We start from the raw sequence: 137,880 nt of genomic DNA on the forward strand, positions 1-137,880 counted from the left end.
CTGGGTGAGCGGAGCCCCCAGCCCCCAGCCCCCTGGCCGGCCACCCCGCCCCCACCTCCGGCCCGCTGCCCTCCCGGGGCCTTCTGGATTCCATCAGGTGTCACAGCAATCTGGCTGTGACATAATGAGGCAGGCCGGGGTCAGTGGGGTGACCTCTTGTGGCCCCGATGTTTGGAAATCCCCAAATCAAAATGACCCAAAAGACGGGCTTGAGAGTAGACTTTCCAAGCGGGCCCTTCAATCACCCGAAAACACAAGTGGACAGGCCCTTTCGATTACCGCTTCCCGCAGACGATAACGCAGCCGGGACCCCAGGACCACCGCGGCTCCGTCGGCTCACCTCTCCCGGGGGCAGGGGCCAGGACAGCTGGCCGCCCGTGCCCCCGCAGATGTGAACAGGGCTGCCTGGAGCAGGCCCCCGGGACAAAGAACAATGTATGATGGGCCGCTAAAACCAGCGTGACCTCGTGCCACCCTTGGCGCCCGCCATGAGTCCAGGGGCCGGGCGGCTGGCAGGACTTGGGCGGCTGGAGGGGGTCTGGCTGGGAGGGGGCTCGCGGGGCTGGGATCCGTAACTCTCGTGCGGGGAGCGGGAGGTGTTGGCCGCGGCGCGGAAGGGGGCTTGACGGATGGCGAGTCCCTCCCACCCCCAGGTTCAAAGTCTTGCGTGAGCAGCCCTAACATCCTTCGTGTCCTCCCTTCCAGGTGCTATTCGGAAAAAAATGCTTCTCAGACTACATGCTGAAAACTTCAGCGTGAGAATTTAATGTCAGAAACCCCATAATCTCTTTCCCAGAGATAAGACGCAGTCCTGTGAGGAGGGGTGAACCCGATCCCTTAACCCAGAGAACAGACGCTGGGCCGGAAGGCAGGGGCTGGGGGCCTGCTTGGGCTGGGGAGGGGGCTGAGAGTGGGCCGTCACAGGCCGGGTGTCCACACGGTGGGCTCACTTGAGTTTTCCTGGAAATGTTTGCTGCCGGCCGCCCTTCTGGGTGGACGGGCCTCTCCGGCGTTGGAACGGGACATTTCTGCTGCAACAGTGGCTTGGACGTCCCGGTGATGCCACGGCCTATCCCGCAGACCCTAATTTAGGCCTCGAGCCTCCTGGCCAGCGTGGAGGGTTCAGGTTGCCGACAGCTGAGCCAGGAAGGACAGCTGGGCCGGCCGTCACCGCACACGACCTTTCCGAGCAGGGTCCCGCTGCCTCCTGGCTGACAGCGCCACCCTTGGGGGACACAATGCATGCACATTTGAGCTTCCAGGTCAGGTCCGTGGGGGACACTGTCTCCCACCCAAGGCCCTGGCGCTGGGTCCACCCCAGCTGTCAGCTCCCAGGGGCTGAGCCTGGGTGTGCGTGCTGGGAGTTCTGGACTGCCCTGGTCGGCCCAGGTGTCAGCCTGGTCGGGGAGGGATGGCAGATGCCCGAAGGACCCCAAACCATTAGCGCTTGCCTCGGTTTGCAGACGAAACTTCCCTGGGTGGTCCCCAACGGACCCCACCCGGAACAAACGTCCCCCTCAGCCTTTGGCGAATGCCCAGACCCCTGTGCCGAGGCCTCCGCTGCTGGGTCACTGCTCGGGCCGGGCAGGCACCCCAGAAGAGTGGGTGGGTGCCCGACCCCAGTTCTGGGGTTGCATTCCTGGGGAAGGGGTTGTGGGAAGGTGCCTCTCTTGGGGGCAGGGCCCCCCGGGGCTGCAGGATGCCACTGACCGCCCTCTCACCATGTGACACTACTGCCCCCGTCAGGCGGCCACCCTGGGGCTCTGTCCTGGTGACCTCCCCCCCACCCCCCACCCCGCCCCGCCCCACCCCACCCCACCCTGCCCTGCTCTGGATGGTCCGGGGCCCTGACAGCCTGAGGGGCAGGGGTAGCTGCGGTGGGGGCACTGTCCCCGTTTTAACGGAGGGAGAGGCAGATGAGCTGGGAGGGGCTTGTCTGTGAGCCAGCGCCCCGAGAGCCCCCGGAACGTGTATTTCAAGCAGTCCGAGTCCTTCTCTCGAGAAACCCCAATGTTCTGGGGTACCTGAACCCAGGGGCCTGGCCACCTCGCCCCAGCTCCCCACCCCCGGTGCACAGGCCCCTGCGTGGTGTCCTGGCTCCGGGCCGGGTGGGACAGGGATGGGACAGGGGTGCACACGTCCCAGGGAAGGGCTGGAGCGAGGCCAGCCTGCAAGCTTCTTCTCCCAAACTTGGCAGTGTCTCTCCGAGTGTCCCACCCCCTCGAGGGGACGACCAGGAGTCAGGGGGCCACTCTGTTTGGGGCTGTTTGTGGGCCCCTCCCAGCATTGCCATGGCAATGACACGGGGCGAGGCCGGGAGCCATACCTCAGAGGTGACTAAGTGTGCCGCGTGCCGCCCGTTATAGCGCCCGGCGCCCCCCACCCTTGGGACGCACACACATCGGGCCCTGGCTCCGGCCCCCCGCAAGAATGTTCCATGAGCCCCTTGGGCAAGCATGTGGCCCAGCATGCCAGGCCAAGCACGCCCGGCCGGCGCCTGCTCCCCCTCCCACCCCGGGGTCACCGCCCGGCCCGGAGCCTTCCGGCCGCGTCCACCCTGCCCGTCTGGGGCCTCTTCCTCGTGGCTCTCAGGTCCCAGCTTCCTGCTGCAGGGAGCTTCCTGGTTCCCTGCCTTTCTGTCCCTGCAAACAGACCCTTGGCGACTCTTCCCATCCTGCGTCCCGCACTGCACCCTCACACTCCGAGGTTGCTCTGCGGGTCCCCCATCGCCTCGGTCCCCCAGCCGCTCCCTCGGTCCGTCTCCCTGCTCTGCCCAGGACACGCACCCAGCACCCCAGGCGGCACAGGGTTCCTGGGTGGGGAGGAGAGTCCAGGAGGAGCTAGGCCGACGTTAGGGACCCAGGCCAAGGCCACAGCAAGGGTCGTGGAATGGCCAGTGTGGCCCCTTTCCGTTCCTCTCCTAGGGGCCTCTCGGGGGGCCCTGGCAGTGCCCTGGCCCTGGGGTCCGGGGACCACAGGTCAGCAGCCCCTGGAAGAGCCTGAGTTCGTGGGAGCTCGGATCCGCCACTCTGGCCGGGGTCATCTTGACTGATGCGGACAGCTGCGTCCACCTCCCGAAGCTATTTCAGTTTTAGCAGGAGTCGGGCGGGCTGGCACGCGGGGCCCCCGGCATCCAGGCGGGCAACACGATATTTTCAGATAAAGGGCGTCGCTCGTCACTCTCCTCGGGCAGCTGCCGGCTCCCCTTACCCACTAAGCCCCAAAGGAGGCTCAGAACACACAGTTTTCCTGTTTTGTACCAGCCAAGGGGCCAAGGCGGATTTAGCCAGGGTGAGGCCAGGGGACAGGGAAGCAGGGGGTGCTCTGGGAGGTGAGGACAGGCCAGGGACGGGGCAGCAGCTGGTCCTAATCCCACTGGCCTCCTTCAGGACTGGCCCCACAGGGCCTCGCGCCCGATTTTTATTTTTAGGAGGCATCTTCTGCAACTTGGGCTGCCTTTTCTCGAGGACACAGGACAAGCCCAGTGTGGGCACACACCAGGTGGCCCCAGGATCCAGGAGGGGTTTCCCCGGTCGTGGTCTCTGGGCTCTGGGGACAAGCGACCAGAATCTCGGGGCTGGAGCTCTGGGTGCGTCACCCCCAACACACTCGGCCACTCCTGCCCCTCGGGAGGTGAGGTTTGGGGGCCTTTCCTGAAGCCCCTCAAGGCCCCGTGGGCCACCCGGCAGAGCAGTGGGAGGCGGGAGTTCGCGAGCCCAGGTCTGAGGAACGCACTGGGGGCCGAGAGACACAGCAGGAAGGAACCTGGGGATGGAGGACCTTCTTATCTTAAGTGGAAAGAGAACCAGCAGTGGCACAAAGCCCCCGCAACTGGTCGAGCCCCTGAGACCAGGCAGGGGACCCGGCGGTACCCCCAAAGCACAGAGGAAGCAGGCAAGGGCGCCACAGACGCCAGGGGCCAGCGAGAGGCAGCGCGTGGGGCTGGGGGCACCCCTGGGGACACTCTTTAAGAGGGTGAGAATGCCCAGGGTCTGGAGGAGTAGAGAGACCCTGGACTTGCTCTGGAGGGGCAGGCGGCTGGGGGGCCGTGTGGGTTGGGGGCCAGCGTGAAGGGAGGTTTCTGTCCTAGACCAGCAGGCCTGGTGGCACTTCCAAGGACATAGCCTGATTTGGGGCCGCTGCACTGGGCAGTGATGAGGTGCCCACTTCTAGCACCACCCCCTGCCCCTAGCCTGGACGCCACACGAACCCTTCCACAGCACGGCCGCTTGCCTGGGGCTTCTGCCGTGCCTGCCCTGCCACACCGTGGCCTTGTGCGGGAGCTCACCCCCAACAGGGCCGCCGCACCTGGCAGGGACACGGGACGTGGCAGGACGCACGGGTGGCCAGGTGTGGTGATGGACAGCCACGGAGACAGAGACCTGGGCTGGGCAGGGGGCTCCAGGCTTTGCACGAAGCCAGAACACACACTTGGGTGGAGAAGGGGACCGGGCATCAGGGGGACAGGGTCCTGGGAGCAGCCTTTGGGCACCTTCCTCCAGCCTGGCCCTGTCTCCCCGCTGGCCGACATGATCATGTCCACGTTTTAGACAAGAAGGTCGAGGCTGCAGCCGAGGGCCTCCTGGCGGCAAGGCCAGCAGCTGGGAGCGAAGGGCAGGACCCCTGGCCCTCACAGCCCCACCCAGGCCCCTGCCCAGGTGGCAGCCCTCGTCTGCTGGCCACTAGGAGCCAGGAGGGGGAAGCCTGTGTCCCCAGAAGTCCTCAGACGGGCCGCTCACGTCTGAGGTCCCCACAGCCTCCTGTTCCTTGGTGCTCTGGCCTCAGACACTGCAGAAGGGCCTTGGAGGGCCAGAGTGGCTGGGCTGAGTGTGTGCGGGTGGCCAGATGCATCTCTCTCCAGGCAGCTGGCCTTTTGCTCCGCAGTCATTCCGGCTGGTCAGCAGCGCCTGGTGCCCCAGCCTCCAGGTCCCTCCCCAAGGTGGTCCAGCAGGGAGCGGCTGCCACCTCTGCCAACCCCTCTGCCCTGTCCGGTCGAGGATGTCACTGTGGCGGCTCAGTGGAGCCCCGGAGCTGCAGGAGCCCAGCCCCCCCAGGGCCCCCCTCACTCGCTCACACATGTGTGCACACGCACCAGCGGGACCCAGGGCCTCTGCACCGCCGGGCTCACACCGCACCCCCTCTGGCAGCAGGCATGGGGTTTTGTTAGGGCTACAAATCAGATATCACACAGTTTGGGGCTGACATGGGTTTTATAAGAATTATTTAGGGCCCTGGCCCCCCGTGAAGTCCCAGGGAGAGCCTGGCAGGAGCGTCGGCTGTTCAGGGCCGGCGGAATTCCAGCGAGGCCTGAAGGGAAGCCCTGATGAGGTCAGCGCCCCGTGCTGTCCGCAGGGACGTGGCACCCCTACCTGGGGCCTGCGCAAAGGCTTCTGGAGGCACCTCCTCGACCCGAGGGACACGAGGCCCCGCCCCCTCAGTGGTCTTCTGAGGTCCCTCCGGAGTATTTCAATCTTCCCCTCTGGGCAGTCAGCGGGCACGCTCCCGCAGGCAGGTGCCATTCTGCTGCCCTGTGCCCACTGCCCAGATGCTCGTCACCTGGTGTCTGTGGCTGGTGGATCCAGCGGCCATACGGAACGTGACGGGGCTGGAGGAGGGACGGCAAGGTGGACGGCCCAGGGCCCCTGATTCCACGTCCCGGAAAGCTGCTCACCGTGCACGCTGGGAGGGGACGGCGGGAGGCGCAAAGCCCAGACGCTGCAGGTGCTGGTGCCGAGGACACTCGGGCACCGTCCCAGTCATCCAAACAGCAGCTTCCCCGTGCGTCAGAGCGTGTGCGGTCCTGTCTCCATCGCCCGGAGGGCCCGGTCTGGACCTGGCATCGGACGGAGGGCCAGGGGAAGGGGAGCAGCCTCCTGGGACTCGGGCTCGGAGGATTAAAGGGGCAGGTCGCCCAGGGGAGCGGGTCAGAAGAAAGAGGGTCTGACCTCTGCCTGCAGAGCGGGCTGCTGGGCGCCCCAAACCAGGACTCTCCTCGGAGACACTCTCAGGGGTGCCCAGAGGGCTCCTGCATGGAGATGGGTGCGCCCACATGGGAAGGAGAGGACCGCCGGCGAGGTGAATTGCACGCTGTGTGTCTGCCGGGTCCCCTACGGAGGCCACGGGAGCTGCAGGGAGAGGAGAATCCAGCCACGGGGGAGCCCCGGGACCCCAACTCTGCAAAGGCAGAACCAAGGATGCGCCCAGCGGAGCCAGGCCCAGGCCGGAGTGCAGCTGTGCAGGGACAGGACCGGGGTCCCCCAGGCCCGGCCTCGCGCAGGGAGGAAAGCAGGCTGGGCTGCCTTCCCTCTGTCACAGCATCAGGGGTCCAGGTCCACCCGAGGAGGTGGGGGCCAATCAAAGCCAGATGTGGGAGCAGCACAAAACACGGTGATTATTTTGACTAGGAAAAGCCCTATTTACAAAGAAATAATGAAGTGATCTGGGGGGATTGGTGCTGGGGACGATCTCAGTCAGGAAGGAGCGACACAGATGCTGAACATGTCGGCCTGGTGGGCCGCGTGGGGAGCCATCCTGGCCGCTGCTTCCCAGGCCGGTGGCCCGGGTGTCCCCGCGTCCGTCTTGGGGTGTCTGGGCCAAGCCCTGTGGGGTGCAGCTCCCTCCGGGCTGGGCGAGTGGGAACCTGGGAAGGAGACCCAGGTCTCCGGGGAACCTTTCCCTTTCTCCCAAGAAGCCAAGCGCCCCAGGGCCAGGCCGGGGAGGCAGGTGTGGGGCGCTGGCAGAAATGGAGGGGTTTTCCTGGGGTGGGGTGCCCCTGCGCACGGCGGGACATGCAGAGAGAGCCAGCTCAGCTCTGAGAGGAGATGGAAACTTTTGTCCTGACGGGACTCAGTGTCGGTTACAGAGATGGGACAGGCACCCACACGCAGGGCGACTTGGGGACCAGTGCACACGTGTGCCAGCCCTCATGCCCGGGGAAAGGAGGGTTTCCGAGGGCCGGAACTGAGCGTCTTTTGGACCCGAGGCGCGGCATTTAGGGAAGGAGAGAGGCACAGGGATGGGGGTCCTGGGGCTGTCTGGAAACCCCCTCCCCGTGCCAGCCCCTGACCCCGCCCCTGACCCCAGTGGAGCTCCCAGGGCCCCGAGGGGGCAGGCTGTTTGACACCCCTGACCAGGCCCTATCCAGCAGCCAGGCAGTTTGCAGACGTGGCCCATCTCTCCACAGCCTTTGGGGACTTTCAGGGACTGATAAACACCCTTGCTGGTGGTGAGGCAGCCCCGGCCTCCCGTGAAACATTCCAGGCTAAGCACCCGACATCCCCGAGCAATGATAACACACATGCCAAGCGCCATCCACGGACAAACAGATACACAGACTGGGGCCCACGCACGCAATGGAAGGAAACCCTGACGCGGGCTACAGCATGGGCCCGAGGGCGTGACGCTGAGTGACAGAAGCCAGCACAGACTCCATTTCCATGAAGTGTCCAGAGCAGGCAAATCCGCAGAGACGGAAGCAGGCTTGTGTCGGCGGGGCTGGGGTGGGGAGTGGCGGGGGTGGCGAGCGTCGGCAGGAGGGTGCGGGGCTGCTCTGTGGGTGACATGAGAATGTGTTCAAACCGATCACCGTGATAGGTGCACACCGGCCTGAACACTGAGACATCAAACGACACACTTACGACGGGGTACCGTAGGATGCGAACCATATCCCAATAAAGCTGTTTGAAAACAGAAAAGAACAGCCCTTGACCAGCTGGCTCTTCTGCCCTTTGTGATGTGAGGGGGTGGCGAGCGCGTCTTCACAGCCAGGAAGCAGGCGGCAGCCGCAACCGCCAGCTTCAGTGAAAACAGCGGCTGGGGGCCCACCTGGACCCCGCCCCAGGCCCTGCCCGATTCTCAAACCCGCAGACAGGGCAGGGCTCTCCCGTGTGGCCAAGCTGATGTGCTGAACTGGGGTGTTCACCAGTGATTCACGCACGCTCACGCATTCGTTCATTCATGAGTGGAGTTCAGAATTACATGAAAGTCGGGAGGTGGGAGGGGACCCCCTCCGGAGTCACCCTCAAGGGGACCGACTTCTTTAGTTTCCTCTGTGTTTTAAGGCCTGGGGGGTGGGAGGGGCAGCCCAGACGACCGGCTGTGTCCCTGGGCCCGGGTCCCCTGCTGAGGCCGCCCAGAGGCCAGAGGATGGAGCCCCCGACTCAACTGGGGGTCCCAGCTGCAGAAGTGAGCGGGCCCTCCCCACCCCGGCCGAGGGGCCCAGCCAGGCGGTGGGTCACCTGCAGTCGGTTACTTAAACGATGCACGTGGAGCTGGGATGACAGCATGATGCGGCCCCGGGGAGACTCTGGCCCTTGAAGAGGAAAACCAGACGCTGGCGGAGGGGCTGCGGCCAGATGGGCTTCCGCTCCATCCTGGCAGCCCTGGCGGCCGGGCCTCACCTGGAGCTGCTGGGGGGTCTGGGATGCGTCCCGTGGGCCACAGGCCGGGCCTGCTGCAACTATAACTCATCAGCACAGGCCTGCTGGCTCCAAGCAGGGCCCGTGGCAGCCACAGGGGACTGAGAAGGGGACTGAGAAGGCGGCTGGCCCAGCCCCCAGCGCCGCCCCTCGCGGGCTCTGCCTGCCGTATCCTGGGTCTCACAGCCCCCACAAGGCGACGAATGGCCCTAAAGAAGGGAGGCACAGGGGGCGGTGTTGTGGGCTCAAGCCCTCTTCCTTTGTCCATATACTTTCCCCCAGGCGCTGGCCCGGGGCGCTCCTGGCAGGACTGTCCCCACGGGAAAAGGAGCCCCCAAGTCCACGGGGTCGGGCCCTCGCTGTTCCCAGTCCCACGTGAGGCTGTCCAGCAAAGGCCTGAGTGGGCAGGATGACACCCAGCCTAGGGGGCCCCCGGGAGACCCTCCTCTGGTCCCCACGTGTGGAGGAGCAGAGGGGAAGAGGATGCTGGGACCAGAAGTCTTGACCACCATCTCCCAGCCGCGCAAGGAAGGGGGAGACGGAGGCTCGGAGAAGACGATCACGGGGCCCACCGACCTGGGGCAGGGAGACCTCCCGAGGAGGCACCGGCTGTCTCCCTGCCAAGCCTCTAGCCTCCAGCCTCCAGCCAGGGAGGGGCAGGGGTGTCAAACAGCGCCTTCTCAAGGCTCCGTGCCTGGGGTGGGGGCAAGCAGCCCCCCAGCTGAAGGCCCGTTTCCTGTTGCTCAGCGCCCTGCAAGGCAACCCCACCCCTGCCCCGCACACTCGGCTCTGTGCCGGACACCCCGTGTCCCACCCCCACCCGGCGCTGCTGTGGCCACTCCATCCACCAGCCCTGGGGGTGCTGAGGACAGAGGACGCCTCGGCCCGCCTCCGTGGCCGTGACCGGCAGATGCCAGGCCCTGGGGGATGTGGAGGGCACAGCGAGGACAGCAGAGGGCCGCCGTGTGGGAAGGGTCTGGGGGCTGCGTCCGGGGGCGTGCGGGCGGCCAGCTCTGGAAGTGCAGCAGATGAAGGATGGGATTCCTCCCCTGGCCTTGAGTCGGGGTCCTCGGGGCCCCATGAATTATTTCTCTCAGGAAAATACCATTGACTCCGTTCTCCAGCCTCCTTCCCGACCTTCCCCATCACTTTAAATCAACGCTGAAGGGTGGAGTTTGCCCGGACCTTCACCCTCCAGCCGGAGGGGAGCTTCAAAGGCCCACGTGACGCCCCCCGTGTCCCTCGGGGTGGAGGGGGCCGGCCAAGCCGGCTCCCCACTGTCTCCCCCGCGGAGGGAAGAGCCAAGCTCCAGAACGGGGAGCCGGGAGGCCGCGGAGGAGGGTGGTCCCTGAGCCCTCGTGGCATCTGGCATCCGTGTCCCACCCCAGGGGCAACGTGGCCTGATTCCCCGAGCGCACCCACAATGCCTTCTTGCTTGTTCCCCATATCTCCAGGCCCGCGGACACTCAGAGACGGGCCCAGCCAACCGGGTGTGGCCTCACGGCTCCCCCTGCCCGGGGGCGGCTGCGGGGCGCTGGCTCCCGGGGGCGCTCAGGGTTAGGCTTTTAGCTGCAGAGTGTGATTCAGAGAGAAATCAAGCTGCGGGTGCATCTCAGGAACCGGAGATGCAGGGAACCAGGCTCCCGGACCCCCCGGGACCAGCGCCACCTCTACCCCCATCCCGCGGGTGCCCGGGTGCTGGTCGTCCCTGACCGCGCTCCGCTTCCCACCTGCAAGCCTTCGGCCCGGCAATCTTTCCAGACGCGGCCTTGCTCTGGACTAGTCCCCTAAACCCCACTCTCTCTGGATCCCCCGCCCTCCCTGCTCAAGACCACACTGGACTGCGCCACCCTGGACCCCCAGCCCGGACGGGCTCTCTCCCAGTGGCCACCCCGACCCCTGCCCTCAGCACTCACTCTGATCTCCCCCATAAACCGCCCGAAGCAAGCTCTTCAACAGAGCAGCTCAGGATGACTTCCTGGGTGCTCTGGAAGTGGGTCTCCCCCCCAGCTGGACAGGGTTCTGGGCCTGCCTGGCTCGCCTTGCGCCCATGGGACCCTGACGAGACACGCGGGCCACCCGCGGCCGGGCCCCTGCTCTCAGGGTGGGGGCAGGGCCCAGAGCACAGAGCATGGGGTGGGGGGGGGCCTGGGCCGGTCTCCACAAGCAGCACTTTTATTTGAGTTGAGCTGTCAGCCGCCCGTCACAGGCCGAACCAGCCGGGGACGCCCCCGCGCCGGGGGTCGCAGCTCTGCCTCCGCCGCTGGTCTTCCAGGACCTGGTCCCGCAGGTCCTCATCTGCAGAACTGCCTTCAGGCCTCTTTTTCTCAGGAAACAGATCTGGGAACGTGAAGGTCTGTCCGTGCGCCTGGGGAGGAAAGACACGGGCTCAGCCTGCAGCGCGGGCGGGACAGGCCGGGAGCCCCGTGGGAAGGTCTGTGGCCAGATGGAACCTGCCGGCCCATCGCCTGCAGGACAGACGCAGGCCGGGCCCCAGCCCTCTGCGGTGGAAACCACTGCTGTGACAAGGCCCCTCATTGAGGCCAGCTCTTCAGGCAGCGTGCCCCCATCCGGGGGAGCCCAGCAGAGCACCCACTCCAGGCAGGAGTCGCCCGGCCATACTGGGGGCAGGGGCGAGGAAACAAGGCACAGATCGTGTCTGCTGCCTCCCTGGAACGTCTTCCACCCAAAATACCTACAGGCCTTTACCCACATTAAAGACTAACCCTCCTCCCGGCTCAGAGCTTGGCAAATAAAACGCACGTAACGTACAAAGAAACGTACATGCGAGCAGTCTATAAATCAAGACCGGCTTTGCAAATTAACTGGTTTTACATCTTCCACTAAAAGTTCAGAACACGTGAGTGCCGGCCAAGTCCCAGCCCGGACCCCCAGCACGTGGTCGGGGTACCAGCCCGGCCCGTCAGTGGGCCGGAGGGAGGAGGGGACCCCAAACAACGTGAGGTGCGGGGCCACCTCCACGTGCTACACATCGCAAAGCAGTTCCAAGGATGGGGGCGGGGGGGGCGGAGAACGACCCGGGCCAACACTCGCAGGGCTGCGCCGTCCACCTCCAGACGGGCAGAGAAGGACCGGATCTGGAAAATTTTAATAAGTAAAATCAGTGAAGTGCGCTTGGTTCTTGGAGACCCTTGTTTTGTGAAGACATTTGGATTCGGGCAGGCGGCCAAGCGTGATCTGAAACAGCCCACGTACTCGGCCCTGAGAACGGGAGGTTTATAAATCCCGCTCACACGGCGCGGAGTGCAGGCCCCGAGTGATGAAAGGCAGCAACCGTGTGCTCGGTAGCCAGCCTGCAGGAGGAGTCGCTTACACACTTCAAAACTTTCTTTCTTCTTCTTTAAAATACCAAAGGGCAATAGTTTACATGCAGGGCTGATTGCCCAGAATGGGGGATTTATGTTTAATATACCGAGGTGATTCTGCTAGTTTTCTGAGGTGGGGGAAACCTAAAATGACATTTTAAAATATAAATACAAAGATGGCAATCCGCAATAGCTTGGGAAAAAACGGAGGGCGCCGCTGGGAGAAATTCCTCGTTTTCTCACCGAGACAAGCGCCGGGTGTGGGTGCCGACTGCGGCTCCTGGGGGTTCCCTTCCTAGAGAAATTCACCTTGTACTTTCAGAAATAAAACCCTCCATCCTTCCAAAGCTGACCAGCGGAAAAGAACATGAGGGGAGGAAAGTGTCGCAGTGAAAAGCTAAGACGCCGGCCCGGGACGGTGAGGGGCGGGCAGGGTGGCGGGGTGGGGGGGGGAGGGGCAGGCTCTCTGTCACCAGCAGGCTTCAGCTTCAGCCTGGGGGCCGAGGCTCCTTGCTGTGGGGTGACCCAGGCTCGCTAGCTCCCCGACTCTGGGCCAAAGAGACGGTTATCAGCTCGTGGGAGGAAACCCGGGACCCCCACTACGGGGGACCAGCTTTCCCAAAGCAGCCAACTCCGAACAAAGCCGGGAATTTCACTTGTCTTCCTGATGGACCTCTGTGTGCTCTGCGATCAGCTCGGTGATGAGAAGCCCAGAAACGAGGCCCCAAGGGACACACGGGGAGGACGTCTCCGCAGACGGAGGACAGAGAGGGAACCCCTTCGGGGGGCGAGGGTCCAACCCCCCGGCCGGTTTCCAGGCAGAGATCTGCCGGAGTCGGGCGGGGTGGAGGCGGGGGGGGGGATCCGTTACAAATTGAATTTTGCAGCGGAGGGAAGCGTGCCTGGCGGGGACGCCCTGTGCCCCCACTTGTGCGGCCCTGATTTCACAGGGGAAGAAAGGCGGCCGGGTGGCAGCTGCAGATACCAGATCCCAGGCCGCGCAGCTCAGCTTCCAGAGCAAGGTGGGGCCCGGGAAACACAAGGGCTCGGATGACTCAAAAGCCACTTGTAACTATAGCTCTCGCTGAAGGGCCTCGTGGCGAATGCCGACATATGGGGTGTCAACCGGCGTGCCGTGACAAAGACAGATGGCCCGATTTAACACAGAGGACACAGGCGTCTTTATAAGGCCAACGGCCACTCTCCCTGCCTGGACTGGCTGATTTTATGCACAGCAAATATTAGGCCAAATAATTACGGGGGCCCCTGTTTAGAACAACTGTGACTGTTTTTCAGAAAAGCTGCCATGCTAACTTGGTCTTTCAACAAACTGCCTCCTAAGGCCCAAAATAGGCCCTGGGGCCGGTGGGTGTTTTCATAATAGCGCTACTGCCATCTAGCGGCCCCGGGGCCCGCGGGCTCCCCGCTCTGACCCAGGCTGTTGAGGAGGAAAGTAAAGAGACTGGAAGACCCCCACCCCCTCCCCCGCCGCCCAGGGTTTCAAACGCAGGGCAGCCAACAGACTCTGTGGGCAGGTCCAAGGTCACGTGCCCCGGCAGAGGAATCCTGCCCGGAGCCCACGGGGCCTTGGTGCTGGGGGGCCAAGGCTGTCCATTCTGAGTCAAGAGCATATCTGGGAAAGCATGTCTGGGGGCAGCTCAGGCTGGAAAGGAAGAGCCCGGAAAGGGGCTTGGAAAACGCGTGCCTTCCTCTAGCCAGGTCTGGGTTTCGGTCAGCAAAGGCTCAGATGGGGTGCTGGACGCTCTTTCCGGAGCCCCTCGCTAGGCAGGGGACACAGTGAAGAGAACCTGGGGGAGTGTGCCGCACCCCGCAGTCAGGCCCAGAGGAGAGGGGGGGGTCAGCCAGGACCCCAGCACGCCCCAAGTGGTCTGGCTTGACACCGAGGCCCCAGCGGGAACCTCCACCCGCATGGCATTAACTGCTTCCTTGCTTTGACGCTCGCCAGCCCTGGTTTCTGCCTGAACCCACCCCAAGCCCAGCGGGCCCACATCCGCCCACCGCACATCCAGGGCTGGCCCCCGAGAAGTCCCCCAGCACCCGTCCCCTCCCACCTCTGAGCTGTGCTTTGAACCCCAGCTCCCCCCGGGGCTCCACGAGGGTGAGAACTAGGTGCCAGCCGGGGGCCCCAGGATCCTGCCCGCCCCCCGCCCCACGTCACGGCCGGGGTGAGCGCTCACCAGCTGCACGTAGGCCACCTTGGAGTCTGGTTTCTTTATCCTGACGTTCCTGTAATCCCTCCTCCTGCTGGAACCTGTCGGAAGGGGGGGGAGACAAAAACCTTCACTCCCAGCATGACGTTTCCAGCCCCACTAATCCAGGAACCCACTTTCTAGAAACAGGCAAACACGCAGGCACCGTCGGGCTACAGACTGCAGGCGGCACGCCCTGGGCCACTAGGCCAGGCTCGCGCGGGCAGGCGCCACCACCGCCAACCTCCACGCGGTGGAAACCCAAACGTGTCTAAAATAACTCAAGAAACGGCTTTCTGCCCTGTCAGCACAGAGGCTCTTGCTGTCTGACCTCCCCTCGACGGAGGGTCGTCATATTTACAACTGGGCAACCGGGGGCTGGGGGGCAGGGGTCAACAGGAAGGAACGAGAAAGGCCCAGGGGAATAAAAACAGCGCTTTGCTGACCGGCCCGGGGGCAGGCGGGGGAGCGGGTGGGTGGGTTGAGCGTGGGGCCCTGCTCTGAGCAGCCGGCAGGGCCAGGCCACCCAAGTTCCAGCCCTGGGAGGCCACCTCCACCCTGCGCGTGCCTCAGTTTCCTCATGCGCAAAGGACCACGTGCCAGAGTGGCTGCGAGGGGGACCAGGCCAGCGACGCGGGCAGCCTGGGCCACGGGAGCTCTGCGGAGGAGCCCACACCAGAGAGGGCAGCCCCCGCCCTGGGCACCCACCGTGCTGCACCCTCGTCCGCACGGCAGCCACGGGCACGTTGTAAATGCGCTCGAGGTAACTCCTGAGGTCCACTCTGGTCATCCTGGGGCAAAGGAGAAAGAAAGGAAGTCTGAACAGGGCCGGGGTACAAGGCGGCCCGCCCGACGGGGTGAGCTGCCGACCGCAGGCCCCGGGGTGGGAGTGGGCTCGGGGGAGGCCAGGGCTGAGGCCGGGCCCCGCTGACTCCGGAGATGCAGCCCCTGGTCCCCACCCAGCACACTTGCATCTGGACGCAGCAGTGAGGGGGTGACGGGGGACCAGCCCCCAGGACTCAGCTCTGTTCTCCCTTCCACTGGTCACACTCCCTGGGGGCCCAGCTTTCAAGGGGAGGGGCGGGACGGTCTGCGAGTGCCCCCTGGCTGCCAGGAGCTGCCCGCAGCGCCCGGCCACCCGCTCTGCAGCTGCTGCCCTGCCCGCAGCACCCTCCCGGCAGGCGCTTCCCAGAAATGACGGTCAAGGGGATGGTGGGCTACACCCTACATGGGCCTCACACGGAAGCTCAAGCCAACCCCGGAACCCCTAAGACTTCAGCATTGGACACAGGGAGGCTGTGTCCCTTCGGTAACTGGGGCCTCCGTGAAGGCCCCACTTGAGGACGAAGGCTTTGGAAGCCACGGTGAGCGGGTGCAGGAGTCACAGCCCAGCCTCCTGGAAAGAGCAGCCAGGACCGAGGCAAGAAGAGAAGTCAGGTCTCAGGCCAGGCTTCCCGGGGGCGGCGGGGAGCAGAACACCCCGAGGCCCTGCACACACCAGACCTCGGACAGTGCGGAGCTGCCTGCATAATTTTCACGGCAGGAAGAACCTTGCTTGTGAGTGGGGTTTGGCGGCACCTCTGGGGCTGTGGGCCCCTCGGGGCACTCCCCAGCCTGAATTCCTCTGGGGGCGGGGAGGGGGGGCTTACTCCATGGGGATCCGGAACTGCACAGTGTCCTCGGGCTGGGCCATGCCGGGCCGCACCAGCTGGATGAAGAAGTTGGTACGGAAGACCCGGAGCTGGGGGTTGCCCAGCTGGTACAGAGGGTACCTACAAGGGGGAGAGGGGTCGTGTCAAACGTTCAGAACACGAGGCTCCCAGGACACCCCAGCAGGGTCCACAGGTCATCACGCCCATGGGGCCGGGGAGCCAAGGGGGCAGTCACCCACAGGCCACCCCCTCTGCTCACCCGGCGTGGGCAGCCAGTCCCCAGTCCCCGGGGCAGTGTGGCCTGTTGACCCCCAAGGTCAGCCTTTGGAAAGGACCGGTGAATGATTCATGAAGAGAGGCCAGAGGACATGCCCACCCCACCCCGTAAACAGGCTCAGAGTCATGTGTTTGTTCAAAGTGCCGGTCCCAAAGGCACGCGGCCCCCGCATGGCTGTCGCCCTCCAGGAATGGGCCCCACACAGGGCGCGCCCTCTAGCTCCCTTCAGCTCAGGTGAGGGGGGGATCGGTCAGAACCAGCTTATTCTGCACTGGCCCACCCCCGCGGTGGGGAAAGGGATGGGGCCACCTCCACACCCCCTGCGCTGGGAACGCCAGTTCATCCTTGACAAGCGTGAAGATCAACAGATAAGAGGCTCGGGAGAGGTAGTGTGTGCAGATCACCAGCTACAAGCTGACCGCCCGCCTGCCCCACCCCCAAAACCCCCAAAGTGAGCAGAGGCATCTAGAAGGTGCAGGCGGCCACCACCTGTGGCTCCCACCCAACTGCCCCTGCCAGCTGGACCCATGCTCCCGGTGGGGTTTGGTGGGCCAGGAGGGCTACGCTGCCAACTGGGCCTCGGGGCTGGGGTGAGGAGGGGGCCCAAGGTCCACAGGGGCTGCAAGGGGGCCAGGGGTCTACTGGGAGCCCAGGGGACGGGTCTTGGTGGAGGGTGGGCACAGGGGCTGAGGATGCCATCTAGGGTCCCTGGTGACCAATTTGCAGCACAGCACGTGGCCCCTGATCTTGGGGAGCACCCAGCACCAGGGAAGGGGGCTCAGTGAAGCCAAATCTCACGCTGCCTCTGGGCCTCACAAGTCTGGGAAGCGTGAGGGGGTCAGGAGCCGAGGTCCAGGGTGTGGCACCCTGGCACAGGCCGGGGCACCCGCAGAAGAACGAGTGCTGAGCTGAGTGCTAGGTAACGTCTCCCGGGGTCTCCTGGCGACCCAGTCCCACGTGGCAGCTGCCCCATTAGAAGCTGGTGGCACAGCCTTCTCCGCTGTGCCGGACAGGCGGGAGGGGCAGGTTCTGGGAGCGCAGGGCTGCTCGCCCAGGACCGAGCCTCGCTCTGCCCTCGTGGGGGTCCAGGCCGGCGGGCGGCCACCCAGGCTCACACCTTCCCCCTGGTGACCAGCGGCGAGCACTGCAAGGGGCGCAGTCTGGGGCCCCTGGGGAGCTGCGGGGGTCGGGGGCGCGGTCGGCCGGAGGGGGCCGAAGCCCGAGGTCGGCGGGGCCCAGACCCGCGAACCTTCTGTCCCACCCGCCCTCGCCAAGCGTCAGGCGCGACCCCCAAGGGGCAGCCCGGGCCCCTCCGGCTCCGGAACGACCACCCCCGCCCCGAGCCCGCCCCGCCCCGCCCCCACGGGCGCCTCGACGCCGCACGTTCCGCGCGGGGCTCTGAGTCGCGTCCCCGCGGCCCGGCACGGCCCCCGCAGCAAAGTCCCGGGCGCGGCCACGCCCCCGACCCCGCGCCCCGGGACCCCCACTCACAGCACATTCCGCGCCATCGCCGGCTTCCGGGGCCGCGGGCGGAAGGAGGGGCGGGCCCGGCCCGGACCCGCACCGCCGCAGCGCCCCCTGGCTCCCGGGAGGACGCGCGCAGCCCGTGCACCTGGGCCGCACCTGGCGGCCCGCCCCGCCCCAGCCCCACCGCCCTGCGCACCTGAGCCCCGCCTGACCCCACCTGACCTCCATCGCCCTGCGCACCTGGGCCCCACCTGACTCCCGAAGCTCCGCTCACCCAGTACCCACTCCCCACCCCTCACGCCCCGCTCATGCCCGGCAGCACACCCCGGTCCCACATGTCCCCCCTCCACCCTGGGCCCAGCACACCAGTGGACCACCACGCATGCCCCCCACACACCCGCCCGTGCCCAGGGTAACTGCAGGTCATCCCGCCCAGAGCCTGCCACCCTTCCAGCTGCTGGCCAAGGTGGGAGGCTGGGGGAGTTGGGGAGGGGAGGGTGTGTCGGAGGCCCCTCTCTCCACCTGGCGGAGGTGGTTTCCTCCCTCCCTCCCTGGCCCCCACCCCAGTCCTTCTGGCCTGCCCAGCTGGGGCCCCTGCCCTGGGCCACTCTCCCCATCCCCTGAGACCCCCCCCAACCAAGTGCCCCAGCCACGCCTCCCCTGTGAGGCTGCTGGCTTCTCCAGGCCTCTGCTGGGCACCCCACTTCCAGCCTCTGCACAGCACAACACTCACAGGGGACCCCCTCCATAGGGCCAAACCCTGGGCCCACTGCCCCCCCACCCCACCCCACCCCCCCCGCAGACACACACGCAGCAGGCAGACCTGTGGGGAGGAGAGGGCCGCAGCCTCCCCACTCCCGGTCCCGGTACCCAGGCCCTGGTCCCCTCTGCTCCCTGCTTCCAGCCTCCCCCAACCAGACTGTCTGGTTCCCCTGTGCATCCCACAGCACCCCACCCTAAGTGCTCTTCAGGGCAGGGAGGGCATTCCACAGTCTGCAGGGAGAGAAGGGACCCCAGGAAGCAGGGGAAGGTCCCTGCCGGGAGGCCGCCAGGAGCAGGCCTCCAGCGTGGGGATGGAAGGGAGCAGGCCTCCAGCGTGGGGATGGAACGTCAAGGAGGCAAGAACAGAAGGAGCCTGAGGAGGGGCAGGCATCGCGCTTCTGGGAGGGGCTGGGTGCTGGGGAGGGGGCTGGAGTGCCCTGCTTACTGGAGTGTTTGGTGGTGGAGACCTCACGTGGATTCGTCTAGGATGAAGAAACTGACATTGGGGAGCGGGTGCTGGGGAGGGGTCAGCTGTGACTTGGGGGGCGGGGGGAGGGACAATGGCCTGCTGGGGAGGACCAGGGGAGGGCAGAGAAATGTCCGGCCCTTGTGGGATGGAGGGGGTCCAGGCTCGTTTGCAGGGGGACACGCCATGCTGGAGGGAGCCTGAGCTGCAGGGGCTGCTGTGCCAGGGCCCCGTGAGGCTGGCAGGTGACCTTGGCAGGGCCCAAGGAGGTGGGGAGACGGCTGGAGCTGGAAAATGGGGGCCCCCGGACTTGGAGGCCAGGAGGCTTTCTTCTTCTTTCTGTAAAGCTTTAACTCAGCAGCCATATTCCAACCCAAAGGTCCTGATGGTGCTCAGAGATGTGGCAGGAACTGGAGCTCAGAGCCGTGGGTGCCTGATGGGAGGGGCCATAGTTAGGCACCGTGCTGGATTTCAGTGGGCGTTGCTGTGATCAGTGGGGCTGAGGGAGCTGAGGTCCTCGAGGAGGGTGGGGCCGGGATGGTGTCTCAATGGTGCAGACCCCCAACACTCAGACCCTGCTTCTCTGATTATCTGCCAACTGGATTCCTCCCCTCAAGGCCTGGGACCTATGAGTGTAAGGTGGGTCTCGACCCCCGCAGCCTGGGGAGCCCACGTGTGGCCCTCCTCTCCTCCTCCTTCCCCTGTGTCATCACATCTATCCCCTCACTGCTTTTCATGGCTTCACGCGGCTAAGTTTGCCAAGTAAAGGAGAGGAGGCCCAGTTAAATCTGAAGCTCAGATAAACAACATTTTTTGTTATTTGTTTTTTAATAGACTCTTTTAAGAATGATTTTAGGTGTACAGAAAAATTGCTCAGAGAGTACAAAGAATTCCCTATACTCTGTCTCTCCTGCCCCCCATTCTCCCGAATTATTAACACTTGCACGGATGTGATACAGTTGTTACAATTGATGGACCAATGCCGATACATTAATATTAGCTGAAGTCCTTAGTTCACGTTAAGGTTCACTCTTGGTGTTGTACATTCTACAGGTTTTGACAGATGTATAACGACCTGTGTCCACCGTTACAGAGTAACTACAGAGTAGTTTCACTGCCTGAAAAACCATCTGTGCTCCTTATTTTCATCCCTCCTCCTAACCCCTGGCAACCATAGGTCGTTTTACTGGCCCCATGGTTTTGCCTTTTCCAGAATGTCCTGTGGTTAGGATCATACAGTATGTAGCCTTTTCAGATTGGCTTCTTTCTCTTGGTCATAGGCATTTATGTTTCCTCTGTGTCTTTTCGTGGCTTGATGGCTCCTTTCTCTTTAGCACTGAATAATATTCCGTTGTCTGAGGTACCACGGAAATGGATCCACTCAACCACCGAAGGGCATCTTGGTTGCCTCCACATTTTGGCAATTATGAATCGGCTGCTGTAAACCTCCAGGTGGAGGTTTCTGCATGGACGTAAGTTTTCAGCTCCTTTGGGTAAGTACCAAGAAGCATGACGCCCGGATCGTACGGTGAGAGTGTGTGTAGTTCTGTAAGAAACCACCAGCTTGTCTTCCAAAGTGGCTGAGCCATCTTGCATCCCCACCAGCAACAAGGCGGATTCTGTTGTTCCACATTCTCACCCGCATTTGTTGGTGTCAGTGTTTTGGATGTGGGCCTAACAGGCGTGTAGGGATATAATTCTTTTATGTTTTAACATACATTTTCATTTGCTAGATCTGACATCCCCACCTGGGGCCCCACCACGCCTTGGTGCCGGGGAGGCCCAGAAGTGGCCCAGGGGAGGAGGACCCCCCATGGGCAGGTGAGGGGGGGGGTGGGTGGTCAGCAGGAGTCTTCCTGGGAGGGCAGCTTCCCCGCTGCGCTTTGCAAGTCACACTGGGGAGCTGGGGCTTCCTTCAGAGAGCAGTGGGCTTCGCTGTAGTGCTCCAAGGGAGGGACGAGATGAGCTTGGAAGCACCTCGGGGCTGCAGCTGAGGATGCGGGCACCTGAATAAAATAAAAGAGTGAGATACACTGGGCTCCCTTGGAAATGTGGGGTGGGGGGAAGGGTAACGGAGGTTGGAGGGGGCTTTAATGAGGCTGTCAGAGAGGCCCCACAGAGGAGACAGCATTTCCAGGGCACGCGGACGGCATGTGCAAAGGCCCCCAGCCAGATGGGAGGGATGGGGAGGGTGAGGTGTGGGGAGGGGGCTGGGAGCACTCATGCTCTCTAAGCACCAGGCCCTGAGATCCCCCCGGGTTCACAGACCCAGGAGCGGTCCAAACCCCATCTTTCTGGGTTTGGGGAGGCTTCATTATAGAATACAATTGATTAAATCATTGGCCGCTGATCATGGATTCAACCTCCAGCCTGTCTCTAGTCCTCTGCTCAGGGTTGGCTCTCCTGACCTCAGCCCCCTCCCTTAGGTCTTTTCCCAAAGCCTCCTCATGAGCAGAAACCCAGTAGCGCTGCAAAGGGACTTGCTATGAATACGAATAACAAGACACCCATTTCACCTTCATGGCTCTCAGCGGTTCGAGGAACTGAGGACAAAACTCCAAATATTACAATAAATGATGCTCCCATTGGTCTTACTGCTCAGGAAATTCCAAGGGTCTTGGGAGGAAGCTGGCAGCCAGGGAGTGGGGACAAAGACCAGACCTATATTTCTTATAAATCTCTGTATCACAGCCTGTTTTTGTAACTTGGGAGACTCCAAATGTTTCAGAAAGCTCTGAGGACAATTCCAAGGAGGGAAGGGGGGGAGACCAGTAAATACGTGATTCTGATAAAGGGGTACGTGCAGTCAAGCACACATCTTGTAGAAGATGTTTTTAATGGTTTTAGTGCTTTTCTAAGAATGGGAAGATGCAGGAAACTGGGTTCATAACATTTTCTCCTGAAAAACTATCTGAGGGCCAGTTCTGCCAGTTTTCCCAGAGTGCCTCATCCTGCTCCTTTGTCCTGAACCTCTTTCAGGGTGTGTTGTAGGTCAGCGACTGTGGTGGCTGATGACTTCATTCTTGTAGAACTGGATGGTGGGCAACATTCTTTATTTTACAATCCCTCCCTTTCCGTCTTAATTTCAACCAAGGTTCGGGAAGCATTTCGTGACCAGTTTGTTCCACGGCGCTAGGAATGCTCATTCCCGAGTCAGACAAGGATTTCCGTGACGGGTCACCCAAGGTGCTGTTGCTGGACCAGGCCCTATTAACAGTCACCCAAAGCCTCTGGACCCCCTGTCCTACTAGTCTGTTATGGTCCAGGAAACGGGTCCCTCTTTCTGTACTTCTTCCTACATCTAGAGTTACACTATCACAATCATTGATCTTATACAACTGTATATTTGATCAATCATTTCAAGTCTCCTAATCATCATTAATGTTATCTGAGGCTCAATCACACATTTGGTAATGCAAGAAACAATCATCTTGTAAAATAGGCGGAATACACGTCATATAGCTAAGGACATTAATAAGGTCACGAGCAAGTATTTAAGCTAAGAACTTCTATTAGGTGTGGCCCAGTATCTCCCCCGGTCATCTGGCCGGTCTGTTCTGTACCAGTTGCTATCTTTAAGGGAAATGATATATTGCTGTTTCTCATAAAGTCCACCAAAGATGTCTGCACGTACAAGGCCAGTGGTGGGTCATCGTGACCTCTTACAGGACTGAGAAAGGAATGTTATCTTCTAAAGAGTTACATGGCTGACGTCAAAAGAAGAAAAATAGATTTTTATGGTTGAGCAGGTATTTCTTTCCTTGGGGAGGTCTGGTTAATGCATAATGCAGATGCATAATGCCCACCAGAGGGGAGGGGAGAGGCCAAAGGGCAGAGAAAAAATTTCATGTTGAAATTTTTCTTGTCCTGCCTTAGAATTTGAATTTCTTTTCATCAGGTGTTTGCCGTCCATGTTCAGAACTAGCCCTGTGGGATGCACCCCCCCACCTCCCGTGGCCTGTCTGGAGGACGTCCCCTGAGCCCTGCAGGTCTTTCCCCAGGGGTTCTTGGCATCTTCATGAGACCCACCTCTAGCTGGGGTCTGGCACACAATAACCAAGGGTCCTCAGCACTGGGGGAGACCTTTGCAAACTGGAGCAGGGAGAAGTGGAGGAGGGGGAGACGGCGTCTCATTTGTTTTCATTGATACTTTAGTTTCACACCTTTTTGATGTATTTATTGGTCATTTGCATTTCTGATTCTGTAACTTTTCTATGCCTTTTGCTCATTTTTTTCTATAAGGCTGTGTTATGGGCTGACTTGTGTCCCTCCAAACGTTCATATGTGGAAGTCTTAACCCCCAACACCTCAGAATGTGGCTGTGTTTGGAGCTGAGCCTTTAAAGAGGTGATTAAGGTAAAATGAAGTCACTTGGGTGGGTCCTAATCCCATAGGACTGGTGTCCTTATGAGAAGAGGAGATCAGGACACAGACACACATGGAGGGACCACCCTGTGAGGACACAGGGAGAAGACGACCGTCTACACGCTGAGGAGAGAGGCCTCAGGAAGACCAGCCCTGCCCACACCTGGATCTGGGATTCCAGCCTCCAGGACAGGAGACAGTGAATATCTGCTGTTTAAGCTGCCCCGGCTGTGGGCCTTTGTTATGGTCACCTAGCAAACTAATTAGGGTGTTAATGTTTTCCTTATGGATTTCCAAGTGCATATAATGTATTAATTATGTTACCCCCTTGTCATATTTGACTCAAAATATTTTCCCACTTTTGTCATTTGCCTTTTAATTTTTTAAAAACAGCTCTATTGATGTATTCTTGACACACAATACACTAAGCACACAATATGACAAGTTCTGAGCTGTGTAGACACCCATGAAACTATCATCACCATCAAGATGGTAAGCACATCCATCACCCCTAATAGTGTCCTCTGACCCCTGCGATCCCTCCTCCCATCCCTTCATGCCATACATCCCCCCCCCCCCCGCAATTCTCAAGCAACCAATGAATTGGTTAGTTTGCATTTTCTAGAGTTTTCTATGAATGGAAGCATATAGTATGTACTCTTTTTTGTCTGACCTCTTTCTTTCCACATAACTATTTTGAGATTCGTCCATGCCTTTTTGTGCATCAGTGGAACATTCCTTCTGATTGCCGTAGTATGGATACACAAAAATTTGTTTATCCATTCATCTGTTGATGGACATTTGGGTTGTTTCCAGTTTTTGTCAATTAAAAATAAAGCTGCTATTTACATTCATGTGAAAGTCTTTGTAAGGACAAACATTTCCTTTTCTCGTGGGGAAATGCCTAGAAGTAGGATTATGAGGTCACATCTATGCTTAAATTTTAAAGAAAAAAGATACTGCCAAACGGTATCAGTTTACATTTCCAACAGAGATGTGGGGCTTCTCCACATTATGGCCATTTGGGATGGTTAGTCTTTTTAATTTTAGCTATTCTTATAGAGTGCTATCCTGCAATTTTATTTTGCATTTCCCCAGTAGCTAATGGTGTCGTGCATCTTTTCACGTGCTGATTTGCCATCCACTTATCTTGTTTAGTGAAGTGTCTGTTTAGTGAAATGAAGAATCCTTTACCCATTTTCAAAAATTGGGTTTATTATTGAGTTTTAGAGTTCTTTATATATTCTGGATCAGCCCTTTATGAAATATATGCTTTGCAAAAGTTTTCTCCCTCTCAGTGGCTTATCTTTTCATTCTCTTTACAGTGTCTTTGGAGAGCAATTTTTTAAATGTTTTGATGAATTTCAACTCACCAGTTTGTTTTTTTAAGGACCATGCTTTCCATATTGAATGTAGGAAATCTTTGCCTTGTCCGAATTCACAGAGATTTCCCCTTATGTTTTTAATAGTTCTAGTTTTACATTTAGATCTATGATCCACTTTGAGTTAATTTTTGGATGTAGTATGAGATATAAATCCAAGTTCCTCCTCTCCTTCTCTCTCTCTTTTTTTTTTTTTTTGCTTGTGGATATCCGATTTGTTCCAGCATGATTTATTGGAAATGCTATCATTTGTGCACTGAATTGCCCCTGCACCTCTGGATGACCAGGTTGTCTATGAATAAAGGAGTTTTCCTTCCTTCTCTTCAATCCGTATGACATTTTCCTGGCAAATTGCAAGAACCTCCAGTACAATGTTGGATGGAAGTGGTCAGAGCAGACATTCTTGTCTTGTTCCTGATTTAAGTGAGAAAACATTCAGTCTTAGATGCCCCTTGTTGGCTGACGAAGTTTCCCTCTACTCCTAAGTTTGCTGAGAGTTTTGTATTTTTTTTTTCAATCAGGAGTGAGTGTTGAATTTTCTCAAATGCTTTTTCTGCACCTATGGAGATGATCATATGGCTCTACTTTTCTAGTTTGTTAGTATGGTGAATTACTCTGATTGATTTTTAAATGTGGTACCAACCCTACATTCCCAGGATAAAACACACTTGGTCATGATGTATTATCAATATTATACATTGTTGAGTTCTATCTGCAAAATTTTGTATAGGATTTTTGTGTCTATGTTTATGAGGAATAGTGGTCTGTGGTTTTCTTTTCTTATATTATCTTTGGTTTGGGTATCAAGGTAATGCTGGCCTCATAGAACGAGTCAATTTTTAAATAGAATTTGTATATAATCGCCATTATTTTTTCTTTAACTGTTTGGTAAGATCCACCAGTGAAACTGTCTGGGCCTGGAGTTTTCTTTGTGGGAAGGTTTTAAACTACACTTTCAGTTCTTTAATAGATATAGGGTTATTCAGGTTATCTATTTTTCTTTGATATGGGCTTTGGTATTTTGTGTTTTTAAAGACACCTTCATCTAACCTGTCAAATTTATTGTCATAAAGTTGTTCATAATATTCCTTTATTATTCTTGTAATCGCTGTACAATCTGTAGTGATGTCACCTCCCTCATTCCTGACATTGGTAATTTCAGCTCTATCTCTTTATCTCTCTCCTTTCCTGGTCAGATTGGTTCGTGGGTTATCAATTTTTATTGATATTCTCAAAGAACAAAGTTTTGGTTTGATTTTCCTGTTTTTTCTATTGTTCTTCTGTTTTCTATTTCATCAACTTCTACTTGATCTTTATTGTTTCCTCTCTTATGCTTACTTCAGGTTTAATTTGCATTTCTTTTTCTGTTTTTCTTAGGATGGGAGCTGAGGTCAATGATTTGAGAGCTTTCTTCTTGTCCAATATAGGCATTTCATGGTAGAAATTTCACCCTGAGTCCTGCTATAGCAGTTTTGCATAAGTTCCCATGTGTTGTGTTTTTATTCGCATTCTGTTGAGAATGCTTCCTAATTTCCTTTTTGATTTTTCCTTGACTCAAGGGTTATTTGGAAGTGTGTTATTTAAATTCCAAATATTTGAGAATTTCCCAAGGATTTTTGTGTTATTGATTTAAAATTTAATTCCATTATGGTCAAAGAATATAATTTATGTAACTTGAATCCTTCTCAACTTATTAAGTCTTGTTTTATGGCCCAGAACATGGTCTATATTGGTAAATGTTCCATGTGCACTTGGAAAGAATGTGTATTTGAGTGCCTTGTTCTATAAATGTCAATCAAGTTGGTTGGCAGTAATGCCCAAGTTGCCTACCTTCTTGCTGATTTTCTGCCTACTTGTCTAATTATTGAGAGAGGGATACTGAAATCTCTGACTGTAATTGTGGATTTGTCTATTTCTCCTTTCAGTTATGTCATGTTTGGCTTTATGTATATTTCAAAGGCCTGTAATTCCTTTTAACCTGTGTGTGTCTTTATACTTAAAGTGTGTTTCTTGTAGGCAGTACCTAGGAGGACTCTGCCTTTTTAACCCAGTCTGACCATATCTGCCGCTTATTGGGGTGTTTAGACCATTTACACTTAATGTGCTCACCCGTAGGTGTGAGTGCATTATCTCTCACTCACGTTCTATTTGTCCCGTCTTTTTTTTTCTCCGTTTTTCCTCTTCTTCTGTCTTCTTCTGCATTAATCAAGAGTTTTATGTATTCCATTTTATCTTCTTTGTGGCTCTTTAGCTATAACTCTGTGCTGTTCTTTTGGTGTGTTCTTTAGGGGTTTTAGTTTACAGTGTTAACTTTTCATGGTTGGTTTTGATTGATTGATTTTTCTCCTCCTTATGGCTCACTTTTTCCTGCTTCTTTGCCTGTTTGATAATTTTTGATCAGATGCCAGACATTGTGAGTTTTTCCCTTCGTTGGTGCAGGCTATTTTTGTATTTCTACAAATATTCTGGAGCTTTGTTCTGGGGTGAAGTTAAGTTACCTGGTCATGGTTTGATCCTTCCTAGTCTTGTTTTTCTGATTTGTAACAGGGCGTCTGGCACTGTGCCCCATTCAGGGTGAACTGTTCCCAGTACTGAGGCAGGACCTTTCTGAGTACCCAAGACCCCGTGAAGTGTCCATTTTCCTAGTCTGGTTGGTGGGAACAGACCCTATTCCTAGCCCTGCATGAGCAGTGGGCATTGGTCCCTCCAATCTTCCCAATGCTTCTCTTCTGAGCCTTGAATAATTTCCTCCCAGGCATGTGCTGATCTTTACTTGACTGAATACGTGAGTGGTCCCCTCTGCAGGTCTCCAGGGCTCTCTCCCTGTGCATGCTCTGCTTTCTGATAATCTGTCCTATGAACTTTTGTTGCTTTGGTCTGCCTAGACCCTCAGCTCTTTCTCATCAGCTCAGGGATTCTGTTTGGCTCCCCCCTCAATTCCTCCTTCCTCTCTCGAGGAAGCAAGCTGAGCAATTATAAGCCTCAAGCTGATTGTTTCTCGTCTCCTAGGGACCGCTGCTGTTCACTGCCTGATGTCTACTGTTTTGAAAAATACATTGTTTCATGTACTTTTATGGTTGTTGTTGTTGTTTTGTTTGGGGGGTTGTTTAAGGCAGGAGGATAAATCTGGTCCCTGTTTCTGCATCTTGGCCAGAGCAAATGTCTGCCTTTTAATTTTGATGAACATTTTTTGATACACAGAAACTTAAACATTTTAAGTAATGAAGTTTACTGAGCCTTTCCTTTTCTTCCATGATACTTTAATTGTTTGTAAGCTTAGGAAACTGTTCCCTAGCATGAAAGCAGATAAATGCGCACGTACATTTCTCTCTAGTTTTATTGTAAACAATTTTTTTTTTTTTTTTTTACATACTGACCTCTCTAACTCTCCTGGCATGTATTTTGGTATTTGCTTTGAGTGAAAATCTCATTGCCTTTTTCTCCTCCCCTATACACTTCTGATTTTCTCAAACTCCTGATTAAATATCCTGCCACCTTTGACGGAGTTAATCCCAGATTCTTACATTTTCATGGTATCAAGATGATAAACATTGTAGAATTGAAATAACTTGTACAACCTATAAAAGTGGACGATGTGGGGCTATGATTTATTGTCTATATTTGGGTCCACTTCTTAGTAGCTGTGTGACCTTGGGACTCTGCTTAACCCACTCTGAACTTCAATTTGCTCTCTGGAAAATGCAAGGGATGAGAGCATTTACCTCCTGGGGCCACTGTGAAGATTTCAGGAGACAAAGGCAAAGCAGCTTTGCCTGACTGCTAGTCTGCAGGGAGCTCTCCACATGCGTCAGATATGTTGCCTTCACTTTTGAAATCTGCTCTTAATTTTCAAAATTTTCTTGGCTATTCCTGCCTATTTTTTCTTGTATATGAATTTTAGATGCATCTTGCCAACTATCTCCCCACCCCTGACTCACCCCTCACCCCCAAATAAATCCTATCAGAATTTTGGTTGAAAATCTGGTGAACCCGTACGTGAATTTGGGAAGATCTGATGTTTGTAAACTTCCTACCCAAGAACATGATGTGTTTTTTCTTTCTTTCTTTTTCAAATTTCATGTTTATATTTCTCATTAAAGTTTGTCATTTTCTTCCTACAGACCCTGAACGTTTCTGAAGAGGGTTTTTGCTAAGTATTTTTATGTTCTTTTGTTTGTTTTTTTTCCCTTTTGTTTGAGAATGAAATCTTTAAAAATTCTACTTTATTTTCTAACTGGTGGTTGCTAGAAAATAATAAAAATATTGATTTAAAATATGTATTTTGCATCTGGCTACTTTCCTGAATTCTCTCATTCATTCTGAAAGCTCTTCCGCTGACTCTCTTGGGGCTCCTAGGAATGTGGTATTTTGGTCTCCTCCTTTCCAGAAGTTGTACATCTTATTTCCGTTTAACATCTTTTGCATTGTCTTCAGTTTATAGACCAGGGCTGAACAGTAATGGTAAAAGCAGGCATCCTTCTTTGGTTCCTGTCTTGGGCTGCAAACGCCTCTGTGTTCCACCATCCAGGGTAGATAAAGGAAGTGCTTATTTATAATTTTCTATAGTTTATTGAGCTTTTGTTTTGTTCTCAGAAATAAGGATTGACTTTCAGCAAAGGTCCTTCCCCAATGTTTAACAATCATGAACTATTTAAGACACACCAGAAACATAAATAAAAATAGGAAGAACCTGCATCTACCCACCCAGCACTTGGCTTAAGAAACATGACATGAGGACGGGTGCCAGGGCTCTGGGGGCCCCCCCTCACAATAGAACCCCTCCCCCACTGGAGGGGACCATCCATCTGAGATGTGTGCTCCTCACATCTAGGCGTATGTAACTTATTTCCATATACTGAACCGTGCTATGGAAGTCACATCAACCTGTGCTTTTCCTTTCGCGACTTTCTCACCACTCCCAGCACTGTGTCTGGGAAACTTTGCCAAGGGATGCATGTAGCTGTAGGTCATTGTTTTAACCGTGTCGATTCCACACACAAATATACCTCAATGTGCCTCTTCTCGGTGGAGGTTCGGAGCTGCTCTAATTTTCAGCAATTACCGACAGGGATCTGCACTCAGCAGAAACTGATGGGCCTCTCCAAGCTGCCCAGATGTGGCCCAATTGCTCTCCCAGCCCCAACCCCGTGTGCCTTCTGCTGAGAAAGTGAGCACGCTTCAGAGCCATCCTTGCAGACAGATTCCCCCCTCTCAGAGCTTTGCAAAGAAGATGCACACAGGAGTCCTCTGAGAATAAGTGTCCCTCCTGGACCACGCCCCAGGATCGCACCATGGATACGGGGTCTCTGAGTGTCCGGTACACAATCCGGGCAATACATCCTACTTAGTTGTCCTGCCCCTTCATCTCTCTTCATCTGGGACAGGCCACCACTTTTTTTCTTTTTTTTTTTTGGCTTTTAGGGTCAGCGACAGCTTTGAAGAGTCTAGGCTAGGGACTTCCCTGGCAGTCCAGTGGTTAAGGCTTCACCTTCCATTGCAGGGGGTATGGGTTCAATCCCTGGTCAAGGAGCTAAGATCTCACATGCCTTGTGGCCAAAAAACCAAAACATACAACAGAAGCAGTATTGTAACGAATTCAATAAAGACTTAAAAAAAATTAAAAAAAGGATTCTAGGCCAGTTGTCTGGAAGAAGTTCCCACAATCAGATTTGTTGGACAGTTTCTTGATGATTAGACCCAGGTTGAACTTTTGGGCCAGCATATGGCTTCAGTGGTGCTGGGTCCTCAGTGCTACTCACTGCCAGGTGCCTAGTTGCCTGTTTGTCTCTCTGTTGGTGACACTAAGATTGATCACCAGGTTAAGGTGGGACCCACCAGTTTTCTCTGTTTTCATGGCACCCTTTTAACTTGGGAAACGGCGGAAGAAATGTGGGGAAGTCTGATTTAACTTGAATTTTGTGCTAAGTAAAACAGACTGTTGATGACCTATCAGACATACATTGTACATCTGTTTTAATCATTAAAGAAGAGGGTGCACTGACCAGAAGTCAAGAATGTCCATGTTAAAATAAAAGATGAAATGCCTCCCTTCCTGGGAGGTCGATGCTGGTGCTCCTTTGATAAGACTCCCTGCCCAGGGGCCAAGGCTGTACTGACTCGCTACACGTATGTGCTGATCTGTTTTTGTTGTTGTTGTTGCTGTTTTCCCTTAAACCTTGAAGGAATGTCTCCCTGACTTGCTTGATGGTCTTTGTTCTGAGAAGATATAAACCTGCGCTGAAAACCCCGCTTCTTTGGAGCAGTTTCTCAGAGGCATCTGGGAAATGGGCGTCCGGGCTGTAGTCCTCAGTTTGGCTCAACTAAAACGCTTCTCTATCCCTATTAGAGATTGTTCACTGATTATTTCTGTTCTCATTGCTTGCTGTAGTTGGCAGGATATTAGAAAAACCCACCTGAGGTCACCTGGAATCTACTTTGGACCAGTGCTCGGGACCAAGCACAGGTCCCTTGAACGCCACCCCCCAGCCCCCTCCCCAGCTTCCCAGCACCCCCCCCCCCCCCAGATGCTCTGGTGAGCTCTTCCTCACATCCGGATCTCCTTGTACTAGGTGATTGTCCACGACTTTTATTGTAGCTGTTATCTTAAGGCGTGGAGTCTTAAGGGGGTACCAGTACATTTCCTAGGTCAAAGGGACCTAGGGGGGAATTTCTAGGCAGGAAAGGCCTAGGAGGGACTTTGGAGTGAACGGGGCTGACTGACCATTTTTTAAAATGTGGCTTAAAAGTAGAAAGATTTGTACTTCATAGTAAAATGAAACTTTTAAAAAATGGGAGGAACTTCCCTGGTGGCATAGTGGTTAAGAATCCACCTGCCAGTGCAGGGGACGCTGGTTCAAGCCCTGGTCTGGGAAGATCCCGCATGCCGCGGAGCAACTAAGCCCGCGCGCCACAACTGCTGAGCCTGCACGCCACAACTACTGAAGCCTGCGCACCTAGAGCCCTTGCCCCGTAACAAGAGAAGCCACCGCAACGAGAAGCCCACGCACCGCAAGGAAGAGTAGCCCCCACTTGCCGCAACTAGAGAAAGCCAGCACACGGCAACGGAGACCCAATGCAGCCAAAAATAAATAAATGAAATAAATAAATAAATAAATATTTTAAAAAGTGGGAAATTGTGCTTCTAAAGCCTATCAGCTCCCAGATGGGCAGCTACCCACTGGGACCCCGGCTGGCTTCTATAACTGGTATGGATCCAGTAATTGCAAGTATGTATCTAGCCCTAAAATGGCCTGGATGGGACTCTTTTGACATTCCAAAGCTGATTTTTTGCACATTCAGTTAAAGAAAGGCTAGCTTGGTAAAACATCTTTTCAAACTTCAGACCCTGAGAGAACAAAAGTACTCCTAGGAGAACGCTTGATGTTATGACACTTATCACGTCCTCGAAACGCAAGCACAACACACATTGCCTGAGACAACAGCCTGGGCTCAATTAGTAGAAACTAAAACTGAAAAAAATAAAGGGGAAACTTTTAAAACTCAAGCAGGAAAACGATGAGATCTCTGTGTCTATCTGGATGTATGTACGTCTTTGTGTATTTATAAACATGATCTGTCTCTACCTGTGGATAATATTATCAAAATTAATTTGTAAAAGAGCTCTATTTAGTTGACTTACGTGTAAGTGCTTACAAATCAACTATTTCTAAATACAGCAAAAAACTAACCTAATTTTTAAAAAAGGAATCGTGATCTAGGATTAATCTTTAATAAATGAAAATAAGCTTAAATCGTTGGTTTGATTAACACAGACATGTCTTTAGAGCCATCAACACTAAGTATAATACTTTTATTGTATCCAGGTTTACTACAAGCCAATCAGCTCATGGTACATATTTTTTTAATCTCAGTTACAGAATTTGTCAACAAGAAATCTAACTTGGTATGATGATATTTTCATAAGTAATGAAGTAGAGATCAATGGGATAAATGTTTTTAGGCAAACTCTTCAAGAATAATTATGTTTTGATATACAATGGAATACTACTCAGCCATAAAAAAAGGGTGAAATAATGGCATTTGCAGCAACATGGATGGACCTAGAGATGATCATACTAAGTGAAGTAAGTCAGAAAGAGAAAGATGAATACCATATGATATCACTTATATGTGGAATCTAAAATATGACACTAATGAACTTATCTATAAAACAGAAACACTCACAGACATAGAGAACAGACTTGTGATTGCCAAGGGGGAGGAGGCGGAGGGAGGGATGGACTTGGAATTTGGGATTAGCAGATTATACATTATACTTAGGATGGATAAACAACAAGGTCCTACTGCATAGCACAGGGAACTATATTCAGTATCCTGTCATTAGCCATAATAGAAAAGAATATAAAAAAAAGAATGTCTATATGTGTATAACTGAGTCACTTTGCTGTACAGCAAAGAATGGCACAACACTGTAAATCAACTCTACTTCAATTTTTTAAATTGGAAAAAAAAGAATAATTATGTTTTATGGTATGTCTACTTAAAAACAGTTTCTCCAGATTTTGGTAACTTGAAACTTTACTTTTGCTAAATTAAGTTAAATGATGGGAACCCATTGAGTATCCAGATCATTTCCAATTAAGGTAAAAGTACTAAGACATTAATTGCTAAGCAAGTCTAAGTTTACCTACTTTGTCTTCTTATTAGAGAAAAACTAAAGATGTTTGGGTTTATTGGTGACATGTCTTGTACCACACTGAGGGAGGAAATAATGCTGTGAGAAAATGTATGTTTCTAGAGGTTATAGAATATGTTCATAAGCTTGCCAATCAGGAAATGCTGGTATGACAGACAGTTCAGAGTTGCTTGCTTCTCGGTTTTTGCTGGAGATTCAGGTTTTTTTAAGGGTTAAAAATTATAGTATATATGTAATTAAAGAGACTTAAAAAAGGGAAACATTTCAGTATACAATGAAAGTGAGAAGGAAAATAATAAGACGTATGTTTTCAGTAAAAAAAAAAGGTATGAAAAATGGAAATACATTTTGTTACGGGAAAAGGAAGTGAAGCAGTTTAAAGAGAGATATTAAACTAATTAGGCTTATCTGGTACATTAAGTTACATGGGAAGCGTTATCAAATAAAAGATAACATTAAGCCTTCTTTATGTTATGTCTATATAAATATATATTAGGTGTTCCAGAAATTATATGAAATTCCTGGAAGTCTTATATGTCCTGACGTAAAGTGTTAGCTGACATCAAAACTGAGCCTCACGCTAAAGGCTGAGCCCGAGTATTAGGGAAATGCCCTTTCCTGCAAAGGGAACAACAACAGAATCTGTAAAGTTTATGGCACATGTAGATAAAGTCCATTGTGCTGCTACAAAATTAATCCCTCGGTGTCAGACTTTTCCCATCCTGATGTCCTAGTAACATGGCAACAGTCTGGTCCTGAATCAGAGAAATTAAGAAGGGTAAACAATGGCTGTAAATTAAATGAACAGTCAGGGCTGTGGGGAAAATTAAGATGGGTAAACAATGGCTGTAAATTAAATGAACAGTCAGGGCTGTGGGAAACCCGAGAAGGCCACTTGGTTCTTGCCATCTCCCTGGCAAACCACATTTTTTATTTGATGGATCAAAGCCTTCCCTTGCTGCAAGGCTTATGCCCTCATGGTGACAAAGAAGTGGTTAAAAAGTGTGTTTTCCACTTGGAATATACCTTCCACAATCTCCAATAATCAACGCACCCACTTCACATGGGCAAATCACATGAGTCTTAACAAAAAAACCTCACAAACTTCTTGGAATTATCACTGTCACTAACATCCTCTATCATCACGCGAGGTCAACAAAACTAATGGAAAACCTGGACTTAAACAGAACAAAAATTAAGAATATGGCATTGAATGAACTGATAAGTATGATTTTAATTTTTATGACTCTTTGTCTGACATATTACCAGCTTTTAATCTTTGTTTTTCAGATGTAAGGGAACCTTTCCCCTTAAGCTTATTATGACTTATAGCAATTTAGTAAATTACACCTTTGTAAACAGAATCGAGGCATTTATCTTTTCTCTCTACCTGATCCCTCCAGAATTTGGAAACTCTTACGTTCCCAGCAGCCTTTCCAGGTGAATAAGGAAGGCCACTTCCTGGCAGGTGCAGGAACCTCAAGATACTTTGGACCTTGCGAAGGGAGGAATCCACCTAAGTCTCTAGGCATTGCTGGCAGAATCTGATGGCAAGTCCTTGGCATAGCTTTCCTGGCCATGAGAGGACTTTTAAAAGTCCAATTTGAGATTCTTTATGAATAGTTACAACACAGCCAAATTTAAAAGAGCCTGTAACTCCGAAGAAGACATACTGATGGCCAACAGGTACATGAAAAGATGCTCTACATCGTTAATCATCAGAGAAATGCAAATCAAACCCACGGTGAGATATCACCTCACTCCCATCACAATGGTTACCATCAAAAAGACCACAAATAACAAATGTTGGCAAGGATGTGGAGAAAAGGGAACCTCCCTACGCTGTTGGTGGGAATGTAAATTGGTGCCGCCGCTATGGAGAACAGCATGGAGGTTCCTCAAAAAACTAAAAATAGAACTACTATATGATCCGGCAATCCCACTTCTGGGTATATAGCCAAAGAAAATGAAAACACTGATTTGAAAAGATACGTGCACCCCAACGTTCATAGCAGCATGATTTACAAAAGCCACAACGTGGGAACTACCCAAGTGTTCAACAATGGATGAATGGATAAAGAAGATGTGGTGTATATATATACAATGGGCTACTACTGCATTATATTACAGCCATAAAAAAATGGAATTCTGCCATTTGCAACATGTGGATGAACCTAGAGAATATTACGGTTAGTGAGATAAGTCAGGCAGAGAAAGACAAATATTCTATGTCATCATTTATAATGTGGAAGCTAAACAATAAAACAAATGACTGTATATAACAAAACAAAAACAGACTTAGACAGCTAGAGAACAAACTCGTGGTTACCAGCGGGGAGAAAGAAGGGGGAGGGGCAAGATAGGGGCACGGGATTAAGAAGTACAAACTACTATGTATAATGTAGACGAGCAGCGAGGGTATATTGCACAGCACAGGGAAATACAGCCACTATTTTGTAATAACTGTAAATGGAGTATAATCTATAAAAATGATGAATCACTATGTTATATAGCTGAAACTAATATAATATTGTAAATCAACTACCCCTCAATAAAATAAATAAATAAAAGAGCCTACATGTTCAATTGCACTTATGTAAATAATCAGGACAAATTTATTGAAACTAGACTTACGTTTGCAAACAAGACTGTTGGCAATTTGGCTATATTTGATGCAAATAAGGATAATTTTAGAGAGAAAAATCATGTTTCAGACAATATACCTTTGTGGATATTAAGTTCTAGTGCTATTGTCTTTGAGGTTTGGTATTTTCTGCCTAAAACTCACTTCCTAGATGACTCCTTGTTACTGTGTTACAGTATTGTAGAGTTTAATTGAATTATTAAGAGGATATTCTAAGCTTGTTTCTGAAGCTGATCACAGTATTTTATCTTTGGGTGAAGACCAGGTGCTCCATGACCTGCACCCAGGAGACTGTGCAGACTGGAAAAGACATCATTTAAAGGACTATCTCCAACCTAGATGGAAGGGCCCTTATCAGGTACTCTTAACTAGCTCATGCACAGTGAAACTGAAGGGAATTGACTCTGGAATTCATATTTCCACTTAAAAAAGGCCTCTGCCTCAGACTCGTCTATAGAGAAGACTGCTGACCTCAAAGTCACCTTAAAACAACCATCAAGACAGAACAGGAAAACGATTACAACTGTGGAGACACAGCTGACCCAAGAATCCAGGCCAGGCCTGTAAGACCCATCCTTCTAGTTCAATTGAACTGTTATTCAAATGTTTGTCTCCCTATCAAAATAGAAAGTTACTGTTTTGGCTATACTTTTTCCCCATTGTTTAGGATGGAAAAAAATTCTTTGGTAAAGTTGTCACAAAAGGTATAGCTACCAGCAGCAATCTAACCAATTGTTAGATCTGTCATCAAATTCCTCAGTCAATACAAGACTGATATAGGCCCTTCAGAATACCTGTCACTGACTTCTCAGATGTCCTAATGTAACCACTTACCTACACCAAACCTAACCTTTCAGGTTCAAATTCTTCAACATATGAATGTGTCCGTCTCTTGTCTGGTACTACCCTCTGTCCTTAGAGACCAAGCACAACTTACGCTAGGACACCCCCACCCCCACTCTGTCCCTTACTTAATTAACAAATGTCGTAAAGAGAAAAACACAAGTAAATTATGCCAGCAACTCCCTTATGTCAAATACCGTACAGATGGCTTTTGGAAAGAGTGCAAGAGAAATGACCCATGGTTTAATACCACGTTAACAAAACTTCCAATTAATGAGGCTATCAATGAGAGCTCTCTGGGAGGATCACTTTCACTCCCCCAGGTTTTGTCTTCATGTGTGATATTGGAACTGATCCACCTTCCCAAGGATGGGCATATAAATGTCTTAACAGCTGGCAAATAGATTTATGCTTATTGGGTCATTAGGTTACCCCATTGTCAATACACAAGGAACTAAATGAACCTCCTTTCTCTCCCCATTACAGAGTCAACAGATCCATGTTAGCAGGATACCAAGAAACCTGGTGGCAAATTCTCTTAGAAAACCTAATTCCTAATGCAGGAATGTATGTAAACAGAGAGGTGATCAGAAATCTATCAGCCACTGTTGGTCAGATAGCTGAGGAGACTGCAAAAATCACTGAAGCACAACAGACATCCCTAAACTCCTTAGCCCAAGTCGTATTAGATAACAGGGTTGCCTTAGATGTTCCGCTGGCTAAACAAGGAGGTATTTGTGCTATTGCTCACACTACTTGTTGTGTTTACCTCTGGAGAAGTTGAGACTTGTCTAGAAAGAATTTCCCAAAAGGCAAGTTGGTCACAAGATGTAAGAAAAACTGATGCTTTAAATGAGCTGTTTAGTTGCTCTCTTCAGGCATTAGTAATTTTTTCACTCTGCTTTACAGATGATTATTATTTTCATAACATGTATTTATCACTCTTTTCCTAACTATCAACCTACTTGTGACATGTATCACGGCCTGCTTTAAGTCTACTGCTAAAAGCACATGTACAATGTTTGTGTGACCATTCAGCATAATTGATCAAATGTATAGCCTATAAGACGTTTCCCCATTAGCGTACTTCTGTGCTTGTTTACTATGTCTGATTAGTTCCCCCCACAACGTGGATAACTAGGCAAATCTCTACACACATATAAACAAACAGAGGAGGCCTAACACCAAGGGGCATGATGGACCCAGGGCGGATAGCAACCACCCTGGCATCAAGGGACAAATATGTTGATCATCAATGCTTTCTATTGAGACTCTATGATCAAAGGGGAGAAATAATGAAATTTTCACATATTCAGGTTTGGGGAAATCATTCTGGCTTATACATGATTTAACTTGAATTTTATGCTAAGAGAAACAGCCTGTTTGTGGCCTAGCATACATGCATTGTACATCTGCTTTAATCATTAAAGAAAGGAGCGTATTGACCAGAAGTAAAGAATGTCCACGTTAAAAATAAAGATAAATGCCTCCCTTCCTGAGATGCCAATGCTAGCCCTCCTTTGATGATAAGACTCCCTTCCCAGGAGCCCAGGCCATGCTGACTCACTGTGTACGTGCTGATCGGTTTTTTCTCGAAAACTTGAAGGAATGTACCCCTGACTTGTTTGATGTTCTTTGTTCCAAAAAGACATAAAACGGTGCTGAAAACCATGCTTCTTGGGAGCAGTCCCTCAGTGTTATCTGAGAGGCTATCTTCTGGGTTATAGACCTCAGTTTGGCTCAAATAAAATTCTTTTCTATTCCTATTGTAGACTGTTTGAGTATTTCTGTCAACATAAGTCATCAGAGGGGTGTTACTTGGAGACTAAATATTCTGTACTCCACTAATTTTTCATCCAGTCATGTCAGTGATGACCCTTGCCTCAGTCAAGCATCACATTAATGAAGCTCTTCTCGTTCTATCCCTCCCTCTGCATTTATTAGCTGCATTCTTTCCTTCCCCTCACTGACATCTGTGTTCTGTTCATCTAGTTGGTCTGAACTGGCATCAGTGGTAGTTTACATTTGATTTCCCATTTGCTATGATCACTCAGGTTCTCTTTTCTGTGAGCTGATTACTCCCAACTTGACCCATTTTTCTGTTCAATTGCTCGCCTTTCTAATGGTATCCTAAAGTTCCTTATACATCCATCCTCCGTGTCTGAGGGGGATTGGTTCCAGGACTCCACAGATACAAAAATCCAGGGATGGCTAAGTCCCTTATATAAAACAGTGGTGTGTTTGCAACCTAAGCACATCCTCCTGTGTACTTCAAACCATCTCTACATTATCTATAATATCTAATACAATATAAATGCTATGTAACTAGTTGTAAATACTACATAAATAGTTGCTGGTATGCGGCAAATGCAAGTTTTGCTTTTGAGAACTTCCTGGAATTTTCCTTTCTGAGCATTTTCAATCCGAGGTTGGTTGAATCCATGGATGCAGAGGGCCTACTGTATATATTGAATACTAATTCTTCATCACTGACATGTGTTACAAATATCTGCTCCCAAGAGATGCCTTGAGTTTTCACTTGTGGTGTCTTCTGATGCAGAGAAGTTTATTTCTTAAACTTTATTCTTGTTGAATTTATCAATCTTTCGTTTTATGATTTGTGGGGTTTATGCCTTATTTAAGAAATTTTCCCTGATAGGAGAGCTTTCTGATTACTCTCCTATAGTTTTTTCCTAAAATTTTGAATGTTTTCTTTCTCAGACTTAGGTCTTTCAATGACCAGGAATGGATTTTTGGTGGATGGTATGAAGGAGGACAGCACTGTTATTTTATTTTGTTCTCAGTGGATATGCAGCTGTTTCAGCTGTAAAAGAATGTTGCCCACCACCCAGTTCCACCTACAACACACCCTGAAAGGAATTCAAGGCAAAGGTCAGGAATGAGACACTCTGTGTTCTGGGAAAACAGGCAGAACGGGCCCTCAGGTAGTTAGATATTTTCAGGAGAAAATCTATGAACCCAGATTCTTGCATCTTCTCATACTTAGAAAAACACTAAAATCATTAACGGAGATACCTGTTCCTCGTGACCAGCAGCAACCTTCTACCAAGATGTGCTCTTGATGGCACGTACCCCTTTGCCAAAATCACATATATACTGATAGCCCTCTCCTACCTCTTTGGAACAGTTCCTCAGAGCTACTGCAATGTCGTTCCCCAGGCTATAGTCTCTAGTAAGACCCCAAATGAAACTGAAACTCACAGCTCTCCCATTGTGGGTTTTTATTTCAGTCAACATATCCCATCCTTTCCCCTGTTATTCCTGGCACCATGTCTGCCCCACCCCCCTCCCCAGTCAAGTTCCCCTGTGTGGTGGGCTTCACTCTGTTTTCTGTGTCCATCTGGGAGCAGACATTCCAGCGGCTTAAGGAACCCAGCTTCACATGGGAGGGTGGCCGGTAGGACAGATTCCCCAACCTCAGTCTTCTGATATTCAGACCCCATTTCTTTCCACAGGAATTTTAGAATCAGTGTCAATTTACATGTGAATCCATATTGGAATGTGGGTGAGTTGCCCTGAATTCACAGATTAATTTAGGGAGAACAAACATTTTAAAGATCTTGTGGAACATGGTGACATCTCCAGTGATGTAGCTCTTCTGTAATACTTTTCAATAAAGGGATTTTATTATCACTCTAATTATCTTGCACATCTTTTGTTAGATTTATTCTTATCCCATGTTTTTTACATTTCTGCTGTAAATGGCATCTTTGAACATTGCCTCCTACCTTTCAATTTTTCTTTCTTGTGCTCACATGCACACGTCCTCACTCTCCTTAATTCTAAAAACTTAGAATTGCAGATTTTCCTGGGCTTCCCTATAGACAGTTATTTGATTGTGAATAATGGTAGTTTCTTTTAAGGGACTAGCAGGCAAGAAAACCTTCTAACCTTTTACTGTTAAGATGATTTGCTGTAGGATTTTGGAAGATGTCTTCCTCAGGTTGAGGAAATTGCCTTTTATTCCTAATTGACTAAGAATTCGTAAACTGTGTTCTGTGTCATCCAATTTTTCCCCCCAGCCTTTAAACTGTTTATGTGTCATAAATCATCATATTACTCAGTTTTCTAATATAAAACTATTTTTGCATTAGAGAGGACCCCCTTGGTCATGATGTAATTTTCAAAATCTTAGTATTTTTTTGGTGAGGAGTTGTTTAATTGTTGGTTCAACATCTTTAAAATGAAGTCAGTCTATTCAAGTTTCATGCTTCAATGCAGCAAGTCTATTTCCCCTGGAAACTGGCCATTTTATCTAGTGTTCAAATATACTGTCATAGAGTTGTCTATGCTGTGCTCTTACTGCTAATTTAGTCTCTGCCATCTTTGTCACATGCTCTCTCTTCATTTCAGTGTGGTTTATGCCTTCTCCCCTTCCTACCTGATTTTCATGCCAGATGTTGGACAACAGTTTTATCAGTCCCTTTGAAGAGCCAATTTTTTTCTCTGTTGACCTTCCCTGCCGATTTTGTTTCTTCATTTTACTGTCTTCTTCTCTTTTCCTTACTCATTTCCATGCTTCTCTTTTACTCAGTTTTAGTTTTTTGTTCATTTTCTAACTTCTTGAATTTGATGTGTAACTTATTAAAAATATGGGTCTCCCCCTCCACCGACCCCAACCTTTTCTAACGTAAGCATTCAGGCCCTGACATTTCCCTGTAGGTCTGGAGTCAGCAGCACCAAGTTCTGCTCTGGTCCTGCATTATCGCTCAGCTCCAAGGTGCTTCCCAAGTCCCATCCCAATTTCCTCTGTGATCCCTCAACTATTCAGTGTGTTTTTGCATTTCTAAACATCCGCTAATAAGCTACCTGCCCTTGGTTCTGACTGGGCTGCAGATCGTTGGCTGGGACATTCCCATTAGAGCTTGAGACTTGTTCTGAATCCTCCTCTATAATCTGCTTCCGAAATGTTTCGCACGCCACTCTAGATTGGAGGAACAGTGGTCCATCAACGTCCATCAGTCGAGCCTAATTGTTTTGTTTGAACCTCACGTGCCTGCTCCCTCAACTCAGATCCTCCTGACCTCTCTGTGGCTATGAGATGTGCTTGAAAATTTCCCACTCAGATCCCGGACTTGTTCATTCCCTGGGTTTCCACCATGTGCGACTCAGCTCACATTGTTCTGAACCTGTACAATCTCGGTGAGCTGACTCTGCTTCTCACGTGTGCTGACCGCCTCTCCCCAGGGAGCTTTAGCCCCGTTAGTTCTGTGCGAGTGGAGGGACGGTGCTAGGGGGTCAATGGACCCCACCGTTTACTACATGAAGGTGTTCATCTTCGAATCACTGCAGGAAAGCACATTGGCTGTGCTCAGAGTATTTACACCGACTGCAAATAGCCCTGTCATGGGGGGGGAGGGGCACGGTGCTCGCATATTTATGGATGTATATTGCGGGGGAGGGTACATGAGGGGGCATGGATGTGTGTGTTGGGGTGCGTGCCATGTGCGTGCATGTGCCATCTGGGTGGGCGACCTCGTTGTCGGGATCCCGACCCCCGTGGCAGACCGATCGGGGTTGCTCCCTACTTTCCACCGCTCTGCAGAGCCTTCCCAGGGGGCGGTTCCAGACTCCGGCAGCTTCCTCTGTGGATACTTGGCTGTGCAAGCTTCTATGTCTTGATCCAATTTTTGTGATTTATATTTTCCGTAATTCTACTTGGTCAGGACTTTCAGACTTATTACACAGTGAGCACTGTATTCTCAGATAATATAGAAAGAACGGTCTGTGTTTGCTGTGTCTGCTCCCTGAAATGTGCTTTTCCACTCCTTTCCTGGGGCTGTGTGCACCTCTCGTGCTCTGGACTCTCCTTCTGCCCCATCTCTGGGGGACGTTTGCGAAGTGTCCCACTGTGCCCTGGGCCTGCCTCCCAGACCCCCTGCAAAGGCCAAGCTCTACTGCCCCAAACCAGCTTCAGAGCTGACCCGGGGGGCTGGGTGCTGAGGTGGAGAACTGAGCAGTGTGTGGGCTCTCGGAGTGGAGACAGAAGGTTCTAGGGGGTGAAAGCCCGTTGACAGAAGTGGAAGCCACTGGCAGAGCCGGTGGGCATCCGGGGCATAGCGCTCACGGCACAGTAGAGCCATGGCCCCACGGTCTGCTGAGCTGACCCCTAAGATGAGCGCCCAGGGTCCTGCGGACCCCCTAGCTGCAGAATGGCCACCCCACCCCCCCCCCACCAGGGCCCCATCCATGAGCAAGGGCACACCTGTCGGAGGGGAGTCTGCTAGCTTTATTTATAGACCCCAGAGGTTGGAGGCAGCGAGGACAGAGACACAGGAGGTGCCTGGGAGCCGGATGCCTCCATGTGGACCCCACAGGCTGAGGGTCTCTGCCTCGGGGAACCTCTTCGGCTGCTTTACTTCCAGCGCCCGCCGACTTTGCCCTTGGCCGGGGTCCCGGCCTTCTTGCTACAAATGGGAAGCAAGGTGGTCTTGAGCATGAGGGTATCCGGGACCCTGGCCAACCCCTTCCCTGGCCCCTGGCAGACCCCAGGCCCTGGCAGCTCTGCTCGGACAGGCTCTGGAAGCCCCAGCGCATCCCCCAGCTCCAGTCCAGCAGCAGTAACTCACCTGTACCTGCCCAGCCAGGCATGGGTGGCTTTGTGCAGAGGGAGTCAGGGAGGCTAAGTGGGGGCTGGCGAGAGCCTGGTCCCCCTCCCCTCCCTCCCTTCCCCATCCGAGGGGCTCGAGGCACAGGGGGCAGGGAGACTCTGGGGCCCTACGTCAAGCAGACCCAAGCCCGCACGGGAAGCTGCCACCTTCCCAGTTACTTTGTCCTGAAAAGAGTCTCTGCCCCTGAGTCACAGCCTCCTGGGGCAGTGGGCTCTTCTGGCCCTTCGCTCCAGGCCAGCAGTCCCAGCCTGATGGACGTGGCAGCAGGGAGGGCTCTGTCTTGTTCCAGAGTCTCGGCCCCTCAGCCACTAGTTAGAACTGGACCCTGGGGTCGGGAGGTCCCACCCCAAGGGATGGTGGTCCTCAGGAACCCGCCCCATCTGTCTGAGCCCTCTGCACGCCAGTGAGCCAGGAGCGAGCTGGGTGCCGAGTTAGGACTGGCTGGTGATCAGAGCTCTTTTTTGGACAACTTCGGGCTGGAATGGGCCCTGCAGCTCCCAAGGTTTCAGGAGAAGGCCTGGCGCTGGGGCTGTGCCCACAGCCTGAGAACCCTCCCAGCCATGCACATGCACGCACACACACGTGCTCATGCACACACCTGGCCAAATGGCGCCCTCTCGAAGGGACCTGCAAAAACCCCTGCCCTGCACAAAGGCAGGGAGGAGGGCGTGTCTCCTTCACCAGCCCCGCTGCCCACCTTGGGGCATGCCCCATCTCAGCCGCCAGGCTCCGGGACAAAATTCCTCTCTGGGCCTTACCCGGCAGTTATTGTAAAGGGTCCCATGGACCCCGAGGGTTCACCATCCTGAGGAACCAGTGATTTCACCCAGGGCCACGGAGGAGCTGGTGACAAAACCCAGGCCCCCTGATTCCTGGTCCCAGGTCACCTTTGAAGTGACACGCTGCTGGCACATCCAGGAGCCCAGTCTGGCTTCACCAGGCCACTCTGAAGCTGCCCAGGGTACTCCTGCCGGCCCTCCCCCAACCTGCCATCCTTCTGGGCTCCGGGGGTAGGGGTGAGAGGAGGCTGCGGGTCCTGGGGTGCAGGGTCCCGACATGCTGGCCCAAGTGGCCGGCTGGTTAGTCCTGTTACTACTCTGCTGAAGGCCGGCTGCCACCGACACAGGCTAAAATCGCCAGGCCCCTGGCTCGGCAGTGGCAGCTGACCCGTGGGGCCATGTGCCCCGTGCAGAGCAAGGGACAGGCAGAGCTACTCACTGCTTCTGGGCCTGGTCAATGCGGCTCCTGAGGTTGGTGATCTGCAAACAACACAGGTGACTTACCTGCCGTGTCCAAGCAGGGCCAGGCCGGGTAGTGACCTCCTGCCCTGCGGGCCCCTTGGCGGCCCTGGCAGGTCTTGGCACTCTTACTGTGTCCCGGCTCCTTTGGTTGGAGGACCCTTGGGCTTGTGCCTCTGACTTACTCTTGGTGGCCTGAGCTGGAGACCTGGGCTATAACACACAGCAGCCCAGGAGCTGGCCACTTACCTTCCAGCCTCTGCGGGATGTGGGGCAGGGGGCACGGGGCGGAGGTGAGGCTTGCAAACAGAGCCCCTACCTGGTGGGCCCGAGCTCAGAGCCCTGCGGCCTCTCGCTCCTCGGCCCAGCTGCTCTCTCCTGCCGACTGCCCGGGGGAGGCTGGAGGAAGGCAAGGCCCGGCCCCCGCTGCCATCAAGACAGCAGGGCAGGCTCAGCAGCCCCCAGGTAGCCGGCAGTGGAGAGGAGGAAGGCGGGAGGATAAGAGGAAGGTCTCCGGGGCCTCCGTGCCCCCTGCCGCCGACACCTGCAACGACCCAGGTTTTCGCCATGCAAGAGGCCCACCGTGCATGAACACTACGAGCCTGGTCCAGCGTGGACTCCGGCTACTTACAACTTGGCCAGCATCTCCACTCTGGCCCGGACGTTCACGATCTAGAAAGACCGAGACGGTTAGGGGGCTGGGTGGGTAGTTGAGGCTTCGGCACCCACTGTGCGCTGGGCTATTCTGGGCCAGGGCTCTTGTGGTTCTTTTAGCCCCCGGGAACCCACCGTGGGCCATGCACAGTCTGTCAGGAAGCAGTTCGCCCCTGGCTCAGCCTCCTGGACGTGAGTAGGGCCAGTCTGGGCTCTCTCTGAAGCCCATTTCCAAGGCCGGCCCTCCCAGGGGAGCATCAGAAGGGAGCAGTGATGTCCCCGGCGCCTGGCCCTGCCTGCCGGCCAGCAGCGACACACATGCCCCTGGGGGCGGCCTGGGAGGGGCGTGGTTCTGCTCCAGTTAGAGGTGGGGAAATCGAGGCGCAGGAGGACCAGGCAACTCGCCCAAGGGCACCGGGATCCTGAGAAGGAGCCAGGACTCGCCTGTCTGTCAGTACTGGTCTCCCACACCCTCTGTCTCAGGGGCCAGTAGGGGAAGCTGGGAGAGGTGCCCTGAGAGTGGAAGGTCCTCCCCCGGGACCCTGGAGGCCAGAAGGGTCTATGCTTCACGCAGCGGGTCCTTCCCCAGGACTGGTGCCCCCAGCCCCACCCCCAGGCCCAGACTCCGAGGGACGGTGCCCACCCAGGGCTGCCGTCCTGAGTCGTGAGGCCCTCTCAGGCAACTCCCAACCCCCGGGGGAGGGGCACTGTCCCAGCCCCCTCCCCAGCTCTGAGCTTGGGGGCCTGGGAGGGGGCTGGGGAGGACCCCCACCACAGAGGAGCTCAGTGCCAACCTGGTGGGCTTGGGACACCGCTGGCTTTCCACGGTCCCCCCCCACCAGCCCCCCGAGGGCACTCTGCCCCAATGCTCTCTCCCGCCAGCCCTGGGAGCCAGAGTGATGCGGGGAGGCTGGCCTGGAGGACACCCAGGCAGGGTCCCCAGCAGGACAGGGGCCTCAGTCGGGGCCCGAGGGGACTCGGGAGTGCTCAGGGGTGCCTGCTGGCAGGTGAGGGCGGAGGTGCTTCACTCACATCGTATTTCTGGCGTTTCAGCTTCTCCGTGTACTCAAACTTGCTGGTCTCCAGCTGGTGCAGGGTTTCCCAGAGCTCCTTGGCCTTGTCCCTGGGGAGGGAGCAGCAGAGAGGGAGGGTTGGCAGATCAGCCCCGGGCGGCTGGGGCCGGGCACCCCCCACCCCGAGGGGCGTCCTCACATGAGCTTCTCCTGGCTGAGGTGGTCGATATTGAGGGGCTTCTGCCGCTCAGCCAGGACTTTCTTCTTCATCTCCCGGGCCGTCTGCTTCTTGCCTCTCTTCTGGTCAGCCTGAGGGGACACGGCAGCGGGGACGTGGCACCGCCGGCCCGAGGGCGTGGCGGGGACCCCCGGGCCCCAGGCCCCGCGCCCACCTTGGTCAGGTAGCTGCTGTAGTTGACACCAATGGAGGACAGAGCTTTCTTCTTCTTCAAGTCTTCCTCGGCCTTCCTCTTGGCCTCCTCCTCCTCCCGCCGGGCTTTCTCCTCCTGCGGAGACCCCACCCCAAGACCTCAGGGCAGGCATCGAGGACTGCCTGGGCTTGGAACCTTCTGGAAGGTCCAGGTCCTGGTCGGGTCTGCCCTCTCGTGGGGGTCCTGCAGGGCGTGGGGACCTTAGCCACCAGCCCGGGTCCTTGGCCAAGGTCAAGGGAAACGTCAGGAGAAGGGAGGTCTGGGAGCCTGGCATTTCTCGGGCCGGGGGCTGGGGTGGCAGGGGCGCCTCACCGCCAGTCTGTTCTGGCGCTCTCTCTCCCTCTCGGCCCGGGTCCTCTGCTGCTCGGCTCTCTCCGCACGGCGCTTCTCCTGCAGCCGGAGGAGGGGCGGGTCACTCCGGCCTGGCCGCCCCCCCTCCGGCCCCGCCACCACGTCCACCAGCCCCACCTCCGCCCGCAGCTGCCGGGACTCACGATCCTCTCCTTGAGCGCGACCAACTCCTCTTCCTCTTTCTTCCGAGCCTCGAAGTGGTTGTCGATGAGGGCCTGCAGCTCCATGAGGTCTTTGTTCTGGCGCTTCTTCTGGATGTCCTGTGGGGGACAGGCCTGTCACCCCCACCCCTCCTCTGGAACTTCAGGCTCCCTGGCCCTCCTGGGGGCCGGCGGCTGCCTGCTCCCTTAGCCACAGGGTAGGAGCGGTGCCCTCCCCGCGGGTGAGTCCAGGCCGGGCGTGGCCCTGAGGTCAGTCAGCCCCCCTGGGATGGACTGGCCCTGACGTGGCCCCGTTGTCGTGCCCAGAGGTGCCCTGCGTGGATCGGGCAGAGAGGAAATTGGGGAGTGAGGTAGTCTGTTGGATACACAGATGGATGGGTGGGTGAATGGATGGGTGGGTGAATGGATGGGTGGGTGGGTGGGTGGGTGGGTACCTGGCTGAGTGGGTAGATGAGTGGATGGATGATGGGTAGATAAATGGATGGATGGATAGATGAATGGATGGATGAAGGATATAGACGGATGGAGGAAAGGACAGATGGGTGGATGCACAGACGGATGGATGGATGGATAGATGGTTGGGTGGGTGGAGGATGGATGGATGGATGGATAGGTGGGCGGGTGGGTGGGTGGAGGAAAGCATGGATGTGTAGATCGGTGGGTGAGTATCTGCATGAGTGGATGGATGATGGGTGCATAAATGGATGGATGAGTGAATGGATGGATGGATTGATGAATGGAGGGATGAAGGATACAGATGGATGGAGGAAAGGACAGATGGATGGATGCACAGATGGATGGATGGGTGGGGGAGGAGGGAAGAAAACTGTCCATTACTGGAGGAGTTTCTTCTGGTCCAGGAATGAATTAAAGCAGAATCTCATGGAACCAGGAAGCCTTAGCTCTGGCTGCTCTAGGGGAGGTGACCTCCTCAGGCTTAGCCTGGAGCCTGAAGTCAGGGGGCTGGGGGGAGAGTGTGTTGATCTGGGTCCCGGAAACTTACATCGAAGTCTACTTTCTCCCCTTCCGGGATCTTAGGAGCAGTGAGTCTGAAGAAGAGAGAGAGGCTCATGTGTGGGGACGAGTGGGGACCCCCACCAGGACAGCTGGCCTGACCCAACCTGGCCTGGCCCTCCGCCCTTCGCCCTGGCACCTGGCTGAGGGCACACTGCCTGACCCTTGCTCTTATCAGATGTATAACCCACTGTCCCCAGAATGGCTTGACCCTTCGAGGAGGTTTCAAGCATCCCTCTGTCTTGCCAACTTCTGGACCTTGCAAGAGCTGTTTCACCCCCCTCAGTCCAGGAAGGGTAGCCTTGCTTTCTTTCTCAAACAAATAAACAAATGTGGCCAGGTCAGACCAGAAGGCAGGGTGGTCACTGCACACCCTCCCAGGGCCTTTGGCCTCTGTGGTCAGGAACGGCTGTCTCGGATGACCCTTTGCTTTTCTCTGGCCCCTCTTTGATCTTTCTTTCTGGGGACCCAGAGGAAGGGGGGCTGGGCAGAAAACAGTGCGAAGAAGAAATGAGACCTCTCCCTGAATCCGGCCGGCTGTAAGAGCCATGGTCTCCACCCTCCCCTGAATACGTTTCAGATGGAGCAAAGAGTTAAATCAACAACAACAACAACAACAACAATTTCTTCAAAAAAGAAGAAAGTGGAACTGAATATGGACCAGGATGCTGGCGCAGGAAAGGATTTTCTAAGCTCGGAAGGTCCTGCTCAGGAACTCCATGCAAATGAAAAACTTATGGACATGGAAAAAGGCACAACGCAAAAGGGGGGAAAGAAAAACCAGACTAGAAAAATCTTTTCAGCAAATACAGAGAAGACTTATATCCTTATGCAAACTGATGATTAAGAAAACACAGAGACACCCCCGCCGTTAGATAAATGGGCAGAGAGCGTAAGCTAGCAGCTCCCCAAGAAGAAAGACCACCAGTCAACACACGAGGGAAAGGCCATCAAAGGAATGCGAAGGAAAACAACCCAGAGAGGCCGTTTCTCATCCATCCGTCAGAGGCTCCGTGTGCAGGCACGTCGCGGTCCCCGGGCATGCGGCGTGGAGACCGCGCTGGCGGCCCTCGTGGAAGCCGTTTGGCAGACGATATCAAAAGCCTTAAGAACGTTCCTACTCTTTGACCCAGTAATTCCATTCTGGGAAGGAGGCCTAGGGAAATAACCCAAAAGACGGAAAATGCTTTCCACCCAGCGTTATTTATGATAGTAAAATATTGGGGAAAGCCTTAATATCCTGCAATAGAGGAATGGTTAGGAAAATTATGGTTTGTTCAATTGATGGAATATTATGTGGCCATTCAAAATATTTAAGAAGACTATGTAAAAACATGGAAAAATACTTAGAAACAGCGCTGCATTTTAAAAAAGCAGAATTCAAGGCTGTATAGACAGGACGATGTTTGAAAAACAGCTCAGAGTTTCAGTCTTTTTTTCCGAGCCCTATGCATGGAAAAAGAGTAGGAAGAAATAAGCCTTTTTATTCCTTTCTACTCTTTTCCGCAGTCTGGCAGGCGGGGTGGGAGAGTTATAGATGATTCTTTTTCATTGGACTTTTACGTATTTTCCAAATTTTCTTTAATGAGGTGTTTTATTTTCATAATGAAAACACAAACATTTTTTTTAAACTAGAAAATATCTTGTGACCCGGCAGCTTTCTTTAAAACTGCTGAAAAATAAAGTGTAACGGACGGAAATGTGCTGGCTATACGTTCGCATATTTCCAGTCTTCTTTGGAGAGTCCGTAAGGCTCCCCTAAGTGGGAGCGAACACTTGGCGTGTGCTCATACGCGCTGACATTCCACCCCGTGCAGAGCAAAGGCAGGCATGAATCCTCTGAAGGATAAGGGGGATGAAGCAAATGCAAAGTGCCGTGGGCTTGTACGTACTTATCAGAAACAGAAAAGTCAGGAAAGTCGGATTAAAACAAAACATCTCTGAACCACTCACTGACATGTGGGCAAAACGAGGGAAAGAAAGTCCCTTCGAACAAGGAAGATGGTTCCCCAGAGAGGGTTGAGGCCGCCGTGAAGGGAGGGATCGTGTCTCCGGTCAAGGTTTTGTTCCCAAGTGGGTTTCAGGGGTGAGACCCTCCTTCCCACCGCCCCACCTTCACGCCTATTTCACATCCAGGGCCCTGGGAGATGGGGGGGCAGCAGGCCGGTACAGGGGGGCCGGAGAGGGCACAGGGAGCTGCGTGGGGCCTCCCTCTCTCTGCCCTGTCTTCCCCAACTTCCTGCACCCCTTCCTCCCTCCGCCCATTGTCTCCTCCTGCAGGAAGCCCTCCTTGCGAACGCTGGATGATCCGGGGCGGAACCACGCCCGACTGGACTGGCAGAGTCCGTCTCTGCCCGTCTCTGGGAGGTCTGACCCCCACCTGTCGGGGGGAGGGCTGTCCCCAGTGACCCCATTCCCATGATACGCCTCATCAGAAATCTGGAACCTTCAACACCAAACCAAGGAGCAAAGAAACGGCTGCTGTTCTCAGGAGTTTGGGTCTCCAGAGCCTAATGCACTTTGCTGCCTTCCTCAGGGGGCCCGGAGCCCAGCCCTGGGGCACCTGGTTCCCCAGGTGGCCTCGGGCCCCGTCCAGCCTGCCCACCCGGGCTTCTCCTCCAAGCATGGGCTCCAGGCTTCACCCCGCCCGCCCCACCCGCCCGGCGTCCATCCCTGCCCACCCCACACTCACTTGAGTCTTGGCTTCTCCTCTGGTCAGCAGGGCACCAGCGTGGGGAGAGGGGAGAGGGGAGAGAGACCAAGTGAGATGGACAACGCACTCCGGCCAACGGGTCCCTGGGGGTCTCAGGCCTGGGGCCGCCTGCCCCTCCAGCTGAGCCTACCCCCCCGCCCTCCCCACCCACCAGGGCCAAGGGGGTCTTGCCCCCACTCTGGGCCCACGGAGGTCCCTGTGGGGTCTGAGGAGGGGAGCTCGGGTGCGGGGCCCAGGACACTGGCGGGAGAAGGGAGGGAGGGAGAAGGGAAAGCAGAGCCGAGACATAGAGCATCCTCAGGGGGCAGAGGCAGGAGAGAAAGACCAGAGATGGTGGGGGCGGGGGCGGGGGGGGGGTGCGGGCAAAGACCGGGGGACGGGGGAGCATGCCCCTGCCCAAGCTCCGGTCTGCTGGCCGTTCCCCACTGACCGCCCCATCATGGCGTCAGGCAGTGCTAAGTCCCGAGGCAGACGCGGAGCGAAGCAGCAAGGCCTGGCCCTTGGAGGCCCCGGTGCCGGGAGAAGAGGACAGACAGGCGCACAGGCGCGTCTGCGGGTCTGTGCAGACGAGCTGCGTGCGGCCAGGGGCTGGCCGTTACCTGCCTCGCCCTCCCACTCCTCCTCCTTGGCATCTTCAGGAAAGCGCACGTGCAAGAGAAAGCGACAGGGCTGCAGGGGTGAGTCGGGGTGCGAGCAGGGGCACGGGTGAGGGCCCAGGGCAGACGCCAGCCAGGGGGCACACCTCGATCCCTCTTCCCCTGGGTGTGCGTTGGCCTGGACCCCGTTTGTGACCCCAGCTGAAGGCCAGAGGACTTGGCGTCCTCTGAGGGGCTGGAGGAGATGTGCAGCCAGGATGCCCCGGGAGAGACCCGGCCCCCACCCCGGGAGGCTGGTCGTGGCTGGAGAGGCCACTGAGGGCCTGTGGGTGCTGGCTGCTGGCTTCTTTGAGTCTGTCCACTGGGGGTGAGAGGTTCTGGGGACCGAACACCTGGGTTTTGTTGGGCTGAAACCTGAGGGGGTCTGGAACACCTCGGTTAATAAAGCTTCTTGGGGCCTCAGACCTGCAGAAGCCTGGCTGATTCCAGTCCCAGCCCAAGGGGACGAGGGAGCTCAGGCAGAGCCCCAAGGGGCCCGGGTTCAGCTCAGCCCCAAGGTGGGGGCTCCTGACTCCCAAGGGAGCCTGTCCCAGCCCCTTAAGCGGCTTCTCTTCCGGAGCCTGGCTGGGCCATCTCACAGGACTGGCCTTATGACAGGTGGCCTGTCCAGGCTGCAGCCTTCAGACCTGAGACCCCACCTGCCTGGGCTAACCCAGCCGCCCTCACGTGGGGGGCTGCTTCATTTGATCCTCTCTGCCTCCCCGGGCCCTGGGGAGGTCCTGGCCGGCCTGGATGCAGCCCGGGATCTGCAGGGGGCCTGGCAGCACCCTAGCCCCATCTTTCAGTCCCTGCTCTGGGCCCTTTGGTGGCAATGACGCCTGGCTGTCAGCCTGTCTGAACCGCCAACGCCCCCCTGCACTTGGCCTGGCCCCAGGCCTGTTGGGGGTGGGAGGGCTCTTGGCAGGGTCTCCCCTCACATCCGCCTCAGCTCACAGATCACTTGGTTCCTTAGCAGCCAACCCCACTCCCACAGAGAGCGCCCCCAGCCCTCTGGCACTACTGTTTTCAGGTGGGCCTGACGTCACTGCCCCCCCCCCCCGCACCTGGTGGGGGGCTGTGAGCATGCGGAGACTGAGGGAGACGGCGCTTTGGGAGCAGATGCCAGGGGAGGGTATGGGGGGAGGCCAAGTGCCATGCAGCAAAGCTCCCCAGGCAGCAGGCAAGCGGGCAGCGGCCTGGCATTCCCACCCCTGCCTGTCTGTCTGTTGGCCTCAGGGCTGGTGCCAGGGTGACCTGGTGACCTTGTGACCACCACAGCCCTTGCCTGGACCCTGGTTCCTGCAAGGCTCAGCATTCACTGCCCGACCCTCAGGGCCGGCACGTCCCTTTCTCTTACAGGTGGCCTCGCTTTGGGGGCTGTGCTCTGGGTTCTGGCCCAACCGGGAGGCCCCCTGTGGCCCCTCGAGACATTGTGTGAAGGCAGGGGCTCCCCGACCAGGGCCCTGGCTTGAGCCTGCACCTCCGTCACCTCCAGCCCTGCTGCGGGTAGGGCAGGCCCACCCAGGGGGCCTCCTCGTGCCTGGGTGTGTCTGGCTCCGGCCCAGGCGATGGGTGGGATGCCGGGACCTGACTGATTGCTCGTTTGCACGCAAGGCCCCCAGCTGTTCCGGGTCCCCGACATCCCCACCTCAGCCTCAGCCTGACTTTCTGTTTCACCCCACTTGCCTCTCCACCCTTCCTTTAGCCCCCGCCTTACTTCCCCTCTCTGCCTTGCTATCTGGGGTAGGGCGGAGGCCACCTGCCCTGCCTCTCCTCCTCTGCTCTCCCCCACCCAACCCTGGTGGATCCCGAGGGTCCCAGTGGACCCCAGCACAATCCTCCCAAGGCCCACACCCTTCTCAGGCCCTACACTCGGCTCTGCTCTTGACCTCGAGGCCGACCGCCTCCATCTGCCTGCTGGTGACCCGGGAATGGCCTTGTCCCCCCAGCCCTGAGTGCCCTCTGCCTGCTTCCCGTAAGCCAGTCCCGCCTGAGCCAGCGCCCCAGGCCTAACTGTCCCCACCCCGTCCCCAGCCCGCAGGCATGGCGGCAAGAGTCGTTCAGGGAAGGAGGAAGAAGTGGCGGGGGCTCAGGTCCAGGGACGGGGACTGGGGTGGGGGACGAGCCTACCTTCCTGGACTTCCTCTGCAAAAGTGGCACCGTGGGGGGAAAGGGGGGGAAGAGAGAGAACCAGCCGTGAATCTTGGGGCAGAGGCTGCGGGGAGGGCAGCAGCGGGCGAGCAGAGACACTCGGTAAGTGGGTTACGCGGCCCCTCTTGTTCCTTCGCGGCCAGGAGGCAGCTCGCACCCACACACGGCCACGTGTGCACATGCGCCCACGCGGGACTGAAGTCATGGCACATACCTGGTTCATGAACTTCATGGACTAAGGAGGGCCATGGAACAAGAGGCAATGCGTGGGTCAGAGGTCAAAGGAGAAAGGATCCAAGGTTAATGGAAACAGCCGGTCACCACGGGAGGGTCAGTGGAGGAGGCCGAGGGGTGGGGAGGGTGCGGGGAGTGGGCGAGACAAGGTCAGTGTTGGCCCAGGGCAGCGTGCCCCCAGGTCCTGTCCCCGCCCCTCGGAATTTCCAGCCCGGCTCTTGCTCCTGTCGTGACTTCGCTGCTGGTCACGGGGCTGTCGGGGTCCTGCCTGCCTCTGCCGCCTCCCCTCTTCCCGCCTTCTTCAGGCACCCCAGAAGGACTTCCATGCAGGGGCAGGGCTGTGACCTGGCGGGATGGCACCAGGGGCTGGGGGCCTGTAGCCCAGGAAGCTTCCTACCAGCCCGAGAGTGGGGGACACGCTGCCTTTTCTTTCTGAGCCTGCCAGGGCTCTGGGACAGCAGGTGCCAGCCCTCAGCTGCTCTGACCAAGGATCCAAGCACGGGATTCCCCACCGTTCCATCCTCCACCCCGACCTGACCCCGAGGAGGGAGCCCACTGGGGCGGGCTGGAGGGGGGCTGGGGAGTGACAAGGGCTCCGGCGGGGGGCTGACGGGCCCAGCTCAGGGCACTGACCGCGGGGCCTGTTCCGCCATCTCCCTGTGCGCACCGAGGTCCAGCCTGGGTCCCTGGCCCTGCCGAGGGGTCGGGTGCTGCGGGGCTCTGAGATACCCACCCTGGGGTGGAAGGCTGGCTTCAGGGCTGTCTCCGGGGCAGCTAGGTCTACATCTGGTCCAACAGTCGCCCCACTGGCCAGCCCTCCCTGGGCCGGGGGATGGAGGACCCCGTCTGCCACCCTGCCCACGTTGGAGGGTGCGGGCCCTCGGGGCCCCCTATCTGGTCAAGCACTGGCCGTGGTTAGTGGGTTACGCTGGGGACCACATGTGGGGGCCCCTTGGCTGGCTGGCGCCTGGCTGCCCCCCGGCCCCGCTGCGTGCCCCAGCCAGCCCCGGGCGCCACATGGGGCCAGAAGTCCTGTGTCCTCATACCTTCCTCGTGGACTTCATGGACTTCTGCAGGCGGGGGGGGCGCTGGGTGTGCGGTGACAGGAGGAGAGAGGAGAGGTTAGGCCAGGAGCACACTGCACGTCGTCAGAGGGGTGGGGCCACGCAGGGTCACTGAGGTCGGGGGGCAGAGGGCTGGAGGGCGGTCGGGGGGCTGGGGTCCTGGACCCCACTTACCTTCCTCCTGGGCCTCTTCTGAGGAGGGAGCCAGAGGGCACAGGAAGGAGAGAGGGAACAGGACAGCTGTTAGGGGCCACGTGGGGGGGGGGGCAGGGAAGGGAGGCAGTCCCGGGTGCGGGGGTGGGGGGTGGGCCGCAGGCGCTCCAGGGACCAGGGGAGGCTGGTCCTGCTTCGAGGGCCTGCAGGACCTCAGAGAGCTCGGGCCTCGGCCTCGCCTCTGCAGCGGGACCTCCTCCCGGCCCTGGGGGTCTCCGAGCCCCTTCCCCATCCGCGGGTCTCCAGCCTGCTCTGGACTGCGGGGCCTATGCGCCGGAGGGTCTCGCTAAGTCTGACTCTGAAGGTGCCGGAGGTGAGACAGGTGTTATGGGACAAGCCCAGGAGACGTGGGCCAGAAGGCGGGCAGCCAAGGCAGGTCTTAGAGGACCCAGCTCGGGGGACCTGTCCCCCCGGCCCGTCGCCTTCCCTGGGGAAGGGTGGCTCCCGGGACCGTGGTTCCCTCTCAGAAAGGAGTCTTTCTACCTTTTCAGCAGAAAAAGAAATGTTTTGCTCATGTTGTTAGGGTAGCCAAGTGTTTTCAAAATATTTTCAAAACCTAGCGCCCAGAACGCCCCACAGGAGAAGCCTGCCTGGTGGAGTTCGGGAAAGCCTTCCCGCGGTTGAGCGGGTGCCAGCGGCCGCGCACGAGCGCCCGTCGGGCCTGAGAACCACCCGTGCGCACCCTTCCCAGGGGCCGTGGCTCCGCTCCCACGCCTGCCTGGGCACGGCCCACCGGGAGGCTCCCACAGACTCGGGCTAGGGAGGGGTCTCCAGATCTGCCTGGAGGTTCCTGCTCCCAGAGGGAGGGGGAGGGGGAGGATGCCGGGAGAGACAGAGAGAGGCAGAGAGGCAGAGACAGAGGGAGAGATAGAGAGACACAGAGACAGAGAGACAGATGGAGGCACAGAGACAGAGAGACAGACAGACACAGAGACAGAGAGACAGAGAGACACGGAGACAGAGAGACAGACAGAGACAGACAGAGACAGAGCTGTGGAGAGACAGGCAGGGCCCACACACCCAGACTTGCTATTAATGAGGTGAGTGTCTTCACAACCAAATCCCAGGTAACTCCACACACCATGGACACCGTGGATGAGGTTATGTATAAATAACACATAATAATGCAAAAAGTATTAATGAGCGATCAATGAGTGCTTTCTATTAATCGAGTAAAGAGGTGGGCAGTTAGGGGTGATGGCAAGTGGGGATTAAGGATGAGGAAGGTGGACGGTTACTTGGCGAGTCTGTGGCGGGGCTGGAGGCCCCCTGGGGATGAGAGTGGGCATGTGGAGCAGGAGCAGGGGGGATGCCGGGGCGGGGGCGGCGAGGGCACTTCCGGGGCTGCCTCGGTTACCTTCCCTCTCTACTCCTCTTCCAGGGGTACAACAAAGGAGAGGGGCCAGCTAGAGGGCGTGCTGGGGGCCAGCCTGGGAGGGGAGGAGGGCAGCGCCCGCCTGCCCCATCGCCCACTGTCACGCTGTTCCCGCTGGCCAGAGAGGGGACTGGGAGGAGGAAGAGGTGCTGGCGGTGACTGCGGCTCTCGGGGAGGGGTCTGGGCCGCAGAGGCCCGGGTCCTATCCTGGGGGGGTGGCCCCGCTGCCCAGGCGACCCTGCAGTGCAGGCCGGGTGGCTCAGGGACTGGGCCCAGGGCCCTGGCCTTTGAGAAGAGGTGCAGGGGCAGGAGTGGGAGCCCGTTCACAGAGGGGGCGATCGGATGCGGCTTCCAGTGGGGGCTCCCCGGGAGACGCGCTGGCAGCAGCTGGCGAGGCCCTCCCCACCTGGACTTTCTGTCTAGAGGCCGATGCAGACACAGCCTGGCTCCCACACTTACCCTCGACGACGTGTTCACTGTGGGGGAGAGAGGGGGAGGGGGGTGAGGGGGGTGGGAGCTCTCGGCGGGGAGTCCTCTGGCCTCTGAGCACAGCCAAGGTCCAGGGGTCCCGAGGCAGGGCGGGTACTCACACTTCCTCGTCCGACATGGTGGGTGGGTGGTTTCTGCAGGGGTGGAGGGAGGCCAGGGCGAGGGTTAGGAATTGCCTTGACCTAGAGGGGCTGGAATGGCTGGGGGATGGGCCCTTGGAGTGGGGCTGCAGGGGGACGTCCATCAACAGGGGTCTTGGGCCAACTCTCCGGCCTTGGGCGGGCCGGCTCCTGCGCTTGGGGCCTCCTCAGCAGGCCGCCTTGCTTCCTCCAAGGCTCCAGGCCCCCCAGCCCTCTTCGCCCCTGATCTGATCCCATTCCGCCCCCCTTCCTGCCCTGGCTCCAGCCTGGAGCTTGGACTCCGGGAGCTGGACGGGATGCTGGAAGGTCGTGGCAGGGCAGACATCCTCTCTATAGCATTCCCCGAGGAGGGTCATCCAGAATGCACGCGGCTCGTCCAGGCCGGCGGGGGGCGGGGGGTGGGGGCATGCAGGCTGCTCTGGACCGTGGAGAGGTGCTGCTGATTTTGCCTCAAAACCTCCCTCTTGGTGGTCTCTGCTCTTGGGCCCAGATGGGGGGGCTCCCAGGGACCCCCCAAATTACAGAGCTTGGTACCTCCAGATGGTAACCTTGGACCTTCTCTAGCCTTTCCGCCCGCCATCCCCACGAGGCCCCCTCCTCAGGTGTGAGCCCAGACTCCCTTCTCTGACTGATGGCTTCCCGTGAGGACCCCGTGTCCTCTTATGGGGGTGCCCAGGGGTCCCCTGGGCTCTCCCATGGCCCTCTGCAGAGCCCTCTTCCAGAATCACAAGAGTGCACGAGACATTCTGTTCCCCCTCACCCCCCCGTGTCCGCCTTGCCCCAGCAGACAGCAGACTGAACCCCGGCTCGTGAGGACGGGGTCTGGGCTGTTTCTCTGTGTGGGCCCCCCAGCCTGGTGCCCATGCCAGGCGCACATGTCCTCCAAGAACTGAGTGGACGGCCCGTCCCTCCCTCAGCCTGCTTTCCCAGGCCCTGTGGATGCCCTTGAATGTGTCAACGTCTGCGGGGAAGCCTGCACCCGGGCCTGGCGGCATGTGTCCAGGTGTGGCCGGCACCGGGCCAGCGCACGCGGGGACCGTCGATCCGTGAGCTGGCCACCGCACAGACCTGAGGCAGCCGGGCCTGGGAACGCTCAGAGCAGCTGCATCAGAATGTTGGCCCCGGGTTTCGAAAAACAGAGTTCATGACAACTTGCTACAGCTTACTTGAAGACAATAGTTATGGCCCCCCGCCCCGGGAGGTTTGTATAAGAAAAACACAAGTTCATCATCTAAAAATGCGTTTACATCGCATTGCTAAGGTGGGAACAGTTTTCCAAAGCCTCTGTCAAGAATGTTAATTTTCCCAGAGCAATTTAAGCTCCATGCAAAATTAACCAACGGATGGGTCTCTGCTAACCCCTCCAGGAAGCTGAGCAGCTTTTTCGCATCCTGAAGTCTCTTCCCGGGGCTCTGCTGCCCCCTCAAGTTACAGCCTCCTGCTTTGTCTATAGCTGGGGTCTCACGGTCCCTTGGCCCAAACCCTCCTGGTGGGCCCTGCCCCTGGGTGTCGGGCCCCCGCCCCACCCAGGCCACTGCCCTCGCCCTGCTGTGCCCACCTCTCCCCCTGGAAGGGCCAGACACCTGTCAGCCGCCTTGAAAAGGGGTGGTCATGGCCTGAGTCCAGGAGTGGGTTATTTTTAAGGAGCCAGTGGCAGCTGAGACGTCCAGAAATAGGCACCCAAATTAGCCAAGACACCTCTGCCCAGAAACCCAAGACGATGGGAGGGGGACTGGGAAGGCAGCCCCGGCTCAGGTCTTGGCCTGCATCCCCTCCCCCACTGACCCCCAGCCGGGCTCCGGGGTCGGCCCTCTTGTCTTCTGGGCTAGAGTCCCAGGGGGCATGCAGGCGGGCTCCCACATACCCAGGCAGGGTGCCATACCCTCTAAAGAGGGAAACTGAGGCCCCTCTGGGCTCCTGTTCCTCTTCCCAGCAAAGCCCTGGGGGTGATATCACGGGCTGCTCTGTCCCACCCGCCCTCCCCCTGAGAGGGGCCCAGGGTGGGGTGTGCTTGGGGGCAGGGTGGCATTTCGACAGCTGAGAAGGAAACCAGTTGTCCATTTAATGTCCTGCCCTCAGAGGGGCCATTGTGAAAACAGCCTCTGAGGTCACCGCTCCTTGGGGACACCCTCTCCTTCCTTCCTTCCCAAGTGACAAGATGGGGGCGGGGAGGCAGGAGGCCCTGCCGCTCACTTGCTGTGGGCCCTGACCCTGTTCCCTGACCCTCGGGCCCCCACCATCCCATCTGGCAGTGGCTCCTCACCCGTCTCCTCCCAGAATGATTGAGGGCACCAGGGAGGTTGCTGCCCGGTGAAGGCGCCCCGTCCCGTGACGTCAGACGGGTCAGCTGAGCCCTGGTTCGAGGGGGCACAGGAAGGGCAGGAGGGGCGTGGGGGCCAGGAGCTCAGGCGGGGCCTCCTGGGAGCTCGTGCTCCTCCCGTCCAGGCTGAGGTGGGACACGTCTTCCTTGGGCAGACAGGACAGACGCCCAGCTCTCCACTCCTCCCTCTGCCCTGCCCCAGCCCAGGCCCTGCCCACTCCAGGCCCTGGCCTCTGGACACTGCCCCCGGGCTGCTGGGGTCCCCGCCACCCCTCCCCACAGACCCACTCCTGTGGTGAATCCCACCAGCCACCTCGTAGTTGTCGTCTTTACAAACGGCAGCGTTAGAGACGGTGGCCGCTGGGCCGAGGGCCCCAGCCTCCTGGGAGAAGCTGGCCGAGGCGCCCCTCAGCTTAGCCGAGCCCCGTGGAAAGGCCAGGGGGGAGGGCGGCCGCACTGCAGCAGGTAGCCTCGAAGCCCTGGGCAGCGCCCCTTCCCGGCTTCTTCATCTCAGATCGTCACCGTTCTCTAGTCATCTGCCTTGGGACCACCCCACTCACCCCTGGGCCTTCCAGGGAACCCCCTCCTTCCTCCTTCTTGGGCCTCCCCTGCCCCTGTACTCTGGTCTGGAAGGGCTTCCTCTGCATCTGATGTTCAGAGAACGTCACCCCGCGATGCCGGCACCCCAGACCGTTGGGACCCTGCGGTGGCTTCCTGGGTCTCCAGGACGCCATGCTTAAAGTGACAAAAGGCTGGGAGGCACAGCCTCCTGCACCCGGGACCCCAGGACGCACCCAGGCCCGCCAGCACACAGCCGGCCGGCCCGGTCCTGGGGCTGCTCTCAGATGTACTGACCTGCGGCTGGGTCTGGAGAGATGGGCAGGAGCTCCCTGTGGACAGGACCAGCTCAGGCACTGCCCGTTCGGCCGCACGCTCTCATGTTATAGTGACATTCGATCTTTCCCGGCAGCCCATTGGCCAGGGGCTGGGTGGCCGGGTGCGTGGGACGGGCGGGAAGGGGCTGTGCCTTGAGGCCCCTTACCAAGTATAGGAAGAACAGAGCGGGGCGCCCAAGGAGGCAAGGATGGGGGGAAAGAAGACGAGGGCCGCCCTCCTCCCCCAGGAAGTGTCAGCTTCTATTTTTACTCTCCTGACAGTGGGCACATTCTTCATGGGCGGAGGAGGGTGAAGGAGGGCCTTGGGTGGCCCTAGGGAGGAAGCTGAGGGCTCTCCTTGGGCCAGGCTGGTGTGGGGTCCCCAGAGCTGGGGCCCCATCTTCCCCGGGGGAGCTGTCCTCCCTCCGAGGTGTCTGCCCAGGAAAGGGGTCTGCCTGGCCAGGCTGCATTACTCAGGCCCCCAGGGCCGCCCCGCCTCCCCATCAGAGGCAGCGGCCCGAGGTCCCTGAGACCCCCAAGGAATGGAAGACCCTGTGAGTCTTCGGCCAGGCCCTCAGCAGGTCCGAGCCCCACTGAGTGGTTCTCTGCGTGATGGCATTAGGACATACAGCATAGATGGGCGAGAGAAATACTAACCAAAGTCTGACTGGGGGGTCTGGCATCTCCCCAGTGGCTGGTGCCTTCCAACGCCAGGGGCCACACCTCTGAGGTCTGCCCGGGAGCTCCCCATCTGGGGGTCCTGACCCCGCAGGCCTCTCTCTCGCCACGGGCCAGGCTCAGTGTGCTGCCCGCAGCGGGCTCCACCGTTCGCCCGTGGAGCCCCGTCTTTCTTTGCTCGGGACTCCAGGTGGCACCATCCAACCGGCAGACACCTCACCCGGGGCTTTCCATGGTCCCCACGCTGGCCAGTGAGGCCACGAGCTCCTACGGCCCCGCCCCTCGAATCAGGGAAACCGAGACACAGAGTAGGAAAGAGCAGCCCCAGGCCTCCTTCCAGACGTGGAAGGCTCCAGGCGAGGGGCTGGTCGATCACAGATGGCGGGGGCCGAGGAGCCTTCATGGGTTCTCCATGGATGCTGGCCTGATCCAGACCAATGGCTCTTGGGCTGGAGCGCAGGACAGGGGTTGGTCCCAAGGAGACTCAGATGAAGCCCCTGCCCTCTGGAGCCTTAGGGGCGTCAGGACGACTGGCTCACACATCCCAGCCCTGGCTTCCCCTGGCTCTGCGCCCCACTCTGGGTCCCCAGAGCCTTCTGGAAGGTTTCTCTCAGCACCTGATCCAATTTCTACACATTGGAGACAAGGCTACGGGGACCTGAGATAGGCAGGGTGGGCCCACCGTCCACAGCAAGGGGAGCCAGAGCCCTGGGCCCGCAGTGGGCAGGACAGAGCCCCTCCCCAGAGCTCCTGGGGGCAGGAAGCCCCCCAAGGCCAGAGCTGCTGGGGCCGTTCCCGCCTCCCTTGTCAGAACTCTGAATTCCTCCTCCCGTCCAGGTCCTCGGATGGGAGAGTGTTTGACGGGCCACGCGCGTGCCCGACCCTTGGATAACTCTGACCAACTTTCTGTCCAGTGGGGTCAGCTGTAGAGCCACTTCCGAAAAAGGCCCCTGAGCGACTGCTGGGGCCGGCCTGGCCCAGCTGCTCCTCGCGGTGGGAGCTGACAGCCCTTCTCAGGCTGGGTCCTCTCACTCTGCTTAGAGGCCCACACCACCCCCCGCCCCCGCAGTCGCAGGTGCACAAGTGGGGAAAGCACAGCAGGGAGCCCTGAGTCTGGGAAGCCCCGTGTGCACCCAGCCCCACCAACTGTGGGTGTCTTGCTCCTGGGAACTGCCAGCCACACCTCGCACAGGCCCGGGGTGTTCTTGGGGGCTGCACCCACAGGTGGGCGCTCCACGAGCCTGCAGTGGCCCCGCTCGGCCAGCAGAGGAAGGTGGCTGCCTGCCCAGGAGCCTCGGGCTCTGGCAGGTGCTCTCCCGTGAGCGGGCTGAGCCAGAGAGAGGGCGCTGAGGTCAGTGGGATGGGGCAGGTTTTATTTTGGGTATCGGCAACCTGCCCCTCGGGGTGCCAGGCCTGCGGTGCAGCAGGACGGCATTGAGCAGACACTGCTGGACGGGCTGCCGGCCGCCGAGGGCCTGAGACAGGTAATCCACACCCTGGTCCACCTGGCCAGGCCGGGCTGGGGTGGGAGGAGAGGGGGGCAGGGCAGGGCAGCGCCCCCCCTGGGGGCTGGAGGGGGGCTGGAGACCTGGGGTGGAGGCACGGGACGGGGTGGCCCAGCCCGGGTTGGGTGGGGGACTGATCTCAACCCCAGGAAGAACTTGAGGGCTGATGGGGCAGGGCCTCCACCCGGGGACAATAGGAGCAGGGGTGGGCTTCTCAAGTCTGCAAAGCTGAGCTGAGCCAGGGAGCCGTGAGGAGGCCGTGGGGGCCCAGTCCCCCCAAAGATTTGGCTCTAGGTTTCTGCAGGGGTGACCCTCAGGGTGGTGGGGAAGGGCAGGGGTCCCTCAATCTTGGTCCTGGCCCTCGGTGTGCACGGTTGAGGGTGGCGAGGCCCAGGGACCTTGAACCTCGAACCTCGCCTGGTAGACCTGAGCTGCCCTGGGTGCCCGCGCCAGTGCCAGCCGAGCTCCCGGTCAGCCCAGCCCACGGGCTCGGGCTCTGCCATGCCCCAGATAGAAGCTGCTGGCACAGCACTTCGGGGATGAGCCTTTCCCAGCTTGCGTAGCTGCCGCCCCACACGCCCTGGGGGCTTCTGCGGGATCTGTAATAGGTTTGCTCTGTGCGGGGCTGGCATTCAGTGCCCGGAGCAGGGGAGCAGGAGGGTGACAGGTGGGGCCTCTCAGGCAGTCAGAACGGATGGCAGAGGGCCAGCACCCAGGCAATGGCTCCTCTGAGCCTCTCCACCTCTGCGGTGGGCAGGCCCTGACCCCCAGGTTCTGCAAGGCAGGGGCTGGTTGTCACCACAGCAGAGGAGACAGACCCTGGGTCCTTGTCCCCGAGGCCGGGCCAAGTGCTAAGGAGCCCGAGAGGGGCTGGGCTGGGTCAGGGCTGCTTTCCTGGCACTGCCCACCCTACCCGCCACTTGCCCCTCAGCGCCGTCCACTCTGGTCCCCTCTGGCCGTCCAGTGGGCCGTGTGGCTGCCTCTGCCTGCTGCCCTCGGCTAACGTCCCGCCCAGGTGGACAGGAGTGGCGCGTCCCCTGGGAGAAGCTCCCCAGCTGGCAGAGCACAGCCCTGATGCACCCTCAGAAGTGGGCCACGGGCAACAAAGGTGTGACATAGCTGATTTCTAGCACCTCCGAGCCGCCCGTGTTCACGCTCCCCTTGGGAGGCAGCAAGATTTTGACCACGAAGACTTTGGAAAACAGGTTCTGAGCAGACCCAGGCCTCGAATGTCAAAGGTCTAGGGGGCCTGCTCTTCGAAGGGGCTCCTCTGACTCCGAGGGCAGCAGGGCCTCATGTTAGACGTGTGCACAGGCCGGGGGTGGGGGGTGTGCTCGGGAGGACAGCCCCACCCTCTCCCCGCCTCCACACGCGTGTCCATCCGCCCACTGCACATCCATTTTCACAGGTACATCCTCACCATCACTGTCTGTTTCCCTCCCTCCCTCCTTCCCTCCTGCCTTCCCCCCTTCCATCGCCCATCCATCCACCCACCCATGTGTCCACCCACCCACCAGCCATCCACCCACCATTCCGTGAAGCAGGCATTGATCTGATTGCCTCTCCATCTCTTCTCCTGTCTACTCTCTGCACAACTACTTTTCTGCCCATTGACCTCTCATCCCTTCCGCAGACCCACCCATCCACCTGTTCTTTCTCTATCCACCCATCACCCAAGGATTCAACACCTCTCTATTTATACACCAATCCATCCTTCCACCCATCCCTCCATCCACCCATCCATCCATCCATCCATCCCTCCATCCATTCATCCATCCATCTTTCCATCCATCCATCCAACCACCTAACCATCCACCCATCCATCCATCCATCCATCCATCCATCCAACCCTCCATCCATTCATCCATCCATCCAACCACCTAACCATCCACCCATCCATCCATCCATCCAATCACCTACCTATCCATCCTTCCCTCCATCCCTGCATCCATCCATCATCCATCATCCACTCATCCATCCATCCACCAAATCTTCACTGAGCACCTCCTGGGTGCTGGGATGGGATGACCCCAAGGTGGGTCTTGTACTCAAAGGGTGCACAGTCTAGGGGCACAGACCAGAAGTGCACACTGTTTCAGGGGCTGTAGAGTTTATAAGGGGCCAGTCAAGGGGCAAGTACCACAGTGGAAGAGGACGACTGAGCCCCCACCCATCACGTTCACCCTGACTACCCTCAGAGACCCCAGAGCCTAACACACAGAAGGCCACTGGACAGGACAGAGTGTCCAAATCTGAAGGCCAGAGGCTGGGCCCTGCCACTGTGCAGGGCGGATGGCCTTTCCGACGGGCCCTGCTCCCTGCCCCTCCCCCGTCAGTGAGCCCCAGAGAGCCAGCACGTGGAGACACCAGAGGGAGTTTACTGCACAAAGTGGAGGGCTGCAAGCGGGGCGGGGGCGGGGGGGGAGTTGGGGGGAGCCAGTGCCGTTGCGGGTGTTGGTGGCTCTTGACACGGAGGCCCCGGCACGTGGCCTCTCTCTGCACCGGCTGCGCCTTCCCTGGGAGCTTGCGGCTTCTCTGGAGGTGGTCCTTTTGCCAACCAACAGCCAGAGTTCCTTTCCTCCCGGAACTGTGAGGGGCAGAGCTGGGGGTCAGAGGGAGAGGTTGGAGGGTCCAGGAGCAAGAGGTGGCGGATGTCGGGGGTGCATGCGGGCCAGGCAGACCATGAGAAGCAGCTTCTTCGGCAGGGCCAGTGGGGGGCGGGGGGGCGTTCATCTGGCCGGCCTCTCCCCCGGGCACGTGGGTCGGGAGCCAGGAGGTGCCGCCGGCGGGTGCTGCAGTCTTGGGAAAGCTGAAACACAGGTCGGGGAAGCATCAGGCTGCAGCCCGAGGAGGGGCCGTGGCTCTGCCTGTCCAGGCCTGCAGCCTCTCTCGGGTGGCCCCCGGCCTGTCCCCGGCCATCCCACCCCGCTCCCCCCACCCCAGGAGCAGCCCCCCTGCGGCAGCCCCCGAAACCCTGCATCCACCTCTGGCCTGGAAGCTTGCTTCCTGACACTGCGCTCTGGTGCCCTGGGCCCTGCTCGGGATTCAGGGTGGAGGGACGCTGCCTACTGCCTTTCTGCCAGCTGGCCTGACAGCCCCCCAGGCTAAACCTGGGGTCCCGGCCCCCCCTCACCGAGGTGGGCAGCAGCCCAGAGTGAGCCCCAGCAGACCCCCTCGGGCCCCTCCCCAGCAGACGACGCACTCCTGCCTGACAGAGCCGGCCTCGTGGCAGCAGCCCCCAGGCCTCCCTCCTCCCCCAGGCCGGCGGCCCTGGCTCGGCCCAGCCGCCATTTGTCAACGTCCTCGGGAGCACGTGGTGCCCAGAAACCAGGGCGGGCGGCTTGGCCGGGACCACCCCGCCGGGACGTCTGCGGGAACATCCCATTTAGCGTAGCTCAGCAAAAACTGCTCCCACCTCCCACCCCGTCTACCTCTGATGATGTAGCCGCAGCTTTCCCGAGCCTCTGGCCGCCACCTCTCCGCTGGCTCGCAGCGGACGCGCCTGTGGTCAGGCCGGCGACAGCAAGGCGGCCCTCACGCTTGCGGGCGGGCACTCTTCCCGCCCTCGCAGGCGGCCAGCCCAGCACGTGCCTCCCGCTTGGCGCCCGCCTGTGGGTCTCCCGGCCCCCGCTGTGCACACGGGCGGCACCCGGAGCCAGGTCCCACCCCTCCTCCATCACCCACGGTGCACCTCGGGCCTCCGTGGGCTCGTTTCTAAACCGGGATGATGGTGGGGCCGCCCCATAGAGTCACCCGATGCAAACGTTCATGCCGAGAGCGCGCCTGGGCTGGCAGGGGCCACGCACTCAGGGAGCACAGCTTCTGATGGTCAGGCTGCGGGCCCTCTGGGCCTGGGTCCTGCTGCGTGACTGGGGGCCGTGTGCCCTCCCCCAGGGAGGCGGCCTGTGAGGAGGAGGGCTGGCCTCACGGCTGTCCCTCCCGCCCGCCCTAGGGTGCAGTGATGCTCACCTCGGCCGCCTCCCTGGCCCCTGAGCCGGCTGGCCGGTGCCCCCCGGGGCCCCCGGGACCCCCACCACCACTGCTGCCCAAGCCCGGGAAGGACAACGTGCGTCTGCAGAAGCTCCTGAGGCAGGCAGCCCGGAAGAGGACGAGCAGCGGCGGGCCGCCTGCCCCGCCCGGGGCTTTCCGCACCTCCTTATCCCCCGTGAGCGAGGCCAGCCACGACCAGGAGACCCTGGCCCCGAGCCCCACGGAGGCGCCACGGGCGGTGGCCACCCTGCCCTACTCCCCCCACACCTGCGTCACCCACCACGTGGCGTCCCCCCTGCAGAGGTCCACGTTCTCCTTCAGCCTCACCCAGCACGGGAGCCTGGCTTCACACTTCAAGCCCACGGGGCCCCGGCTCGCAGCCCCGGCCCCAGAACCTGTCCAGTCCCCCTGCGGCCTTGCCCAGGTCTCGGACCCCACAGTGAGGGGCACCCCCATCAGCCAGGTGCACTTCCGGCGGGCACCATCCCCGCAGGCCGGGACCCCTGAGCCCTCCCCGACGGCCCCGGATGGTGGGCCTGGCGACCAGGACCAGGACACAGCCATCTGCCCTCCCGGGGCTCAGCCCCCGATCCCTGCGGTCCACACCCACTCACTGCCCGCCAGGGCCCGGGCTGCCGGCCCTCAGCACGACGAGCCCTCGGCGTTAAGCGCCTCGGTGCCCAGAGAGGCCAGAGGCCGGGTGGTGGTGTCCATTGCCCCCACCTACCGCTCACCAGGACCCTCGCCTTACACGCTGGCCTCTGTGGCCCCCAAAGCTGGGCACCGGGAGGAGCCCCCCCCGGCCGGCCCTGCCGCTGAGGCTCAGCAGGTCTCCAGCCCCCGCGAGGCCTCATCCCCTGCACCACCGTCAGGCCCCCACCCGTGCCGTGTCCCCAAAGTCGCACCCAAGCCCCGGCTCAGCGGCTGGACGCGCCTCAAGAAGCAGCTGCTGGAAGAGGCCCCCTTCCCGGGGCCAGAGCCGAGCCCGGGGCACGCGGAGCGGGGAGGGACAGCCCCCACTGTCTCGGCGCCCCGGCCGGCCCCCGCCTCCCGGTCCTCCAGGATGTGGGACGCAGTGCTGCACCGCATGTCAGTGGCCGAGGCCCGTGGCGGCCAGGTGGGGCCCCGGGATGGGGTGCACACCCTGCCCGGCTTCAGCCGCCTGCCCTTCCTTTGCTGGCCTCGCTTCAACGCCCGGAAGCTGCAGGAGATGGCCGCCCGGCCCCCTCCCGTGAGCCACCCCGTCCTGGTCCTGAGCCCCCAGCCCAAGAACTTCAATCGTTCGGCAGCTGGCTGGAGGCTCCAGGGAATGGCTGGGGGGACCCCAGGACCGTGGGGTGGACAGAAGAGGGGCTGAGGGTCCAGCTGGGAAGCCGCAGCCACTGAAGAGGGGAGCGTGGAGGGGCTGGGGGGTCAGGAGGGGAGGTGGGGTGGACGGGAGCACAAAGGACCGTGGTGGGAGGTGGGACGCGGCCGGGAGCGGCTGGGATTAAGGAGGTGGTGGGTTTGGATGGTGCGGAGGGGCAGGGAGGGGTCTGCATCGGGGTAGAGTGTGGGGACTTCTGGGGTGAACTTTTGGGGAGACAGACCGTACACGAGTCTGCTCTGAGGCTGGTGCTGCATGCGTGACCCTGCAGGGCAGGGCCAGCCTGAGTGTCCGCACGGGGCTTGGGGCAGGGCGTGCAGGAGGTGGTCACCAGCGAGACCTGGGAGGGCCTGCCTGGGTCCAGGGAAGCTGCAGGCGGGGATCAGGGCCCAGCTGAGCCCCAGATGCTCTGGGTGACGAGCCCTGACGCTTGACGGGGTGAGCAGGGTTCTGGGGCCCCCGCCCTCCTGCCGAGAAAGGTTGGGGGGATGAGTTACGTTGCCGTGCGGAGTGGGAGCGGTCGGGATGACTCAGTCGCGGGCACCGTGGGCTCCGAGAGCTGCATCGGTGGCTTGACAGCCGTGCCTCCCAAGGACGGAGGCCTGACAGGTGCTGGGAGCCCGGTGCAGGCCCGGGTAGGGGCTGGCCCCACACCCCTGCCCCTTCACTGCCACCTCTGCTTCCCCCGCCTGGGTGCAGAGCTCGAGGGGGACTCGCTGATGGGGGACAGAGGGGTGGGGTCTCAGCCTAGATGCTGGATGAGGAGGGAGGTCGGAAGTCAGCCTGGCCAAGTGGGTGAGGGGGGGCTGTGGCCCGGAGGGGGCAGCGACAGGGACCCCAGGCCTCATGCAGCTTTGGGGACCCCCAGTCTGCACTCAGCTGGGGTCTGACTCGGGACAAGCACTGGGGCTCAGACGGGGCAGCCGTGATGCGGGAGGGACACGGAGGTGCTGGGGAGGAAGCTCCAGCCGCAGCCCCCCCGGGAGCAGGACTCAGAAGGGGAGGAAGCCGTCAGTAGGGGGACGTGATGGATGCTGTAAATGGATCCTGGGACCCAAGCCACTAATAAAAGTGTGCGTGACCATGGCAGCGGGTCACCCTTCTGACTCTTCACCAGGTGATGGGGTGGGCGGGGGAAACGGGAGCGACTCCCCACTGGGGCAGGAGGGCAAGGGCAAGGGCAAGGTTCTGGCTCCTTGGAAACCCTCGGCCCAGTGCCGGGCGGGGACCCGCGCTCCCGGGGCTCCGGTGGTCATCCCCCTCCTGCCACGCTCGCCCCGCGGTGGCCGGGACGGGCTCACCTGCCCGAGGAGCCCAGCTGGGGCATCCGGCCTCCTCCCAGGAGGGAGCCTGAGCTTCCCTGTGGGGAACAGGAGCAGGGCAGGAACCAGGGAAGGGCGGGGGTGGGAGGGGGCTCACGTCTGTGGGCTGAGGACCCGCAGAGGCGGGCTCTGGCCAGCTCTGAGGCCGGGCATTCGGCCCTCACACGTCACCTTGCAGTCCCTGCCACCACACACCCAGAGCGGCAAATTTCACCCACGACACATCACGCTCTGGCCGCTGCCCCCGACTCACCAAGAAGGACGGCCTAGGGCGCCGAGCCCTCGTCCACGAGCACTTTCTCGTACTTCCCGTGTCCAGTGGCCACAAACTTGTACCTCTTCGCAGACGGGGTGCTCTGTCGGGGAAGGAGGTGGAGACCAAAGGTGAGAGACGCAGAGGGAGATGGCACCGCCTCCTGGAAGCCCCCCAGGTGCGCTGAGGGCAGCTCCCCTTCCCTCTCACCCACTGGACCCGCCCCCCCCCCCCGCATCAATCACATTCCGACTCTACCTTAAGCACCGCCGAAGCCTTGGGGCCTCCCTTCTGCTCCCAGAGGCTCCTCTTACTCATGTCTCCAGCTACAATATCCTGGGGGAAGAAAGCGGCCACGTCTCAGGGGCAGAGCCCTGACTTGGGGGCTTGGAGCCCTGGTCACTTCTCCTGCCTGGCCTCGCAGGGCCAGGGCCCCGGGGCCCACACACCTGCCTCCTCGGGTGAGAGCCCAGGGGAAGAGGCCGGGAAGGGAAGGTGACACCGTCCATCCTCACCTGGCCCAGCAGCCTTCCCGCCCAGCCCTCCACAGGGGCCAGCCTGGCGACCCCCTCCCCCATGCACCACAGTGCCCCCTGCCCATACTTCAGCCTGGACGGTCTCACGCTAGCCTTCCAGAGGGAGCCCAGCAGGGCCCCAGGATGGGAGCCCACCTTGCAGGAGGGGGACTTGGCGGAGGACTGAGCCTGCACCTCTCCCGTCTCCCAGCGGCTCTTGGTGCTTGCCACGGCCATGCTGGGCAGCTCGATGGATGGCTGGCGGGCTAGCTTCGGGGTCCGGCCAGAGGTCTGCAGGGGAGACAGAGCCCAGGACCGCTTTACTGGACAGCCACGTGGAACACATCAGAGAGGCCTGTGTGAGCCGCTTCGGCACACAGCTGACATCCTGTGTGGTTGCACTCCCCCAGGACTGCTTTTCCAACGCAGGGCTGGAAGAAGGCACTCTGGAAAAACGTGCCTTCCTCCCCTCGGTGTACTTGTGAAACACCCCCCTTGCTCTGCAGAGCACAGGTGATGGGTGAGATGCGAGGCAAATGTGGGGCTGTCCTCGTGCTGCTCCTGGCACAGGGTTGGAGGAGGAGGGGTTGAATGGAAGAGTGTTGGTTGGATGGAATGATGGTTGGATGGAGGGGAGCTAATGGGATGAAAAGGCATTGGTTGGATGGACGGGTGTTGGTTGTAGGGAGTGGTGTTGGTTGTGTAGAGGAACATTGGTCAAACAAAAAATATCGGTTAGATGAAAGGACATTGGCTGAATGGAAAGACGTTGATAGGATGGAGGGGTGTTGGTTGGATAGAGGGATGTGGGTTGGATGGAAAGGTGTTGGTTGGATGGAGTAGCGTTGATTGGATGGAGGGGTGTAGATTGGATGGAAGAGTGTTAGTTGAATAAAAGGGTGTTAGTTAGTTGGATGGGGGGGTGTGCAGGATCAATGGAGGGACCTTGGTTGGATGGAGTGGGTTGGTTGGATAAAGGGGTGTTGGTTGGATGGAAGAGTGTAGGTGAAAGGACAGGAGTTGGTTGGATGGAGAGACATCGGTTGGATGGAGGAATGGGTGCATGAATGGAGGAGGGACCCTGCAGAAGTGGAGGGGACCCGTACACACCTCGATGGCCTGGGTGTAGTGCTCCAGCCGCTCGTCAATCGTGGAGACGGGCAGGGCTGGCTGGGACTTCTTCACACTGTTACTGGAGGAGAGGAGAAGGGTCATGGCCCAGGCCCACTCACTCAGCTTCTACGCCCACCCTGAGCTCCTACCAGAGCTTTCTCGGGCCCCCACATCTCCACCTACTGGGTCCCCTCTTCAACCCTCCCTTGGAGAACCCCGAGTCCTGCCTGGGAAGCAACCAGACATACCTCTTCTGAATGGAGCGGTTCAGGGACTCAGTTCTGTCGCTGAGCTGTGGAGGGCGGGCGGAGACTGAGCCTCCGAAGCCAGAGCAAGGCCCCCAGCCCACCCCTCCCAGCTGCTCCCACCCACCAGTCCCATTGCCCAGTTCATGCATTTCACAAGGCTCTGCTGAGAGCCAGCCCGGCAGAGAAGGAGCAGGCTGTGCTCCTGTCCTGGAGCTGCCCCGTGGCCGCCTCTCTGGGACTGTCATTGGTCATGAGTCCGGGACAGAGGGCTAGGCTTTGGGGCTTAACCTACTTTGGTGCTGGGGCTCAGGGGAGGCAAGCCCGGTTCCGTCTCCTCCAAGACCAAGGGGCTGGGTGCCCTGCGCTGCTGGCATCTCTGGTGCTGGGAACAGAACGTCTGAGGTTACGGGGTCTGAATGATCACCCCCTTTGCACCCCTCCTGCCCCACCCGTGACTGGTTGAAGGAAACACTTTCCCCTCCCTGGGCCTCAGGTCCTTTCCCACCCTGCCATTCTCTGGTTCTGGAATTCTCTACAGCAGGAGCTGGTGAGTCCGGGAAAGCGTTGTTCCATCAGGCAGGGTGACCAACCCCACCACCCTCTGAGACTGCGGGGGTGGGTGCTGGCTCCCTCTGGGCCCGTCCCACGAGGCCCGCAGAGCGTGCAGGTAGCAGAGACAGACGCAGCCTGGGGGCCGGGGTGTGCCCAGACCCTCTGGGGAGACACCGGCACCTGTTCATCTGCCTCCTTGGTCTCTGCCAGCCCTGGGCTGCCCTGGACGGGTCCCTCGGGGCCTTTGGGCTCTGTGTCCTCTGTTCCCGGCCCCTCCTGGGGCTCTGAGTCGGGGCTCAGATGCAGCTCCTCCAGACAGACCCCAGCTGGGGTCAGCTCGTCGCCACCCTGGCTCCCAAAGGTGTACTGGAGGGGCCTGTGGGGGGGAAGGGGAGGCAATCCAATAGATCGAAGGTCATTTGATCACTTCGAGTCCCTTCCCGTTTCCAAGCCTCAGTTTCCCCGTCTGTAAGATGGGCAGTCAGACCAGTTAAGCGCCCAGGAATCTCGAGACCCCAGCCTCTTTGGAGAAGTAAGCCCAAGGACCTCAGAGCCTGCCGTCTGTCCCCGGGGCCATGTGACCAGTGCCCACTGTCCCATCCCTGCGCGCTGAGGCTAGCCCCGGGCTCCAGGCCCTCAGGACCAGCCCCGGCCCGTGTCTTGCTTGTTGGTGTCCAGCCTGCGGGCTGGCCTCCTGGGGCTGGGGCTGCCTGGGCCCCCTGCTCCTGCCCTGCTCCGCGTTGGGGCGAGCGGGCCTGGGCGGCAGGTGGGAGCTAGGTGGGGTCTGAGGGTTGTTTGGGGGCTGGTCAACTGAGGGACGAGGCAAGGCCTGGGGTCACAGCGAGGACCGCAGCCCTGAGGAACAGGGCTGACCAGGCTGGCTGTGGGGGGCGGCGGGGAGGCCAGCCGCTGGCAGCCTGCGCGACTCTGCATTGGAGCGGGACTGAACCTGGAGAAGAAGATGGGAAATTCTCGCATTTTCCATGATTTCAGGCCCCTTGGTGTTCGTGCCAGCCAAGACCCAGACCACCACCCAAGGTGGGCCGGGGTCCGAGCCAGCGGCAGGCTCACAGAGGGCCCATTCAGCTGGGCTACAGGAGGCCAGGCAGGTGCGGGGGGCAGGGCGGTCTGGCGAGAGCAGGAGGGTCCACAGAAGAGCTATAGTGCCCCCTGCTGCTGGGCGGCCAGTCGGGGACAAAGCGAACAGGGCCGGCAGGCAGGGCTGCAGCCGCCCCAGCACCAGTGGACGGGCCACCCTGCTGCCCCCGCCCCCAGCTCAGAAACGCAGAGTGTGCTCTTGCCCCCAGAGACAGATGAGGGAAACCGAGGCCTGGAGGGCGGCCGTGGGCAGAGGGCCACGCCAGGAGCAGGGCCCCGGCCGGGCAGCTGGCTCTGGGCGTGGATGGGAAGGGGTGGTGGAGTGACGGGAGGGGTCTTAGCGAGAGCTCGGGGCTGCTTCAGGGGCCTTGGAGGGGACGGGAGGTGGCCCAGAGGGGTTCCGGAGACCCTCGAGGCCACAGGGCCCCGAGCCTGGAGCTCCCGAGCAGAGCTGGGCCCCTGCCCCCGGCCTGTGGGGCGCTGAGAGCGGCTCAGACCCCCGGGGTGGGGGCGGGTGAGGGTCCGGAGCAGACCCCAGCCCAGGGCCCCTCCCCCTGCCTGCCCTGGTTCAGAGCGGCTGCACATCTGGAAAGCTTGTCCCCCCAGGCCGACTGGCGGCCGCACATCTGGAAATACCTGCTCCCCTCCGTGGGAATGGAGCTCGCTGCCCCGGGGGAGGAAGGGGCGGCAGCGGGGGCGCAGGGCCTCCCTGACGTCAGTGGGCTGCAGATGTGCTGACAGAGCAACAGCCCGGCCGGCCGCAGCTGGTCTGGATGGGGCCCGGGGGCCCTGGGGAGCCCAGGAACGAGATTCCTCCTGTCCCACCCGCAGCACCAGCACCCCCGCCGCCGCCCTCCTGTCTCGTTCTCTTCCTCCTTCTCCCGCTACGGCCACGGGGGCATTTTGGGGGGCTGCTGGGGGGGGCGGGAGCAGAGGGAGTGGCTCGGACACAGGTTAGGGGGCTTGGACAGAGCCCCCCACCACCACACTTTGACCCCCACTTGCCTGTCCTCCTCCTGCTCCCCCTCCGGGCTCGCACCCCGAGGGGGGGCCCCACCGTCCGTGGTCTCCCCAGCCCCCCAATGCTGCCGCCGCTGCTCTGGCTTCTGGGACCAGTCGCCGAAACCCTCATCCTCGTCCAGTTCAGGGGCCTCCGAGGGCTTCGGGCTGAGGCTGAAAGAGCAGGCACGTTCTTAGGGCCGGGCCAGATGCGGGGCAGGGGGCCGACATCCCCGTCCACGCCGCCTCCCTCTCTCAGACCCTGGGTTCCAAGTGCGGGAGACCCCATCTGCCCCAGGGACAGCACCCCACGGCTGGGCCGAGGCCCCCCCCCCCATTGTCAGAGAATCCCTGAGGGCAGGATTGTGTCTCCCCCACAGACTGGAGCTACCTGAGGCCAAGATTGGGCCACACCCTATTAAGCCAGGGCTCCCCAAGAACAGGGCTATGTCTCCCCGCTCAGCCTGGGGCTCCCCAAATGCTGGGCTATGTCTCTCCCCCGCTACCTACGGTCCCCGCGGGTGGGTGCCGAGTTTCCCTCTGCCCTCCCGGCTGAGCCCTGAACCCTGTCCCCCACGGCAGGCCTGTGGTCCAGTGGTCCCTGCCTGCCCCCAGCCCCTGCCTGCTAGGCTAGGGACCTGGCCCGAGGGGCCTTGACCGCTGCAGCACCCCACTCCACCCAGAGCTGCTGACTCGGAGAAAATGGAACAAAACAGGGCCGGGAGGAGGGGAAGCATTATTGGAAAAACAGCCCAGCCCAGCTACAGCGGCCTCCTGGGCCCCGGCAGGGAACAAGCCGGCCCTCGGCCCGCCAAGTTGGATGTGGCCTCAGTGAGTCACAGACAGCAAGGACTAGGGCAAGGGGCTCGGGGGCCAGGGCCCCACAGCTGCGCTCAGAGTCAGTCCAAGCAAGGGGGACCGTGCAGGGTGACCAGGGCCTGAGGCAGGACCCCGGGAGGCTGGCCGGTCGGGGGTAGCTCCACACGTCTCCGGCCAGGTGTCCGGCAGACTCCGCTGGCACCTGGGGCTGCAACGACCCTCACCCTAAGGACACCCCCACCCCACCCCGCCCGGGTCCCAGGGCTGGGCCCCTCCCTCCTCGTCTCATCTGCTCTGGGGCCTCCAGCCCAGGGCCTGACCCCCAGAGGACCCCTCTGCCCAGGGGTGCAGGACAAGCGAGCTGGCAGCGTCGGCTCACAGCTTCTCCTGCTCCAGCTGCACCAGGGACTGGCCTCCTTCGTCCTCATCCTGGGCCGGAAGCTGCCAGCCCCTCTCCTGCTGGCGCCGCCCCCGGGCGCCATCCTCCTCCTCTTCCACGCTCCACTGAGTGGCGAGCCTGAGGGACACGGGGAAAGAGTCAACACCGGGGCCTGTACCCCACTTCCCCTGTCCAAGCAGGCCCCAGCAAGGCCTCTCTAGGCCTCAGTTTCCCCATCTTTACAGCAGAGATCTTGAGAGGTGGTCGGGAAGGTGTCCTCGGGTTGGAGGAGGACCCAGGGCTCTGGTGGTCTCTGGACGTCCACGTGCCTCCTGGTGATGTGGGGGCCCCAGTGTCAGACAGGCTTGGGGAAACCCCAAGGATGGGACCAGACCCTCCATCCTCTTCCAGCAGGCTGGATCCCTTTACCTCCTGGGAGCCAGGACACTGGCTAGTGTAGCTTTGGCCCCAGGCAGGGCCCGGAGGGTACGGGACTAGCCGGCTGAGGTGCGGAGAGCTGGCTGTGGCCGCCGGGCAGCTGGGGTCACTCGTTCGTTCTACCTGAGTCAAGTGACGGTAGCCTCGGCCACTCGGACGCTGGTGGCCTGGGCTGAGGTCAGGCCAGAGGCGGCCCAGCTAGGCAGCCACTCCCCTAACGCGACCCTCCCAGCAGGGGCGATCCTTCCTGCCCCATAGGAGCAGACTGCGGCCCCGCTAGAGGACCCGAAAAGGGCCTGCCTTCAGCCGGGACCTGACCTCTCAGCTCACCCAACACCACGCCCGCCCGTCCCCGGCCCCCGTGCGGAGTCTCTCCGGGCTGTGCCGTCAATGGGGAAACTGAGGCCCACGCAGAGCCGGGTGCGGGGGACCTCACTCCCACACTTCCTGGGGTTCCTCCCTCGGGTCTACACAAGGTCGGCCTGAGACCAGGGGTCCGGGGCCGGACCACCCTGGCCCTGGTCCAGCAGATCTCAGGCTGTTGGCATCCGGTGGGCACCGCAGGCCTCGGCCAGCTGGCACGGTCTGCCTGCCCCAGCTCCCCCAGAGCCCGAGAGAGGGGTCCTGGGTCTCCGTTCTACAGCGCTCACTGTTCCGAGCCGGGGTCTCAGCCCCTTCCTGCCGTGTCCCCCGCCTGACCCCGCAGCCCGCTCCTTCAGGGCCCCCGTCCCCTGGCCAGGGTGGGCCGGCTCTGTGGTCTCGGCAGCCGTGCCAGCACATGATCTAATCTCTCCTAGGTCTCCTCAGAGCCTCCCAGACAAAAGCCAGGCCCCTCCATAGCCCCAGCTCGAGGCCCGCTCCCCCCGCGGCAGCCACACGGGACCCCAGCCACGCAAACCAAGCCGCCTGCTCAGCCCTCGGCACCCCCAGTCCGCCCCCCACCCCCGTGCCGCTCCTCAGAAGCGACTTTGACTCCCACCCCCTCCCCACCCGGGCCCCAGGGAGCCACTTAATCCCCCACACCTGGCTCCCATCAGCCTCCTGCTCCAGGCCCTCGGCTGGGGGCTGGGGGCCACGTCCTGTCTGGGGAGGAAGAGCCTGGGGTGATCTCGGGGATGTTGGGGACCTAGGGTCCGGGGCTCCTCCCCGCCATGAGCACCCACAGCCCCTTCAGATGGAGGGCAGAAGCCTAGCAGGGCAGTGGGGGGAGAGAAGGTGCCCACAGCCCTCTCCTGGGGCAGCCTGGGGCAGCCTGGGGGCGCCCGCGGGGATTCCTCCGAGGGGTGAGACCGGCACTGCATCTCTTTCACTGCCACGTCCAAGCTGCGCACGCCTATGGGTGTGTTGGGCGTTTGGGATTTTTTGGCCAATGTGTGGTGCTGGGTGTGTGTGCATGGGCCCCGGTGGGATGTGTGGGTGGGCCAGGTGGGGCCTGTCTCAGGACGATAGCTCCTGCTCCCCAGACCCCTCCCCCAAGCCCCGGGGACCCTTCATTGGCACAGCTGAGTGCAGAGGCCACACGGTCTGGTCAGCCCACCGGTAGGGCGATGTGTCCCGGCCAGCAAAGCCCCACGCAGGCCTGCACTCAACCACGCAATGCACAGCGGGCCTCCCTGGCACACACACACACACACACACACCAACACACACACACACACACCAACACACACGCACACGTGGCAGGAATGCACACGTGTACGTACACACTTTCTCCTGAGCCCAACACTCAGGCCCACGTGGGCGCACACACCCACACTCCACGCATGGGTCCCAGCGCCCCCCACCAGGCACACTCGTGCACACACGTGTGCACACGGACGTCCATGTGCTGACAGACTCGGGCAAGGGAACAAGGTGAGGGCAAGGTGGCAGGCCCAGGCCCCCAGGCCCGTCCAGGGGGCCCCAGCACACTGTTTAGTGTTTTCCTGCCGTCGTCCCGACAACGCGCCTGGCCAGAGGCCAAGGCATGTTTTCTGAGAACATTACTCCTGAGGAGCTGGCCCCTCCAAGGGTCACCCCTGCTCCCTGCCATCTGCATGTGACCCCCGAGCCCTCAGGGGCAGGGAGCTCGGGGGGGGGGGGCAGAGCCGGGTAGCAGGGTAGGGGTCCCCAGCGGTCTCGCCAAAGCCCCACACTGGGAGAGGCCGCGCTGGCCCCCAGCCCCTGACCCAGCGGCCCAAGGACGGAGCCGGCTCAGCCCCTTTCCTCCGGGCCTCCTCCCTTCCCGCCCGCCTGCCCCAGGATGTGAGTAATGCGGCCCCTCCTGGCCCCTCCCATGACCTCACCCCCTCACTGTTCCACAGCTGGGTTTCGTTCTGGGAACTGAGAGGGGGGCGGCTCTCCTGGGGTGGGGTGGGGGCCTCTGGCCTGGGAAAGGCGCCCCCGGCCGGCGGCCCAGACCCCTTGGCACGCTCGGCGGAGCTGTCAGGATGCTGGCGTCGGCTGGCCGGCCCGCCCGTGGCCCTGGCTCAGCCCGTGCGCAGCTGCGAGGGATTTGGTGTTCCTGCACAAATGCAATTATCTCTTTCCTGCGTCTGCTCTGGCTCCGGGCGCGCCCAGGGTTCAGCCCCAGGGGCTGCTGAAAGGGCTCTGCACCCCCCCTCCCTGTGTCACGCTCCAGCGTGGCGCCTCGCCCCACCAGGTACACGAGTGTGCACAGACCCCAACGGGCCGGCTATGGCTCCCTGTCCTCAGTGGGGCTCCCCAAGTTCAGGGGCTACCGCTGCTGGCCACGTCCACCGCCTACCGGGCCCCTCCCCTCCTTCCTCTGCAGCCCCCCAGTCTCCACCACGGCTTCCATGGTGCCAGTCCTGGGCCTGGTCTGGCCCTCCCCGCTGTCCCAACCTCCTTCCTCCCCTGCCCTGCGGTGGCTCCAGAGGGGGCATCAAGCCTTGGTCCCGTCTCAACTCTGCCCCCTGCAGGCAGCTGACGGCCGCCCCACCTGCTTCTCGGCGCCTAAAGCTTTTCAGAGTTCTGGAAAGAGCTTCGGGGCTCAGCTGAGGGGCCAGGGCCCAAGGGAGGACGGCCAGGCCAGGCCAGGCCAGAAGTGGGGAACTTCCCCTTTAGACCTGCAGGGCAACCTCCTGGCCATTGTCCCCTGGACACCACGGGCAGGAGCTGGCTGGGAGGCCTGGGGAGCTGGGCCGGTCAGCCAGCCGGAGCAGGGGGCCCCTGTCTCCCTGTGACCATCAAGGTGTCCAGTCCCCTCCCGTGCCCCACGCCCTGGGGTCTCGTACGCCAAGGTGGACATCTGCAGAGCAACCGGCGCCTCAAGTGACCGCAGAGCCCACGAGTGAAGGGACAGAGTGTGGGGGGACCCGAGCCCCAGAGAGGCCACTCGGCCTGGCTTCCGGGGCTGGGGGACAGCACGCACCCCCAGCCACCTCGTCTTAGAGCAGCCCCCGAGCGCAGACACTGGGCCCCGCCGGGAGCTCAGGAGAGGGCAGCGGTGCCTGGGCAGCACCCGCACCCCACAACTCAAGGGGTGCCCCTCACTGGTGTGCAACGTGGGTCCCGCCCAGGCAGCCCGGGGGAGGGTCCACGGCGGGCACCAGGATGCTGGCTCTCACTCATCCGTGCAGTGAGGCAGCTGTGAGGGGCGAGCCAGGCACAGAGATAGCCCCGAGCGAGCAGGTGGGAGGTGGGTGGGGTGGCAGAGGGTGTGGGCACGGGAGCCGCAGCTGCTGGGAACCTGGCCACCACCCCCCTGCCCTCCCGACTGCCCTGGCACTGGTCCAGCCCCCCTCCCGGCCCACCCCCCTTCAGCAGTGCCTTCCTGGGTGTGTCTGTACCCCACTGGGTGTCCTATGCCAGGGAGACACCCCACAGGGCAAGCCCCACCCCACTGTCCAGGGAAGCTCAGGAATCGAACTTGAACTTGTGTCTGAAAGATGAGCAGGGGTCTGTGGGTCAGACCCCAGAGGCTGCGGGCAAGAGCAGAGGCGGGGCCAGCGGGCGGGAAAGCGCCGAGTGGCTGGGGCCAGGGAGCGGTGGCTCTGGGGTGGTGCCCCGCCTCCCCTGTGGGGTGTCCCCGGGCGAGCCCATGCCAGCACAGGTGCTGTCAGATCAGCATTCGGGAAGGAGGCCCAGCTGGGACATGAAGAAGGGGGAGATGCCAGCTGGGTGGGGGGGCAGTTAGGAGGGGGAAGCTGCAGCCTGGGTGCTGCAGGGGCAAAGGGACAGGCCTCCAGAACTCCCCAGGAGGGGAGAGGTGGGAACCTGGGAGGGGTCAGCCTGGGGGGTGTGGGGGGTGGTCACTGAGTTGAGCTTGGAGGTGCGGGGTGCGTGGGGACCTCGGGGAGATAGTCAGTAGGAAGGAATGGCAGGTGGGGAGGGGCCCCGGCTCACCTGGGGATGAATAACCTCTAAGGGAGCCATGGGGACCCCGAGAGGGAAAGGCTGGGGGGCACCAAGCCCCCAGGGGCTCTAGGCCAGAGACTAGGCTGGTTTCCCTCCCTCCGGCCCCTCCCCGCCCTACAGGGCGCCTACAGGGCCTGCCGTCCAGGGGAGGGGGCACAGGGTTTACGGCTGGGGCCCAGCCTGCACGGTCAGCCTCCGCTGGGGGCCTCGGGGTCCCCCTCTGCTGGGGGTGCGGGAGTGCCAGCTCTCCCCAACCCTTCCCACAGCTGTCACCCCCAGCACTGTGGGGCAGGACTCAGGGGCAGAGAAGGACCCGGGAAGATTGGGTGCAGAGGCTAAGCTGCGGGTCTGGGGGAGACCGAAGGTTCTGAGCTGGGAGGAGGAGGGTGATTGGAGGGGACCTGAGGTGGGGAGCCCGTTGCCATCCTCGGGGTGAGCCGAGGAGGCCCGCAGGGGCCGGGCGTGGAGGGGCGGGAGGGATGGCTGTCAGTCACCCCGGCAGGAGGGAGGGCCCAGGCTGCCAGGGGAGGGGCAGCTGCTGGGCCTGGGAAGCAGTCCAGGCACTCCAGGGAGGAGAGGCCAGGCGTGCCAGGCTGTGGCTCTGCCCTGTCTCCCTGACCCTCCTCCCCAGAGTGAGACCTCAGGCCCAGCCTCAAGCTTCCCAGCCGTTAAAAGGGGTGCTGACCCACTGGGCAGGGTGAGAACTGAGACCACCCCCGAGGCGGGCCCAGCTCCCGCTTCCCCACGACTGGCACTGCCCGCAGACCTGTGTCTCCAAGAAGGAGGCCGCAGTCCCAGCAGGGGCAGGCCCGGCCCACACCCCGCCCCGTGTCCCTCTTGGCCCTGTGAGCAGGTCATATGCGGGAAGCCTCCCTGGATGAGGGGACATCTACCTGCAAAGCTGGCTTTCCCCACAACCGCAGAGAGGACGGCACCCCAAAGGGCGCGGGCCAGGGCGGCTGTGTCTCCAGGGCACCGGGCCCGGAGCTGGGGGGAGGGGGCGCAGCCACAGCCTCTGGGAGCCCGAAGCTAGCAGGGGAGAGGCCAGCCCTGCAGGGGTTCGTGCGCCCCGAGGCTGCAGCACCCTAGGGCGGCCCAGAGATGAAGGGCAGAGCATCCCGCCCGCGCCAGGACTGCAGCTGCTCCCCAGCCCCGAGGGAGGGGAGGGCTCTGGGACCTGGGCCGGCGGGCGGCCCGGGGCCCAGGCCAGAGCAGCCTGTGGGTGGGGCCTGTTCATCAACAGTGCGTCAGCCCAGACCCCAGCCCGCCGGCACTGCCTCCTGCCCCGGTGGGGGGGGGGGGGCACCGCCCCCTCCTCACAGCAGAGTATCGCAGTGTGGCCTCCGTGCCCAACACCCCTTCGTCTTCTCCCAGTGGGGCAGTTCTTGGGGGGGGCCTCTCGTTCGGGGGAACCCCTAGCTGCCCTGCCCAGAGCCCCCAAAGGCAACGACTCCCTCCTGCACGACTTTCCAGCCAGCCCCGGGGCAAACTGGGGAGGCTGCCTCTGCCTCAGCCCTCCAGCCACCAGGGACCCTCGGGCCAAGTCCTCGTCCCCGTCTCCTCTGGGCCTTCACCCCACTGGCCCCTGGGGGCCACGTCTGCCGGCTCCAGACCCCGCTCAGCTGGGGCGGTTCCACCGCCCGGTTCTCGGCCGGCTCAACACCCCACTTTAGAGCTGACGAGAAGGCGGGAGGTGATGCTGCAGGGCCTGGGGTCTCCCCTGGGAAGGGCAGACGGGGGACCACAGCCACCCCGTCACCGCTCCGGCCTCCCTCCCCGGGCCGGGCTACCCCGGACGACACCCCGACATCTGCCACCTGCTCCACAGCCCCCCAGCCAGCCCGGCCAGCTCCCCTCAGCCTGCCTGGGATGACCTCTGTCCTCCCGTTCCTCCATCCCCAGGGCCTCTGGCTCCCCATGCCCTTCCCTCTCCCCCCCTTCCCTCCCCCTCCCTTTCTTTGCCAGCACTTTGTTTTGCCAGGTGCTAGGGACCCAGAGATGGGTGACATTTCCTCTGCCCTTACAGATCTTAGAGGCTGCCAGGAAAACCAGTGCTGACCCCACAGTGTGGCTCGAGGGCCCCAGAAGAGGACCCCTATTCCAAGCTTTATTTTGGGGGGAGTCACTGGCAAGAGGCCCTCTCAGGTGAGGGGCGCCTGTGCCTGCACCCAGCCTGGAGGGACAAGGGGCCATGGTGGGAGGAGGTCCTCGGAGAGAGGAAGGTGGCCACTAGAAGACACGATGAGGGAGATCGTGGCCAAGGGAGGCGGAGACGGACGGGGCACAGCAGACAGAGCCGGGACCCCCACCACAGCCCCGCCTCTCTCTCCCCATCCTCCCCCGGGGTCCAGAGGTGAAGCCCACCCTCTACTGTGTGACCCACCGTCCCGGTACCTCCCAGACAGGTGCACCCGTCTCCTGCCTCCCCACCTGCAGGAGAGAGTGGTGTGGGAGGGGCCTCTGTTCCCATGGATTCCGGCCCCACATCCTGCTCCAGACCTGCCCAGTCCCAGATCTGTTCCAACTCCCTCATCTGAAGCGGCTTCCCCATTCCCCGGTGCCGCCCGCCCGCTGCACGCCCCGTGCAAGACCCCACCCTGCCCTCTGGATGGGACCCCATCCCTCCTTCAGCAGCTGCTGCCCACCGTGCAGTGCCTGACCCTTGGGTGCTTGCTGCGTCCTTCTCCCCAGACCTGGGACGCAGCGGCCACCTCGGGACCCACGCAGCCCCCGGGGGACCAGGCTCTGATGCTGGTGGGGGCGACAGCAGGGCAGGCCTGCCCGTCACACCACTGGCCCCAAAGCCGTCCAGGCTGGTCGGGTGGACCCCCCCGCACCCCCCCAAACAGCCAGACGGGAAAGGTGCCCAGCCGGAGTTCACCGCCACCCAGGCGCCCACGCACTGGCAAACGGCCCTGCCTAAGGAGTCTGTGACCCTCTTCGTGGGGCTTTACCCCCTCTCACTGCTCGGCCCTACAGAGCCTCACGCCTTGGGCCCCGAAGACCCCGCCGAGCCGGGAAAGTGGGCATGTGGCCCCTGAACCCCTCTACCTCAGGCTTCCCCTGGGTCCTCAAGGCTGGGTCCCCAGAGTGGGGTCCAGAGCGGAGCTGAATGTCCCGCTGCCCGGCCTGTCACCTCCCTCTGGCTGGATGGCCTACCTCTTGTGATGGGCTCCATGGTCGGCCTCCTTGCCTTGGCTCTTCTACATCTCTGCCCCCATTTGCCATTTGCTCAGACCAGCCTGCCCATCTGGGCTTGGGGTGGCCGCATGCCTGTGGCCGGCGCTGGCCCTGCGCTCGCCGCTCCTCCCTCTGCCCTGTGCCCCGCGCACACGGGTCTTTCCTTTCCCCTCCGAGTCACTGACCGCAGCGCCGCAGGGGCCTGGGCCAAATGCCGCGGCAGCCCAGGAGACCTCCCTAGGCGCCCCCGCCCCATCCTTCACATCAGTGAGTCGCCCTGCCCACCCCTACGCCTACACACTGCATCACCCGGGCCGACCTCCGGGGGACGGGACCCGGGGGCTGACCGCACAGCACCAGCTCCAGCCGCATCCCCGGGCCCGGCCCAGTCTCCTCCTGGCGCCGGACGGCCCTGCAGGAGAGCCGGACGCTGCCGAGCCCAGCTGGGACTGCCTGGCACAGCCCTCGGAGCGCTCACGAGGCCAGGCCCTGGCACGCTCCAGGACACGCGACCGGTGGCTGGCACCGGCTGGAGCCTCTGCCACCCCCGCCCCCTCCTCCTGTGCGGAGCCCCAGGTCCACCTCCCACTCCCCAAGGCCCCACACATGGCTCTCCCCGCGGTCGGCACCCAAGGGGGTCTCCTCCTCAGCCGAGTCCCGGGGTCTGCACATCATCCAGACCTGTCTGCCCACCTGGGCAGGAGGTGCAGCCTGGCACCTGACCACCTGTCCGTCTGCTCGTGGCTCCGCCCTCCCAGAGATCCCTGGGCCCCCAGGTGCACGGAGCAGCGGGACCCTCCCCCTGAGGCCTCCACACCGTTTCTGCCACCGGAGCCCCCAACACCCAGCCCCCAGCCCCCCCTTCGAGGTGCTCCTTCATCCCTGACCCCTTGGGATTGATCATTCTGGGGGTGCAGGGGCTTTGCCGTTGGACCGGCCCTAATTCACTCTTTGTCATGCCACCCCTGGCTGTGTCTCTTCTGATTCTGCAGACCCTGTTGCCTGTCCCCCAGGGCGGGGGCAACACCCCACCCTCCCCGAGTCTCAGCCTCCCTGCCCACACAGATGGGGGCATGGAGTCAGCCTCAGCGGTTCTGTGGGGCGCTATGCTTCTGGATGTCCCACCAGACCCTGGTCCTCTGTCCCCAAAGTCTTGGCCAAGAGCTAGGGGCTCGGCCGGAACGACCCCATTAAAGGGACAAAGTGACCCCTCAACAGGCAAGGAAACTGAGGCTCAGAGACGCAGCGTCTCATTGGGGGCCCCCCACCCCAAGGAGGCACAGCCAGCGTCCCAACCCCGCAGCCCCTGGGTCACCATCCAGGAGGGCCCAGCCCAGGAGTGGGATGCCGCCTCGGGGCCCCCCTGCCTCCTTCCGTCTCCTCACTGGGTTTTCCTCTCCTTCTCTTCCCTTTTCCCCCCTTCTTCCCTTCTCTTACCTGCCTGCCCTCCTGCACCTTCCCGGGAGGATCGCCGCAGGCAGTCGCCAGTGCTGCCCTCACCCCCCGTACTCGGTGCCCACTCCACGCGGCCCCCGGGGGCCCCTTCCTTCATCTGCAGCCTGGGGTTCCCAGGACCCCTTGAGCATCCCCACCTCCTGCCTCGTCCAGCCCCTCCTTTGCTGCCTCTCCCCCCTTTGGACCACTGTCCTGTCCCCTGCCCTCATCCCGTCCTGTCCCCACACATCCCCTTTCTGTCTTCACAGGGGCCCCGCTGCCCCTTGCCCTCTCCACCCTGTCTTCCCCCCACTTCCTCCACCCACCACCGGGAAGGACACAGCCCGGCGGGAGAGCCTCAGGGTCCACAGGGCACACCCCAGCCGCAGCCTCACCTCCACAAGCCTTAGGACCTCCCTGCCCGTCATGGGCAGCAACCGTCCCTCACGGCCCCGGCACCCTCGCCTTCCGGGGTGGGCCGGGGTCTGGTGCCACCCAGCGCCCATCTGCAGTGGGTCAGCCCCTGGCCACCAACCTGTGCTGAGCCGCTCTGAGCCCAATGAGGTGTTCCTGGGGCCCACACCCTGTCCAGCCAGCCCTCAGGGCCCAGGAGCCATGGGGCACCCTCTCGAGGCTCTGGCGGGGACAGGGGCGCCAACCCTCAGGTGCCCGGTGCACGCTGGCCGCCGCTCGCTTGCTGCTCTGTCCCACTCTGGTTTGCGGGCCGGGGCTGGAGCCTGGCCTGAACCTCAGCGCTCTGGGCTCCGGCCCTGACACCCTGCCCAAGGGGCTGGGCCACTTGGTCCCTGTACCCCCTGCTGCTGGCTCACCCGGGCTCCCAGGGCAGTACCCGCGCTGAACGACAGACCACCCGGACCCGTGGCAGCACCGCCCACCAGGCGCCTAGCCTTGCCAGGGCAGGGGCCACCCCACCCCCGGATGCGGGCCCTTGGGTGGGCCCAAAGCAGCCACGCCTCTCCGACACTGTAGTTTCAGGCCTGGCTTCCCCCAGTCCCCTTGGGCCAGCCCAGCACACAGCCGGCCCCATCCCTTGCCCTCTTGCCACTCCGGGCTCCCTAGAGGCCTCCTGGGACAGGCTGGCCAGGGTGGGAGAGCCAGGCATGGAGATCACCAATGTGTCCGAGGTGGATGTGTGCTGGGAGCAGGGGGCGGGGGGCTCCTCTGGCCCCTAGAGCTTCCCCTGGGGGACCGGGAGCCCCTTGCACTGTGCCAGCTCAGCCCCTACCTTACAAAGCCAGGCCCTTGAGGACTGTGTGACCCTGGCAGGTGGCCCCGAGTCCAGCGCCCTCTGGAAGTGAATGGACCCAGGGTCCCCTCGCTGCCCTCCGACGGCCCCTAACACTGGCCGGGCCCAAGGGGGGCCTGGGGAGAGGCTTGAATCCCCCAGGGTGGCTGGAGGGGTCCGGGAGTAACTCCCAGCCACCTGGGAAGGGTTAGAGGTTGGCATGGGGGCATGTTGGCTGGGGAGGGGGTCAGCCCTGGGGTCCGGCCCTGCCAGCCTAAAGCCTCCTGCTGGGCATCCAGGTGGCTGCACGGCCGCAGCCCAGAGTGAGCCAGACTTAGATGAGGGATACGGGCGGGGTGGGAGGACGAGTTCCCTACTGGCCCATAGGGTCGCTTTTAATCTGCTTAAACTGGATTCAGTCTACACCCCAGCCACTGCTGGTGCCAGCAAACCCTTGCGGCGCTTGTCACGGAGGGGATGGCGCCCCCTCTGCCGTCCCCCTTCCCCTGCGCCCAGGTGTCCGAGGTGAGGGACTGGGGTGAGGCAGGGGGCGGGTTCCCCAATCCCAAGGGGACCTGGGGCGACTCATAGCCTCTCTGAGTCTTGTTTTCTGTTGCCAACCGGGGACAAGGGGCCCGTCGGCCGGCAGACCCATTAGATTCGGGAGAGAGGGTGGCAGGAAGTCGCGTCTGTGTGTGGTACGTGAGCGTGTAGCCCCGTCGGCCGCTGGGTCAGGGGCCTGGAGCGCGTGCGGGTCCGTGCGCGTCGTTGGAAGCATCAGCACGTGCAGGGGGCTTTGCTCAGCGTGGCCGGACGGCCCGACGGGCTCCGTGACTCTTCACGAGGGACCCTCGTGTGCGCCTCGCCCCGCCCCGCCCCGCCCTCCACAGCGGGAGTTCCCAGGGAGTTCAGAGGGAGGCTGCCTCCTGTCCCTGCCCCGGCCGGCCACCTGCAGGCCCACCTGCCCCTGTCCAGGTCCTCGGGGCTTGCGCCCGAGCCTGCCCCCACCCTCAGTCCAGCTGCACCCTCTGAGCCCCGCTGGCGCCTCCAGCTCGCCCCCGGCTCACCCAAGTCAGCAACCTGGCACCAGGTCTGGGAACTGAGCCAAAGCCATAACTGGACGGATGCTTGTGACAACGGATGCTTGTGCACACAGCCAGGCCCTGGGGCTCTCCCTGCACCACCCCCCAGTGGGCTGGGCAACGCGCCCCCATGGCTTCAGTTTCCCCATTTGTTACGTGGCGCTGGGGAGCCCCGGGGACTGACCCAGCAGGCATTCCTCTGTTCCTGGACCACAGGCTGGGGACAGGGGGACAGCGGTGACTCCTGGGAAGGCACATCCCAGCTGACAGGAACGAGAGGTCCCACCTGAGACACGTGGATTGGGCAGGTGTGAAGCCCAGGAGACCCAGGGGGGTCTGCCTTCTCCACGGGCAGAGCAGGGCCCCAAGGGAGCACGCCCAGCAGGGCCCCCTCAAACCCTCTCTCTGGTCCCCACCGTGGGGTCGCAGCCCTAAGGCCAGGCCAGGGTGGGGCAGGGAGAGAGCCGTCCCTCCGTGACTGCAGAGACCCTGCTGAAGGGGCCCGGGGCGGCTCTCAGCTCTCCTCAGAGGCTGCTAAGCCCACCTGCACACCTTGCCCCCCCTCCCCCCAGAGTCAGAGCTAGGGTGGAGTGGGGATGCTGAGGGACGCCCGTCCCCCTCCAGGAGCTGGCAGTCTGCCCAGCACGTGCCATGCCGTCCGTCCAGCACGTGCCATGCCGTCCAAGGGGGCAGGGAGCAGGCCCGCAGGCCTGGCAGAAGAGGGCAGTCCTCCAAGCTCAGGAGAAGCCGAGGCGGGCTGCATGCAGGAGGCAGCGTTTCCGCTGGGCCTTAGATGCCTGGAAGGGTGGAGGAGGAGGAAGGGCATTGCAGGTGGCTCAGAGGGAGGCGGGGAGACGCCCACAGTGCACAGTGGCTCTGAGCCCGCCTGTGGCACTTTGCTTCTGCTCTCTTTCCAGGACTCTGTGAGGCAGGTGCCACCACACCCCGACTTTACAGAGGAGGGAACAGGCCCAGAGAGCACCGGGCACTGGCCCGTGGCCCAAGGATGCAGGAGCCAGGATTCCAGCTCGGGAAGATCCGGCTCTGAGGCCCAAGCACTCACGTGGCCCGCGGCCCCTTCCACGCTGGGCTGGTGCCCTCAGGGCCGGGGTGGTGAACGTGGTACTAAGTCCAGTTTCATCATCTGTAAAGTAAGGGGTGACTGGACAGTCCCCGAGGGCCTGCTGGACCAGAGGAGGCCTCGGAAGCCGTGGTGGGGCCACGCTCTTCACCCGGGGAGCGCTGAGCCTGGGCAGAGACCCAGGGCCCGGGGAAGGGTCTTCGAGCAGAGAGTGGCCACTGCCTGAGGCCCGGCGGTGCAGGTGGGAGAGGAGGACGCGATCTTGGGGACGCAGAGGAAGGGACGGGCCCTCGTGCACGCGCCCACACGCACGTGCACACGCCAGGCCCACAGCCTGGTGCGCCCCACACCCTGCCCGCGGCACGGGGGCCGCAGAGCTGCCGGGCTGGGGCCAGGCTCCTGGGGGAGGCTGGGGAGGCCCACGCCCAGGCAGCCCGGGCTCCGCGGTGCCAGTCCTCCGTGGGTGGCAGCAGCGCGGGCACACTGCCCTGCCCTCCGCGCCCCAGCCTGGGCGGAGGGACCTACCTCAGGAGGCTCTCCAGGCCCTGTTTGCTAGAATTCCTTCTCAGGAGCGCAGAGCTGCTCATGACGCTGGCGGCCGCCCGCCTGGCCGGCGACCTGGCCTGACCCCAGCCCTGGGGACGGGACGCTGCGGCTGCTTCTTCAAAGGCTCCTGCCTGCGGCCCTCTGCGGCTGCCCTGTTCCCTCCGCTCCTCCTGCCACTGGGACCCTCTCCCCTCCTCTTTCTCTCCTTCTCCCTTTCCCTCCTTCTTGCTCTGTCTCTCCCTCTGTCTGGCTGGCTGGTCTCTGGCTCTGACACCCCCTCCCCTGTCTCCTCTCTCTGTCTGCTGGTCTGTGACCCTCCGTCTGTCTGTCCTGGCCCCTCTGGCCCCTGGGGGTCTCCTGGGCCAGCTCCCCACTGGCTGCCCCCGGGCTGTCCGAGTGCCCCTCTGTCCCTGCCTCTGCGGCCTCGCGGACTCTGGGTCTCTCGGCCCCTCTCCTGCTCCAGGACGCCTAGCAGCTGCTTCCCGTTGGTTCCCCCCAGCCCCCTTCTCCGCCCCCCTCGGTCTCCTCCACCTCCACCTCCCCCTCCTTCTGAGACTAGTAAAAATGTCAGAGAGAAAACCCTCGCAGCCCAGCAGCCTGGGGGCTTAGCAGGACCTCAGAGGCCTGTGATGGGCAGGCGGCAGCCTCCCTCCCTCCTCCTCTGCCGCCTCCCCCCTCCCCTGCCCTGGCCACCTTGGCGGCCGCTCCCTGCCTTACACGCTCCTCCCTCCTGCATCCCATCTCCATCCGCTCACTGGTGCCTGGTCCCCCACATCTGCGTCCCCATCCCTGCCCGCCTCTCCCCTTGCCCAGCCCTGGCCCAGCTGCTCTCTGGCCCTCTCCCCTGCCCTGCCCAGCCCGGCCCGGGGCCCTTGCTCCTTCCTCCGTTGCCCCTCGGCCTCCCTGGTCCCACACTCGGCCCCTCTCTCCTCTCTTTTCCCCTCTGGTGTCTCTCTGTCTCTATCTCTGTCTCCCTCCTTCCCTCCCCCTCCCTTCCTCTCCCCTCCCTTCCTCTTCTCCCTCCTCCCCCTCCCTCCTCTCCCCTCCCTCCCGTTCTCCATTTTCCCTTTGTTTCTTTCCAGCCCTCTGCTCCTGTTATCACCTCACGGGGGAGGCCGGGGCACCCCAGGAATCCTGTCTGCTCCCCAGTGGGGAGGCTGCTGCCCTCCCCGGTCCCCTGCCAGACGGCACTGGAAGGTCGGAGCAGTGACACCCCGCAAGGCAGAGGCCAACACAGCCTCTCCCGTCGGGATGGGAGAGCCATGCTCCCCAGAAGTGGCCAGTGGCACGAGGTCGGTGCGGTGGCCTGGCCAGCGGCCCCCCTTGCCCCCGGGCTCTGGCCAAGGCCCCAGGAGGAGCAGCCCAGCCCACTGTTTCTCCGGTTGGGCTGAGTCGCCGTGACTCACTGGAGAACACGCGAGGCGAGTGGCCGGACCAGGGAGGGACCAGACTCGGGCTCGCTCGCTGACACTCGCCGAGGGCCAGCTCCTTGCCGAGCTTTCTCACGTCCAGGAGCTCACGGGGCTCGCCAACGCCCACAACCACCCTGAGAGGCAGACGCCACCGTACCTGTGTCCCAGACGGGGAAACCGAGGCTCAGACTAGGACCCGAGGTCGGAGAGCAGGGGCCCAGCACAGCCGGGACCAAGCCCAGCTGCCGACAGCTGGCCACCACAGCACTGGCCCGGCCACCTCCCTCCATCCCACGGCCGCAGAGGAATGGCCCTCTTGCTTCCCCAGCTAGTCCGACCTCTGGCTGTGCCAGGCGGTCAGGGCCAGTGAGCACCTGCGGATGTGTGAGTGGACAAAGGGTCAGGTTAGGCTCAGACCAGCAAGCAGGTGGACACGTGGGTGAATCCCTGTGTGTTGGAGGGGGCAGCAGCGTCAGAAAAATTCCACGTGGCCCAGAGGTCCCAGTGACTCAGGTGGTGGCTGGCTGGTGAAGACTTGGTGGGGGTCGGGACGTCCGGCTCAGATGCCCCCCCACATAACAGGCTGTGTCCCGTGGCCCACAGCCTGCCCCTCCCCCCGCACAACCCAGAGGAGCCAGAGAATGTGGGGTGTGCCGCCGAGAACAGCTGTGCCCACTGCCCGTCCCCAGCCTCCAGCCAGAGCTGCGGAGACCTCAGGATTCTGGTGGGGGGAGGAGGAGGGAGGAGGGAGGGCGACGGGGCCAGGCCTCAAGCTGAGCCAGATCGCCCAGGGAAAGTAAGCTTGTGTTTCATTTCCATCTCAACCTGCCCATCTCCTCCTTGCCTGCTGCTCTTGGTTCCGGAATCCCAGTCACAGACAGCCAGGCACGAAATGTGCCAAAGTATATTCTGGTTCAAAAGAAGGAAAAATATTTCCACAGGGTAGAGGGCTGCCTTGGGGTGGCAGGAGTTTCCTGTCACTAGAACTTAAATAGAGTTGCACGATTATTTATCAGACTGATGGGTGGGAGGTAGCAAGAATAGATCTTTAAATGCAGTGGTCAGGATTCAGTTTTGCAATTAGGGCATGTCCCAACAGGAACAATAGGGCAGAGTATTTGATGTCAACTGTACCATTATTTGTCCATCCATCCATCCATTTACCCACCATTCACCCATCCTCCATCCATCCATCCTCCACCCATCATCTATTGATCCATCCTCTATCCATCCATCCATCATCCATCCATCCATACTCCATAAGTCCATCCATCCATCCATCCATCCACCCATCCATCCATCCATCCATCCACCCATCCATCCATCCTCCATCCATCCTCCATCCATCATCAATCCATCCTCCATCGGTCCATCCATCCTCCATCCATCCATCCATCCTCCATCCATCCATGCACTCCATCTGTCCTCTCTATACAGCTATCTGTTTTTCCGTGTATCATCTATGAATCCATCAATTTCTCAATATATCTATCCACTCAATTGTCCAGGTAAACAATATATTCTTCCGTCAATTCATTCAATCCATTCAATACGTATATACCCATGTCCATCCCTATCTCTTTACATTTCTTCATTGAGCAAGCGTCCACCCACCCACCCACTCATCTATCCCTCCATTCATCCATCCATGTACATGCCCATCCATCCATCCATTTATTTAAATGCCTTAATACATGTAAAACACTTAAAAGAAGCATTTAGCTAGTCATCCACCTATCCTGAGCATAATATCTACTCAATATGTTAATTACTATTATCTATGTATTCATCAATTTGTATATCTATTTGCCCATATATACAACTGGTGAACTATTTGTTCATTCTTTAATACATTCTTCTATCTCTCCAAATATTCTACTGTCCTCACATTCATCTAAATATTTTACTATTTATCCTTCCCATTCATAGATCCATTCATATATCTGCCTATTCATCCATCCATATGTCTAACCATCTTCCCACCTAGCAAGTCAGACATCCAATTGTGCATGAATACATATATGTTTGTCCTGCCATATACATAGTTGTCCATTATTTTGCCCATAAGGCCATCCAAATGAGTTAATACTTAAAACAGTTGTTGGAACAATAAATTGTCAATAAATGTTAGTTACTGTTATTTTCATTCATCTATTCATTCATCCATATCTCATCCAAACAACCACCTAGTCATTCATCTCTAAATTTACCTTTATATATTTTTCCACTTATCCATATATTTTTAAACAAACTTATTGAATGCTGACTGTATTCACTTTTTAGGTACTGGAGTTTAGAATTAGCAAAGTTCCTGTCCTCACAAAATGACATTTAGTGGGAATAAAAAAAATAAACAAGGAAATATATATTGCAATATATCAGATGATGGTAAATGCTATAGAAGATGGAATTCAGGGTAAGAGGATATGGAGTTATGGAAGGGGTTGATATTTTATATATGAGAGTCAAAGAAAACCTCATGGGGAGGAATAAGCCTTTCCTTTTTTGTAAAGAGACTTGGGTACAATAGCTCCATACATCGATGGAAGAAGGTGTTCTAGGAAAAGAGAACAGTGAGTGAAAAATCCCTGATTTAGGTCTGACTCTTCACCAATTTATCTCTTCAATAGTTCATCCAGCACCAAGTCATACATCTATTTACTCAGTATCTGTCTTCCTATTCTTCTGTCTCTTTCTATATTTGCCCATCTGTTCATCTAAAACTCTACCCATTACCCAATTACATCTATATTCATCTGTCCAGTCGTTTATCTATAACATTCCATTATCTACCCATCCACCAATTCATCATTCCACTCCGTGTGTCCATACACCAATTCATCCATCCATCCATCATCCATCTATCCATCTACCCATTCATTCATTCATGCATCCATCCACCTATTCATCCACCCATCATTCATCTATCCATCCATCTATCCATCCATTCACTCATCTACCCATATATCCACCCATTTATCCACCCATCATCCACCTGTTCATTCACTCAACCTCCATCTATCCAACTATTCATTCATCCATCCATCCACCCATCCATCCATCCACCCATTACATATCCACCCATCCAATCACCCATCCACCCATCTATCCACCCATTAGCCATCCATCCATCCATCCATTCACTCATCCATCCATCCATCCAACCACTAATCCATCATCCATCCATCCACCTATCCACCAATCAATTCACACATTATCCATCCAAACATCTCTCCATTCATACATTTATCAATCCATTCATTCACTCATCCATACATACGTACACACATACATCACCCATCCATCTATCCATCCATCTGTCCATTATCCATCCATCCATCCATTCACCTATCCATCCACCCACCCATTTACCCAAAATTCATCTATCCAATCACCCGTCCATCCACCCAACCATCCATCCACCCATCCAGCCATCCACTCATCCACCCATCATCCATATATTCACCCATCCATCCACACATCCATTCATCCATCCATCCATCCATCCATTCATTCCTTCATTCACTCATTCATTCATCCACCTACCCATACAGTCATCCATCCATTCATCGATCCACCCATTCATCCACCCATCATTCATCAGTCCATCTATTCACTCATCCCTCCATCTATCCATCCATCCACACATCCAACCATGCACTCGTCCATCCATCTATCCACTCATCCACCCATCCCTCCACCCATAATTCTCCATCCACCCATTCTCCATCCCTTCATTCATCCACCCATCCATCCATCCATCCATCCATTACACATCCATCCATCCATCTACCCGTCCATCCACCCATTAACCATCCATCCATCCATCCATCCATCCACTCATCCACCAATCAATTCACACATTATCCATCCAAACATCTCTTCATTCATACATTTATCAATCCATTCATTCACTCGTCCATACATACATACACACATACATCACCCACCCATCTATCCATCCATCTGCCCATTATACATCCATCCATCCATTCACCTATCCATCCACCCATCCATTTACCCAAAATTCATCTATCCAATCACCCTTCCATCCACCCAACCATCCATCCACCCATCCACACATCCATCCATCCACCCATCCATCCACACATCCATCCATCCACCCATCCATCCACCTACCCATCCACCCATCCATCCACCCATCCATCCATCCAACCATTCACTCATCCATTCATCCACCCATCCAGCCATCCACTCATCCACCCATCATCCATCCATCCATCCATCATCCATATATTCACCCATCCATCCACACATCCATTCATCCATAATCCATCCATCCATCCATTCATTCCTTTATTCACTCATTCATTCATCCACCCACCCATACAGTCATCCATCCACTCATTCATCCACCCATCATTCATCAATCCATCTATTCACTCATCCCTCCATCTATCCATTCACCCACCCATCCATCCAACCATCCCACCATTCTGTACCCATTCATCTACCCACCATTCATCCATACATCCACCCATCTATTCACCTAACCATCCATCCGTCCAACCATCCCACCATTCTGTACCCATTCATCTACCCACCATCCATCCATTCATCCACTCATCTATCCATCCACCCATTCATTCATCCATCCATCCACCTATCTACCCATCCATCCACCCATCATCTATCCATCCAACCATCCCTTCATTCTGTACCCATTATTCTACCCAACATTCATCTATCCATTCACCTATCCACTCATCCACCCACCCATCCATTCACCCGTTCATTCACTCATCCATCCATCCATCCGTCCATCTGTCCATCCTTCCATCCATCCATTCATTCATCCAACCATCTACCCATCATCCATCTATTCATCCACCCCTCATCCTTCCATCCATTAACACTCATCCATCCACCCATCTACCTATCCATCCGTCCATCATCCATCCATCCCTCCACCAACCTATATCCATTCATCCACCCATCCCTCTACCCACCACTCATCTGTCCAATCACCCATCCACCCATCCATCCATCCATTCACTCATCCCTCTGTCCATCCATCCACTCATCCATCCACCTATCCATCCATCCACTCATCTATCCACCCATCTATTCATCCATTTGCCCACCATTCATCCATCCATCCAACCCTCGATCCAACCATCCATTCACTCATCCATCCATCTACTCATCCATCCACCTATCCATCCATCCACTCATCCATTCACCCATCCACCCACCCACCCACCCATGCATCCATCTTCCCACCATTCATTCATCCATCCATCTACCCATCCATTCACTCACCCATTCACTCACCCATCCATCCCTCCGTCCATTCACTCATTCATCCATTCACTCATCCATCAATCCCTCCATCCATCCATCTACCTATCCATCCACCCATTCATCCACCCTTCATCCTTCCATCCATCCACTCATCCATTCATCCACCCATCCACCTCTCTGTCCATCCACCTATCCCTCTACCCTTCATCTTTCCATGCATCTATTCACTCTTCCATCTATCCATCCATTCACTCATCCATCCACCCACTCATCCATCCACCCATCCATCTACTAACAATTTATCTATCCAGTCACACATCAATTCCGCCATTATTAGTCTATCCAACCATCCATTCATCCATCCACCCATCCATCCGTCCACCCATTCATCCACCCATCTGTCCCTCTACCCATCATCCATCCATCTACTCACTCATCCATCCACCCATCCATCCATCCCTCCCTCCATCCACCTATTGTCCATCCATTCATCCCTCCATCATCCAGTTGTTCCTGCTTCCTACCTTTCTTCATCTATCTTTCCTTTCATTCACACTTTTCTCTCTTGTTGAGCCTTTTGTTTTCCTTTTTTCTTTCTTCTGTGACTAAGACATGGTTCATAAGCTTGTGGCTGAAGAACATAAGAGAGCATACCCTCTCCGCAGTAGGCTGAGTACCACAATAGAACTTAAATAGGGGCTGGAGAGGGAGGGATCTGCCCTCTTGTTCAGATGTTCTCAACACACACACACACACACACACACACGAGTCCACGCTTATAGAGCTGTATCCCAACGAAAGGTGCATTAAGCAGTGAGAGCCCATGGGGAGTGGGGTGCAGAAGAGAGGTCAGGGCTGTTGGTTTCAGTGGCTCCTGGGTGACTCCAAGTAGAACAGTGTTTCCGAGTACTCATCTGTCTTATATGTGCCTGGGTCCAGCAAAGGGAGAGGAGCCAGGGTGGTGCAGTGGTGGGTATAGAGATGAAGCTGGGACTTGGGGAAGGCCTGGGACCAGGAGAAAGGCTGAAGGCTTCTTTCCAGATTCCTCTAGAATCAACTAGCTAGCTGCATCTGTCCCAAGTCCCATTTATCTTTCGAAGGGAGGCAACTGAGAGAGGAGGAGAGGGTGAGCTGGCAGCCTTGGGACCTCAGAAGGGAAACCATCAACAAAGCAGTTTCCTCTCGCCAGGAAGGAAGGGGTACAGACACCTTCAGAGTGAGGGGCTTGTGTTTTTCCCTGGGAGCAGGAAGGAGCAGCGAGATCCCACCTGCCAGGCATAGAGCAGGGCAGTGACCCTCTGCCGGTCCTCACCAACAGCTCATGGGATAGTGGGGAAGCCGAGGCTGTACCCACCACTACTACCCCCCAGTTACTGTCACCCCCACCCTCTGCCGGCTGTCCCTGCTGACCTCTGCAAACGCCCACCCCCAGAGCTGGCCCTGCTCCAGGCTCTGAGGCCAGAGCCCCGAGGCCCTCCCACTGCTACGGGGTGAGGTGGACTCAGTTCCTAGGTTCCCAGACAGCCCCTCCCTGCCAGCCGGTGAGACCAGACAATGCTCCCCCCCGCGAACCCCCCAACTCCCACCTTCCCAGCTTGGAGGCAGTTAGCTGACGGAGTTTGGACAGGCTGGCCTGACCCCAGGAAAGGGCCGGGGCTTTCCTCTCCCGCCACCGACACCACCACCCCCCACCCCCCACACCTCTTATCTGTCTGTGTCTGGCACTGCAGGGCTGTGCTGGCTGGGCAGTGTTAGGAGGCCTGATTTCCTCAGTCCTCTTATCTCCTATAAACTCCACACCCGCACAGGCCCCAGCCCCCTCCCTTCAGGCTCATGGGTATGGGGGAAGGGGCAGGGGCTGGGCTGGCTTCCCAACCATGGGCCTGGATTCCCATTTGGCCCAGCATCCCCTGGCCCTGCACCCCCAGCCTGTGCTTTACCCTCTAAGTCTCAATTCATCATCGGCAGAGAGGGTCTGACTGTCTGCCTCGGCCGCACTCAGGGTTTGGGGAGTTTGGGGAACTCCCCTCACTGGTTGTCTTATGGCCCAGGGCCCTCCTAGAAAGAGGATCCCCAGATGCAAAGGGCTGGGGGCTGGGGCCTGAGAGAGAAGCTGAGGGCTCCTTTCCAGGTGGCTCTGGAGAGGACCAGCTCATTATGGCCATGCCAAGTCCCATTTCTGCTTTGGAGGAGGTCCCTAGGGGTGTCTTCTGAGCTGTGCCCTATTCGGGGTGGCCCTCGTCTTCATGGAAACCTCGGGAGCAGCAGTGGTGGGGTTATTGAGCGCCTGTGAGGGGCTTCCCCAAATCCCACCCCTTCCCTAAATCCCATCTCTTCCCCAAATCCCACCCCTGGGTCACCCTGAGTCCTAGCTGGGTCGCAGGGGGCCTGGGCTCCCCAAAGAGCCCCTGCAGGGAAGCAGCGTTAGGAAACACATTCTAGCAGCAGGTTCAGCCCTTAAGCCTCAGCTTCTGCCCCTGGAAAGGGAGGCCCTAGCACCTGCCTCACTGGCTGTTCAGTGAGAACCTTGGCTTGCAGAGCTTGGCGAGGCTGGCGTGGCTGAGTGAGTGCTGAGTACCTACAACTCTGACTGTGTACATGGGGAAACTGAGGCCTCAGGGGCAAGGCTCAGTCGCTCCAGAAAGTACTAGGCCAGGTGCAGCAGCCGGTGCCGTGTGCCCTGGGGCTCTGTGCCCACCCGCCTCCTCCCCCCTGCACCTGGAACTCAGAGCCCAGGAGAGCAAAGGCAACACTCACGGCCCCACCCCTGCCAGCTCCAGGGGCCTCTTGCTGCTGCCAGGACCTTCCTCTTCCCCACTGAGGGCTGGCCCATCGCTCTGGCACCCTCTGAGGGATGCTGAGGCAGAGGCAGGCGGGGGAGGGGGGGTCGTGGGGGGAGGGCAGCACTGCACAAACCCACAGTGCCACCCGGGGGGCCCGCCCGTTCTGGCCCGGAGACCCTCATGGCTCTGCCCCGGTGGCTCCAGGGTTGTTTATGAGGAGACAAATGGGGACCAGGAAGGGGGCGGGCATGCAGGGAAGGGTTTCCGGCTTCCCAAATCAGCAGGGTGGGCCGTGCAGCGACTTCCCCAAGTGTGTGTCAAGGTCCTCTCCCTCTTCCCCACCCAAGGAGGGAATGGGAAGTGTCCAGATGGAGGCGGGAGGAGGCACAGGAGGAAGGCATCCATCATCTGGGCTGAGCTAGACCTCCCCCCTCCCCTGGGAAATTTCCAGGCGCCCGAGACCCCTGACGTGGGGAGGAGGAGACGAGGTCCACCTGGGGGTCCCAAGGCCTGACCCAGCTCTGACTGTTACCTCTGGGTCTGGACCCCGGGCAGGTCTGGGGAAGGAGCCCTAGCGTGCGGCCCCCAATCCCTCCACCCCATCAGCCCGCTGCCGGGGCCGGGGTCTCGTGCCGCCCGGCTCCACCCGTCCTCCTCAGTGGCCTTTGGCACTGCCCGCTGCTCCAGGGCCGTGTGCCCGGCTGTACCAGGCGGTGCCGGTCCTGCTGAGAGGGCAAGCAGGTGGGAGGGCCACCAGGTACCTGGCTGAGTGGGCGGTTCCCACCGGTGGGTTTCCGCCCCTCACATGCCACAGGCTCCCTCAGGGGGACGGAGGCGTCCAAGGCCTCCCAGCTGGCTCAGCCCCTCCCTCCAGCTGCCAGCTGCCCGCAGCCCCGTGGGGACCTGCGGCCTCTCTCCTGAAGACCCTGCAGCCCAGAGGGCAAGGCCGAGAGGGTCTGCAGGGACTGAGGGCCGGGAAAGGGATCCTGCCCAGGGTGGCCCTGCAAGTTGTCCCCACCCTGCCTGCCCCCTTAGCTCAGCACACGGAGGAGTGATTGAGGCAGCGCCCCCTGCGCACGGGGGCCACGCCCTGCCTGGCGGGCGGGCGGCCTGCCTGTCAGAGGCCTGGGGGGCAGGGAGACACCTGCTCACCCCATTCCCCCGCCCCAGTCAGGGTCATCCAGGGGGCCACGCCCTGCCTGGCGGGCGGGCGGCCTGCCTGTCAGAGGCCTGGGGGGCAGGGAGACACCTGCTCACCCCACTCCCCCGCCCCAGTCAGGGTCATCCAGGGCCAGGGCAGCCCAGCCCACCCGGGGCGGGTGCTGGAGAGGACAGACCATTCTCCATGCCGGCCCCCACCGGGGTCAGTGGCAGATGCGACGGGAGCCTGGGGTAGCGACCACCCCGGGGGAGGGGAGGGAAGCCTGCAGAGGGGGTGGGGCGGCCAGGTAGGTTGAGGAAGGGCCTGTGCAAAGTCTGCAATGATTCCGGCACCTTCCAGAACTGGGAAGGGCTGGGAAGGCCAGATGGCGGGGGGAAGTGAGGTCAGGGTGGCCAGGGCAGGCTGCGGTGGCCGCCCTGGGGCACAGATTTTCACCGCTCCACGGTGAATGCTTCCACGCATGGGAAGACGTGGCCTGACGGCTTTTCAGAGAAAGAGCACGTGGCAGGGGCAGGGGTCTGGAGACCACCCTGTCATCCTGGCCAACCAGAGAGGGGCTGGGCTGCAGCAGCGGGAGGCCCAGGGGGCCGGCAAGCCTATCTCCAGATGGCAGCAGGAGTCCTGCATGGGTGCAGACAGGGGAAGGGCCCAGCGTGGTTCCGTCCGGCCTCGGGGAGGGTTGGGGCGCACGTGGGGCCTCCGAGGGGTCTGGGGCAGTCCGAGGGGATGGCCCAACTTGGCCAGTTGGAGGGGCACGGCCTGCCCTGGATCCACAGACCTGAAAGCGCCCATGGGCAGCACATGGGGGGCAGGGGGGGCAGGGGGGCAGGTCTCACCCGCTCGGCTCCGACCCCAGCAGACCCTGGCTGTCCTGGGGGCCCCTGGGCGGGGCTTCCCAGCCTCAGTCCCCTGCCTAGGCGTCAGGGACTTTCTCCCTCACCCTGGACAGGAAAATCCCTGCTTCCCTTAGTCACCTTGTGAAACGAGAACCCCACCCACCCTGGGTCTCAGTTTCACTCTGAAATGTCAGCGTCACATACCCCCCGTGGGGCTGACGTCGCCGGGGCGCCCAGGCTCCAGGGGCCGGGGGTGCATCCAGCCAGTTCTTCAACCGATCCCCCGACGGACCCCGCACAGGTGCAGCCCGAGGCCCGGGGACAGGCACCAGCGAGCCGCCTGGACCTGGGCTGGCGGCCATGCCCTCCACCGCCTCCTCCGTCTCCTCGGCATGCACGACAGCTGGGAAGGGGGTCAAGGAGGGGGCCAAGGAGCGGGCAGGCCCTGCCAGGCCACTCAAGCCGTGCCCTTCTATGGGCATGAGGTGGCCGGAGGAGCCCAGGGCCGGACAGCGCTGACGTGAGGAGCCCTTTCTGAGCGGGGACACAGCTGTTCCCCAGTCACCTGCTGTGTGTGGAGCGACCTGCCTCCCTGGAAGGACGGGGCTGTCTCTTCAGGGCACAGAGCCTGGGCCGTGCCCCCCTCCCCTCCTTGGCGGCGAGCGAGCAACGGGTCCCATCCAGCACGCCCTTCCCCCACAACAGCAGCCCCCCGGCCGGATCCCAGCTGCCCAGCCTCCCCACTCCCCCAGGGCTCGGCCCCCCGAAGCCCCCGCACCAGGTCCCCGTGGGATCTGGCATGGAGAAGACGACCTTCCTCCTCCCTCACACACACACACACACACACACGCACACACACACACGCACACGCGCACACGCGCGTGCGTGCACACGCTCACACCACACACTCGCACACGCACGCACGAGCGCGCACACTCACACACGCACGCTCACACCACACACTCGCACACGCACGCACACACCCACGCGTGCATGCACACACTCACACCACACACTCGCACACGCACGCACGCGCGCGCACACGCTCACACCACACACTCGCACACGCACGCACACACCCACGCACGCACGCACACACGCACGCACGCACACCCTGCAGACATTTCTGTCCTCCTCTCATTATCAATAGACGCATCATCACAGAATCAGGTACCGCTGCCACCAGCCTCCAGCAGAAGAGCTGGGGTTGGAATCCACTTTGCAAGTCAACCCTGAGGCTGTGGGGAGCCCTGCCTTCGAGGCTGTGGGGAGCCCTGCCTTCGGGGGCTCAGCGGGGGTCCTAGTGGGCCCCCTTCCCCTCCTCTCCTCTCCCTTCACCCCCTCCCCCAGCAGCAGCTCTGGGGCAAGTGGGAGTCAGCCCTGGGCGGCTCCATCCCAGTCCTGTGGCTGCAAGCATCTCGCCTCCCCCAGTCTGGAGCCCCTGCTCCTTCCCTTCCGCTCGCCTGGGCAGAAGCCGGCAGCCCCTGCTGTCTTCCTCCTGGGCTGGTGGTCTCTCTCCACACGGCTCCCACCCCTGACTGTCAGAACACGTGTCCCTCCCCAAGCCCTGACCACTCCCATCTCTCTGGCACCTGCACCCTGGGGCAGTCGGACCCCCACGGTGTGGCTCAGCTTAGATGCCTGCCCTCGGCGGCCCCTCCCCCAGCCAGGGACCCCCCCCTCCTCTGCCCCTGCACAGGCCGGGGTGGGGGCAGCGCGGGGAGCGCCCCATGGAGCACAGCTGCCTCCTGAGGAAGCCTGGGTCACACAGTTTCTCTGCCCAGCTCTGGCTGTGGCCACACGGCTGGTCCTTTTCACCGGCAAGCCTCACAGCCTCGGCTTGTGCCCCCTCACGTCCCACCGCCAACCAACGGCGCCTGCCTGGCACTCAGAAGCTGCGGCAACCTCAGCCTCCATCAGCACTGGGAGGGGGCGGCCTGGGGGAGGGGGCCCGGCCAGGCCTCAAGCACAGGCTTTGAGGATCCCGAGGCAGAACATCCCCTCTTGGCCAGGCTTCCTGGCCTGGCGCCCTCCCCACCTCCTGCCCTCACGGCTTCGGCACTGCCTGCCCGCGGCCTGGCTTCTTCCCCAGGCGTCCAGGCCGCATCCTGGACCCGTACCAGGCGTCCAGGCGTCCCGGTGCTGGGTCAATATCCCACTAGCTGGTGGGGAACCCGGACTCTCCCAGCGAGGCCCAGCTGCAGAGGCAGACAGAAGAGGCGTCTACCTGCCCGGGGCGAGACGGGGTCCCAGGAAGGTGCCCTGCAGGCTGTGTGCCTCCCCTGAGCCCCAAGGGTGCCACCGACCTCCAAGTTAAGCGTCCCCCCCACCGACAACGTGTCAATGCAGAGGTTTCTTGGGACCACAGCGCTCGCGCGGCCCGGCCCCGGGCCTTACCCTGTGCCTCCTTCCACCAGCAGTTCCTGGTGCTCCTCGGAGCCGGGGTGGCTGGGAGCTGCCGCCATCGGGCTGGTCCCTGCTGTGCGTGTGTGCTGCAGCTCTCAGCGCTTCCTGGGGCGGCTGCCCCGAGCCTCCCCTCACCCCCAGCCGGGTTTCACTTCCCCCTTCCGGCGGCAGGTTGAGGTTTGGAACATATCGGGGCTTGGGTTGGGGTGTTGTTTTTTAATCTGTTGCTGCAAGAGGAGAGAGAAAAAAAAAAAAAAACAGCCATCAGGAAACGTTAAGCAAGTTGCAGGGGCCTGGAGGGCAGAGAGGGACCGTGTGGAGGCAGAGGCAGGTGCAGGGGCTGGGACACCCGTGAGCCCCCCATGCTCCCCCTGGGGCCCCTGCAGCCCTGGCCTCGAAGCCCACCTGTGCGTGGCTGGTGTCCCCGAGCACAGGGCGCCGTCCTGGTCCCTGAGCCTCCACGTTAAGCATGGTGACCTCTCTGGAGGGAGATGTTCTGGACGCGTGCCCAGAGCTCGGACGCTCTAATCCCCGAGCCTCGGGCCATCGCCTGGCTCACCCCTCACTGGTCTGTGCTCTCCAGGCGATTTCTGGGGCCCAGCACGAGCTGCCCTGTCTGCAGGCCCCACGTCTTCCCTTACAGTTTTCTTTACTTTCCTGAACTATTGGGGTCCCCAGTCTCTCTGCTGCCCCTGGACTCTGCCACCTCCTGTGCTCAGGGGGCTCGGAACTGGCCCTCACCCGCCAAGTGTTCACCAGACCCCGGGGCCCTCCAAAGCATGCCCTCTCTCCCCTCTGCCCATCCCCACCCTCAAAGGCCCAGAAACGACTGATCCCTCCTGTTAAGGGCTGAACTGTGTTCCCCAAATTCATAGGTTGGAGTCCTAATGGCCAGCACCTCAGAATGGGACTTTATTTGGAAATAGGGTCATTGCAGATATAATCAGTTAAGATGAGATCATTAGGGTGGGTCCTCATCCAGCATGACTGGCGTCCTTATAAAAAGGGGAAATTTGAAGGCAGACTTGCCCGCCAGGAGACGCCATGTGAAGACGAAAGCGAGATGGGGGTGGTGCGTCTACAAACCAAAGGTCCCCAGGAAACCACCAGAGGCTGGGGGAGGGGCCCAGAACAGGTTCTTCCTCAGAGCGCAGGAGGAGCCCCCGTGATACCTGGGCCTCGGACTTCTGGCCTCCAAGACTGGGAGACGTTGGAACCGCCCCATCTGACACTTCCTGGGGCCGAAGAGCGGGAGACGCCCCGTTCTCCACGCGTGGGAGGTGGGAGCGCATGGCGGCCGTGCCCGGGAATGCTCCGGGGATCTGGGGGCCCACAGGGTGCTGTGGGCCCAGATGCAGCGCCCTCCATGGTCATCCCAGGCCTCCCCTCCGGGTCCTCATCTCCTATCTTGCCATCTGGCCCCCGTCCCCCTCCCTTCTCCAGCTCCAGCTCCTGCTCTGCGACCCTGCCCTCCCCAGCACTCAGCTTGTCCCCAGATGCCAGGGCCCCCTCCCATCCCTCCAGCCTCTACTCCCCCACTGATCCCATCTGTGGGGGTGTGTGCTAGAAGCTCTCACATCTTCAAACAAAAGCGCCCTGGACCCGCCCTTCTCACACCTCCTTCCAAGGCCAGTGAAAGGCATCCCTGGGGACCCAGTGTCCAGGTTTGAGGGCCTTTGTGCCCTGCTGGCAGGTTAAGCAGAGCCGGACTTCCTCGGAAGAACTGAGAGTCCACCCAAGAAGCAGACACGCCATCATCTGTTCAACTGGCATCGTTCACTCAAACTAGAGGGGCTGTTGGGAGGGCAGAGACCACTTCTCGTCCCCCCTCTCACTCCCAAACCCGGTGCAGTGCCCAGCGCCACAGTGAGTGACCGAGGCAAACAATGAGCCAGTTCGAAGCCCGGATGCAACAGGCTCTGCAGGAGGGCGGGGTGGGCGCCAGGCAGGCTTCTGGCCCCGGAGACGCTGAGCCAAGGGCGCAGGCCCCGAGGAGGTCTGGGCGAGGCAGACGGGGGCAGAGAGACACGCGACGCGCTGACTCCGCCCTGCCTGTGGGGCATCGAGGAGGAACGTCCAGGGGCGGCTGGGTCCATGGACCAGGTGGCCTCCAAGGCCCAGGTGGGACGAGTCCCCAGGGAGACCACTGTCAGGACCACAAGCTCAAGTGACAAAGTGACACCGGGTGACTAGATGCTGGGGAGGGGAGGGGAGAGAGTGGGCTGAGTGAGCAAGGAGGAGGGGTCAAGAACGGGGAAGTGGTCAGCACAGGGGCAGGTCAAGGCAGAAGAGAGTGATGCCTGTCTGGTCTATCTGGAGCGCTGAGGGCAGGAGTCGACCAGCACGGGTCTGAGGCCGGCTGCCAGTGGGGGGAGGGCAGGTCGCCGAGGGTCGGAAAGCGGCCTTCCAGGGCCGAGGGGTGGCAGAGGCCACAGGAGCGCAATTTAGGAGCCTACTGGGGGCTCCGTGGGTCAGAGGGGGGACAGTGGGAGAAGCGGGATGGGTGAGGAGGAGGGCGTCTCGATCCAGGAGAGAAATGTTGAGGCTCTGAAGACAACGGGGTTGGGGGTGGGGGTGCGGCTGGAGAGAGAGGGGGGCCTGGGTGGTCTATGAGCTGAATTGTGGCCCCTAAAATTTCACACGTTCCGGTCCTGACCCCCAGGACCTGTGAGCTTATTACAAAATAAGGTCTTTGCAGATGATCAGGTTACATGAGGTCACCAGGGTGGGGCCCTAATCCCATAGGACTGGGGTCCTTATAAGAAGAGGAAGTCAGGACACAGACACACACAGAGGGACGACCCCGTGAGGACACAGGGAGAAGACGGCTGTCTACACGCCGAGGAGAGAGGCCTCAGGAGGAAACAGCCCTGCCCACACCTGGATCTGGGATTCCAGCCTCCAGGACTGGGGACAGTAAATGCTGCTGTTTGAGCCGCCCCGGCTGTGGTGCTTTTTTATGGGTGCCCCGGACACTGATACAGGGATGTACTAGTCAGGGAAGGAAGAAGCTGCTATAACAAACAACCCTCCACCTCGGGGGCTTAGCACCAAGAAAGCTTCATTCTCAGCCCAGTCCAGGCCAAGGTGGGCGGGAAGGGGGTCCACATTCGTTCTGGGACCCCAGGCTCCTCCCTCCGAGGACCTCAGAGTCCCAGCTGGCAGGGGAGGGGCGGGGAGACCATGGGGGAGGCTGGGGGGGGGTGGGTCTATGGCCTCACCTGTCCTCAAGGTGTGTGCCCAGTAGGAAAAGGTGGGCAGTGTGGTGGGCAGCCAGCCAGTTCCTGCCACCACGAGGTACAGAGGCCAGGGAGCGAGAAGATGGGGTGCCCAGATGTGCTAGGGGTCCAGGGGTGCCATCAGCAAGCACAGGTACGAAGCAGAAGAAGGTCAGGGGCACGAGAGGATCTGGATGTGGACGCCCGGGGCTGAGGTGCTGTGGAAACCCAAGCAGAGGCGGCCAGGGCTGTTTGTGTGGATGTGGGCAGAGAGCAGAGACGCGGGGAGGGAGATGGTGAGCGGGTCAGCAGGCTGGAGGGCTGCCCAGGGTCTCCCGCTGGGGCTTGAGCCTCATTCCTGAGCTCAGGCCTCCCAGGCCGATCACTCCGCCGGTGCGGGTGTGCACACATGCCGTCCAGCTTTGCCGTGGGGGGAACTGCAGGGTTTGCTGGTGTAGCTCCCTCAACGCTCCCCATCAGGCAAGCTGGGTCCTGGAGCCGGCGGTGCCTGGGGACAGACAGGGACAGGGCAGGGAGTCTGCGGGGTGGGCGGGGGACAGACAGGTCGGAGGGAGGCCAGGGAGGGCGATGACAGGCAGACAGGGCGTGGCCATGCTGAGCAGATTCACTGAGAGACAAGGTAAGGTGACAGTCCGGGGCAGCAGGTGGGTCAGAGGAGCCACCGGGGGACAGGGGACAGCGGAAGGGACAGGGGAGCAGATAAGGGTGTCTGTGCACACACGTGTCCCCTGATGGGGTCTGGGGGTCAGGCAGAGGGGTGCGGCTGACACCCTCCACACGGGCCAGGTCTCCCTGGAAGGGGGCAGCTGTAGTGAGCCTGGAATTGCCAGAAATTCCCCAGGGAGTCAGGGAGTGGACTCCGGAAGCAGCAGAAGCCATGAGGAGGGGGCCCAGGTGGAGGGTCCATGATGACCCCCGTGGGCACAGCAGGGAGAAGCTGTCCAGAGGGTCTTCCTATGGGCACCCCCCCCCAAGGACAACAGAAGATGAAAGCTGGAAGTCCAGCAAGGACTTTGGTGATGGGGGTGGTCAGGAGGTGGGGTCAGATGTGAGAGGAGCCGTGGGGGCCCAACGTGGACAGCGGGCACGCAAACTCCTGCCCTCTACACAGGGTTACCGTGGCCTGGACCATGTGCCAGGCTCTCGGGGCTGAGGGCTCACAGAAGGCTTCTTTGAGGAGGTGGGGAGGGGGCAGCCGAGGAAGAGCCCAGGGGACGCTTCCAGACCTGGCGCTGAGGCGGGTGTGGCATGGAAGAGAGGTTGGGGGGAGCTGGAGGACTCCCAGAAGGGGCCAGAGCTCCCTCCTCACCTGTCCATCCTGTGAGCCAGGTATACTCACCTGCACACCCATTTTGTAGTCGGGTAAACCGAGGTCCAGCCACTGTGAGGAGGAGGGTGACAGGGAGGCCTGTGGCTTGTTGGTTAAGGGGCAGGGGGAGCAGGTCTGGGCCTGGATGGAGCTGGTCCTTGGGGACCAGAGGGGACAGGTGTGGGCAGGTGGTCATGGGCGAAGCTGGAGAGAGGGTGAGGCACCGTGAAGCCCTGCAGGTGGAGGCTCACGGAGAAGCTCTGTGTCCTCCGGGCCACGCTGGCTTCCCCCTGGCCAGGTGGGGGTACAGGTGGAGGGGGAGGGGAGGCCTGTCCCACAGGTGCAGGGAACCCAGGCGGACTGCAACCCATACTAGTCCTCACGCCTCCGCCCACTTCCAAGTGGACCCCCGGCTCCGCCCCATCCCCCGAGGCTGGCACCGCCCGCCCTGCCCCGTCTCTCTGGCCCACTGCACTCACCCAACCCGCTGAAGAAGGGCGCATCTGGAGCCCTCCCGAGACCCCTGTCTGAGTCTCCCACCTCCATCAAGCCTGCCGCCCTGTCAACAGCCCGCTGGCCCTGCCCCGTCTCCCGCCCTGTCTCCCGAGCTCTCTGGGCTCTTCTGCCCACATCTCCATCTTCAGAAGTCTGGGCGATTCATCTTTGTTGATTTTGCTTCATCTATTTTGTGGTTGCTTAAGAGTGTTCTTGTTTAGGGGCTTCCCTGGTGGTGCAGTGGTTAAGAATCTGCCTGCCAATGCAGGGGACATGGGTTCGAGCCCTGGTCTAGGAAGATCCCACGTGCCACAGAGCAACTAAGCCCGTGTGCCACAACTACTGAGCCCGTGTGCCACAACTACTGAAGCCCGTGCGCCTAGAGCCCGTGCTCTGCAACACGAGAAGCCACCACAATGAGAAGCCCGCGCACCGCAACGAAGAGTAGCCCCCGCTCGCCACAACTGGAGAAAGCCCGTGCGCAGCAATGAAGACCCAATGCAGCCAAAATTTAATTAATTAATTAATTAATTTTTAAAAAAAAAAGTGTTCTTGTTTTGACATTTAAAGGAAAGTTTAATTGGGGTAAATGATTTCAAACTGACAGAAAAGTTTCAAGATTAACACAAAGAGCATCTTTAACTCCGTCACCTACTGTCGCTGCCTCTCTGTCTCTCCCTTCCTCTACTCCTAAGGCCCTCATGGCCTGTTTCCTAAAACTGGAGCCGCCCTCTCCCCTGACCACAGTGCAGACACCAACCTCAGTCTAGCGGACGTGAAACACCACGGTCATCTCACCGGCCAGTCTGTGTCCTTGTGACCGGCTCCCCTCGGTGACTTTGTTTTTTGTTTGTTCTACCCACTTCCTTTCTGGCTCACCGAGAGGATCCAGGCTCTCTGTGCGCTGGCTGTCCCTGTGGTCAGCCATTCCTCCCGGAGCCCTGGTCCCTTCCTGGAGGACAGTGTAGGGACCAAGGCCCAGGGGCCCGGGCGCACTCGCAGGGGCAGGCTGGGGAGAGAGCTGCGGGCACAATCCCGCATACGCCCTGCACCGCGCAGGAGCGTGCCCGCCAGCCTCGCCTGCCACCGCAGTCCAGCCGAGCCGCATCCCCCAGGGCTTCCTGTGGCTGCGTTCCCTCCCTGACCTCCAGCATCACCCACGGAGTGGGCCATGTCCCCTGCACCTTTGCTGCCCTCCTCCTGCTGCCCTGCGTCCAGCTCGGGCCCTCCAGGGGTTGCTGTCTCGCTCCGTCCATTGTCAGGGACATCGCCCAGTACTCACGTCTGAGGACGCCCAGACCCCATCTCCAGCCCGGACCCCTGCACCCAGCTGTCTGTGCCTGGGAACTGCCACGTTCCCCAGCCCCCCAAATCTCAGCCCAAAGCCAGCCCCTCACCTGCCCCAGGCTCCTGCCCTGGAGAACACCCCTCCGCCCTCTCCCTCTCAGCACAGGCCTGGGTGCCCCTTCTCCCTCGTCCACCAAGTCCTGGGGGCCCCGCCTCTTGAATCTCTCTCCATCCACCACCGCCCTCCACCCCAGGAGATGACAGTGGCCCCTCTCCCCTCTCCCACCTCCAGCCTCCACCGTTCTCCACCCAGCAGAGATCTTTCTAGAAGGTGCTGGACTATGCACTTCCCCAGAATTGCCCCATTCAGCCCCACGTCCACAAGGCTGCAGGGACACTGAGGTCACCCAGCAAGGGCAGTGGCAGAGGGTCGCGGAGGGGCGTGGAGCCAGGCCGAGTGGCGCTGGCCAGATGTTTGCTGGCTTGGTTTGGTTTGCATGGTTCTCTTTCAATTCACTCATTCATTGGAAAATGTAACAAGCATCCATAAATCCACTGTTCTGCCCAAGAATTACGTCATCATCCCCCAAACCTGCTTCTGCTTCCGTGTTTCCACCCCACCTGTCCCCGGCTTGGCCCCCCACCCCGGGGAATCACTGTCTGGAATTCTGTGTTTGACATTTCCTTGCCTTTTGAAAAGAAGACCATTTTCCACATCTGACGGAGTTGGGTCCTGCCTATGGGAACCACATCCTTGGGGTCCCTGCACCCGCCGTGGCCCTGGGCATAGATTCGCACTCCCTTTGCCGGCGGGCACGGCCCCTGCACAGCTGCCCGGTTCACTTTGCAGGGTCCGAGGCAGGTACTGCCTCTATCACTGGCAGCCTCTCACTGCCAAAACCCACTCACTCCTTGAATTCACTGCCTGCCCTGCCTGCTCTGGACTCCGCACGGGCTGAGCCTCAGCCAGGGACGTCGAGGGGTCCCCTCTACCCTGCATCCGTGAGCAGGAAAGGCAGCCCAGGCACCAGGCCCGGGCCCCAGGGCCTGACCAGACCAGCCAGGGCCTGTGGGGAGCTGCTCGCAGGAGGGAGCTGATCCCTGGGCTGCCGCGGGGGCGGGGAGCAGTACTGGCCAAGGCCGGCGGGGCAGGCTGACGTCTGTCCCTTGAGGCTCAAGGCTCCGGACCCGGCACATCAATCGCAGGGGCCTCCGGAGGGCAAGGGCAGGGCGGGACAGCCGCTCCATCAGGGCATCAGGGGCGGCAGCCTGGCCTCCCCGGGCTCCACACCAACAATCTGAGCGCAGGACCTTGGCGGACCACGGCATCACCCCTCACAGAGGAGGCTGGCAGCGGCCTTGCCGTGACATTTGTGTCGGGGCCTGTCGGGGACGTCGTCCCTTGATGTGTGGCGTGGGCCAGGGCCGGGGGCTGTGCAGAAGGGAGAAGCTAGCCCTCTCACCGGGCCCGGTGTCAGGCCAGCTGGGCCTGTCATCAGCCTCCAGTGGGAGCACGGACCCCAGCCCGGCGTGCCCCTGCCCCACGCGCTCAAGACTCCCCGGAGGGCCAGCTGATCCAGGACTGCCCCGCGTGCCCCCTGGTGGCGGGGGGTGGGGGGTGGTGTGGGGAGGAGCAGCGTGGGAGGAAGGGGCTGCCCACAGGGCACGGGACACAGGCCCATGAGGCCCCTGCCTGGACTTGTGCCACAGGGACAGGGTCTCTGGGCCCTGTGGGGACCTTCATGGTGACAGTGACAATGGACCAATGGTCATCTAGGGAAGTGGCTCTGACACGGCCCGGGCACCTGTGTCCAAGCCTACAGGGTCTGACACCAACATCACCAAGCAGCCCCAGGCGGCAGGCGGGTGGGTGGGGTCCCAGCCCAGCCGAAGTCCCCCGAAGCCCCTGTGTGGCTCCTCCACCCCCAGCCCGGGGTCCCCGGTCTCAGAGGCCTTCTCATGGCGGCCTGTGGGCAGAGAGGCTGGGGCAGGGCCGGACCAGAGCAGAGCAGAGCAGTCATGGGGATTGGAATCCTTTATTGACGGGAGCTGAGCAGGACTCGGAGGGCCTCGGGTGGGAACGGGCGGCGGGCGGCCTAGGACTCGGACTCGAACATCTTCTTGCGGCCCTCCATGCCCGACTTCTCCTCGATGTTCTTCCTCCAGTCACCCACGTCGCGCAGGTCCCGCTCCTGCGGGCGGGCCGGGAGAGGGCTCAGGCCCACCACCTCCAGCCTCGCTTCCCCTCCAAATCCCATCCCGGCAGACCCGTCCGGTGTCTGAGCCGGCCCGGCAGGAGGGGTGCGAGAGGTGGGGACCCTACCTTCTCGGTGTCCTCCTTCTTGACCTGCTTGAGGTTGCTCCTCAGGTCCATGCACACCTTGTGCTTGGAGCCCAGCAGCGCCTTGAGCATGGCATCGGCCGACATGCGCACCCTTCTCAGCGGGGGCCTCTTGAACTTGCCTCTCAGGTCGAACAGCTTCTGGCTCAGGTCCTCCAGCTGCGGGGTGGGCAGCAAGGCTGGGCAGGAGTTGGCGGGGGCCAGGGCCTCACGGTCGGGGCGCCCCTCCCCACCGTGTCCCCCTCCCCCTCCCCCTCCCCCTCCCCTCACCTCCTTGGAGCTCTTCTGGACCTTCACCTCCATGTCGTACTTCTCCTCCTCGCCGCGTTGATCTTGGTGTGCAGCTGTTGGCAGAGCTCCTGGGGGCGGGGGGCCGTGGGGTGGGGTGGCCATCCCCACACTCGGCCTCCACCCGCCCTGACCACCCTGCTTGCCCTCTGGACCGAGGGGGGAGACGGGGCGGTGGGCAGGGGCTGCGTGGGCGGGCGGGCGGGCCTGGGTACCTGCACCTCGGCCATGGAGCTGGGAATGTGCAGCGGCGGGCAGTGCTCGGGCCAGGGTAGCTCTCCTTCTCCGTCTCCCGGCGCGCTCTCCGCTTTGCAGCTCCGTGGCTGCGATCTGAAGCATGATGCTCTGGGGGGTTGGGGGGGGCGAGGGGTAGGCGGTGGTGAGGGGCTGCAGCACGCCAGCCTGCAGACGCCCGGGCGGCCCTCCCCAGGCCCGCACCTACCTTCAGGTGCTGTCTGCGGGCCGTGATGGCCCTGTCGTGCTTCTGCAGGGCAGGAGAAGATGCAGGAGGGAGAGTCAGGTCGGCGGGCTCGCCCGCCCAGCCAGGGGGTCCTGCCCGAGGGGCGCTGGGCCTGGCCTGGTGGGGGAGGCTGGGCCCAGGACACGGCACTGCACGGTGACCCTTTGCCCGGGTGGCCCTTCAGGTTGGAGGACTGGGGTCGGGGGAAGAGGCTGTGCTTCTGAGGCAGGGGGATGCTGGCGGAGCCCAGGAGGCGGGGGGAGGGATGCAGCCATCAGAAAGAAGAAGCAGTCCCCAGTGAGCAGGCCGCAGCTGCACTTCCCCTGCTCCCGGAGCACTGGGGCACCGGGCAGCCACTTCCTCTGTTTGTCAGTGTCTCCGTGGGCGGGGGGGGGGGGGGGGGGGGGGGTGCGGGTGAGGCATTTTCACAGAGGGGGGGAGGGCTGGGCGGCCTCCCTGGGCCTTGCAACTCCGACCCTCTGACCTCTCCTGAGTTGGGGGTCCCACCCCCTCCGTGTTTCACCCCCAAGCAGGTACTCACCTCCTTACTGTCCAGGGGGGCAGGTGGCGGCGGGGTGGGGTGGGAGAGAGAAGAGAGGTTAGGGCCCTGCCACGGGGCTGTGTGATGGGGCGGGCGGGAGGTGGCCTGGCGGGGAGATGGGGAGACCCTCGCCCAGTGGGGAGTGGGGTGGGGCAGTAGGGACACCGGGCTTGTGGGGCTACACTTACTCGCCCATCTTGAAGTCCTGGGCTTAGAGCCTGTGGGAGGGAAAGGGGAGGGGTGTTAGGGCCACGGCCCAGGACCCCAGCTCTGGGGGTGCAGCACCTCACCTCACACACTAACCCCCCGCAGCCCCGCCCAACCCCCCACCTTGGGGGACACTTCTTGGAATTCCCCGGGGGAGAGGAGGAGTAAGAGGAGAAAGTGTTCCCAAAATGTCCCAGGCGGGCCTGGAGTCGCTGCAGCTGTCCCCGAGGGAGGGAGGGGGGGGTCCGGCCATCGCAGGTGCCGCCGGAGCGACCAGTTATTTTTAGCTCTGCTCTTTGAGCTTCTGCCCCAAGTGCATATAAGAAACGGCCCGCAGTTGGGCCTGGGGTCCCCTCAATCCGTAAAACCCCCTTCCTGTGTCCCCAGTGGTGAGGCCTGGCCGTCGGGGTGCTGCTCGGGGCCCCTTCGCCACCCCAGCCTGCCTCCGGATGCATCTCCCTCTCGCCCCCTGCTCCGTGGAAGACCCCCAGAGAGGCTGCTGGCGGCGGCCCCTTGGCCCCCAGGCCCCCGCCCCGGGAAGTCTTCCTGCAAGCGAGCTCGAGCAGGGCCTGTCCCGGCCTCCGGGCCGGCCTCACCTCACGTCTGGGCAGCAGCGCTGGGAAGCGGGGTCAGGCCAGCAGCGGCGAGTTGGGCTGGTGGGCCCAGGGGGAGGGGTATAAATGGCCCTCCCCCAGGCTGGGCCCCTGCTCAGAAAGGGCATGGGAGCCCTCCTCAGACCAATGGGGGCACAGGGACCTCCCCACCTGCCCAGGCTGCCTGGCCCGGCCCAGCCTCATGCTGCCATCCAGGCCAAGAAGTCTTGGTTGGGGGGTGGGGGGGAGTGGTGCTGAGGTTGGGTTGGTCTATTTAGGGCTCAGTGGACGACTTAAGATGCCTCCCTTGTATCTTACAAGGAGCCTGAGGACAGGACGACAGGCTCGGCAGCCGTGGCGCACAGCTTAGGGTCAGCCAAGGGGTCACTCCGACCCGACCCCACTTGTTCTGAGTCAGGGTCCACACTGCTTTCCTCGGCTTCCCCAGGGCTCCGGGCCCCCTGGGGAACAGCAGCTGCCTCGCACTCTGCTTCTTATTGCCCCCTCCAACCCAGCGGGCGTCTCGGGCATGAGCTGGCCATGTCCTCCCATCCCCAAGCTGGCCTGGGGCAAGGCCGGACCCCCAAACACAGCCTCTGGGGCCTGCGGCAGTAGCCAGGGTCTCTGGGGCAGGGCTGCCCTCCATGGGCGTGATCCCAGCTTCCACCCAGGAGCAGGATGGGGGGGCGCCTGGACGGACGTGCAGCCTTGCCTGGACCGCCCTGCCCACGGGCCGGCTCCCTGCACAGCTCGGAACACCATCCTTCAAACCCAGGATTTCGGCGCCACCCACCTGGGAACCTCTCCCTGACCCGAGGGGGCCTGGGGCCCGCCTGGCTGCCCCAGGCAGGCCCGGCACTGCCCTTCTCACCCCGGTCCAGGCCTGCGCCCCCCCGCCCGGGCCCCCACCCAGCAGAGGCATCCGGATAACCATGACTTGGCACCCTCTGAGCTGGGGGTGCATGGCCCCAGCCCTGCCGGCTTCTCGGGCCATGGGGAGGGTCAGGGAGAGCTAAAGCCGTCCAGATGTGCGGGGATTAGAGCTGCTTTCCGGGCCAGGCTGAGCCCCCAAAGGCCGGGGCGGGCTTCCGAAGGCATCTACTGCCCCCTGCTGCTCGTGAAGGGGACGCCCCGCAGTCACCATCCGGAGGGTTTGGGGGCCCCTCGGGGGCTGGGGCGGTCCCTGGGATTGGGTTCCCCCTCTGTCCACTGTCACCATCCCCCAAATATCTCCCACTTGCCCACTGTGTCCCCAGGGGCCCTGACTCTCCAGCTGCTACCGACGGGGAGGGCTTCCCATCTCCCAGTATCATCCCCCTTGGGGCTGGAAGGGCCCCTTCATCCTCACTCAGGGGTCAGGCATGGGGTCAGAGCCCTCAGGGATGGCTGAGCCTGGAGAGGAGACCCTCTCCTTGTCCTTGGGAGGGGGCCGTGGCGATGTCGGTGGAGCCCCTGGCCCTGCTGTGTCCATGGGGCTCAGGAAGGACGCACAGCCATGGGGGAGAAGGCGTTTATTATGGTGGGTCCCCAGGCCAGCCTGCACGGGGCCCGTGGCCCAGCCCAGGGAGGACCGAGGGCCGGGGCTGCTTTCAGGAGCCAGGCAAGGGCAGGCGCAGGTGGGGCTGCAAGGCCAGGGCCCTGTCCACCTCCCTGGCCGGCTGCAGGCGGTGCCACTGGGCGATGGGCCGCCGGGCATGGGCCAGCATGTCTGCCCAGTGCTGTAGGGGGTTGACCAGAGGCCCGGGCGCCCAGCAGAACCTTCCTCACGGGCTTGGCCCGGAACTGTGGACCCCGGGCCCAGACGGCCAGCACCAGAGCCACACTCTGGGTAGAGGCAGGCCGAGGTGCGGTGGAAGGGGGGAGAAAGACAGCTGGTCAGTTTGGCCCTGAGCGAGGGTCCATCAGCCCCCTCCTCCAGGCAGCCCACCTGGATCTGGCTGAAAGGCACAAGGAAGGTGAAGGCCTCGTTGAAGTAAGGGGTGGCCGTGCCCTTCTGGCAGATGTCTTTTTCTTCTTCCACTTCCTCTGGTTCAGCACAAGCTGGACCTTCACGTAGGGCTCTGGGCAAGTGAAAGGGATCATAGGGCGTCCCAGGTCTGAGGGCTGAGCACAGGGCTCCCCTCCGTCCACGTGGAGGGGCAGGTCCGGCTCTCACCTGCCAGAACCGGGCTCAGGCCTCGGGCCTCCAGCACGACCACGGTCCAGCCGGCCCGAGCCGGGCACGTACTAGAGCGAGAAGCACACCTCCCCCAACTGCTCAGGCTGCGGGCAGCAAGAAGGGCCTCAGCTTCCCCGCCGGGCACACCGGCAGGGCGGGACTGGAGCCCAGTGGTCAGCAGGCACACCTCGGCAGCGCTGGGCGGGCCCAGAGGGTGCCAGAGCTCCAGGGCTCGTGGGCTGCAGATCCACGGTGCCCAGCGGCAGGCTGAGCACGCCCAGAGGCTCGTGCTGGGAGGGGCACCTGCACCCGCGGGGTGGTCCGGGGCAGCTCCACGGGGGGGGACCTGTGGGGAGGGGTGTGAGCGTCCCCCGCCGCCCGGCCCAGGCCCCTGGCCATCCAGCCCCGACTCACGTGGAAGGAGCGGGTCTCCTCAAACGTGGGGCAGAGGGTACCACGGTGCACCTTCGTCTCGTGCCTGCACCTGGCCTCAGGGGGAGAGGCTGACGCGGGCGTAGGGGTCCGCCGTGCAGCCTGCTTGAGGCCCACCTTGATCTAGGAGCCAGGGGGTGTTTCAGCCAGGGCCCCCTTCCTGGTCAGCCCTTCACCACCCAGCACCAGTGCCCACCCTTCCCCCATCGCCCCTCCAAAATCCCGCACGTCCCCGGGGCCCCGCACCGCCTGGCTTCCAACGTCGTACTCCACGGATGGCTGCAGGCGCTCCCACTGCTGGGGCCCCCCAGGGCCAGGCTCCACGTTATCCACATCTGGCTGCACCTGGGTGGTATCACAGGGGCTGGCGACAGGTGCTGCTGGGGACCGTGCCCCCATCAGAGCCCCGGCGTTCCAGGCAGCGGGGTCCACGATGGGTCAAACCTCCAGGCCAGGCCACCAAAAGGCTCACACCCCAGCTCAGCTCCGCGGGGACCGGCCGTAACTGCCCCAAGTCCACCTCTCAGCCACTGTCCTCCTCCAGACTGCTGTGGCTCCTGCAGCCCACGCCCTCGCTCACCTTGTTCATCGCCCTCGCCGGCCAGGGCGGCCCCCCCTGCCTCTGCTCTGGGCAGACCAGACCATGCTGGGGGGCTGAGCTCGTCCCCGAGCCTGGATCTTGAGCTGCCTCCCGGCACTGACCCAGCTGGGTGCCCGTTCTCACCAGGTGGGTGTTGATGGTGCTGCAGGCGCTGCCCAGGCCCACGGCCTCCTCGTCTCTGGGCTTTTTCCTGTGGCGGCCGCAGCCGCATCAGATGGCACAGAGCAGGCAGGAAACAACGAGGACGCCAGCCACGACCGCAGTGGCTATGAGTGCCCAGCGGAGCCCTGGGGGCGGGGCGGGGGGAGCACAGAGATGGGCCTGAGAGGCATCCATGGACAGCGGCTGCCACCCGCCCGGCTGGGCCATCCCCACGCCCCTCCCAGAGGTCCCGAAACTCACAGGGGATCCGGGCGACCAGGTCCGGAATGAGCCCGGGTACAGCCGTGGAGCCCGCCAGGGCCCGGGCGCTGTGGGGGCCTGGGGTGCGCCCCATCTCCTCACCCTGCTGGCCTGGAGCAAACGGCCGGGGCAGCCAGGTCACTTGTGAGGGTGGCCCCTTGGGGCCCTGCCTACCGTCCCATCTGCCCAGCAGCAGCCAGCTCAGTCTGCCTGGGCAAGGAGGCAGCCCGGGGCAGCCGGGGCGAGGGTTCCGAATGGCACCGACGGGAGGGGGGCGCTGGGCCTTGGCCGAGGTATGGGCTTAGCTGCCACAGGCCTGGCCTCCTACCACCTCCCCCAGCCCCCAGCCCAGCCAAGCGGGCCAGGCCTGCGCAGCCCGGGCCCTGGCCTCACTGGTCCTCGCCGAGGAGCCCTCCCTCTCCTCACCACAGGGCCTCTCCCTCCAGGAAGCCCCCTCCCACCTGACCTCTCTCCCTGGGCCCTGGGCCCTCCTGGTGGTCGCTGCTGGGGTCCCATCCTGGCCCCCCCCGACCTCGGGCCCACCATGGTTTGCCACTGACATAGGTGGAGCACGTTTACGTGTGGGTCCCCGGCCCTGGAGCAACTGGGAGCCTGGGGATGGAGGCCCTGAGGGGTAGGGGCTCTGCTAGGGTCATGGGGGACGGGAGGGGCGAGGAGTGGGGGTCGGCTGCCTTCGGGAGCTCCGTGTGAGCAAGTCTGGGCTGAAGGTACATTCCTGGCGCCTGGGGAGGAGGGTGAGGTGGGGGCAGGCAGGGGCGAGTGTAGCTGGGAGCAGCCAGAACATTCCTGCCTACTACCTGCCCTGCCGCCCTTCAGAGCTCCGCCTGCTTGCTCGGGGGTGGGAAGGAGGGTGGGCCCGGCTGGGCTGCGCGCCTGGGGCCCGAGGAGGAGCGCGCCTGGCAAGGACCGGCTCAGCCCGCACGCTGGGAGCCCAGGCCCACGGCTAGTCTCTCTGGCTCAGCCTCTCCCGGCTGCCCTTCCTCCCAGGGGCAGTGGCAGCCAAGTCCCAAGGACCAAGCCCAGGCCCCACTCCAGGAATAACCAGGCATCAGAGCCGGATCCCTGCCCCTCCGCGCTCCCTGCCCAGCCGCGTGCCAGCCTGGGGAGGGACCGAAGCAGCCCCACCGTGATCTCAGAGACCCCCCCACCCCCCATGCACATGGCATAAATGCCCCACTGCCAGCACCAAGCCAACCTGTCTGCAGGAGGGGCCACAGCTCAAAGCGGGGTGCCCAGGCCCCAGCTCGGCCTCCCCTTCCCCCACAAACGCGCGTGTCTTGTCCCCGTGAGGTCTTTGGAGGATAAGCCATCTGAGGTTCGCAGCAGGGCAGAGGCCAGGCCAGGGGTGGTCCACACACGCAAGGAAGGGACGTCGAGGCGGCCTGTGTACCCGCCCCAGCTCAGAAGGAGGGCCCGGCTTGCTTTACTGCCTGCTGCAGCCGACTTAAAGTTCTAACCCTTTGGAACTAGAGGCTGTACGTTTCCTGCCTGGGCCCCACAAATTATGGAGCGGGTTGTGGCTGGGGGGCCACCGGGCGAGGCCCCTGTGGTGCAGTGGGGTGCACTCAGGGGACTCACAGGTCTCGGCCGCCCCTCTGGCCACTGCCCGCCCTCCTCCCAAGGACACTCCCAGGTCAGCTGGTAGAGCGCCCCTGGTGGCGGCTGGTGGCGTGGGCTGGCCTGAGAGCCGACGGTCCGCAGGGGTCCCTGGAGCAGCCCAGTGGTCAAGGCAGAGAGGCCCTGCTGCCCTTGTGGGATTTAAAGCCCATCTTCATTTGTTGAAATGTCAGAGTCAAGGTGTGCTCTGGAATTAAAATAGCTTCAATCGAGATCCTTACGGTTGAGAATGTGGGGGTCAGTTGTCATTTGTCATCACAGAATTTCCATCTGTGCGCGCATGCACGTGTGCACACCTGTACCTGCGTGTGGCTGCGTGTGCATGCCTCTGCATGTGTGTGTGTGTGTATACGTGTGTGGGCATGTGTGTGCCTCTCCCCGCACCCCTGCTCGGTTAGTGTCCTGTTCTTGGCTTGGCTGGGGTGCGGTGGGCATCGAGTCACAGGAATTTGGTGCTGCTGGCTTGGCAGGATTCCCAGGCCTGCCTGGTGAAGGTTGAGCCCCAGAAACACAGGGGGTGCCTGGGAGCTGACCCGAGAGGACCCTGGATCCCCGGGCACACCAGCCACAAGCAATGGGGGGCCCTGTAGCCTGGGGAGGTGGGGGGGGTCCCTCAGGACTGCCCGGTCCCCGTGGTGGTGAGGGTTCCGGCTGGCGCACAGCCACCAGGTGGCGCCGTCTGCTCCACTGGCCCCAGCTACGCCACCGTCCAGCCTCCAGGCCCTGGCTCCTGGGGGAAACTTGCAGGAGCCCCCCCTCCGGCAGGCAGGAGCCCCAGGGGCAGCCCTCCAGGTCCTGTGAGCGCGGCCCGGTTCTCCCTGTCCCCGTGCCATGCCTCTGGAAGCCCTCCTGGCCTGGGCCACCCCTGGGCGGGACCTCCCGTGCCCACCCCTCAGAAGGCAGGAAGTCCCTCCTGGGGTCTGCTTTCTGTGGCCCAGCTGAGGGAAAACCTCCAGGTGCTAAGGCTGTTTTTCCCAGGAAAGGGGGGACAGGCATCCTTCCTAAATGGAGTCCCAGCCCCCAGCCACCTCCGCCGGGGCTCCCTCCCAGCTGCTCTGCTCTCTGCTTCCGGGCAGGGCGGCCTCCTCCTCACCCAACTCCCACCCCAGCTGCCAGGCTTTGCTCCGGCTGCTCCAGGACCTGCCCACCCCCTCCCCCTGCCCATCCCATCCCCCTGCCCATCCTACTTGGCCTTGGAGACCTGAGTGAGCTCCACCTCTCCAGGAAGCCCTCCCTGGTCACTCCTGGCCCTGGCCCTCGGACCTGCCGGAGTTATGCTGGATTCCACCCTGCACCCTCCCCGAGTCAGGAATGCCAGCTCTCCCAGGGGGAGGGCCTTCCCTGTCAGCTGGGCACCTATCAAAGCTGTGCTGACTGACCCCTTCCCCCTTTGGTCTAACTGGAATTTTTTATGCTTTGATGGGACCAAGTTTCTGCAGGCCTCCCTCTGAAAGAGCAAGATTCCCTCAAGTGTTGGGGGTGGCAGCCCCCGCCGCAGGTGTCACACACTCTCACCTGATGCGTGCAATTCCTGTGCCCCCGCCCCAGCCTCCAGGCCTTCCTCTCGGACCCTGGGTGCTGGATCCCGTGCTCGGAGCCTGTGGCTTTGCTTGGCCTCTAGTGACCAGGGAAACTCTCCTTGGTGGGGGGAGGGGGGGGCAGGGCTTCGGGGAGCCCCACCCCAGGGCCGGAACTGCTGGCCCTCAGGAGTCCGGGAACTCCCTTGGGAGGAGGGCCCCTCCCGAGACCGAGGCACCTGGCATCTCGGCCCGGGGCCCCCCTGCAGGGGTCCCCTGGGACTGGGGCACCTCGAGCCCTCCTAGAGGCCTTAGCAGAGGAGGTGCTGGCCCATCTGAGCTGACCTTTGGGTGAAGCAGCGGGAGGGAGGTCGGGCTGGACTCGGTTAGTGAAGGTTCTACACCCCAAGGGGGGTGTTCCGAGCCACAGGGACGTCTGGGTTTGGAGGGGAGCAGCTTTCTGGGGCCACTGGAACCAAGCCCAAGGAGGACTGGCCCTCGGGAGGGAGAGCTGTGGCGTGCGGGGCTGGGCGCTCGCTCTGGCTGGGCGGCTCCCCAGGCCTGCGTGGCCCTGCTGCCGCAGACTTCTGGAGCCCAGAGAGCCTTCTGGACGTCATTCTGTCCACGTCTTTGCCCCCAGCTGGTGGAGCCAGTGGGTGGAAGTCCTGCTCTGGCCCACCCTCGGCACGTCTTGCTTCAGCAGGCCCAGCAGGGCCTGTAATCTGAGCTCTGTTCTGCTCTGGCCAGTTTATCTGGTCCAGTCACTCCAGGTCTGGTCTCTCCCCTGGGCCCAGCTCTGAGTGGCCCACCCGGGTCAGGGTGTCTCTCCAAACCCATGATCAACGGATGGCCAGACGTGGAGCGGGTTAGTGCTTAGCCAGCCCGCAGGACTCTTAGGGCAGGACTTCCGGGAGACTCAGCTCAGGTTGAGGCTGCTCTGGGGACATGACAGGTGGGACGTGTGCGCATGCATGCACACATGGGTGCCCCTGCTGGTCACGCGTGGCTCTAGGGGCACGTGGCATGTGGGGGCGTGCATGTCTCTTGGGGCACGTGTTCCCCTAAAAAAGGCCTGGGCCCCTCTGCTCATCCCACCCAGAGATGGGGGTTTAGAAGAGGCAGCTAAACAGTTCTGGGGCGCAGAGGAGGCCTGTTGCAGGGCAGCGGGCATGCAGGCTCCCGTGCTGCGGGAGCGAGGTGCGTGGGTGGGCGTGATGGGGGCGCACGGGCGGCGGGATCCAGCCCGCAGCGCATTTGCCCTGCATGCGACTCTCCCCAGCCTGACTGTGTAGGGCCTTTGTGCCTTTCCCCGGATCTGGGCGCCTCCGTGGCGAGACGGACGTCTGAGGTTCCAGGGCAGGAAGGGGAAAACCAAACAGAGCTGGCAGCCCCAGGCCAGCCCTGCGGCCCCCGAGACGGCGGCTTGGCAGCCAAGAGCCACATGGAGACCCTGGCGGGGCTCCTGGACGGGGATGCTTCCTTTGAGGTTGCTTGGGGAATGTTTGAGGTTGGAACTCATGGCAGTCGCCGGCTTGGGGGAGCCGGGAGCTGCTGGCAAGGCACCGTGAGACGTGCTGGGACGGCACGCATGCACCCTGCCCGCGCTGACCCGGCTGCCACATCCCGCTCAGCTGGGGCGCCCTACGTAGCGGGGCCCGGGCTGAGGATGGGAGCGGGCGCTCGGCTCGCCACAGTCTCCGAGGATTGGGGTACCCCACGCCCATTCACTGGGTCCCAGCCTGTGTGTGCCCCAGTCATCCTTGATTCAGGCTAACCGCGCCCTCTTCGTCCGAGTGCCTGTGCCCCGCCACTGGAGTGTTAGGGGACCTGTACACGTCATGTGAGCTTCTGAGGGGCCTGCGCCCTGTCACCCGAGCGAGCACCCGCCCACCCCGAGTGTCGGCATCGTGCTGCTGGCTCCTTGAGCTTCTCTCCATCTTCCGAAGGTCTGCCTGGTGGCTGTGAGTCTGGATCTCCATGGGATGCAAATCCCGCTTCTTGGAGTATCTGCATGAATTATACCCCATTCGCCTGGAGATTGAGGGAACAATACCCCATCGTCTGACTGCACGTGTAGTGTGTAATCCACTCACCAGCACTCACGCCAGAGACCTGGGGTTCTCCGTGACCCAGGCATCAGGGTCCCTCCCTCCTGGGGCCGCTTGCACCCTCCCCGCACTGACTGCATCTCCCAAGGGCCTCTGGGACCCCACTGGCCGGGACCTGGTTCCTCTGCATCTTTGGGGCCCCATTCACCTTCTCTTGGGGTATCTGTTCATCGGGGCACCCCTGCTGTCAGAGCATCTTTTCCCCACTCCTGCGGATGCCTGGAGGCACACCTGACCATCTGAACTTCCGGCAGCCTCTCGCCTCGTACCCAAGGTGCCGGGGGCATGCTCCCCACTAGTCTGGACACCAGAACTCTGTTCTGTGGTCACCTGGTTCCTGGAAAGTCTGTACCCATTTGTGGGGCCCCTGGGTGCTGAATGCCCCCTGACACGTCTCACATAGGCCTGAGTGCCAGGTCAGGGCCCGCGGCCTCGCTCCTGTGGTTTTGGATGTCCTGTGCCCCATCCACCCCTCCCCGCCCCCCACCCCCCCGTTGTGTGTCCCATTCATCCTTGTCTCTGGCTCTATGTGCTATTCATTCCCAAGCTGGGTGCCTGCCTGCCCTACGGCCAGGTGTCTGGGGCTGTACCTATGCTTCCCAAGAGCTGGACCCCCACCCAAGACATGTCTGGGTCCTACCCCATGAGTCTGGGTGTGTGGGTCCTGTACCCCACGAGTGGAGTGTCTGGGTCCTGTACCCCAGTAGTTTGAGGGTCTGGGTCCTGTACCCCAATAATTGGAGTGTCTGGTTCCTGTACCCATTAGTGTGTCTAGGTCCTATACCCCCCATTAGTCTAAGTGTCTGCGTCCTATACCCCAATAATTGGACTGTCTGTGTCCTGTACCCCCATTAGTCTAAGTGCCTGGGTCCAGTACCCCAACAGTTGGAGTGTCTGGGTCCTGTACCCATTAGTGTGAATGTCTGGATCCTGGACCCCAATATTTGGAGTGTCTGAGGCCCCGTACCCCACTCTGCTCGGGAGCTGAACTGCCCAGTCCACATCCCCTTAAGATGCCTAGGGGCACCTCAGTGACTGAGTCCTTGCCGGCTCTGTTCGTGGGGCCCTGGGGCTTGTACCCCATTCCCTGGAGAATGAGGGTGGCTTCCTCATCATCCAGTCTTCTCTGCCTTCCATCACCCTGATGATCTATGCCCATCTGACTGAGAAACTGGGGACCTGGCCCCCCACTTGTCTGGGCATCAGGGCAACGTGGACACAGCATCTGAGTTTCTGGGTGCCAGGGGTCCCAGGCACCGGAACTCTGGCCGAGACAGCCCAGCCCCGTGAGACGAGCTGACACCCACTCCTCCATCTGAGGGGCTGGGTGCCCAGTCTCGGAATCTCAGCTGGTGCCGCTCACACCCCACCCCCCCAATTCTGTGTATGCAAATCCTCAGGGGGTCTGGTAACTCCCTGTCTCTGCACCCAGCTCACCTGAGGCCGACGAATCTAACCTCATTCATCTGAATAGATGGGGCCAGGCACCCATCACCCTCAGTTCTGGATTCCCCGCTTTCCTCTGTTCTGAGTCCAGGCCGCTCACCCCCCACCCTCTGGGTCTAGCTGCAGTCTGTACCCTTTCCCCGTGAAGCCTCGGGCCCCAGGAACCCATGGCTCCATTGTAAGGTCCTGGCCCACGGTTTTCTGAGTATCTGGGCAGCCTGTACCCCACTCCTCTGATCACCATGGTAACAAGGACTCCAGCCGTGAACCTGACGGGTACCCTGCCCCCCAGTTTCCAGGGCCTCTGTGCGGTCCACCCCCCATCCTCCAGGCGTCAGCGTACCCCACCCTTCAGAGCGTTGGGCAATGGGCACCCTCCAGTTCCCGCGTTCTCTTCTCTGGTTGCCTGAATCCCATTCATCAGGGTCTTGAGCAGCCTAAACCCCACCGCCTGCCTCTCACGCAGGCCCACATCCCAGGTCTCGGGCCCCTGGTGGCTGATTCCAAGTTCCACTGCATCTTTGGACGCCCGGTGCCCATTCATGGGTGTCTGGGCCTCTGTGAGTCTATCCATCCTCGCCCCGGCGTCTCCACTGGGCTCACGTGTGACTCCAGGCAGGCTGCTCCTTGCCATCCAAGCGTCCAAGGGTCCTGTACCCCTTCCTTGGGGGTCTGAAGTCTCCACAATCCATGGAACATCTGAGGGGTGTGAACCCCGTTCATGGAAGGCTCTGGGTCCTTGCACACCCTGTGACGATGAATAGCCAATGCCGCGTACCCCCCGCTTCCAAGTCCCCGGGATGCCCTTTGACTGTGAATGTCCAGTGCTCACCTGGTTTTCTGGGCCCTGCAGCCTGCACCCCACTCCTGAGTGCCTGAGTCACGTGTGCCCTTGAGTCTGAGTTTTGGGGTACTCTGTTCTCCATTCATTAGGGATTTTAGCGGTAGGGACCCTTAGTGGTTTACATCCCACACCTCACGTAGGCCCACGTCCCAGGTCTCGTGCCCCCCGTGGCCAGTTCCAAGTTCCACTGCATCTTTGGACGCCGGGTGCCCATTCACGGGTGTCTGGGCCTCTGTGAGGCCATTCATCCTTGGCCCGGCGTCTCTGTGCCCTATTCATGCGTGGCTCTGGGCAGCCTGAACCCTGTCCGCCCACGTCTCCAAGACAGTCTGTGCTTTGTCACCCCAGTTCCAGGAACAGCTGCCGTGCAGCCAGCAGGCACATTCTGGGGTTTGGCTGAAAGCCAACGCAAACCCTGGGGTTGCTGGCACTAGCAGCGAGTGGGGGCAGGGCCGGGGGGTGACCCGGGGCGGGGTCGCAGATGCAGAGGGGAGCCTGGGGACCCTCGGTTTGGGAGCAGGCGATCAAAGCCTTCCCTCCACGGTGCGTGTCCTGGACGGGCTGCCAGCGGCTGAGTGCGCATTCCAGACCCCTCCGCTGCACCTGACGGATCCTGCCCAGGCTGCCCTGCAGCCCACCCGCCGGCTGCCTGGCCAGGAAGGGTGGGGGCATCCTGGCTGCGAGACAGTCGGCTCGGGGCAGGGTCCCAGGGTCCCAGGCCAGAGTGGGGAGCAGAGGCGGGCAGAGGGGAATGCCACCTCTGGTGGTTGCAGACCCCTGTCCCCCTGCCATGACCCTGGCCAGGGGCTGGCTGGCTACCTCCCCACCTCAGTTCCATGAAAGCCCCCGGGGGAAGGGCCCCTGGCTCTGGCACCCCTTCCCCATCAGACTCTGCTTGGGGCTGGCTCCATTGTCCCCCACCTCGTATCAGGATGTGAGGGTGTGCGAATGTGACCACTTCTTGCCCAGGGGGTTCCTGGGGGTCAGGGAGCGTCCCAGCTTCCCAGAAGTCCCTGTGGGTGCCAGGACCTGAGCCTCACCCTCTAGGGCCCCGTGCGAGGGGCCCAGTCCAGGCTCTCGAGGGTGGGATGGAGGACTGTGCAGGCTCTCCGCCTGTGAGGGGGGCTGTCCGGGCTCTCCAGGTGGGGGGCTGGTGTAGTCTCTGGGCGGGCCTGCCGGGCAGGGTCCCCTCTCTCAGGATCCAGAGGTCCAGCTGTCCCCCCGGGTCGAAGGGCCCCTGGCTGCCCCGACCACTGCCGTCCAGGCCAGTCCTGCTCTCCGTGGGGCTCCTCAGTCGCAGCTCAGGGACTGGCTGCCGGCCCTCCAGCCCCGCCCCTTCCCAGGCTCCCCAGGGCTGCCGGGGGCCCGCCGGGCTTTCTGGCAAGATGCACGGGAGCCCCTTTCAAGCAGGCCTGGGGGGTTGGTAGGGGCATCCGAGGCTTTCCTGCATGTTGGCTGGCGGGTGGGCCACACTGAACCCGGCCTGGTGGGCACCACAGGCCCGGACACCAGGGCCCGGGCCGTGGTCTGTGAGTGCAGATGGGGCCCAGGAGGGTGTGCGGGTGCGTCACTTCCAGGGACAGCTCTGTAGCTGGTGGCCCTCTTCTTGGTCACCTCTCGGGTCCCTGGGCTGCTGGGAGACACCTGCCACATGGGCACAGAGGCTAGGGGACCCCGAGCCTGCGGTGACTGGACATCTCTCTGTTTGTGGGGACCCCACTATGTCATGATGACTCACAACAGAGAATTAGGGCACAGCTGGGCCGTCCACCAGTCCCCTGCTCCCATCCCAGTCCCCCCGCAGCTCCAGAGAGGGCATCCGATCCGGGTCTGGACGCACGCCCCTCCCGTCTCCACTTGGGTTTGCGGGGGCCGTGAGGCTGCTGTGAGGTCCCTGGCCTCTCTTCCCGAGGGCAGCTGGTCTCTGCAGGGCCCTGACCAGGCCCCCTGCTCTGTCTACAGGTGACTGAGTTAAGCACTGGACCGCCTATGATCCGTTCCTGCAGGTGCCCTCTCGTGGCCCTTTCTCGGCCATCTAGGCGGTCACCCCCAAGGCCACGAGTGGCCCGAGAGGACTGAACAGCCCATCAGCAACTTTGCCTGGGAGGCCAGAGTGGCAGGCCCGGGGCCGAGGTGGCCGGGTGGTCCGGGCAGAGCCAAGATCAGCCGGGTTCCAAGCTCCCCCTGCTGTCCGCTGGCCGCTCCTGGAGGAGGCCTGACCTCCTGCTCCCACCGACCCCGGGCTCCCTCCCGCCGGCCGGCCTGGCTCCACCCACCTCCCTCCTGCCCAGCCCCTTGCCAGCCGCCCTGACAGGCGTTTGGGCGCCCCCTTCCGTACACAGGCCTCGTGTTGGGCCCCCTCCACGCGCGGCCCAAGGTCTGACCCCCCTTCTCCCAGAGGCCAGCCCTGGGACCCCGACTGTTCAAGGCTCTCCATCCTGGGCCCCTCCCCACAGAATCGCCGGGATGCGACCCTCTTCCTGGATAAAAGGCCCCCCACCCTGGGGTCCTGGTCTGCGCAGAAGCCCCCGAAACTGAGGCCCGTTGTGAGCAGCCCTCCACCCTGGGACACCCGCCTCCCCAGACAAGCTCTGGCCAGGGCTTGCCGGGACCCCGGGAGACCCACCATCACCTGGGAAAGAGCTTTAGCTCCCTGATCTCAGATCGTCCCCCAGATGCTCACTCAGAGGGTCACATCAAGGCATCAAAGGCCACCAGTGGAGTCACTGTGTGGCTGGGACAGAGGAGAAGGGACCCGGGGATGCACAGGGACATCCCCCGGCACCTGGACCCCAGGACAGGCTGGGGACCAGCCAGGACCATCCAACGGGGTACAAAGGCCATCAGCCCACAGCCCTGGGGACGCGGGGCTGGGGCCAAGCTGGAGCAATGGGTGGGGCTGGAGGAGCTGCGAGGACAAAGGTGCAGGGTGGGGGCGAAGGCAGAGAGGTGGGCGCATGGGCAACTGGGGGGCCGGCTGGGAGGGGAGCGTGGGCCTTGGGCCGCCTGTGGACCGGGCCTGGAGGGGGCGGACGGCCCCCCTTCCCCCGGTCACGAAGCTGCTGCCGCGCACCCGACCGGGGGCCTCGGAGCCTGCGGCTTCCTCCCAGGCTGTGCGGGTGACTCCCCGCACCTGCGGGCGTGGGCGAGCGCACGCGCCGGCGCACATACACGTGCATGTACACACGTACACGCGCATGCACGTGACACAGGCATGCACACACATGCGTGCTCCCTCTCGGCGGGAGCTGACTCTCAGGAGGCCACGTCAGCACCCCCGGGGGCCCTGCACTCCTGGGGCAGCGTGTCCCTCTGCCCCCGCACTGCCTCAGCCACGCCTGCCAGGAGAGGAGGGAGCCTTGGTTCCACGGTGGCCGCCAGCTCCCAAGCACGCTCGCTGCCCTGCTGGGCAGTCACACACAGGGTCCTCTGCAGGTGCTGCCCCAGCCCTGGCCACGAGTGGAGTGGACGCTGGCCGGGCTGCCCAGCATTTTCCTGCAGGGCTCAGGCTGGGGGCTGGGGGCTGGCTGCCTCCCTCTCTGCTCTTAACCGACCACTGGGCCACGGCCCTGGCCCCAAGCAGAGCACATGGGGTCCGACGCGGCCAGCACGTGGTCCGGAGCCAGCCTTGTCCAGCCGCCCGGGGGAGAGGCTGGGCACGTTCCTCCAGGCACCCTCTGCCCAGCCCCACCCGGCCCAGCGGCCCAGCTCTCTGCCTCTGACCACAGGGCCTGTGCCCACTGCACTGAAGGCTGAGGGCCTGGAGCGCCCCCGGCCTGGGGCGGGGTGCTGCCCCCTCCAGGGCAGCCTTCCATGCCCACCCCTTGGGCCTCTCCCTCCTCGCTGCCCTCTCCTGGACTGGACCCAGACAGGGAAAAGGGCCTCCACGCTGACCCTGACCTTGGGGAAAGGGCCTCCCAGGATCTAAGCAGGCCCACCCCACAGGGCAGTCTGTCCTCTCCTGGGGGTGCAGATAGAGGTGGGGTCAGGGGCACTGGGCTGGGGGTGCCGACTGCCCACGGGAGGGAGGAAAGGCCTACCCTGTGCCGGGGGGGAAAGGAGTTGGGGGTGGAGTCGGTGGGCATCCTAGGGAGGGGGGTGTGCATTCCTGGCAGAAGGACCCTCACAGGCTCAGCACAGAGGCAGGAAGTGCAAATCCAGCAGGGCTGTGGCCCCAGGACGGAGTGGTGTAGCATTAGCTAAAGCAGGGATGCTTCCTGGTGAGGCTGCAGGTTTGGGAAACAGGGTCTCTGAATACAGGAACACAGGCGCACCCCCCCCGACCCCCCACCAGCCCCACCCCACCCCGAGGGCTCAGGCCCGGCCCTTGGAGAGGGGTTGGAGCCGACCTCAGACCCCGCCTGCCCTGCAGGGGCCCAGGGCTGTGGCTCCCAGACCTGGGAGGGTGGGAGTGGGGGCTGGGGGCTGCTAGCTTCAGAGGTTTCTTCAGGTGAGACTTGTTACCTGATGCTGGTCAGCTCAGTCGGCTCCTGGGGGCCGGAAGCCCTGGTCATTCTCGGCCACCTCCCACTGGCCTAGGTGTGGGCAGAGCTAGACGGCAAGGGGCGTGGGGCCGGAAAGGTTCCCCACTGAGCACCTCTGCAGACCCGCTCAGTCACTGCCCTGGGATCCTGGGAACAGACCTACCTGGGGTCTATGGTCTGCGTGTGTGGGCCCCCCACCGGGGGCCCTGACTTTGAGGGCCCCTCTGTGGGTCTGCCAGGCTCCTGGGCTCCCCCACTGCTCCCATGTGTGTTGGGCTATGTCTGTGTACTGTGGGTCTCTCCCAGGCTGACCTCACCCCCGTGTCTGTGGCTCCATCTGACCTCTGGGGGCCTGCGTAACCCCTGTGTTTCTGTGGGTCTCAGCTCGGTGCCTGGAAACACTTGGTACGGGTTCCTCACCCTGTAGCCTGTGACCCTGAGCTAGCTGGGTAGCCATTCCACATCCCGCTTTCCTCCTCTGTAACTGGGAAGAATAGCAGTGCCCCCCCCCCACGAGGGCTGCTGGGAATTAAACAAGTCACCACGTGGGAAGAACTGAGAATGGTGGTGGGAGCTTTAGTGGCTCTTCCTATCGGTGCGTATTCACCACACCCCTGGGCTGTGTCTGCCTATGCATTCATGTCTGTCATCTCCTCCATCCTCTGTGGGCCCTTAACCATCAGTCACCCACCCCACACTCTCTGTATGCATGTGTGTATCTATCCCTCCATCCATCTTCCATCCACCCACCCACCCACACACCTACTCACCTTCCCATCTATCTATTCATCCATCCACCGACCCATCCCGCCACTCACCCATCCATCCATGCATTCACCCATTCCTCCATCCATCCATCATCCATACATCCATCCATCCTCCATCCATCCTCCATCCATCCATCCATCCATCCATCCATCCATCCATCCTCCATCCATCCTCCATCCATCCATCCATCCTCCATCCATCCACCCATCCATCCTCCATCCATCCATCCATCCTCCATCCATCCACCCATCCATCCATCCATCCATCCTCCATCCATCATCCATCCTCCATCCATCATCCATCCATCCACCCATCCTCCATCCATCATCCACACATCCATCCATCCTCCATCCATCCATCCATTTTGCCATTCTTCCCTTTCCTCCTTTCCTCCTTTCCTCCTTCCCTCCCTCCTTCCTTCTTGCTGAGTCCATCTTGGGGGTGGGGCATGGGAGCTTGTGCACAAGGATTCTGATGGTCTGGGGCGGGGGTGTCCACATGTAAGTAACCATTGACAAGCAATTCTCCCAGAAGCCTTCCAACACCTGGAATGGGGCCCCTCAAGCCCCAGATCCCTCACAACTTTGTTGGGTAAAGATATCTGGGCCTCATCAGCTGAAGGTGTCCAACACTGAGGACACACGGAGATCAGCCTAGCCAGCTGCAGGACTCACCAAGACCCTCTAGAGGACTGAGGCTGGAGCAGGCAGAGCCTCCAGAGAGTGTGGAGGGCTGGGAATGCAGGATGTGGGTCCAGCCATGAGGTTTGGGGGCACCACTGACCATCCTGAGACCCTGGACTGCTCAGCAAGGGACAAGGTAGAGGAAATACCAAGCCCCCGTCCCTGGAGGGGACAGCATGAGACAGGGGACGTGGGGCTTGGCATCTACGGGCCACGGCAGCTCTGCCCACAGTCCAGGCTCCCAACCTGAGCTGGGTGAGGGCTCTGCACCAGAGGGGACACAGCTGGGAGGTGACAAGATCTCTTGAGTGTCCGGGCAAGCCCCTGGGAGAGCAGAGGATGCCGGAGCCACCTGCAACCCGGGATGTGGTCGGTGGGCGACCCCGCCTCTGACCCCACCAGGAAGCAGAGGCAGCTCCTGCTACATGGTACTCGGGTGGAGGCCAGTGAGGGAGGTAGACACTGACCACAGGCCCGCATGGTAAGCACTGATCACCAATTCTTGTCCTGGCTTGCCCGGTCTGCTCTTATTCCCTCGAGCTGCCCCTGGTGTAGGCATGGGTCTCGCTCTCACCCCTGCTCTGAGCCCCCGTGTCCCGGGGTAACTGGCAAGCTTCAGGGCCCACTGGGCCTCTGGGAACATGGACAGTGCCCCTTAGGGTCACACGGAGGGGAAGGATCTCACGGCTACCGATGGTCCCGAGACACATGCTCATAAACACTCCTCAGCCACACCGCAAGTGTCTGGGGAGCTCTGGCCGCCTGGCGCCTGGCCCCCGCAGCAAGTCCTTGGGGGTCCCTTGACCCCCGCAGCAAGGCCCCTTCCCCTGGGGTCCTTTGACAAGAGGGGTCCCGGCTCCCCCACAGCTCCGAGGAGCTCCCCACCACCCACCAGCCTGTCCTTCAGGAAACCTTGTGCTGCAATCAGAAGCCTTCGTTGGGAGAATTCCACACACGTACGAAAGCACAGAGAACATTATAACTCTTACCCGGGTCTGACAATGACCACCAAGGGCCAGTCCTGTGTCTTTGACGCCCACCTACCTCACTCTCCAGACACTTTTAAGCAAACCTCAGACACCATATTATTTCATCCATAAACACTTCATCCTTCAATGTCTGTGGGCCCCTATCCCTTCTCATGTCTCTGAAAGGTAAGAACTCTTTTTTAAAAAAGGCCCCATACCATCATCACGCTTAAAAATACATCAATAACTCTTTCATATCATCAAATCTGTGGACAAGTCCAAATTTTCCCAATAGTCTCATAAATGGATTTTACAGGTGATTTCTTCAAGTCAAGATCCACACAGAACTCACACAGGCATTATTGCCATGTCTCCAAAGCCCCCCTTTTATCCAAAAGTATCCCCTCCTTAATTCTGGCAGTTATTTGTGAAGGAGCAAGGCCATTTGTTTAGGGAATTTCTAATATTCTGGATTTCATGGATCACACCGTAGTGTTTTTCCACGCTCTGTATTTCTTGTTAGCCCTGATCCGTTTGAGGTCAAATCTTTGGGCAAGGCCACTTCGAAGGTAGAAATGGCACATCCTGTTGCACCAGGGCTGGAGGCGTGCGGTGGCCGGCGTGTCTCCTCTGTGAAACTGATCGGTGGGCGGCGTGTGGTCAGCCAGAGCTCCGTCAAGCTCCCCATCAGCTGTTCCCATGGTCTTAGCAGCCACTGGTGACCTTTGCTAGACTAGGGTTGGCAAACAACAGTAGCCACAGGTGAAATCCAATCTGCCATCTGTTTTTGTAAATAAAGTTTTACTGAAACACAGCCGCGACCCTTTGTTCACAGACTATCCATGGCTTCTTTCACGTTACGTTGGCTATGGTGGGCTAGATTCTAAGAAATCCCACTCCTGGCCAGATTTTCTGCCCTAATTCCCGGAACTGTGAATAACATAAGAGATCCCTCTTGTGCTTGTGTCATGTTACTAGCAAAAAGGATTTTTGAGGATGTAATTAAGGGTGCTTATCATTTGACTTCAAAATAGATAGATGACCCAGGTGGGCCTAATTTAATCCCGTGTGTGTCAGCTGGTATCAGAGGGGAATTCGGAGAAAGTCAAAGCGAGAGGTTGACAGAAAGGAGGTTTCTCCATGGTTGAGACAGAGGGGGCCCCGTGGAAGGAGCTGAAAGGGCCCCTGGCTGACACTCGGTCAGAAAACAGGACCTCAGTCCTGCAGCCACAAGGAACAACTCTGCCAACCACTGGGATGGGCCCTGAGGTGGATTCGCCCCCACAGCCTGCAGGAGGGAGCCCTCCTTGATCTCAGCCTATGAGGCCCTAAGCAGAGAACCTGGCAGAACCCAACCGGACCTCAGTCCTTCAGAACCGCGAGCTGGTCGATGGGTATTGTTTCGGCTGCTAAGTCTGTAGTCATTTGTTGTGTGATGATAGAAAAGCCAAAAATATTTACTACCTGGCCCTTTACAGAAAAAAATAATTGCCTGAGATCAGTTGCTCAGCCTTGGCAATGCTGGCATTTGGGGCCAGTGTGTGCATCTTCTGTGCTGAAACAAATCACCACAGACTTAAAAGAACACACAGCTGTTATTCTCTCACGGGTGCTGTGGTTCAGCTCGACCTGGCTGTGCGTTCCGCACTCTCATCTGAAGATTCGACTGCGGAGGGTCCACTTCCAAGCTCGCTCAGGTGAGCAGAGTTCACTTCTCCGTGGTTCCAGAAGGAGGTCCTCACCTCCTCTGGGCACCCAGGGTCCCCGTCACATGGGCCCCCCCACAGGCTGTTCCCACATGGTGCTTCTGCAAGGCCAGCAGGAGGGGGTGACCCCAGCATCTTCAGTGGTGAGGCCCGGTCCCAGGAGTAACACCCCGCCCCTTAGCCACTCTCTGTAAGAAGGCGCGGGTCCCCTTCAGGTGAGGCGGTGGGGTTGCATGAAGGCATGAACAACAGGGGGCAGGGGCAGGAAGGGTCAGCCCACCACCGACACATCATTGCTGTTCCCTTGACGTCCATCAGTACCCCCGCCCCCCCAAATGCCAGTGGTACCCCCTCCATCTCGATCAAAAATGTCTCCAGGCACTGCCAACTGTGCTCTGAGGGATAAAATCACCCCAGCCTGAGTATCGAAGGCCTGGATCCATTATTTCATCAGGGGCTGCAAAATGGCAGTTTTCTAAACCTAGCGTTTCTTCAGCATTTATTTGTAAGAATTCTTGTATAAAGATACATTTCCCCACATCACATATTTGAAACAAGGAAGGCAGAAAAGGTCCAGAGATACTGATTATTATATATATACATACACATATATATATATACATACATGCATATATATCTTACGAACTCATGAATTTGAACATATTTAAATATATTTCATGCATGTAGCAGTTTTTATTGCTGAGTGACGATCACCACAAGCTTAAAGGTTTAAAATCACACACCGTCATGATCTCGCATTTCGGTGGGTCAGCAGTCCTGGCGTAACTCGTGACTGGGCCAGGTCCTCTGCCCGGGGCCTCACCGGGCCAAGGTGCATGCTGGGCGGTGCTCTCATCCAGAGGCTAGGCTGGAGAAGGCCCCTCTCAGGTCGTGGCAGGGTTCACTCCCACGTCTGCGTCCTTGAGCCTCTAACTCTAGGGAAGGCCCCAACCTTCTTAGAAAGGGCCTTCCTGATCGGGTCAGGCCCACCAGGAGGAGCGTCCCTTGACTAACTCAAAGGACCTTCACCTCTGAAAACCCTGCACCTTTGCCCTCGCCTGCAGGTCAGAAGCTAGTCACAGACCCCCACCCACATGGAGGGGAGGGAGTTGGTTTTGTCACGGCGGGACTCATGGGGGTCACACCAGGTGTGGGGGCTGAGATGCATTTCAACTCATCGTACTTACCATTCCGACCAGTGACCAAGGGGTCAAATCTTGGACCAAGTTCGCCAGTGTGTCATTTTGCAATGATGCGGCAGGATTTGATAGTTTCCATGCATTCAGGCAGGACCCGAGGTTCTCCATTCACCTTATATAAGCCCCCGTGCCAGCCTTTTCTCCAGGAACCCTGGGCTCCTTCCTGGAGGGACTTTAGTGGGTATTCAGGGACCCACTTTGGGTTCTGGGGTGCTCATTGCGGCTGGTGTGGTCATTGCCTCCAGACCTTTTCAGTGGACAGAATTAGGACATTCATATGTTTTCAATTATTTTTATTGTAATAAAATACACAGAAAATTCAGAGTCTTAGCCATCCTTAAGTATGCAGTTCAGTGGCATTAAGTGCATTCCCACTGTTGCGCAACCATCACACCATCCACTTCCAGAACTTTCCATTTCCCAAACTGACACTCTGTCCCCCATTAAACACTCACCCCCATCCCCCTCCCCAGCTCCAGGCCCCACCATCCTACTGTCTGTTACTGTCTGTCTCTATGGATTGAACTACACTAGGAACCTTATTCAAGTGAAATTGTGCAGGATTTGTCCTTCTGTGTCTGACTTAGGAAATAGGAATTTTAAAAAATAAAGAATATCCTGACCGATATTTCCAATTCCAGTGCAGAATTTCAAGTCTTTTTCTTGACTCCTTCAATTGTATATTTATATCTGCCAACTTGAAAATTTGTTTCCTAATGGCATTTTACACAATTACACACATACACACACACACACAGCATATAAATGTAAACACACACACACACAATCCACCACATTTGACAGTTGTCTTCAAATTACTGTGCTTTAAGGTGGATTGAAATAAAGTCCTTCTGAGTGGTTAAGTCACCGACTTTGCGTGCAGCCAGTTCTCTGTTTCATCTTCTCCCCTTTGGGGCTGGTTTCTTCATTTTGACCCCATTGGGTTTCACACTCCATTGCTCATTTCTGTGATTTTGAAGTCCCAGCTGTAGCGCACGGGAGGCTCCGCAGGGCGTTCTCCTCTGTGCCCTTGGCTTATCTTTTTTGTTAGCTTTGATTTACTCTGCCACCTGTTTAAAATGTCTTTACTCACGTCCAGACCCTTTCTGAAAAAATCGACCCCCGGTCCTCACCCCGTCTGCCCCCGCATTTCCCCGACTCCGGCCCTGGGGACCAGCCTCGCCCTGTGGGCCCCCTCCTCCCCTGCGCAGGGCCCCGTACCATCCAGCGGCCACCCCAGGGTTTGTCCCACCAGACCCCACTTGGGGACCCGTGGGGCACCTCCAGTTTCCTGCTGCCAAGGGGAGTGCGTCAAGCGTGGGCTAACACACGCCACCTTGTACGTGTCCGGGCAGTTTGGGGGTGTCCTCCGCTGCCGCCTGAAGCTCCCGTCTGGGCAGCTCTGTCCTGGAAGCACCCACGCGGCTCTGCGGCTGCTTCCTTTCGGTGCCCGGACCCGGAGATCAGCGGCCGATCCCCACCCAGGGGGACGAAGCCCACGTGACACAAAGGTCAGGGATAACGGAGTAACGCGCTCACGGCTCGGGCAGCTCAGCCATTTCAGATGATGGCTTATCCTCTGGAAGGCCCCGGGTCCTCAGTGCGCCCGGATGGCACACACTCCGGATCCGCTCGCGGATGCAGACACTGCTGCGGACTGCAGGGCCCTTCCCGGCGAAGGCAGCGCACGCGGTGGGGTTTGGACCTCTCTCCTGGGACCCGGCATCGCACCGCCCACGACGAGGAAGGCTGTCCTGGGCTGCCCCAAGCGCTGGCCGGCCAGGAGGTGACAGGGCTCGCTGAGGCCCAGGCCACCTGCGCCCACGCCTCCCAGCCTGGCCACTGGCCCGCAGCCCCAGGAGTCAGCGCCTCCCTGCCCCACTGCCCTCAGGAAATTCCAGCGTAATCATCGCAGGACCCGGGCATCGGGTGAGGCTCTCCAGTAACAAATAACAGACGGTCCCCGGCCACCGCGAGCCGAAAAAAAGGAAAGGAGTCTTCAGGGGAGGAGGAGGGGCAGCGGGCAGAACCCAAGAAGGAGCCAAAGGACCAGGCCCAGGCTGGACGGGGGACCCGATTCCTGGCTGGGGGACAAGTGGACACTCCCTCCGGGGCCTTCCTGCCATCCTTCCTTCAAGACCCGTGTAGGGGGAGCTTCGCAGGCCCACTGAGATGGCTCCAGCGGAGGAGGAGGGGTTGTTTCTTGCAGGGAAAGGAGGTCTCTGTCCCCAGAAGCTGGGGCGGGGGGCTAGTGCAGGCGCCCAGAGGCTCCCCTGGCCACCTCGCATGGTTGCCACCCGGGGGCCACCTCCACGCCTCCCTGGTTCCACTCAGCACTCAACACCAGCACTTTTTTTGCTTTGTGGTCTCCTCTTCCTGCAGCCGGGCCAGTGCTGGGGGGTGGACAGGGGCGGGGGGGGGGGCTGCCCCAAGGCTTAGACCCGGACCACTCCCTGACGTCTTCCTGCCATCTGCAGCCCTCCGGTAGGCCGGCCTGGCCGAGCTTTCCCACTGCGTCCTTCTGCATGTGCCCTGGGTCGTAGAGGACGCCGGAATCCCTCACCTCTGCAGCCCCTGCATGCGTGCTGTGCAGCCACGTGATGGGCTGGTCAGTGTCCCCCATAGTCATACGCTGCAGTCCTGACCCCCAGCATCCCAGAATGTGACTATTTGGAGCCGGGCCTTTAAAGAGGTTATTAAGGTAAAATGAGGTCACTAGGGTGGGGTCCTAACCTAGTGTGACTGGGGTGCTTGTAAGAAGAGGAAGTTTTGCTCCAGGACTGGGTGACAATGAATGTGGTTAAAGCTTCAGGCTGTGGGACTTTGTTCTGGCCACCTGAGTTCACTGACGCACGCGTGAAAGCATTTAGGCAGGATACGGGCTCCACTGGCTGCTGTCACTGGGCCTCTGGCAGGCTCTGGCACCCATCTTGAGTCCAGGGCACAGGTACAGGTTAGGGTCAGGTGCGGGTGGGCGGCTCTCCGGCTGGCACTAGGAGTGAGTTTCTCCTGAAGACACGGCAGCATCTGCCCAGCTCACCACTCCATCGTCCCCAGCCCGTGGCCCTCGCATCGTGGGCAAGGATGCCCGTTGCCGTGCTCCAGATGAAGGGAGCATCAGGTGAATGGAGGAATGAAGAAGAGGGCAAAAGCCAAACAACTGCTGTCTCTCAGGGAAGGCTCCAGAAGCTGCTGGACACGGGCTTGCAACCACTGGCCAGAACTCAGTCACCTTACCACATCAGCTGCAGAGGGTGGGAGGCAGGGCTGGGCGTGGCAAGCATCACGGGAAGGTCATGCACCAAGGTCAACTGATGTGCCCGGGAAAGAGTGTGCCTCCTTTGGGGACCAGAACCTCCATCTGTGCTGAGCCCAGGGCAGTGGGGCCAGGAAGCACACGGTCCCCCAGGGTGTCCTGGCGAGCGATGGCCAGTGGCTACCCCTGCTCGGTGACAGTCAACTTCACATGTCAGCTCGACTGGCCAAGGGAGGCCCAGGTTGCTGGTGACACACGGTTTTCGGGTGTCTGTGAGGGTGTTCCCGGAAGGGATGAGCGTTTGACGGGGGGCCTCAGGGAAGTACACGCCCTCCTCGATGCAGGAGGGCATCATCCAACCCACGGAGAGCCTGAATAGGGCAAGGGAACGTGGGAGCCTCCGTCTTCTTCTGCCCTGGGACACTGGCCCTCCTCCTTCTCAGGCCTTCGGACGTGGACCGAACGACAGCACCAGCTCCCCTAGCTCCCCAGCCTGCACGTGGGGCACCACGGTGGCCTGAGTCGATGCCTATAATAAATCGCCTCGGGTCTCCCTATAGCCGATTGACTCTGTTTCTCTAGAGGCCCCTGACTAAGCCACACTCCCACCCTTTCTCCTGGACCCAAGCGTCCTTCTTCGGGGGGAGCAGTGTAGAGACGGACTGGGGACACG

The 137,880-nt window shown here is 60.1% G+C and overlaps 6 protein-coding genes across 9 annotated transcripts; 1 reads left to right on the forward strand and 5 right to left on the reverse strand.

The window, feature by feature from the left end:
* Window positions 1-10,576: 10,576 nt before the first annotated feature.
* Window positions 10,577-17,419, reverse strand: MRPL23 (mitochondrial ribosomal protein L23). The gene is made up of 5 exons (XM_068555161.1): window positions 17,374-17,419; window positions 15,603-15,725; window positions 14,662-14,744; window positions 13,942-14,015; window positions 10,577-10,785 (listed from the first exon to the last, which is right to left on the reverse strand). The coding sequence occupies exons 1-5, from the start codon at window positions 17,388-17,390 to the stop codon at window positions 10,621-10,623; spliced, it is 462 nt and encodes a 153-aa protein (XP_068411262.1). The 5' UTR covers window positions 17,391-17,419; the 3' UTR covers window positions 10,577-10,620.
* Window positions 17,420-42,835: 25,416 nt separating this feature from the next.
* Window positions 42,836-56,953, reverse strand: TNNT3 (troponin T3, fast skeletal type). 3 transcript variants are annotated; one of them, XM_068556812.1, is made up of 15 exons: window positions 56,937-56,953; window positions 56,806-56,822; window positions 54,933-54,947; window positions 54,741-54,782; window positions 53,675-53,695; window positions 53,440-53,454; window positions 50,654-50,672; window positions 47,951-47,996; window positions 46,930-47,046; window positions 46,748-46,825; window positions 46,397-46,510; window positions 46,204-46,313; window positions 46,024-46,114; window positions 44,318-44,358; window positions 42,836-42,895 (listed from the first exon to the last, which is right to left on the reverse strand). In XM_068556812.1, exons 1-15 carry the CDS (start codon window positions 56,951-56,953, stop codon window positions 42,844-42,846), a joined length of 795 nt encoding a protein of 264 aa, XP_068412913.1. In that variant the 3' UTR covers window positions 42,836-42,843. The 3 variants fall into 3 exon arrangements, with proteins under 3 accessions (XP_068412913.1, XP_068412911.1, XP_068412912.1); XM_068556810.1 differs by lacking the exon at window positions 53,440-53,454; XM_068556811.1 differs by lacking the exons at window positions 44,318-44,358; window positions 53,440-53,454 and adding an exon at window positions 44,969-45,009 and having other exon boundaries at window positions 42,844-42,895.
* A 7,545-nt stretch (window positions 56,954-64,498) lies between these two features.
* LSP1 (lymphocyte specific protein 1) lies at window positions 64,499-102,361 on the reverse strand. Of its 2 annotated transcripts, none has more exons than XM_068554990.1 (11): window positions 102,229-102,361; window positions 75,008-75,145; window positions 73,816-73,983; window positions 71,893-72,088; window positions 71,453-71,542; window positions 71,161-71,204; window positions 70,910-70,991; window positions 69,956-70,090; window positions 69,543-69,620; window positions 69,285-69,387; window positions 64,499-65,162 (listed from the first exon to the last, which is right to left on the reverse strand). In XM_068554990.1, the coding sequence occupies exons 1-10, from the start codon at window positions 102,294-102,296 to the stop codon at window positions 69,298-69,300; spliced, it is 1,089 nt and encodes a 362-aa protein (XP_068411091.1). In that variant the 5' UTR covers window positions 102,297-102,361; the 3' UTR covers window positions 64,499-65,162; window positions 69,285-69,297. The 2 variants fall into 2 exon arrangements, with proteins under 2 accessions (XP_068411091.1, XP_068411093.1); XM_068554992.1 differs by lacking the exon at window positions 102,229-102,361 and adding an exon at window positions 88,353-88,844.
* Window positions 66,315-67,700, forward strand: PRR33 (proline rich 33). The gene has a single exon (XM_068556165.1). The coding sequence runs from the start codon at window positions 66,315-66,317 to the stop codon at window positions 67,698-67,700; it is 1,386 nt and encodes a 461-aa protein (XP_068412266.1).
* Window positions 102,362-110,663: 8,302 nt separating the features above from the next.
* On the reverse strand, window positions 110,664-112,393 carry TNNI2 (troponin I2, fast skeletal type). Its single transcript, XM_068556166.1, is given in 9 exon segments — window positions 110,664-110,759; window positions 110,891-111,067; window positions 111,179-111,231; window positions 111,234-111,267; window positions 111,412-111,465; window positions 111,468-111,508; window positions 111,511-111,541; window positions 111,639-111,786; window positions 112,386-112,393. Coding segments are annotated over 9 exon segments (642 nt in total).
* Window positions 112,394-114,586: 2,193 nt separating this feature from the next.
* Window positions 114,587-116,684, reverse strand: SYT8 (synaptotagmin 8). Its single transcript, XM_068555022.1, is given in 12 exon segments — window positions 114,587-114,724; window positions 114,726-114,821; window positions 114,925-114,995; window positions 114,998-115,057; window positions 115,153-115,198; window positions 115,200-115,259; window positions 115,343-115,390; window positions 115,392-115,501; window positions 115,566-115,710; window positions 115,834-115,932; window positions 116,312-116,475; window positions 116,591-116,684. Coding segments are annotated over 12 exon segments (1,131 nt in total).
* Between the last annotated feature and the right edge of the window lie 21,196 nt (window positions 116,685-137,880).

This window comes from Eschrichtius robustus, chromosome 11 (genome assembly GCF_028021215.1).
Source record: "Eschrichtius robustus isolate mEscRob2 chromosome 11, mEscRob2.pri, whole genome shotgun sequence".
In the NCBI taxonomy this organism is placed as follows: domain Eukaryota; kingdom Metazoa; phylum Chordata; class Mammalia; order Artiodactyla; family Eschrichtiidae; genus Eschrichtius; species Eschrichtius robustus.

Excerpts from the sequence above, each read along its gene's own strand:
- PRR33 (XM_068556165.1), top strand. The coding sequence starts at position 66,315 with ATGCTCACCTCGGCCGCCTCCCTGGCCCCTGAGCCGGCTGGCCGGTGC.
- TNNT3 (XM_068556812.1), bottom strand. Across the intron at positions 46,826-46,929 it reads TCGCGCTCAAGGAGAGGATC|GAGAAGCGCCGTGCGGAGAG; the intron begins GTGAGTCCCGGC and ends CTCCGGCTGCAG. Across the intron at positions 44,359-46,023 it reads TGAAACGCCAGAAATACGAT|ATCACCAACCTCAGGAGCCG; the intron begins GTGAGTGAAGCA and ends TGTTGTTTGCAG.
- LSP1 (XM_068554990.1), bottom strand. The coding sequence starts at position 102,296 with ATGGCGGCAGCTCCCAGCCACCCCGGCTCCGAGGAGCACCAGGAACTG. Across the intron at positions 71,543-71,892 it reads CCAAGGAGGCAGATGAACAG|CACCAGAGATGCCAGCAGCG; the intron begins GTGCCGGTGTCT and ends TTCTGTTCCCAG. Across the intron at positions 69,388-69,542 it reads AGGCTTCGGCGGTGCTTAAG|AGCACCCCGTCTGCGAAGAG; the intron begins GTAGAGTCGGAA and ends CTTCCCCGACAG.
- MRPL23 (XM_068555161.1), bottom strand. Across the intron at positions 14,745-15,602 it reads CAGTTCCGGATCCCCATGGA|GATGACCAGAGTGGACCTCA; the intron begins GTAAGCCCCCCC and ends CCTTTGCCCCAG. Across the intron at positions 14,016-14,661 it reads GCGGACGAGGGTGCAGCACG|GTTCCAGCAGGAGGAGGGAT; the intron begins GTGGGTGCCCAG and ends CCCTTCCGACAG.